Source organism: Bos grunniens, chromosome 16, assembly GCF_055505025.1.
Source record: "Bos grunniens cultivar Pamir isolate PY7600 chromosome 16, Bosgru_T2T1.0, whole genome shotgun sequence".
NCBI lineage: Eukaryota > Metazoa > Chordata > Mammalia > Artiodactyla > Bovidae > Bos > Bos grunniens.
This window is the reverse complement of record NC_141180.1, coordinates 61,934,289-62,070,523: the sequence shown is the minus strand read 5'-3', so window position 1 is coordinate 62,070,523 and position 136,235 is coordinate 61,934,289. Positions and strand designations below refer to the sequence as shown.

The following is a 136,235-nucleotide window of genomic DNA, read 5'->3' as shown; positions in this document are numbered from 1 at the left end:
CCAATGAGTCAACTCTTTGCATGAGGTGGCCAGAGTACTGGAGTTTCAGCTTCAGCATCAGTCCTTTCAACGAACACCCAGGACTGATCTCCTTTAGGATGGACTGGCTTGATCTCCTTGCAGTCCAAGGGACTCTCAAGAGCCTTCTCCAACACCATGGTCAAAAGCATCAATTCTTTGGCCCTCAGCTTTCTTCACAGTCCAACTCTCACATCCATACATAACCACAGGAAAAACCATAGTCTTGACTAGATGGATCTTTGTTGGCAAAGTAATGTCTCTGCTTTTGTGTTTGTTTGTTTGTTTTTTTTACTCGGCCTCTGGCCCGGCAGCGCTGGCGCCAGCTCGCGGCTCTGGCACCTGTTTGAATATAGTATCGAGGTAGGTCATAACTTTCCTTCCAAGGAGTAAGCGTCTTTTAATTTCATGGCTGCATCTCCATCTGCAGTGATTTTGGAGCAAAAATAAAGTGTAACACTGTTTCCCCATCTATTTCCCATGAAGTGATGGGACCAGATGCCATGATCTTCGTTTTCTGAATGTTGAGCTTTAAGCGAACTTTTCCCACTCTCCTCTTTTACTTTCATCAAGAGGTTTTTTAGTTCCTCTTCACTTTCTGCCATAAAGGTGGTATCATCTGCATATCTGAAGTTATTGATATTTCTCCTGGCAATTTTGATTCCAGCTTGTGCTTCTTCCAGCCCAGCTTTTCTCATGATGTACTCTGCATATAAGTTAAATAAGCAGGGTGACAATATACAGCCTTGATGTTCTCCTTTTCCTATTTGGAACTAGTCTGTTGTTCCATGTCCAGTTCTAACTGTTGCTTCCTGACCTGCATATAGGTTTCTCAAAAGGCACGTCAGGTGGTCTGATATTCCCATCTCTTTCAGAATTTTCTACAGTTTATTGTGATCCACACAGTCAAAGGCTTTGGCATAGTCAATAAAGCAGAAATAGATGTTTTTCTGGAACTCTCTTGCTTTTTCAATGATCCAGCGGATGTTGGCAATTTGATCTCTGGTTCCTCTCTCTTATCTAAAACCAGCTTGAACATCAGGAAGTTCACGGTTCAGGTATTGCTGAAGCCTGGCTTGGAGAATTTTGAGCATTACTTTACTAGCATGTGAGATGAGTGCAATTGTGTGGTAGTTTGAGCATTCTTTGGCATTGCCTTTCTTTGGGATTGGAATGAAAACTGACCTTCTCCAGTGCTGTGGCCACTGCTGAGGTTTCCAAATTTGCTGGCATATTGAGTGCAGCACTTTCACAGCATTGTCTTTCAGGTTTTAAAATAGCTCCACCGGAATTCCATCACCTCCACTAGCTTTGTTCATAGTGATGCTTTCTAAGGCCCACTTGACTTCACATTCCAGGATGTCTGGCTCTAGGTCAGTGATCACACCATTGTGATTATCTGGGTCGTGAAGATCTTTTTTGTATAGCTCTTCTGTGTATTCTTGCCATCTCTTCTTAATATCTTCTGCTTCTGTTAGGTCCATACCATTTCTGTCCTTTATCGAGCCCATCTTTGCATGAAATGTTCCCTTGGTATCTTTAATTTTCTTGGAGAGATCTCTAGTCTTTCCCATTCTGTTGCTTTCCTCTATTTCTTTGCATTGATTGCTGAGGAAGGCTTTCTTATCTCTCCTTGCTATTCTTTGGAACTCTGCATTCAGATGCTTGTATCTTTCCTTTTCTCCTTTGCTTTTCACTTCTCTTCTTTTCACAGCTATTTGTAAGGCCTCCTCAGACAGCCATTTTGCTTTTTTTGCATTTCTCTAACCCAAGATGGATGTGTCATTGTGGAGAGGTCTGACAGAATATGGTCCACTGGAGAAGGGAATGGCAAACCACTTCAGTATTCTTGCCTTGAGAACCCCATGAACAGTATGAAAAGGCAAAATGATAGGATACTGAAAGAGGAACTCCTCAGGTCAGTAGGTGCCCAATATGCTACTGGAGATCAGTGGAGAAATAACTCCAGAAAGAATGAAGGGATGAAGCCAAAGCAAAAACAATATCCAGTTGTCGATGTGACTGGTGATAGAAGCAAGGTCCAATGCTGTAAAGAGCAATATTGCATAGGAACTTGGAATGTTGGGTCCATGAATCAAGGCAAATTGGAAGTGGTCAAACAGGAGATGGCAAGAGTGAACGTTGACATTCTAGGAATCAGCGAACTAAAATGGACTGGAACGGGTGAATTTAACTCAGATGACCATTATATCTACTACTGTGGGCAGGAATCCCTTAGAAGAAATGGAGTAGCCATCATGGTTGACAAGAGTCCAAAATGCAGTACTTGGATGCAATCTCAAAAACGACAGAATGATCTCTGTTCATTTCCAAGGCAAACCATTCAATATCACAGTAATCCAAGCCTATGTCCCAACCAGTAAAGCTGAAGAAGCTGAAGTTGAATGGTTCTATGAAGATCGACATGATTTTTTAGAACTAACACCCAAAGATGTCCTTTTCATTATAGGGGACTGGAATGCAAAAGTAGGAAGTCAAGAAACACCTGGAGTAACAGGCAAATTTGGCCTTGGAGTACGGAATGAAGCAGGGCAAAAGCTAATAGAGTTCTGCCAAGAGAATGCACTGGTCATAGCTAACACCCTCTTCCAACAACACAAGAGAAGACTCTACACTTGGACATCACGAGATGGTCAACACCAAAATCAGATTGATTATATTATTTGCAGCCAAAGATGAAAAAGCTCTATACAGTCAGCAAAAACAAGACCAGGAGGTGACTGTGGCTCAGATCATGAACTCCTTATTGCCAAATTCAGACTTAAATTGAAGAAGCAGGGGAAACCACTAGACCATTCAGATATGACCTAAATCAAATTTCTTATGATTATACAGTGGAAGTAAGAAATAGATTTAAGGGACTAGATCTGATAGACAGAGTGCCTGATGAACTATGGATGGGGTTTCATGACATTATACAGGAGACAGGGATCAAGAGCATTTCAATATTAGGTTTCCAATAATCAATAGGTTTTTATTGTATTTCCTGTGTAAGTTACTCAGTAAAGGGTAAGATTTCAACACTTTTATAGGAAAAAAATCTCAGGGCATTCAAATGCAATTTACTTGCAACACTCTGGAAGAATCAAGATAGACTTAAACATGGCTCAATCTTACTGATTTTCTAAGAACAACCTACTTCTGAGAAGAAAGTAGTTCATTTTGTTCTGAAAGCTCACTTTATGTTAGATACTTGGATAAATACACAAATCATAACATACTTTTATGTCTGGGTCTCTCTGCCAACAGCTGCTAAGTGACTCAACCAACTAATTAGAGTTTTGATTTAAACATGACGTTAATTTGTTGATTTAAGAGATAAAGTATAAAGCTTTGGTTCATAATCTGCTCCCTGCAATCCTGTTTTTCTCACCCTGAAGGATGTTTTAAAAAATCACCACTGTTCTAGAAAAGGCTATTGCTTAGTTTCTGTTTTGAATCAGTCAGTGTAGCCTGTGGGTAGAGAGGAGTCAATGAAATAAAATGAAGCCACATTTTGGAGTTGCTTATGTTTTAAATAAAACTTGAGTTTTATATTTATATAAGCAGGAGAAAGCTCTGTCCATTTGCTAATAACCCTGTGTCCATTGGTGTGATCTATAAGATGAAACTGGAATGTGTGAAAAACTAATAAGTGCTCTATTTTTACTTTAGAACTGTGGTGTTGGAGAAGACTCTTGAGAGTCCCCTGGACTGCAAGGAGATCCAACCAGTCCATCCTAAAGGCAACCAGTCCTAAATATTCAGTGAAAGGACTGATGTTGAAGCTGAAACTCCAATACTTTGGCCACCTGATGTGAAGAGATGACTAACTGGAAAAGATCCTGATGCTGGGAAAGATTGAAGGCAGGAGAATAAGAGGATGACAGAGGATGAGATGGTTGGATGGCATCACTGACCCAGTGGACATGAGTTTGAGCAAGCTCCGGGATGGACAGGGAGGCCTGGCGTGAGGCACTCCATGGGGTTGCAAAGAGTTGGACATGACTGAGCAACTGAACAGAACTGAACTGAATGATGTGGAGACACTTTTATCTTGGCAACTGCAAAAAATCATTGATAGAATAAGACTTGCCTTTGGTGAGAGGTCTTATTAAGTCTCAGGGGAAGAATCTACCTCCCTCACAAAGCCTGGGTCTCAGTGACATCAGAAAACCACTCTACACAATGGGAGGGCAGAACTGAGGCAGCAGAGACATTACTTTGCCAACAAAGGTCTGTCTAGTCAAGGCTATGGTTTTTCCAGTGGTCATGTATGGATGTGAGAGCTGGACTGTGAAGAAAGCTGAGAGCTGAAGAATTGATGCTTTTGAATTGTGGTGTTGGAGAAGACTCTTGAGAGTCCCTTGGACTGCAAGGAGATCCAACCAGTCCATCCTAAAGGAGATCAGCCCTGGGATTTCTTTGGAAGGAATGATGCTAAAGCTGAAACTCCAGGACTTTGGCCACCTCATGCAAAGAGTTGACTCATTGGAAAAGACTCTGATGCTTGGAGGGATTGGGGGCAGGAGGAGAAGGGGATGACAGAGGATGAGATGGCTGGATGGCATCACCGACTCAATGGATGTGAGCTGGAGTGAACTCTGGGAGTTGGTGATGGACAGGGAGGCCTGGCCTGCTGTGATTCATGGGGTTGCAAAGAGTCGGACACGACTGAGAGACTGAACTGAACTGAACTGAAGAGAAGGAAATGGATGGTCATGAGGGAAATCATCTAGAAGTGGGGTGGGGAGCAGGTAAACTAGCTGAGAGGTTTAAGGGGGAAAGGTCAGAAGGAAACCTTGGTTGCTCTCTTGATATATAGCAGCTAAAAAAGGAACATGTCTACTGGATTTGTTTTAACTTTGTCTTGAGTGAAATGCAATATTACCCATTTCTTAAATCCATATGAATCATTCCAAGTCAAAAATACCAACATTTTTTGTGGATTGTCTTTCCCTTGGAAGTTAATAAAAAGAACCAATTCTTCATTGGCTAATGTCAGAAATGCATTGACTTCTGGACTGTTCAATATTTGTTCATTTGTTGATTTAACATTCTAGTCAAATGTGTCATTTTTTGTGCTGAGCACAGTGGATGTGTAGGTAAAAACAAATAGTCTTTAATCTTCAAGGAAGGATATCATGAGTAAATGTGTTAGCCGCTCAGTCATATCCAACTCTTTGTGACACCATGGACTGTAGCCTGCCAGGCTTCTCTGTCCCTGGGATTCTCCAGACAAGAATACTGGAGTGGGTAGACATTCCCTTCTCCAGGGGAACTATCTGACCCAGGGATCGAACCCAGGTCTCCTGCATTACAGGCAGAGTGTTTACCATCTGAGACACAAGCAGCAATTCTTAAAAGAGAGCAATAATCCAGTTCAAGCTCTTCCCACTACTTGACTAAGGCTACACCGTTTTCCAGGAGGCCAAAATTATAGAGAATCAGGACCAGCTTACCAATGAGGTCATAATATGTTTTAGCTTCTTTTTTAAATAGATTGAAAATGACAGACATAAGGAACTCTCAGGGTGGCTGTGAACAAATGCTTCCTTTAATTCTCTCCATATCTACTTAGACACTCAAATGTTAGACCATCAAATTATGTCTGATCACTCAACTAAGCCTTTTAAAATTAGTTATACTTGGATTATTAATTTAAGAGGATATAATACGTTTATTTCCATTTTGGAAAACAACACAACTTAATGTTACTGCTGCTTTGTTCCCTTACAACCTCCAAGTTAAGCACTCAGACTACATTTATTTCTCATACAAGTTATTCAGAATTGGCACTTATGCAGCCGGAAAATGGATTCTAAATCCAGGTTCCTTCTGCAGAGGAAAGCCCATTTAGTTTACTGTTTCTTTGCACAGTTATTAGTGTTAAAGGAAAGGTGGATAAAGTTAAAAAGCAAATCAAGTAAAACATTTCTCATCTCATACTCCCCAGCACTGTTGAAACCTATAATTTTTAAGTCATGAAATCTGAGCTCTTTCAAGAAAATGTTTTTTGTTTTGGACAAAGTGAGAGTAGAGATCCATATTGCCTAAGAATTTAAATATACGGATTGGATGAGCAAAGTGGAGAGGCCCTGTTCTTCTATCAGGCTGGAGTTTCAGCCAAAACTGATTGATAGATCCTTTAGAAATTATCCATTATCATCAAAGTATCCATTTGATAGTTTACCTTTCCAAAAAATCCACTGCTGGTTTCTTCCTTTCAAAGGAACACTAAGCTTTTTGACATGAAACATTCTTTATATAGAAAACATCATTAGTGAATTCCTGGTGAGGAGCCATATGCCCCATATGTGGAATTTTCCATTTTATTCCCCATTTACTGGTAGGAAGTTCAGGTCTAATATTCTGAGGTACAACAACCCCTTCATTAGAAGAGTAATGGACAAGTAGTTCAGGACTCTTTGATGAGCATTAATATTACATTTCTGTTCAGAAGCTTATTTATGCCTCTTGTTTCCCCACATGGAAAACAGCAGATAATAAAGATTAACAAAATAATTAGTTGATCACTAGCCCAAGTTTCTGAGTATATTTTTCTTCTAAAAGTAAATGATACTATCTGTCCCAGTTCTTAACCCAAAGACCATTGTTATCAGGTAGATATGTATGCTTCCAGAATATTTCCTATGCATTTATCTATAGAAATGAATATAATTTTCTATGTGTGGCTTTAGACATAAAGATGCCATATATTAACACAGTTCTATAACTCTACATTATATGTACAGATCACCTTGTTTCTTTGAATTGATGGAATTCCATAACGTGAATATATCTGAATAAATTTAGCAATTCCCCAAAGACATTTAGATTGCTTCCAATATCTTGGCATTCCCCAACAATAAAGGCTTCAGTAGACATCCTGGTACATGCCTCCTGGTGCAGTTGTGGAAATGTTATTTTCTGGCATTAGATAATGAAATTGAAGCTGCTCTGTCACGGGGAATCAACATTTTACATTTAACAGACATTGCCAATTTGATTTCTAAGGTGATGGTCCCACTTCCCAATCTCTCAAGCTGTGTTTGATAGTATATTTCCTCCATCTGTTCACTTGTCAAATCCCTTGATCCTTGTGGTCCATCTCAGAAGGTATCCACCCTCTAAGATCTTTCTTGAAGTCCCTGATGGGTTGTAATCTCTCCCTTCCAAGATTAACCTGAGCATTCTGTTCATTAATTCTCATTTAACATCACATTCTAAGATTCTCTCTCTTCATGTCAATTTGGTTACTTACCCTATCACTTCTACTTGATTGCAAATTCTTGTGGGCAGTGAATATTTTTATCAGCTTCAACATGGAGTGTGGTGCTTGTTATATTTTAGCTGCCCTGGGAATATTTAACCTTTGATTTTTGGAGGAATTTCATATCCAAGTACATAGTATCTTTTTTCTTCCAAGGAAAACCACATCTAAGGAATTGAAAGCAAACTGCCTTGGGAGACTTATAGTTTAAACTTGAAAAACAGGAAGCTAGAATATTATTTTGGATCCATATACTTTAGTTCTTCTTCCTTGTTTGTTATGATAAAGTTTATAGAGTTCATGTCAAAATATCATATGAAAACTTCTTTTTCCCAACCACGGGTATTTTTTAATTACCTTGAGGGGCTGCCTGCAGAGTCTGACCTAGAAAAGGCTCACTTGAAGTGCATCCAGCAGATGTACAAGCTCTAAGTGTGAAGCTGTAGTTGGTGTATGGCTGGAGACCTAGAAAGAGCAAACAAGAAATCAAGTACCTCTTGAGAGGATTATTTATTATCAGGTAAACACTAGCAGTCACATGCAGAGTTGCAGATATGATATCCAAAATTTTTAAGAGCAGAAAACACTCCAAGGGGGAAAGGAACTTCATAAGCAGCTCAGTATTAAAAGACATTTCATTTCTCAACTGATAAAACAACAAATTCTAAGCCTTCAAAGAGATCTGAAAATTCTTGTCATCCATCCATCCATCCATCTTTCCATTAATTCCCCTGTACCAGGTATCATTGAAGAGACTCCCCTGCCTAGAGAATCGAGGTGCTCCATCTCCCAAACAGCCTATTCCATCTCTAGAGAGCTCTAGAGTTCTCTTTGTTTGGTGTGAAAGTCCTTCTTTATATTGTGGTGAATTCTTTCTAATACTTCCACCCACTAGGGACACAGAGAACAAATCTAATTTCTTTTCCACATGACAGTTCTTCAAATATTTGTAGACAGTTATCAAATCCCCCCTGAGTTTTCTCTTCTCCAGGCTAACCATCCCAGTTTCTGCAATTGCTTCTTATATGAACAGGGGCAGGGAGAAAAAAAAATAAAAAGGTTAGAGTCAACATTTTTAGCCTCAAGCCATATTCAGCTCATATTAACTTTTAACTTTGCATTTCTTTACCATATATGCTCCTACTGTACCATCTCACAATTCTGTAGTTTTTCACAAGGTATGTTGTTTTTGTGTTTACACATAGATTAGACATATTATGAAGAGGGAACAGTGTTTATATTTCTTTTATAATAAGATGTATAATGTAGCACAGTAATTGCTCAATAAATTCTCAGGAAAAGAAGGAACAGCAATCCACCAACAACAGATATACTGGTATCTGTTGGCAATCCACAGACAACAGTTACATATTGTTCCATATCCATTCCAAACTGCCTAAGTATCCTTTCCCCCCACCGTGCCCCCTCCACGCCCCCAGTAACAATAAGTTCATTTCCTAAGTCTGTTTGTCTTTGTAAGTTCATTTGTATCACTTAATTTTAGATTCCATATATAAGGAATGTCATTTTGATATTTCTCCTTCTCTGTCTGTACACATTGCTATATTTAAAATGGATCACCAACAAGTTCCTCCTGCATAGCACAGGGACCTCTGTTCAATGTTATGTGGCAGCCTGGATGGGAGGGGGAGTTTGGGGGAGAAACGATATATGCATATGGATGGCTGAATCCCTTTCCTGTCCACCTGAAACTGTCACAACATTGTTAATCAGCTATAACCCAATACAAAATAAAGTTATATATTGTTAGATTTCATCACTGCATGGCCAGTGACCTTTCAGAAGTTACTTAGCTTCATTCTGCTTTGATCTACTGATCTGTAAAATAAGGAATCACTGCATCTAGTCTCTAAGGCTGTTGAGAAGTACTTAGAGTAGTACTTTATTTTAGCAGAAGCAACTTTAAGACAGCAGCATTCAACAAGAATACATCAAGGCTAACATTCATTTCCTTGACTCTTGGGAAAAGTAAAACAAAGCCAAAGCTTTAAAAATATTTTCTGATAAAAGAACAGGACAATATCTATGTCAAATAATTGGGCTAAGTTACAACATGGATCCAATAAATTTCTATACTTATTTTTGCATGAATTTTGAACTATGTTTTCACATATCCTGTTCTTTTGATGAGCGGACTCTTCTTCCAGACATTTATCCCAGGGATGGGGGAGCCTGGTGGGCTGCCGTCTATGGGGTCGCACAGAGTCGGACACGACTGAAGCGACTTGGCAGTAGCAGCAGCTGTCACTTTACGTATATCTATTCAAATGCTATATTTTAAAAGATTTTGGTCAGTTTATCTACACACAACAACCAGTACTTTTTATCCTCTCAAATTACTTTCTTCTTTCATAGCCTTCCACACTATCTGATGTTTTATTACACATTTATTTATTTATTGCTTGTCTCCACCTCTGTGACATAACCTCAAAAAGAACAAGGACTTGGTTTTGCCCACAACTGTGTCCTTTGAATAGTGACAGGCACGAAGTAGGTGCTCGTTAAGTGAAGGGAAAAAATTAATTAACTAGTTCACTTAGAATTGGAGCAGTAGTCTGGCTTCTCTGCTAAAGCCGTAATGTTCTGTAGCGGGAGCTGCTCTGGGATTCAGCTTCAAAACACTTAGTGTTTCCTTATCAATTTAATGATAAGATGTGGATACTTATTTGATTATAATCTTCTACTTGGCTGCTATGGAGGATTTACATACTTCTGATATTTACCTGATTTACAGATGAGGAATATGATGAAAGATCTAGGCCATTTTTAAGCCTTGTGGGTTTGATAAAAGCTTATAGGAAAATGCTCAAGATTATAAAATATAGAGCTCAAGAGAAACATTTAAGAATGAAGGTCAGGGATGGTGGTGACTGATTTAGTCTGACAAAGTTGCCTTCTTTACTCCCATTACTGAAAAATGGGGTCTTGACCCTTGTAACACCATTGTATCTGAATATCTTACTTTCTCACTTAGAAGGTAAGCCCTTTGAGAGTACGGATGGTATCTTTGAATGTTTTTAAAATCATTTCTCCCCATGTATTCAATGTGTTTCAAAAATTGTTTAAGGAAGACCAGGGCATAAAAGCATCCAATAAGCATGGCATGGTTGTGATGCTATGATATGTCCATGTACCATCACGAGTGTGATGTGACCACACAGGCCCTTCCTCTTAATTCCATAGGGACTCTTGCTCACAGCATCAGTTTCATTGAGTAGGAGATTCTTTTCTACTTGCATAATACTATTAAAATAAAAACAAGATTAATATAATTTATGAACAATAAATATTTTCTAGATTTTTTTTCTGAATGTCAGGCTTAAGTATGGCTAGCAAAAATAAAGCAATACTTGATTTTTCTCTGGAATAGTCTGACAAAAAAAAAAAAACCCAAAAAACCTTTGTTCTCTTCCACATTTTGTGTTCTGTTTGGTTTGGTTTCAGACTTTTGAAGGACAATTTAGGATGCTTCTTAGGAAAAAAAAGAAAACATCATCCCAGAGGTGTACTAAGATTGATTAGAAGATTGAAGGTATTTGTAATGAGGACTGTAGCTAAAAGAAAATCTACATATATAAAAATAGAAATTGTTTTTTCCTTACAAAATTTTTCTAAAGGGGGTTGAGTGTCATCCATTTCACACTAGAAGACAGGTGTATGGAGGTGGTACAACAGCAGAGCAATCAGCCTTTAAAGAAGTTTTGATAGACTGAGGAAGGTGTGCCAATGGAGTCTGTAACAAGGTGTTTAAATTGAGAGGGGTGGGATGGTTTAGTAGAGGATCAGGCCACAGTTAGTGAAGGAATATACATCTCTTGGAGACACTGGAATACTAGAATTAAGGGTGATGGGCAGGATGCAGAACTGAGTATTAAGCAGAGAGCATTGGTCAAAAAGTCGAAAGATTATCAAACTAAGTGAGGTAAGTCAGAGAGAGAAAGACATACATATGATACCACTTGTATGTAAAATCTGAAAAAAAAGGATGCACATGGACTTATTTACAAAACAGAAATATAGTCACAGACATAGAAGAGAAACTTATGGTTACCAAAGGGGAAAAGGGCTGCTGTTGCTGCTAAGTCGCTTCAGTCGTGTCCGACTCTGTGTGACCCCAGAGACGCAGCCCACCAGGCTCCCCATCCCTGGGATGCTCCAGGCAAGAACACTGGAGTGGGTTGCCATTTCCTTCTCCAGTGCATGAAAGTGAAAAGTGAAAGTGAAGTCGCTCAGTCATGTCCGACCCTCAGCGACCCCATGGACTGCAGCCTACTAGGCTCCTCCATCCATGGGATTTTCCAGGCAAGAGTACTGGAGTGGGGTGCCATTGCCTTACTACTATACAGAAAATATTTTTCTGTGTGTGTGTGTATGTGTGTGTATATATATATATATATATATATATATATATATATATATATAATCTTTGCCAACAAAGGTCCATCTAGTCAAAGCTATGGTTTTTCTGGTTGTCATGTATGAATGTGAGAGTTGGATATGAAGACAGCTGAGGGCTGAAGAATTGATGCTTTTGAACTGTGGTGTTGGAAAAGACTCTTGAGAGTCCCTTGGACTGCAAGGAGATCAAACCAGTTCATCCTAAAGAAAATCAGTCCAGAATATTCACTGGAAGGACTGATGCTGAAGCTAAAACTCCAATATTTTGGCCACCTGATGCAAAGAACTGACTCACTGGAAAAGACTCTGATGCTGGGAAAGATTGAAGGCAGGAGGAGAAGGAGATGACAGAGGATGAGATGGTTGAATGGCATCATTGACTCCATGGAAATGAGTTTGAGCAAGTTCCAGGAGTTGGTGATGGACAGGGAAGCCTGGTGTGCTTCTGTCCATGGGGTCACAAAGAGTCAGATGTGACTGAGTGACTGAACTGAACTGATAACAGAAAATGATAACCAAAAAGGTACTACTATATAGTATAGCACAGGGAACTATATTCAATATCTTGTAATAGCCTATATAATGGAAAAGAATCTGAAATATATATATATATATACACACACACATACACATACACACATACACACACATATATAACTGAATCACTTTGCTGTATACCTGAAACACTGTAAATTGACTATACTTCAAAAAGAAAAACTTATAAAAATAAGTCAGAAGAGTTCAAAGACATCTCCGAATCAAAAGGAGTGGAAGTAGGGAACTGGAGAAAAGAAGCATAGTTTGAAGAACAAGAAAGATCAGAGTGGGAGGCAGGAGGCTGGAAGTGAAGGGGGCACGGATAACGGCTTATTCATGGGCAGTCTGTCTCCCAGAGATGCTTCTGCCCCTGCAGTGCAGAGCATCTGACCAGGTGAAAGCACCAGGTGGATCAAGCATAGACTCAGACTCATTTCAACTGACATTCACTAGCTTGTGTCATGCAACTCCACACCTGTAATATTTAACGTCCAGAGTATAGTCACACATTTTTGATAACAAAACTTGAATTTTCTTTGGAGAAACCAGTCTTTGGCCACCATCAGGCCTTGTGCTTGGTTGAGAGCTGAATTCGCCCAGGCCAGGACACATATCAACATTCAATTCTGAGCAACGGTAGCAGCATTCTGTGACCTCATTCAGGCCACTGAAAGCTAGGCTTAGAAACAGAACTTTCATTCATTTTTATATGGTTCTTTTTCCACCACATAAAGCTTGAGAATGGAGAAAAGCTCAGATGAAAAGAAACTTTGTCCTGGAAATGTCATCTGGAGGAAAGAAATAGAGGAAAACAAAAGAATGGGAAAGACTAGAGATCTCTTCAAGAAAATTAGAGATACCAAGGGAACATTTCATGCAAAGATGGACACAATAAAAGACAGAAATGGTATGTACCTAACAGAAGCAGCAGAGAAGGTGATGGCACCCCACTCCAGTACTCTTGCCTGGAGAATACCATGGACAGAGGAGCCTGGTAGGCTGAGTCCATGAGGTCGCTAAGAGTCAGACACGACTGAGTGACTTCACTTTCCCTTTTCACTTTCATGCATTGGAGAGGGAAATGGCAACCCACTCCAGTGTTCTTGCTGGAGAGTCCCAGGCAAGAACAGGGACGGGGGAGCCTGGTGGGCTTCCATCTATGGGGTCACACAGAGTCAGACATGACTGAAGTGACTTAGCAGCAGCAGCAGCAACAACAGAAGCAGAAGATATTAAGAAGAGGTTGCAAGAATACACAGAAGAACTACACAAAAAATATCTTCATGACCTAGATAACCACGATGGCATGATCACTCACCTAGAGCCAGACATCCTGGAATGTGAAGTCAAGTGGGCCTTAGGAAGCATCACTACAAACAAAGCTAGTGGAGGTGATGGAATTCCAGTTGAGCTATTTCACATCCTAAAAGATGATGCTGTGAAAGTGCTGCACTCAATATGCCAGCAAATTTGGAAAACTCAGCAGTGGCCACAGGATTGGAAAAGGTCAGTTTTCATTCCAATCCTAAAGAAAGGCAATGCCAAAGAATGCTCAAACTACCATACAATTGTATTCATCTCACACTGTTGGCTCAGACGGTAAAGTGTCTGTCTACAATGCGGGAGACCTGGGTTCTATCCCTGGTTTGGGAAGATCTCCTGGAGAAGGAAATGGCAACCCACTCCAGGACTATTGCCTGGAAAATCCCATGGACAGAGGAGCCTGGTAGGCTACAGTCCCTGGGGTTGCAAAGAGTCGGACATGACTGAGCGACTTCACTTTCATTTTCACTTTCACACACTAGTAAAGTAATGCTCAAAATTCTCCAAGCCAGGCTTCAATAGTACATGAACCATGAACTTCCAGATGTTCAAGCTGGGTTTAGAAAAGGCAGAGGAACCAGAGATCACAGTGTCAACATCCTCATCAAAAAAGCAAGAGAATTCCAGAAAAACATCTATTTCTGCTTTATTGACTATGTGGATCACATAGTCAATGCCTTTGACTCTGTGGATCACAACAAACTGGAAAATTCTTCAAGAGATGGGAACACCAGACCACCTGACCTGCCTCTTGAGAAATCAGTATGCAGGTCAAGAAGCAACAGTTAGAACTGGACATGGAACAACAGAATGTTTCCATATAGAGAAAGGAGTATGTCAAGGCTGTATATTGTCACCCTGCTTATTTAATTTATATGCGGAGTACATCATGAGAAACGCTGGGCTAGATGAAGCACAAGCTGGAATCAAGATTCCCAGGAGGGGTATCAATAACCTCAGATATTCACATGACACCACCCTTAGGGCTGAAAGCGAAGAAGAACTAAAGAGCCTCTTGATGAAAGTGAAAGAGAAGAGTGAAAAAGTTGGCTTAAAACTCAACATTCAGAAATCTAAGATCATGGAATCCAGTCCCATCACTTCATGGTAAATACATGGGGAAACAGTGGAAACAGTGATAGATTTTTTTTGGGCGGGGGCTACAAAATCACTGCAGATGGTGACTGTAGCCATGAAATTAAAAAGATGCTTGCTCCTTGGAAGAAGTTATGACCAACCTAGACAGCATATTCAAAAGTAGATACATTACTTTGCAAAAAAGGTCCATCTAGTCAAAGCTATGGTTTCTCCAGTAGTCACGTATGGATGTGAGAGTTGGACTATAAAGAAAGCTGAGTGCCGAAGAATTAATGCTTTTGAACTGTGGTGTTGGAGAAGACTCTTGAGAGTCCCTTGAACTGCAAGGAGATCCAACCAGTCCATCCTAAATGAAATCAGGCCTGAATATTCATTGGAAGGACTGGTCTTGAAGCTGAAACTCCAATACTTTGGCCACCTGATACAAAGAACTGACTCATTAGAAAAGACCTGATGCTGGGAAAGATTGAAGGCAGGAGAAGATGGGGATGACAGAGGATGAGATGGTTGGATGACATCACTGACTCAATGGACATGAGTTTGTGTAAACTCTGGGAGTTGGTTATGGACAGGGAAGCCTGGCGTACTGCAGTCCATGGGGTCACAAAGAGTCAGACACGACTGAGCGACTGAACTAAACTGAACTGATGTCATTTGGTAGCCTTGAGTGAGCCACACCTAAAGTCTACATGTGATTTTTGTTGTTTGTTTCATGAGCCTTTAAGTGCCCATTTGTGAACCCTGGTTGAACTGTTTTGGTAACCTTCAAGAAACAGAGTTATAAGCAATACTACTCTTATAATTGCTAATAATGTTACATGTGTACACACAGGGTCAGAGTCTTCTATGTTACACACAGCAAGCATAAGCAGCTATTATTATGTGCATGAGGTGATCTGCCTTTATACGAGCTAGAAAGAGGTACCAGATTATGGGAGAGAGAATTAGCAAGAACACGAAAAAGTCTGGTGAAAGGTGAGGTTTTGCCTTTAATATCACCAGAACAAGAAATATTGTTCCTGCCTCAAAGGTAGGAAAACAGGTTCAGAGAATCAAATAGGGACACAGCAGACAAATGTTCGGCTTGGAGTAGGGACAAACCAATGATTTTAACACTAAGTCCTGTGCGGTCTCCATCGGATAAGTTATATCAAACACACTGAAAATTTTCAATGACTGCCTCCCCTCTAAAGATTAAATAGTATCTGAATGATATAAAAAGGGTAGAAACCACTGCAGTTGTTCTTAAAGTGAAATATAATGGAAGGATTTCATTCAAAACACAAATACAAAAGTTAAAAAACAAAATTGGGTATGTTTTATTTCATTTTTTTCTCCTCTTTTCACTGAATTCTAAACATTAATTAAATGTATCTTTTGAGAAATGCAGTTATTCTCTAAGGAAGTTGCTTCTTTGATCACATAAATAACACACCAATTAAAGTTTCAGTTCCCTACAGTTCAGTAGTTCAGTCTCATCCAACTCTTTGGGACCCCATGGACTGCAGCATGCCAGGCTTCCCTGTCCACCACCAACTCCTGGAGCTTGCACAAACTCATGTCCATCAAGTCAGTGATGCCATTCAACCATCTCATCCTCCGTTGTCCCCTTCTCCTCCTGCCTCAATCCTTCCCAGCATCAGAGTCTTTTTCAACAAGTCAGTACTTCACATCAGGTGGCCAAAGTATTGGAGCTTCAGCATCAGCATCAGTCCTTGCAATGAATATTCAGGACTGATTTCCTTTAGGAATGACTGGTTTGATCTCCTTGCAGTCCAAGGGACTCTCAAGAGTCATCTCCAACAGTTGAAAAGCATCAAATCTTTGGTACTCAGCTTTCTTTATAGTCCAACTTTTACATCCATACTGGAAAATGCAGTTTTGACAATACAGATCTTCACTGGCAAAGTAAAGTCTCTGCTTTTTGATACTGCTGTCTAAGTTTGTTATAGCTTTTCTTCCAAGGAGCAAGAGTCTTTTAATTGCATGCCTGCAGTCACCGTTTGCAGTGATTTTGGAGCCTAAGAAAATAAAGTCTGTCACTGTTTCCATTGTTTCCTCATCTATTTGCCATGAAGTGATGGGACCAAATGCTATGATCTTAGTTTTTTGAATGACGAGTTTTAAGTCAGCTTTTTCACTCTCCTCTTTCACTTTCATCAAGAGGCTTTTTAGTTCCTCTTCACTTTCTGCCACAAGGGTGGTGTCATGTACATATCTCAGGTTATTGATATTTCTCCCGGCAATCTTGATTCCAGCTTGTATCATCCAGTCCACCATTTTGCATGATGTACTCTGCATATAAGTTAAATAAGCAACGTTACAATATACAGCCTTGATGTACTCCTTTCTCAATTCGGAGCCATCGTTCTATGTCCAGTTCTAAATGCTGCTTCTTGACCTACATACAGGTGTCACAGGAGGCAGGTATGGTGGCCTCGTGTTTCCATCTCTTTAAGAACTTTCCACACTTTGTTGTGATTTACATAGTCAAAGGCTTTGGCGCAATGAAGCAGATGTTTTTCTGGAATTCTCTTGCTTTTTCTGTGCTCCAACAGATGGTGGCAATTAGATCTCTGGTTCCTCTGCCTTTTCTCAATCCAGCTTGAATATCTGGAAGGTCTCAGTTCAGGTACTGTTGAAGCCTAGCTTGGAGAATTTTGAGCATTATTTTGCTAGTGTGTGAAATGAGTGTGACTGTGTGGTAGTTTGAACACTCTTTGGCATTGTCTTTCTTTGGGATTAGAATGAAAAATGACCTTTTCCAGTCCTGGGACCACTGCTGAGTTTTCCAAATTTGCTGACATATTGAGTACAGCACTTTCACAGCATCATCTTTTAGGATTTGAAATAGCTCAGTTGGAATTCCATCACCTCCACTAGCTTTCCTCATAGTGATGCTTCCTAAGGCCTACTTGACTTTGCACTCCAGGATGTCTCGCTTTAGGTGAGTGGTCATGCCATCATGGTTATCTGGGTCATGAAGATCTTTTTTATATAGTTCTTTTGTGTATTCTTGCCATTTCTTTTTTATATCTTCTGCTTCTGTTAGGTGCATACCATTTCTGTCCTTTATTGTGTCCATCTTTGCATGAAATGTTTCCTTGGTATCTCTAATTTTCTTGAAGAGTTCTCTTGTCTTTCCCATTCTATTGTTTTCCCTTATTTCTTTGCATTGATTACTTAGGAAGTCTTTCGTATCTCTCCTTGCTATTCTTTGGGATTCTGCATTCAGATGTGTATATCTGAAACTGCTACTGCTGCTAAGTAAATTAGGAATTTGAGATGAATAGACACACTCTACTATACAGAAAACATTACACTACTATAATATTATGCTGCTAAGTCGCTGCTAAGTCACTTCTAAGTCCGACTCTGTGCGACCCCATAGACGGCAGCCCAACAGGCTACCCGTCCCTGGGATTCTCCAGGCAAGAACACTGGAGTGGGTTGCCATTTCCTTCTCCAATGCATTAAAGTGAAAAGTGAAAGTGAAGTCCCTCAGTCATGTCTGACTCTTAGTGACCCCATGACTGCAGCCCATCAGGCCCTCCGTCCATGGGATTTTCCAGGCAAGAGTACTGGAATGGGGTGCCACTGCCTTCTCCATATCTGAAACTGAAGTTTACTTAATATTTACTACTTGCAGTCCTTCTTCCATGTACTTCCTAGACATTAATTAACACCATTAAAGCCCTTGGGGAGTAAGACAATTACTCCCAGACGAACTGCTGTTCTCTGCTCAGATAACAGGAGCCAAAGCATAGAGAGATGAAGGAACTCACCTCTGATGACAGAGATAAGAAAGGATGAGGTCCGGATGCAATTCTGGGCAGTTGGGACTTCCCTGGTGGCTCAGACAGTAAAGCGTCTGCCCAAAATGCAGGAAACCCAGGTTCAGTCTCTGGGTTGGGAAGATCTCCTGGAGAAGGAAATGGCAACCCACTCCAGTATTCTTGCCTGGAAAATCCCATGGATGGAGGAACCTGGTAGGCTACGGTCCATGCAGTTGCAAAGAGTCAGACACGACTGAGTGACTTCACTTTCTTTCTTTTCTTTTTGGGCTGAAAAATGTGACCCGGAGCAGTTGGGTCCACCCTATGAGGCTTCTAAGTAAAATGACACAGATCCTTCAAGGCCTAGTAACACTTCTGGTAATATTAAAAATCCACATGGGGCTAGGTATTTGAATATTTTCATTTGGAATATGAGCACAATTCATGTACAGAGGCAGACTCAGCAGTCTGAAATTGGACTCTTTGGGTCTAATCCTTATCTACCTATCAGCTACTACCACAAGCCAGCTTATTGACTTCAGTTCCCATATATGTAAACTGTGGGCACAGGAATATAGACTGCTTAATTGAACCACAGGCTAATATGAAAGAAGACGACAGATGCATCCAACATTTGTATATTCTATTCTTAGGTCCAGTAGTCATGTACAAAGGTGAGAATTAGACCATAAAGAAGGTTGAGTGCTGAAGAATTGATGCTTTCAAATTGTGGTGCTGGACAAGGCTCTTGAGAGTCCCTTGGACTGCCAGAAGATCAAATCAGTCAGTCCTAAAGGAAATCAACCCTGAATATTCAGTGGAAGGATTGTTGCTGAAGCTGAAGTTCTAACACTTTAGCCACCTGATATGAAGAACTGACTCACTGGAAAAGATTCTGATGCTGCAAAATACTGAAGGCAAAAGGAGAAGGGGACAACAGAGGAGGAGATGGTTAGATAGCATTACTGACTCATCAGTCAGATGTGACTTAGTGACTGAACAACAATTTCTTAGGTCTTGTATTTTTCCTATTGTTAGAGGATTGATTTACTAATAGACTTGGTTCCAAGAGTCTGTAAGTAAAGTGTGGACTGCCACGAGGCATAGATGATTTACATGAACTGGATGACCTTTCATATATATGACTGTAAAACTCAATAAAATCAACACATTTCAACTGGAATTTGCTGTCACTTTAAGGAAGCCCCTATTGGTAGTCCTTAAAATGAGATATATTTGAAATATTAGCAACAGGCAGTGAAAAGGGCACACCAATTGAAAACTACTCATGAACTGATCAGGATGAGAAGAGGGAAATAAAGAGATGTCTCCAAGGAACCGTTCTGACTGTAACTTAATCCTAAAGTCAAAGAGTAGAAGGAGAAAAGAAAACATCATTCAACTGCTCAGCATTGAATTAAAAGAGTAAGAAATAGAGGCTGTAGAACAGAGAAAGACAAACGCATGGAGAAAAGCCAAGTATTTAACATTTCAGTGGAGTGGAGATTACTGTGGCTGCAAATTACCTGAATTTCCCTACAGGGAATCATGTTCTCTTTTAAAGGAAAGAGGCATACTATAACCAAACTCATTACAATTACACTTTCAAGTAACATCCCTTTCAAGAGTAAATATGTGTTAAAAAGAGACTGCAAAAAGTCTGCCTATGGATCATAAAAAGATGATTTGGAAAACAAAACTCATAGCTCTGTAAGTTACACTGGATGTACTCTATAAAGAACAGCTTGTTTCTCATGTTTACTCTCCAGGCAGTCATGAAAAAGCTTTTTGTTCATTACAGTTTCAGATAGCTAGTGCTACCTCAAAATAGTCATTCAGTTGTCCTAAATATCATCTATTATTCTTCTGAAGAATTACCAAATAATCCTAGAGAATATGTAATTTCACAAGTTCCTCAGTCAACTTGGTTAGTTATTAGTTCAAGTGCTGAGAGGCCTGAATTACTTCAAAAAGCTTTTGTTAGGTGGTTACCAGGTATTGCCCACTCTGCGGGCAGTTACTTGCCCTGGCACCAGTTCACCCAAACTAGATGCTTGCCCTGGCCCATGTGAACCACATATCTAGTTTTACCGTTGAAAAGAGCTATCTTTTGCCTCCACCTGCCTGGGAACTCATTAAATGATTTTTCCCCTCCCTCACCCAAGAACATTTCTGCTCGTGGAGATTCCCAGGAACATCCAGCATTCACTGTGATGACTAGAGCTATGTCAAGGCTCAATTTTGGATTAACCTGATTCCATGTGAAAATTGAGATATTCAAAAACTGGTATCCCAAGGGATCATGGAATCACTTTAGATACACCAAATGTGCATTTAAATTATGGTTTGTGTCACAAAATTTGATTGTGAAATATTTCAGGAGCTCACAAGCTAGGGCCCCCTTTCCCTGATAGTATCATCCATCATGATCTCAGCAGTGTCCATCCCTCTTAGTCAAGTCAATTTCTTGCCTCTCTGAGAGCAGCCATTGGCACTGTCCATTTCTTGCATTGAGGCTTTGATGTATGAGTTCAGTTGATATCTCATATGAACCAGACATCAAAAAATCCAAACTAGGGCGCTCTTGCATTTGCAAATACCAGTGAAATAACTTAGAACTTTCCATTCTGACTACTTGCTACAAAGCTTATTTGCATTCTTAATTCTCTATTTAATGTGTAATTCTACACCAGAGATTAAGCTCCTCTCCCTAGTATCAGAGTGATCAGATTCATTACAAGATACTTCCTGAATGAGTCACTAATTTGGCAGGCTCTCTTTCCAAATGTATTAACATTAAAAACATTAATAAGATAATCCAAGGAAAGACCCTTGCTTTTGATTTTTGTATCACTGTATTAACAAATATTTTTCTGCCTTGGAGTTTGGTGTTGTATTAGACCAAAGCCTCTTTTATCCTACATTTTCAATCAGAAGCTTCTCTAGAACAAAATGTGTCATCAGGTAGCAGCAAAGTCTGATGCTTAAATGATCCACAACAAAGATATACATCTCAGGGAAGAAGGAAACTGGATAGAACTGCTGGGAATGAAACAGAAATAGTGATTTCTCAGTCAAAGTACCTTGGAATAATATCTGGGATTCCAAGGGATTTTTTTTTCCTTTAAATACTGGTGTCTAGACAGCTGATGCATATAATGCTTTGGCTATAATATTATATCTGTAAGAATATAAAAGAGAAGAAGAAATAGTTGTTGATGTGCCATTTTTTGCAAGAATTTAGGCTCCTTGGAATTTGAAAAATGAAAATAAAATGAATTCTCACACCTACTTTCACAGGTCTGACGCTTGGTGGCCAGAGGTCAGGTGGTAGTGGGGGAAATACAGCCCAGAGTATCATACATGACATTAGAGGCTTCTGAAGCTGCTCTGAGGACACAATAGCCATCCCAGTTTTCATCCTGTTTCAGTTAAAGATACCCACTACTGTATCAGTTCAGTTCAGTTGCTCAGTTGTGTCCAACTCTTTGTGACCTTATGGACTACAGCATGCCATGCTTCCCTGTCCATCACAACTACCAGAGTTTGCTCAAACTAATGTCCACTGAGTCAGTGATGCCATCCAGCCATCTCATCCTCTGTTGTCCCCTTCTCCTCCCGCCTTCAATCTTTCCCAGCATCAGGGTCTTTTCCAATGAGTCAGTTTTTCCCATCAGGTGGCCAAAGTATTGGAGCTTCAGCTTCAGCATCAGTCCTTCTAATAAAAAATCAGGATTGATTTCCTTTAGGATTGACCTCCTTGCAGTCCAAGGGACTCTCAAGAGTCTTCTCCAACACCACAGTTCAAAAGCATCAATTCTTCAGCACTCAGTTTTCTTTATGGTCCAACTCTCACATCCAAACATGACTACTGGAAAAACCATAGCTTTGACTAGATGGACCTTTGTTGGCAAAGTAATATGTCTGCTTTTTAATATGCTTTCTAGGTTGGTCATGGCTTTCCTTCCAAGAAGCAAACATCTTTTAATTTCCTGGTGGAAGTCACCATCTGCAGTGATTTTGGAGTCCAAGAAAATAGTCTATCACTGTTTCCATTGTTTCCCCATCTATTTGCCATGAAGTGATGGGACCGGATGCCATGATCTTTGTTTTTCTGAATGTTGAGTTTTAAGCCAGATTTTACACTCTCCTCTTTCACTTCCACCAAGTGGTTCTTTAGTTTCTCTTCACTTTCTGCCATAAGGGTGGTGTCATCTGCATATATGCTGCTACTGCTGCTGCTAAGTCGCTTCAGTCGTGTCTGACTCTGTGCGACCCCATAGACGGCAGCCCAACAGGCTCCTCCGTCCCTGGGATTCTCCAGGCAAGAACATTGGAGTGGGTTGCCATTTCCTTCTCCAATGCATGAAAGTGGAAAGTGAAAGTGAAGTCGCTCAGTCACGTCCAACTCTGTGCGACCCCATGGACTGCAGCCTACCAGGCTCTTCCGTCCATGGGATTTTCCAGGCAAGAGTACTGGAGTGCGGTGCCATTGCCTTCTCCCTGCATATATGAGGTTACTGATATTTCTCCCGGTAATCTTGATTCCAGTTTATGATTCATTCAGCCTGGAATTTCTCATGATGTATTCTGCATATTAGTTAAATTAGTAAGGTGACAATATAAAGCCTTGATGAACTACTTTCCCAATTTGGAACCAGTCAATTGTTCCATGGTCAAAGGCTTCAGTATAGTCAGTGAAGCAGATGTTTTTCTGGAATTCTCTTGCTTTTTCTATGATCTGACAGATGTTGGCAATTTGATCTCTGGTTTCTCTGCCTTTTCTAAATCCAGCTTAAACATCTGGGAAATTCTCAGTTCATGTACTGTTGAAGTCTAGCTTGGAGAATTTTGAGCTTTACTTTGCTAGCATGTGAGATGAATGCAATTGTGCAACAGTTTGAACATTCTTTGGCACTGCCTTTCTTTGGGATTGCAATGAAAACTGACCTTTCCCAGTCCTTTGGCCACTGCTGAATTTTCCAAATTTGCTGGCATACTGTGTGCAGCACTTTCACAGCATCATCTTTTAGGATCTGAAATAGCTCAGCTGGAATTCCATCACCTCCACTAGCTTTGTTTATAGTGACCACTACTATATATAAAATAGATAATCAACAAGGACCTACTGTATAGCACACAGAATTCTACTGAATACTTTGTAATAACATATAAGGAAAAGGAATCTGAAAAAGAATGGATATATGTATATATACGTGTGTGTGTGTATGTATGAATCAGTTTGCTGTATACTTGAAGGCAATACAACCTTGTAAATCAACTATACTCTAATATAATTAAAAATGAAGTTTACTGCCAATAAATTCAAACTGCCAGAGACCAGGGCACAAACGCCATGTAGTAACCTCAGAGCATGCTTAGAAGGATCCTGAGTGTGGGTCAGTTTTCATCATCCTGAAATTCTTAATGATTTTTGAACAAAGGAGCCCCACACTTTCATTTTGCGTTGGGCTTTGCAGATTGTGTCACCCATCCTGAGCTTTAGTTGTGTCTGACTGTGATTTTTATATCCAACCAATATAGAATCTAGTTCAGATACTACTGGATTGCCCAAAATTTTTGTTTGGATTTTTCTGTAACCTACAATGGAAAAACTGGAATGAAATTTTTGGCCAACCCAAGAGTTTACTACTCAATATTTATTCATTCAACAAGGATTTTCAAAACACTTAATGTCTGTTAGGTACTGTGATAGGTCACAGTACAGGTAACACAATGGCAAAAGGAAGCTGCTGCCTCTGTTCTTAAAAAAAACTTTAACTCCTGGTTGAGGAATAGAGACAAGTAAAAGGATATTCAACGAAGCATAATACATACCATGAGAGTCAAGTGTAGGATACTATGGGAGCACATGATGGAGTTACCTAAATGTAAAATCTTCATGTAAAAAATGTCCACGTTTTGGAATATGGATGGTCAAACTATGTTTTCTTTGTTTCAAAAGTGATATGGACTATATCTGTTTCAGTACATTAGTAGTACCCTTTCCGCTACAATTAGCCCTGGTAGGATTTATGCTGTTTTATCACAGAAGGTTTTTACAAGTTTCTAATAGTATGAGAAAGGAAGACAGATTATTCTTTCCTTGTTAACTTAAGGCTGCTAACTGTTCCCTTTCAATGAAATGAAATGATGAGCAACTTCCAATGGATTATTTGGAAAACATTTCCCCCAGAGTTAAGAGACACATAAGCCCTTATCATGTCTGCTGCTAAAGAGGACATGATTAATTCATTTTGTTCTCGGTGTCCCTAATCATTTCGTTAATCCTTTCCCCCTCTCCTCTACCCTGATGCCCACATTAGGAGGTCCACGTTTCAAGTGTGGCAACCCAAAGTGAAATAATGCCATTGCTGACATCCCATTTGTTCCGAGCAGGATGGTGGGCATGTCTAGTAATAAATGATATGAAAAGGTCTTTTATTGACAAGCTGCCACACGCTGTTTGCATTAGCGAATCTGAGAAGATGATGGCTCTACCCTTGGTCCCCATGGTACTGGGCTCAGTGCGATAGCAGAAAGTGCCTTGGTTTACTTAGAGCAGTGATAACACCTCTAAATAATTAACTGAGGACTTCCTGTCTTCAATTACTTAATGCTTTTTTTTTTTTTTTAACATCTTGAGAGGATTATAAGCAATTTATGGATTTCACATGATGAGTGCATTTGCCTCTATTCCCACAAAGCATTTACAGGATCATGTTTCTAAAGCTTTGAGGTAATTAAAAATAAGCATGGAGACAATGGGGCTGGTGCTAGGTGCCCTCGTTCCCTTCTGTCATTTCTAGGGACCTAGATTCTCAGGCTCCTGGATGACTAGAGCTACAGCTTCATCAGTGTTTGACTGTGACTCAGGGAATGCCGCGGTTTTGGAAATGATGAGAAAAATCAAAACCTTTATCTCTGGGGGGGGGTTCGGGCAGCTCTTCAATCAAATGTTTGAGATTGAATGTGAAATAAATTTGATTATTTTAGTTCATTTCATAAACTCAATAAAACAGTCATTCCCATCATAAGATAGTTCCCTACTGAATTAGATCAGTCAACTAACCATGGAACTGAATTTTCCCTGGCAGATAAAATGTGTGATCACTACACAGGTCTCAGGTTTCAGATTTTCTAATGCCAAGCACCACACCTGTCCCATAGGAACGACATATGTGAGGGTATACTTAGTAAGGTTTTTTTGAATAAAGGTATATTTACTCATTTAACAAAGAAATCTGTTTAGGACTATATTGTCCAAGTGAAGTACATGCTAAATCTGTCTAAAACAATATAGAAGGATGGATGAAATGAGTTCTAACAGATTTTTTTTCCCTTTTATAATCTTTTTTTTTCTTTTTTTTTTAATTTTATTTTGTTTTTAAACTTTACATAATTGTATTAGTTTTGCCAAATATCAAAATGAATCCACCACAGGTATACATGTGTTCCCCATCCTGAACCCTCCTCCCTCCTCCCTCCCCATACCATCCCTCTGGGTCGTCCCAGTGCACTAGCCCCAAGCATCCAGTATCGTGCGTCGAACCTGGACTGGCAGCTCGTTTCTTACATGATATTTTACATGTTTCAATGTCATTCTCCCAAACCTTCCCACCCTCTCCCTCTCCCACAGAGTCCATAAGACTGTTCTATACATCAGTGTCTCTTTTGCTGTCTCGTACACAGGGTTATTGTTACCATCTTTCTAAATTCCATATATATGCGTTAGTATACTGTATTTATGTTTTTCCTTCTGGCTTACTTCACTCTGTATAATAGGCTCCAGTTTCATCCACCTCATTAGGACTGATTCAAATGTATTCTTTTTAATGGCTGAGTAATACTCCATTGTGTATATGTACCACTGCTTTCTTATCCATTCATCTGCTGATGGACATCTAGGTTGCTTCCATGTCCTGGCTATTATAAACAGTGTTGCGATGAACATTGGGGTACACGTGTCTCTTTCCCTTCTGGTTTCCTCAGTGTGTATGCCCAGCAGTGGGATTGCTGGATCATAAGGCAGTTCTATTTCCAGTTTTTTAAGGAACCTCCACACTGTTCTCCATAGTGGCTGTACTAGTTTGCATTCCCACCAAGAGTGTAAGAGGGCTCCCTTTTCTCCACACCCTCTCCAGCATTTATTATTTGTAGACTTTTGGATCGCAGCCATTCTGACTGGTGTGAAATGGTACCTCATAGTGGTCTTGATTTGCATTTCTCTGATAATGAGTGATGTTGAGCATCTTTTCATGTGTTTGTTAGGCATCTGTATGTCTTCTTTGGAGAAATGTCTATTTAGTTCTTTGGCCCATTTTTTGATTGGGTCGTCACTTTCTAACACCATACACAAAAATAAACTCAAAATGGATTAAAGATCTAAATGTAAGACCAGAAACTATAAAACTCCTAGAGGAGAACATAGGCAAAACACTCTCTGACATACATCACAGCAGGATCCTCTATGACCCACCTCCCAGAATATTGGAAATAAAATCAAAAATAAACAAATGGGACCTAATTAACCTTAAAAGCTTCTGCACATCAAAGGAAACTATTAGCAAGGTGAAAAGACAGCCTTCAGAATGGGAGAAAATAATAGCAAATGAAGCAACGGACAAACAACTAATCTCAAAAATATACAAGCAACTCCTACAGCTCAACTCCAGAAAAATAAACGACCCAATCAAAAAATGGGCCTTTTATAATCTTAAAAGAACTAAAATTAGGTGGAAAAACTTTAAAATGTTTATCCCAATAAAAGAAGAACTTTGGCATTAAGTTATGCATATGAAATCTTCTCTGACGTGAAAAAGGTCATAAAAAATGATAATAGAAGAACTGGTGGAGTGAAAGTATTTAAACAAAAATCTTTGCAATTATTTTATAATTAAGGAGGTTATCAATTCTGTTGATTTGAACAATACAATTGAATTTGGTCTGCTGGCATGTAACCGTTGGTTCTAAAAATGGAAACCACTACAGCTGGCAATAGTTTGAAGCCTATGCTGATTGAGTAGACAGATTCTGTAGGAAGAGAATTCTTTATCCTTGTATCCCAGTTTATGGTGAAACTTTTATCACTACAAAGTCTTCATGGACCTTAACTTTGCTTTCAAAACTCTGTAAATTAACATTCCACGGCCTTTCTAAGTCATTCTTTTGATTTCTTCTACCCCATTCGGTACAGAGTTCTGTTGGAGCAGCTCCATACAAGCTAGTCCTTAACTCGTCACTAGTATCGGGAGCTTCTCAAGAGCAGCAGTCTAATTTTGGAGCACATACTAAACTATCTAGAACACAACAAGCAGGTTACATGTCTTTTGTTTTTTTGAATGAACTGGTATTCTGATTTCCTCATAGATGGAAGCAGCAAATGCCTTGGGCACCCCGAGCAGGCCAGTTTTCACCTTCATCTTTCCAATGTGGATATTAACACATTATTGACCAGAGATGTACTAACGCTACAGGCATTAGTTTCTGCAAAAATTCCCTGGTCAGTCATGTGTTTAAAACATCCCTAACTTACAAGGCTGTGACGAGAATCACAGGAGTCAAAATGCAGCGGTTCTTTATAAGTCGCCAAATACATGTAATTTTTATCATGGAAAATAACATCATTTTAACTACTGGTGATGATTTTCATTTATACTGAAATAAGGAACAAATTTGATCATCTAAATGGATGAGGGCTTTCCCATCCCCATTATCATCGGCTTAGCTCAGGATCTTCAGATCAGGATTGCAATGTGCTAGTCCGCAAATATTTTATTAAGCACCTTCCGTAGGCTTATGGCACTTTTGGAAAACAGTGGACATCTGTCAGTGAGTGCTTGCTGTGTGTCAGGGAACTGTCCAGTTGAGAGTAAATCACGATGAATTTATTTTTTCCACCTGTATAGCACAGCCTGCATCTTCTCTAGGGAAAAATCAGGCTTGCTTTTCCAGGCCTTCCTGCACTTCTGTGTGTTTCATCATCCCTGGTATCAATGTACCCTGCTAAGTAAAGAGTCGGACACGACTGAGTGACTGAACTGAACTGAACTGAAGTATAGGGTCCAATGGAAGGCAGGCATTCATTCACTCAGGAAGACTGAGGCAGGGGTGGGTGTGGGTGGGTGGGGTCGGTGCTGGGTGGGAAGGGTTGGGGGGAGTTGGGAGGTTCTGACAATAGGGAAAGAGTGAAAGTTTGTAAACTCTTGCTTGTGTTCTCAGAAACTAAACAAATTTACACAGCTGTCTGGGATGATTCAATAGTCTAAATGATGAGCTAAGTTACTAATTATCTTGAAGCATTCTATTCTGTACAATGGGGGTAATAATTCTCTCTGCCCCATAGGTTTGTGATGAGGATCAAATTAAGCAGTAAATGCCAAGGCTTAGGACATTATTTAACACATTAAATTCACTTATTCTCAAACATTTATTTAGCACCTACTGCTGTGTCATGGACTGTTCTGGGTGCTCAAGATATGGGATTGAAGTAGGTAGAAATACTTCCAAAGGAGCAGGACAAAAAAGGCAAATAAAAAGCAAACACTGTCAGGCAATGAAAGGTCTGTAGTGAAAATAAAACAAGGTGATGTGATGGTGTATTAGCAAAGCTGACCTAGACTGGGTAAATCAGAAATTGCTTTTATTCAGGACTGACATTCAGACTAAAACATGTTAATTATTATTATAATCACTGCTAGTAATTTCTGACACTATACTATAATACTGTACTATTATTATATTATTAAAGCTAATTATAATACGTTATATAAGCAACAAAATAATACAATTACTATTAATTAATGTTAATAATAACAACAAATTGTCACAACCAGTCAACTGTTAACTATTCTGTGTATTAATTACCCACACAGTAGATAAATGTTAGCCTCTGGTTGATTTTTCTCCTTCCTTCAAGTACATTCCTGGCTCTCCTAGTCCCATTAACTACCAGTATATCCTTGGGGAATGAAAATGCATCTTACTGTTAGTCTGGGGAAAGAAAAAAAAAACACCTTAATACTGATGCAAAAACCCTACACATAATGCATATCAAAGCCAAATATAAATTATTTCTGAAGTTATCTGCTGTTGTGGCTTATTGCTGCCAGTGTGGGCTCTTCTATTAGCATGGATAAGTGGGACCTGACCATATGTCAAGAGAACACGTCCTCTCGAAGTGACCTCATATATCAAACACACACCCCTGGGAGGCTTTGCCCCCCTAACCACAGTGACAGACTCTTCCGGTAGGTTTTCCTCTTTTTTTTTTACCTGTGACCGTATGCTGCCTCCTGTCAGTGGTGTCAGTGTAGATGAGACCTTTCCCGACCTGCCTGAGCTGGTACTCTTTAATGACGCCATTTGGCTTCGGAGGGACATGCCAACTCACATGCAGAGCCTCTGCACTGGGGGCCGTGACTCTAGGCGGAGGGATATTCTGCGGGATTCCTTGGGTGGTAGCTGCAACGACCTGAAAACACAGGAATTAAACAGCAATTTCTTGGAATAGTACACTAGGTATTCTGATCAATGAGAATGTCACTTTTGTTTTAAAATGTTGTTGTCTTAGCTTGGCATATCATTAGCTAGGCTTGGAGAAGCAGTCCCTCTTTTTAAAATTCTTTCTCTACCATCCTATTCAAACAATGAAATCTGACCTTGAATGTATTCCGTAAGTCTTCGACTACCATTTATCACAACGGTTCAACAACAGTTTTGATGGCAGAGTGCAGTCCTCAGTTTAAACAAGTAAAATCTGGCTGGCAGACTGTCTTACTAGAGAACTCTTGATAACTCTCTTCCATATGGCCTATCGGTGTCTTTGCATTTTAACAGCCTGATTTTGTACATTTTAAGCACCAGTAAACTTGGAGCAAAACCCACATCTGAACTTGCTTGCATATAATATACTTTGAACAGTGTAAATGGGCAGTCTTTTTGCTACTCCTTCTATGATACCCAGGATGACTTTATAGTGTCTGCACCAATGTTCTGAAAGAGAACCAAGTGAGAAGAAAAAAAGGATAAATCAACCAGTGATTTGCTCAACATTATCAAAATATATTTGGGTGGAAAAAATGGCTGCCTTTGTTTTTTTCACAGAATTAAGTCTGATTTCGCTTTTTCACGGATTGTTTTGGCATCTGGTAGGAAGGAGATGTTCAGAATGGTTCTAGGACCCTTTGGACCGTAATTTTTGATTGGGCCAATCAGCTGCCATCTGTCTAGATGGCGGGTGCAACTGACGGGTCTGAACGAATGTTGTATTTGGATGGTTCTTCAACAGTGTTCAAAGATGCTGAGCTTCTTAAGTGTAAACCATATGAAAACTGCGTTTCCTCTGACTAGTTTGGCATCAGTGAAATGGCTCTTTCCTTATTTTTCTCCCAAATTGTTTGACTGCTTTTTCCTTTTTTCACTTAGTAGCTCCCTCAACGTGGCTGGTCATCTATGGTTTTTGGTTTTTGTCCCTTTGTCTATTCTTAAATGACCACATTCAAACTCATTGCTTCAACTTCCTCCATAGATCTTTCCAACAAATTTCAGTCACTTCTTAATCCAGCTTCTGACTATAGACACTTTCACTTAAAGTACCAAATTATATTGCTTCAACAGTATGTGACCAAGAACTTCCAGATGTACAACCTGGATTTAGAAAAGGCACAGGAACCAGAGATCAAATTGCCAACATCTGTTGGATCATAGAAAAAGCAAGAAAATTCCAGAAAAACATCCGCTTCATTAACTACGCTAAAGCCTTTGACTGTTTGGATCACAGCAAACTGTGGAAAAATTTTCAAGAGATGGGAATATCAGACCACCTTACTTGCCTCCTGAGAAACCTGTATGCAGGTCAAGAAGGAAAAGTTAGAACCAGACATGGAACAACGGACTGGTTCAAAATTGGGAAAGGGGTACATCAAGGCTGTGTATTGTCATCCTACTTATTTAATTTCTATGCAGAGTACATATGACATGTCGGGCTGGATGAATCACAAGCTGGGATCAAAATTGCTGGGAGAAATATCAATAAGCTCAGATATGCCGATGACATCACCCTAATGGTAGAAAGTGAAGAGGAACGAAAGAACCTCTTAATGAAGGTGAAGAGGAGAGTGAAAAAGCTGGCTTAAAACTCAACATTCAAAAAATGAAGATCATGGCACCTGGTCCCATCACTTCATGGCAAATAGATGGGGAAACAATGGAAACAGTTACAGACTTTATTTTCTTGGGCTCCAATATCACTGCAGATGGTGACTGCAGTCATGATATTAAAAGATGTTTGCTCTTTGGAAGAAAAGCTATGACCAACCTAGACAGCATATTAAAAAGCGGAGACATCACTTTGCTGACAAAGGTGCATATAGTCAAAGCTATGGTTTATCCAGTAGTCATGTATGGATGTGACAATTAGAGTGAGAAGAATTGATGCTTTTGAACTGTGGTGTTGAAAAAGACTCTTGAGAGTCCTTTCGACTCCAAGGTGATCAAACCAGTCAAATCAGTTGTAAATATTCATTGGAAGACCTGATGATGAAGCTGAAGCTCCGAATTTTTGGCCACCTAATGCAAAGAGCTGATTCACTGCAAAAGACCCTGGTGCTTGGAAGGACTGAAGGCAGGAGAAGTGAGGGACAGAGGATTAGATAGTTGGATGGCATCATCGACTCAAAGGATATGAGTTGAACAAACTCTGGGAGATAGTGAAGGACAGGGAAGCCTGGTGTGCTGCTGTCCATTGGGTCGCAAAGAGTCGGACATGACTGAGTGACTGAACAACAACTATCTGCTATCTTCTCCTCCTCTTAAATATAGTTTTGAAAGCTTTAAAAATGGTAATCATTCTTTACTTTTAACTTTTCTTCTTCTTCAAAAAAAACTGAATTGTGTTAGTTTCAGGCATACACCAAAGTGACTCAGTTATATACATATATGTATGTGTGTGCGTATTCTTATTCAGATTCTTTCCCTTATAGATTATTATGAAATATTGAGCATAGGTCCCTATGCTATACAGTAGGTCCTTGTTTATTTTCTATATAGTAGTGTGTGTATGTTAATCCCAAATTCCTAATTTATCCTTTCTCCCCACTTTCCCCTTTGGTAATCATAAACTTGTTTTCTATGTCTGTGAAACTATTTTTATCTTGTAAATATGTCCTTTCTTACAAAGAAAAGACTTTGTATCCATTCTTTTAGATTACACATACAAGTGGTATCATATGTTATTTGTCTTTCTCTGGCTTATTCACTTAGTATGATAATCTCTTGGTCTGTTGATGTTGCTGCAAATGGCATTATTTAATTCTTTTATGGCTGAGTAATATTCATATATATATATACACTATGAATATATATTTTTGTTTTTTGATTTGCTTGCAATATGGCACCATGACCTACAAATTGGTCAAGCCAGATACTTTGAAAATACCTATGATACTTCAGTTTAATTCCCCTACATACAGTTGACTACTGATTCTTGTCAAGGCTGTTGGAGGAGCCTTGGAACTATTTTATTTCCCTATGTCAGATTCCTTTGCCCTTTTGTCTGTTTTACAAGAAATGGCAATTATTGTTCATATGATATTTACATAGAATTTCTGTTTTTAAACTGAGAAATGGTTTGGGAATTATTATGAATTTATTGAAGACCAACTAAAAAGTCGTTGGTGAAGGAGAAGGGGATTAAGAGGATAATATTGGTTCAAGTTTTTTTCTTTTTGTGAAGGAAACATTGATATTTGAATAAATCTCTTTTTCAGTGATCTATCCTTTCAGATGGAAGTGTTGGTACTCAGTTGAGATGTCATATGGACACCCTAATTTATTGGGGTGGACACTGTTTTCTGTCACTGAAAACATTACTCATAACCTGGACCTTCCTACAGTCTTGACACTGGGCAATTCTGTCCAGAGTTTAGGCAAACTCCTCTTACCTTGCTGCTAGTAGCACAGCCAGCAACTGTGCAAGCTTTCAGCTGGTATGAATATTCCATAAAGGGCTGAATTCCTTCCGTATCAGAGAAGCTCAGTGATGTTCCTCGAAAACATTCAATTCCATTTCGGAGAAGAATGTAGGCAATAATAGGACCTAAAAGAGATAGACAAATGCCTGAATTTGAGTGTGGGATTCTTTGAACTATTTGCAAACAAATTAGATGGCTTAGAGTTCTTAAAGCTCAACATTCAGAAAACTAAGATCATGGCATCTGGTCCCATCACTTCATGGGAAATAGATGGGGAAACAGTAGAAACAGTGTCAGACTTTATTTTTGGGGGCTCCAAAATCACTGCAGATGGTGATTGCAGCCATGAAATTAAAAGATGCTTAACCCTGGGAAGGAAAGTTATGACCAACCTAGATAGCATATTGAAAAGCAGAGACATTGCTTTGCCAACAAAGGTCTGTCTAGTCAAGGCGGACCGGTTTTTCCAGGGGTCATGTATGGATGTGAAAGTTGGACCGTGAAGAAAGCTGAGTGCTGAAGAATTGATGCTTTTGAACTGTGGTGTTGGATAAGACTCTTGAGAGTCCCTTGAACTGCAAGGAGATCCAACCAGTCCATTCTAAAGAAGATCAGTCCTGGGTGTTCTTTGGAAGGACTGATGCTAAAGCTGAAACTCCAATATTTTGGCCACCTCATGCAAAGAGTTGACTCACTGGAAAAGACTCTGATACTGAGGGATTGGAGGCAGGAGGAGAAGGGGACAACAGAGGATGAGATGGCTGGATGGCATCACTGACTTGATGGACATGAGTTTGGGTGAACTCCGGGAGTTGGTGATGGACAGGGAGGCCTGGCGTGCTGCAATTCATGGGGTCGCAAAGAGTCAGACATGACTGAGGGACTGAACTGAACTGAAAGTTCTGAAGAAATGGGATAATATAGCATTATTTAATATTAATTTGCTATTACATTGCTATGTGGAAGCAGTTCTTAATTACACTCACTCTTATGGAGGAGATAGATTCTTGACATGAATAATCAGAGTCAATTGTTTATTTCCTCTCAACTATTAAACATTTACTTTCAATACTATTTTGCCCTCTCATAACATGCTTTGCTTATTTGAAAGCAGCTTGGGGTCACACAGAGTTGGACACGACTGAAGCAACTTAACAGCAGCAGCAGATATATGCTGGGATTCAAAGAAAATAATAATTTTGGGCTAAAAATTTGTGAGGGCTAATTCACAAATGAATGATTCAGTTCAGTTCAGTCGCTCAGTCATGTCCAACTCTTTGCAACCCCATGAATCAGAGCACTCCAGGCTTCCCTGTCCATCACCAACTCCCAGAGTTCACCCAAACTCACGTGCATCGAGTCAGTGATGCCATCCAGCCATCTCATCCTCTGTCATCCCCTTCTCCTCCTGCCCCCAATCTCTCCCAGCATCAGGGTCTTTTCCAATGAGTCAACTCTTCGCATGAGGTGGCCAAAGTATTAGAGTTTCAGCCTCAGCATCAGTCCTTCCAGTGAACACCCAGGACTGGTCTCCTTTCGGATGGACTGGTTGGATCTCCTTGCAGTCCAAGGGACTCTCAAGAGTCTTTGCCAGAACCACAGTTCAAAAGCATCAGTTCTTCGGCACTCAGCTTTCTTCACAGTCCAACTCTCCCATCCATACATGACCACTGGAAAAACCATAGCCTTGGCTAGATGGACCTTTGTTGGGAAAGTAATATCTCTGCTTTTTAATATGCTGTCTAGGTTGGTCATAACTTTCCTTCCAAGGAGTAAGCATCTTTTAATTTCATGGCTGCAATCACCATCTACCGTGATTTTGGAGCCCAAAAATATAAAGTCTGACACTGTTCCCACTGTTTCCCCACAAAACTGAAGTTCCCTTTTTAGTGGTTAGATGTGTGCCAATTAAATGTATCCCACTAATTTCAGTTCCCTTATGGATTTAATGGGATTATGTTATTTTAATTTTAAAAATAGTTTAATACCATTTGATTGTATAGGTTTCTTCCAGCTTAAGACTATTACATCATCAAGATGATCCATTTTTGTCCACCTGGGGGGACTCACTCCTTCAGGCACATCTTCTTTTGTTCTGGCTCTAACTGCCTTGCTGAATCCTCGCCCATAGCGATTCCATGCAGAAATCCTATACTCATACATCATGTAGGGCTCCAGGTTCACATCTGGAAATACAGAAAATCAGACAGTGAAGTTTTTTCAAAAAATTAAAAAACTTTTTTTACCATCCTATTGAACATGAATGTCAAAACCTTTAAAGAGTTAAAAATAAATGCCTAATGTTCTGATCCCAGTGTATGTAAATAAAAACTTGAATGTCTCTATTTTCTGAATCATAAAAAATATTGTGTTTATTACAATATTTAGAAATATGAAAGACACAGAGATATGAAATTGCATAGAATGGAATTCACCTTTCTGAATAGAGAACTATGGATACATTAGAAAACAGATTGAAAAATAAAAGCATTCGACTAATGTACATTAGATGTTAATGCTTCCCAAGTTCATGATCTCTTCTGCATGAGGCAGGTTTGGCAACATTCTTTTATAATTTTATTATTATAAGCTTTACCAATTATTACATTGTCAATATTACTTTATTAAATTACTATATGAATTATAATGTAGTTATGAGATACAGGGATTGAAACTTAGCACATCATGATACCATTTTAGTGAATAAAAATGAATTCACACTCCATTATACATACTGTATATCAGAGAAGGCAATGGCAACCCACTCCAGTACTCTTGCCTGGAAAATCTCATGGATGGAGGAGCCTGGTAGGCTACAGTCCATGGGGTCGCTAAGAGTCGGACATGACTGAGTGACTTCACTTTCACTTTTCACTTTCCTTCACTGGAGAAGGAAATGGCAACCCACTCCATTATTCTTGCATGGAGAATCCCAGGGATGGGGAAGCCTGGTGGGCTGCCATCTATGGGGTCGCACAGAGTCAGACACATCTATACTGCACTACATATTCTTCCTTCCATCTTCCACCAAGCCAGAAAACAAAAATCAAACCAACCAATCTAATTAAAACAACAAAGCCAACTTGCTAAGATTTTTGGTCTGGCTAAAGTTTTAGATAATCATCCATGTGATTCAATGGTGTCTCAAAAGGTGTCTGAAACATCTTAGTTCAATTTTGAGTTTTAATAACTTTGGAAGGACAAATGCTACAAATTTACCAAAAACATTCCTTGAAAATTTAATTATTTAAATCTGCTTTCCACTTAATTCATTCTGTGAATTTTGAATATGTACATGTGTACTTTGTGTGGCAGTTTCTGATAACTCTTGCTTAGACAGGAGGGTCAGAAGAGGTCCTCCTTGGCTGCCGGGCCACCTGCCATATCTCCACTGGATGCAGGTTAATTCTCAGCTCCATCCACTTGGGTTATTTTATCACATTATCTTTACATGCATCTCCTTACAATAAACCCTACTCTGCCTCTTTTATAGAATTAGTATGAAAATAAAATTCAGTAAGTTATGTTGCAGAACTTCATAAAATATAAATTGCTATAAAAATGTATTTCTGTCTTCATTTTTCTCAGCGTAACTGCTGCTTTGTACCTGTGATGACCACCACTGAGTTCCCAGATCTCCCTTCTGTCCAGAGACCTCTTGGCCAGAGTCTACATTTCTCAGTTACCTTTGCAACTTGGTGTAGTCACATGACTTATCAACAATGGAAGGAGCGTGGGAAGTGACATAGGCAATTTGTGCATCACTTTCTAAAGAGGAAATCATTTGCATTCTTATCTCCTTCTGATGGGCTAGAACTAGGGTGTTGTGGTAACTCAGGCTGTACCACTTGGAAGCATGATGAGGAATCTAGATCCTGAATGACCCTGTGGGAATGAGCTTCCCAGAATGTCCACTGACCCACAGATGGTAACTCGAGTTTTGAATATCTTGTTATAGTAGATTAAACTACTCATTACAAGTACCTGTTATTCTGTACATTTCAAGCCCACGTTTCTATTTCTATCTATGGCAGCTCTCCACACTTCATTCCCGATCTTTCCTCCACTGTATTTCATTCTCCTTTGACTCTCTCATGTCTTATCCTTGTTTCTGTATTTTCCCATGAGGGCTGGTTTTTCAAAGACATTCCCAGCCCATAAAAGCATTTTTTTTTTTTTTTTGGTTTACACATAAGAAATCATTTGTTGAAATTTTACCTTTCCTCAATCATCTCTCTCATTTCTTAGAGCTCTTTGTTCTTTGCCAGAATTTTTAACTCTCCTTCATTCATCTTTAACTTGCAAACTCAAAATCATTTTATACATTACATGGTGCTAATATTCTGATAATTGAGGGTGTTGGGTATTAGGGGGTATATGTTTGTTCAATATTTACTTGTTAACTGCTGAAATGTCCCATACATATTTGTCTTCATTATTTTTTTAGCTGACAGAACAATCCTTCCAAAAATGTGTATATAACTGTGTCATTCCATTGCTTAAAAAGTTTTACTATCCACTCGTTGTTGCATAAAGGTGAACTCTTTAGTGTGGCCTCAGAGGACTTCATTATATGACCCCCGCTCTCTGGCCTCTTCTCCATGACTTTCTCTGCCTTATACATGCTACATCCATATTGAGATACTGTTGTTTTTCAGACATGCTCAGCTTCCTCTTGCTTCCTGTACTTTGCATGTGATTCTCTCTCTGCCTGGTTCACCTCCCCTTTTCTCCTCAGGCATAATATCCTTCTTGAAGTCTTTCCTCCTTCCTCGCCTCTCTAATCTATGTTAGGTGTCTTTGTCATACTCTTCAAAATTATCCTATGCTAACCTCTATCATAGAACTTACCTGCACATCATTTCTCATATTAGAGGTAATTACATATTTGTTTCTCCATCTCTTCCTATTAGCTTCAAATCCCTGATGGAAATTCCTATTTGTTTTAAAGGTCCTGGTATGAAGGACTTCCCTGGTAGCTCAGATGGTAAAGAATCTGCCTATCCTGGTATACTGACTGGTTATTAGTAAGGATTTAATAAACTTTTTTGATAAATAAAGGATTGTATCAACAAATGAATTTTGGTCAGCACTGGTGGTAGGTTTAAATTGTCAATCTCTTAAAAAAACTGACTTTTTTAGTCTAAATTGGTCTCAGTGGAATTTGAGCATCATTTGAGTGCTGAAATTTTTTCATGAAGAAGAAAATTTTGTCATTTTTCATTTTCAATTTACACTGTTTTCCAGTAGGCAAAATGATCTTAAATATGGTCATTAAAAGCTCTCACAGTATTATATCAGTAGTTGGAAACAATTCTCTTCTGGAGAGGGCTATCGCAAATACGTCACAAAAATCCTTCAAACTCTTGACCCTGCTTAAAACAGGCAGATAAAAGCAGAGAATCATCTTAGAAGGAAACAAAGTAAGTTTTAAATGGGGGTTCATAAATTAAATCTATAACAAGGGCTGGGAGGAGATTAGTGGTCCAACTGTCTTCTATCCTGAGGCTTTTCCCAATTAAACGCATTACAATAAATATTTTTTATTTGCTTACAGTGTGATAAATCTAAAAGGTAAACAGGTCTGTTCTCTTCATGGGAGAGATGAGACAAGTGTCCAGCTGCCTATGAGGCATGGTAGGGGTGGTGAATGGCTTGACCATGTGTCACAGGAGCACAGAAGGGAGAGGGGGCTGGACTTGGGAAGTCTTCACTGCAGACGTGAATTCTGACCTTGTCCTTGAGTGTGACAATTAAGAAACACATTACAGGTGTAACGAACAGCTTGAAGGAGGTTGGGAGCACCCAGAAAGGAGCGCTACACTGTGTGGAGTCCTCTGATGTCTTCTGCTCCTAACAATGATATGATATGAACCTCACTTTTCCCATAAGTTACTTTTATTTACAGATCGGACCTTTGGTTTCCTCATCTGTTAAATGATCATACTTACCTGATTGCTTTGAGGGTAAGTTAGGTAAGGTTTAAAAATGCCTAGCACAAAGTGGTGGTGATGGGGCGGGGGAAGGGAGGAATGGGTTGGGATTTTGGGGATGGCAGATGCAAACTATTATACATAGAGGAGATAAACAACAAAGTCCTACTGTAGAGGACAGGGAGCTATATTCAATATCCTGTGATTAACCATAATGGAAAAGAATTTTAAAGTACACACACACACATAACCAAATCACTTTGCTGTACAGCAGAAATTAACACACATTGTAAATCACCTATACCTTAAAAAATGCACAACACCGGGACTAAATAATACTCAGTAAACTTTATTTCCCTCCCTAATCTACTCCCTCTCCTCCCAGTATCCTGCCTTAGTATTTTCCTTCTCAGGATTTGCCATTAGCACCTACCAGTGGCTGGGTAAGGCAATGGAGTCATGATGGAATGGAGTGGAATCTGTTTATTTGATTTTAGCTTGCTTGAATTATGTCACTTACATGTATTCTATTTCACTCTAAATAGATGTGTGTACACACATATACACACACAGTTGCACACACACATTTAATTTTCGAAAAACAGAACCTTAAGTAGGGCCTTAAGTAAATGGTTGAATAAAAAAAAAGTGAATAGATGGCAGAACTATTTTGGAGATAATCCTAAAATTCACAGCATTTTTCTCTACACTCAGCTTAGCCTGAGAATCACTATTTTGGACTACTGCTTTAAGGCCAAGATGGGGCTTAGAAATTACTTTTTTCCATAACCATGAAGGTTCTTACTCCCAAGATGGTGGCCGTCTTGGGGAACACCCCCAAAAAGACTAAGGGAGAGCACAGTCTCTGGACCCAGGCTAAAGAGGAAAGGGAATACTGATTTCACTGAGCAGTCTGTCTCCTCCTTGGAATGATGCTGTCAGGTCTTAATGAACAAGCATGTTTCTGCCTCTTTTTTGCTTGCAAGAATAACATTAACAACATTCATTCATGGCATTTGTTGAAAGCCTGCATTCAAACTTTTGAGAAAATTAGGCTCATTTAAAATTAACTGTGTATACCATAAAATGTCACAAAACTAATTTATCCCTCTGTTCTTTATTCTCTATGGGCTTACTTTAAAATAACATACATTCCTATTGAAAGTTAGACTTAAAAGTTGTTTTAACTGCTAACTTTGAACAGTTCCAGATTGTACCTTTAATCACCTGGTAACTAGCTGGCTCCTAAGTATGCTGAAATTAGTTGATACGAGGTGAAGGAAAGAGATGAGGTCAGAGGGAAATAAATCTGCATTTTCAACAGCCTGTCACTCTCCTTTCTAAGCCATAGGCAGGTGGCTCCCTCTCTGTTACCTGTGAAAGAGAGTGTGTTTACACTTCCCGTATGAACAGTCTCTTCAGCAGATGAACATATTTCTTCCATTGATTCCTTCCTGACGGAACTGTGAGATCCTCTCATCACCGTACAAACGTGGCTGGTAAAGTTGAAGTCACACCTGCCGCAGTGTGCTGTGGCTTCCATGGACGTCGGGCAGAGGGTTCGGCATGCTTTCGTTTCCTAAGTCAGGTGGTAGAGGTGGGGAGAGTGTGGGCAGCGGGGAGGAGATTTAAGACTTTCATTTAGACATGGGTGGGCTAGGTTTCTACAACTCTCAAATGAAATTTTCTTCTGCTTAGTTCATGAGTGACTATCTCAAAACTCTTAAAAAAGAAATGAAGGCAGTCTGCCTTACTAGAAAGAGAAGTTACTTTGAAATGACACAGATTTAGACTCATAATCCAGTTTTGCAACTTATTAGTGCTGTGACCTTGAACAAGTCTCTTATACTGTCAAAGCCTCAGCTTCTTCCGTGAAAGAATGGAAGTTCAATTTACTATACAGATTTGTTGCATGACTCAAATGACAGAACGTAAATGCCTTACACTTAGTAGATACACTATAAATAATAGTAGTAGTCATTATTTTATTATTGTTACTTTGACACTTTCCTGATGGAATTTTAGAGAAAAAATAAAATAAAGAATGTGAAATTTGAGAATCTGTGCTTCGTGTACTCTTGGGAATGTTGGACCAATGAGAAGTATTCTACATCCAAGTTCTATAAAATTTAAATATTTCATAAACTGTCATTATAATCATTATTATTTATACGTGTAAACTTTTTATCTGGTGAATCTCTGGGCTTTTTGTAGTTATTGATATGTATAAGTAGGCTTTAAGCTCAGAAAATGAAATACTTCATCATCTGAAATTACAGGAGATAGAAATAAAGCAATATTTCTACAAGGCAAAGTTCTACTTCATTTTCCTTTTGTATAGGTAGCATAACTTATTTAAAATCATTCTTGCTATTTAAAAGTGGTCTACATTGAATCTCTCTATTATCTAAAGTAAGTTAATTTTCCCAAAGATCATGAAAATAAAGCTGCTCAGAAAAATATAGTTGGATTTCCACTTAAATATGGTGAACTGAACACATACATTTATCTTCACTTCCTCTTAAAGCCCAACCAAATGACAATAAAGGAATATAGCTGAAACTCCAGTACTTTGGCCACCTCATGCGAAGAGTTGACTCATTGGAAAAGACTCTGATGCTGGGAGGGATTGGGGGCAGGAGGAGAAGGGGACGACAGAGAATGAGATGGCTGGATGGCATCACTGACTCGATGGACATGAGTCTCAGTGAAACTCCGGGAGTTGGTGATGGACAGGGAGGCCTAGCATGCTGCAATTCATGGGGTCGCAAAGAGTCAGACACGACTGAGCGACTGATCTGATCTGATATGAAGGAAGAGAAATAACACCTATTTTTTGGGATGTGGATGTATGTGGCAGAGATAATGTACACAGGAATGTCCATTTTTGTCTTTTCTCCCTAGGAAAACTAGATTTTCCAGTCTGACTACAAGAGGAGGAATCATGTGACCAGAAATGTCTGTGCGATGGTGTTCAGAAGAGATACTTTCTGCATTCAGGGAAGACTCTACATGTACAGTCCTCCACTCTTTTCCTTTTCTCACAAGATGGAAGGGACTTGGGTTCCTGAGACATTGCATGGAGGAGAGCTTCTGAAATCACACTGGACTAACCTGTGAAAAGTTAAAAAAATTCCTTTTGTTGACCCACTCCATACATGAGGACATCTGTTTTTACCTTGGTATTGTTCGATGTGTTATAGAAAAAACAGAATTTAGTGCTTTGAAGTTGAATGTTTCCTTAATAACAACAACAAAATCCTAAAGTATAAAGTGGCATTGTCTTCAGGTTAAGCAAGTGGCGGCAAAGAAATTCATAGTGAGTTTTGGGAATCTGAGAAGCTCTGTTATGCTGTGGCTAAATGTTTGGCAATACTCGGCTCTGGGATGACTATGAAAGCAAGCCAGGTACCCCTGAATTCACTGTTCTAGGCAAGACAGCATAGGCTAGTACATGAGCCTGTGTACATATGTGGTTATGCCTGTATTTGGCAAAGTATTAAAAAACTGAGAGAAACTTAGAAAATAATTTGTGAAGCTTTAAAAAAAAATAGAGAGGGTTCCTTGGAAAATATAAGCCAGAGTGGGAAAACTAAATAAAAGTCTGCATACTGCTCAATGAGAACCCCTCGTTTCTACTGGTTTCCCCATATGGTGGCTGGATATGTATCCCATCCCGACCTAGGATGGAGCACTTAAGGATACTTCATTAAGTACACCTATTGAGGATTCTTGGTAATGTGATTTATTGACAAAAAACCATCTTTCCATAATGAGGACCGTACTGTGCTCCCCACCAATGGATTTCTACATATAACAACATGTCAGTTAATCTCGAGTGGAAAAAAAGAAGTTTAAAAATGTAGGAAAAAAGTCAGAGGAAGCAAAAACAAAACAAGGAAAAGAAGAAAATGAAATCATACCAAGCTTAAACCATAATGGAGAAGAATATGAAAAAGCACACAAACACACACACACACACACACACACACACACAAAACTGAATCACTTTGCTGTTCAGCAGAAATGAACACAACACTGTAAATCAACTATACGTCAATAAAATAAATGAGAAAACCAAAACTTTATAGGCAAAAAAATAGTATCAAACAAACAAGCAAGACAATTCAAAGGACAAAGCAAACAAACAATTTAAAAAGCAACAACAGAATGAATATTTTCAGAGTGAGAAATAAAGACATTTCATGGATGAAATAAGAGTAGGATGCCATAAATAAGTAATAATTGGCAAAAAAGAAAGAGCCATCAAAAACTAAAAAAAAAAGACAGCCAAAAAAACTCCACAACAAATCAATAGAATGGTGGAAAGATAAAGTTAAGACAATATCTTATAACACTGAAAAAGATGAGTCAACGGGCAAGAAACAAGAAGGAAAAAAATTAAAATACCAGTTAAGGAACTTCAACACCCAACTTATCAGTGAAAAGAGAGACAAAAGAGGGAGCAAATTATCAAAGAAATAATAAAATAGCGTTCCCCAGAACTGCAGACCATGAGGCTCCACCCTGAAAAAGTCCACAAGAAGTATATCATTATCAATATTAATAATGGTGATAAGAGCATATACATAGAGGCACATTGTCATGACATTTTAGAAAAGCAGAAAAAAGAGGACGTCTTAAAAACTGTCAGGAAAAACAACATGGTTACCTACAAAGAAACAGGAGTTGGAATAGCAATGACAGTTTAAAAAAATCTAAAAAGGATTCAAAATCCTGAGTAAAAATAATTTTTTTTTCTCTTGAATTGTACACCTAGACAAGCTATCAATCCAGTGGGTAGGAGAATTACAATAATTTCAAACATCAAGCTCTCAAAATATTTACCTTTCATGTACCTACACCCAGAGAGTCAATTCTTCATGAAGAAGGGACATTTGGGGCTCGGAATACAGGGAGACCAACACAGAGAAGGAGGAAAGAGATTTCCCAAAGAGACAGCTTTGGGAACCTGGCTGGGACAACCATGCAGAAACCCCACAGAGATCCAGTCCAGACTGGAGCAGGAGTTGGAAGACTCTAGGAAGGTCTTCAGGAAACAAAATTGAGTCTAGAGATTGAGTTTTACCTATGACATACTGCTTGATTCAGCATTTAAAAAAAATTCTCCTGATCACAATCATTTAAATATGAATTTTAAATACAAGTGTTAGTTGGCCTTCATAGAGCCAATTCAGGCCACCTTAAAACATCACAGGTATATCCTGAATGTCCCCTTGTAACGGAAGCTGTGTCTTCCTGACCAAAACCAGATGCCTGGGAATCAAATGTGAGGTGGACAATACTGAAACATGTAGATGTGAATGAGGCTTCCCTGGTGGCTCAGCCAGTAAAGAATCTGCCTGCAATGCAGGAGATCTGGGTTTGATTCCTGAGTCAAGAAGATCCCCTAGAGAAGGAAATGGCAACCCATGCCAGTATTCTTGCCCGGGAAATCCCATGGATAGAGGAGCCTGATGGGCTACAGTCCATGGGGTCACAAAGAGTCGGGCATGACTGAGCTACTAACATGAGATGAATTGTGAATGATGGTGTCATTTCTGAAATGAATAGGTTTTCTATTTTCATTTTTCAAACATGAATGCCCTTTTAAGGAGAGTTTTCTACATAGATCCTTCCTAACTTGTTATTTCAAAGGCATATTCTTGCGACATTACCAGTTCTTTAAGACTGGTAATAAAAGTAATAATAAGTTAGTATTTTTATAAGTAATAAAAATATTACTTAAGAAAAATGTCCTAGTCCAAACTTCTGAAAACACTGGCCTGGAATAAACTTAGACTCTAGAAACATAGTGTTGATTATATTTCTTTCATAGAACTGGCTAATTAAAGTTTTGTTCAAATCAGACCAATTCTTAAAATTTACTTATTTTTAACTGGAAGATAATTGTTTTACAATGATGTTTACAATGTTGGTTTCTGCCATACATCAATACGGATCAGCCATAGTATACATATGTTCCCTCCCTTATGAGCCTCTCTCTCACCTCCCACCCCTCTAGGTTGTCACAGAATGCCAGATTTGAGTTCCCTGAGTCATTCAGCAAATTCCCACTATCTTTTTTACAAATCATAACATATGTTTCAACGTTACTCTCTTAATTCAATTTGCTCCACCCTCTCCTTCCCCAACTGTATCCAGAAGTCTATTTGCTATGAAATCAGATTGACTTTTAAAAAATTTTGTAGACAAAAAACCTATTTTTATTGAGCATTCTGTATGATTATTCACTTCCATGAAGTATCTATTCTCTTCAACAGTATTATGTGTTAATATTCATTGCTGCAAAGTGCTTGCCAGGGCCCTAAAACTCTCAAGACTTATGGTCCATTCCATGTCCATGATGTTCACACCATGATTGTATAATTACTTCAGTCATCAAGATCTCTTCCACTGTCTTTGATGAAAGCAGCCATTTTAGCCATCTCCTAATGACAAATAAATGTTCCTAGTCCTTTCCTTAAGATGGTGGGTTTCTGGAGTCTGGGGTCAAGTTTAATGCTAACAAGTAAGGCATGGCTGCGTGTGAAGCATCTCAACGGACAGACATAAATGATGTGCCCATAGGCTTATTCATTTTTGTGGTTGGCTAGCTTTTGCTGAACTTGCACTGTCTCTAGGAGTATGAAATGTACACAACTAAGTGAATCTGCTGGACCTGAAGTCTCTATTAAAAGAAAGTAAAGTCCTATGGTTGGGGGACTAGAGGGAAGAAGCTAAATTTCTTTTCATCTCCATCCACAACACCATGCCCGCTCTTTCAGCATCTCAGACTTTGTGTCTGCACTAATCTGAAGTGCTGGTAAAGCTTCCTGAGAACAGCTAATCATTATTAATTCCTTTAGAATTCATTGCAATAACATCAATCATAGCGAACTCATTTGGTATTAATATGGATGTAATGTGAAAATGAATAATGCACACAGGAGTTTTTATATTCCTATTTTAGAAAAATAGTTATGAACAATGTATTTCTCTTTCCATTGTCAAATCAGTGCCTCTGAGAGGTTTTCTATCAATTACCTTCATCATCATTCCAGTTGAAATCTTGTCAGAGCAAACATATTTCAAAGGATTATATCCAACTCCATTACAGCATTCCTGGCTCTTTGGAATAAGTTCAGTCTCACAGCATTTTACTGGCACTGGGTCATTCTTTTTAACATGTGCTTTAGACTCTCCACTGGAAGCTGAGCAGCATATGGTATCTGACATATTCACATAATCCAGCCCACAACAGAACATCCCTGCAACAATAAAATGTTATATATGAATATGAAATTTAAAAAACAGACGAAAACTGAGGCTATTATAAAGTTTGGTATAAAAATGTCAGACTCAGGCTGAAATGGTACAATAGCTCAGGTAGCATTTCCCTAGCACGGTGATTTAAATGTACAGCGAGGAGTCCTTCTGTCTAGGGCTCTTGCACTAGACACTAATTAGGTAAAGAACACACAAGAGGAAGTGTACTAAAAATCATTCAGCAGGGGGCCAAACTTCTCTGAAGCTCCATTAAAAAAAAATGATCTGATTTCTGTCATGAGAATTACCTGCCCATTTTGTGATGATAACATCTTGTTATGGAAGAAGTGGTAGTTAAACCACAGGAATTCAGAAGAAATCTCTAGAAATTCACAAGGGAGAAGAAGTCACCCAAGCACTCTGGGATAAGAGGCTAGGCAGTGGAGAGGGAGCACCAGCCTAGAACTGGAGACATTGCCTAAGCATCTTGTAAGTTTCTGCCTGCCTTTGTCTAAGATACAGATAGATGCTCCTTGTGAATCCAGCAGCAACTATAGCCATCCTTGATCATAAGAGAGATTTGTATTCAAAACCAGTTGATCATGCTCACTGATCAGGTAAACCAGTTGGCCAGCTGGCCAGCATTTTTTTCAGCTGCAAGTAGATCCATTGCTAGATGTGGGTTTGAGGTGCAGGGCAGTGGCAGAAAGACCTTATGGAGACAGTCATTGACCCCCACTTCTCAATGAAAGACAGGTGTACCTGAAGTACCAAAGAGCCTCCTTTCTCCCACCCAATTCAGTGTAACTTCCTGAGTTCACATCATTTAGATCTTGCCATAGAAGACACAGCAAATATATAGACATAAAAGGCTGAGTAAGCAAACAATTCTCTAGAGTTAGATTAAACTAGAATTTAAGGTACCTGTACCCCATGTCACCAGGCTATCATAGTAGAATTTATATCCAGTTACACAGCAGTGCAATGTGATGAATTATTTATTTTAATTATAATTTTATTTATTATTAGTCCTGACTGATAACATAAAGAGACTCAACTTCAAAGTGCCCTGGGGTCCTAAATTGTTTAATCTGGTCCTGTACATATACCTACACTATGAAATAGCCCCCTAAGAACAGACAAATGAATTTTAAGTACTTTTTAGATTATATTAAAAAAAAAATCACTGAAAGTAGACAGTGATTTGACACAAGCCTTAAGAAAGATGTTTGTCTACTCATGACTCCAAAGGACCCTCTCACTGACCTTTCCATTTTGAAAAAAAGTTCAATATTAAAACATTTTAAGTTTTGATTAATAATATACATTGATCATTACTGCATTTCGTCACCATGTTTAAAGGTGATGCGTGTCCAAAGTAATTGGTTTAAAGGTAAACTGTGGGGTTTTTTTGTACTTTAGTATTAATTTTAGTTGTTTGTAATATTTCCAGGGAAAGTCCCTTCAGAAAAATATACACTACAGGGCTATCATTGTAGTCTGAGTCTTGATTACGATGGGTAAAATTCACATACACACACAAAAAAATCCACAGCTTCAAGTTTTATATTGTTTGTGCATGTTTTTTTTTCTGCTGTCTTCTGATCAGACATTTAAATACAACCTTGGATTCTTTGCTGTCATTTTTTTTCTCTAGCATTTTTCTTAAAATAATTCATGTTTCTATTTTAAAGAGCAATCAAAATCTGAAAACTGGCCCTTTAGGGAGCAGAATACATTCTCCGCCTCCACTCCCAAATTACTTTATGGTTCCACCATGCTTTCAGTATAAAATCAAAATGCAGACATTGACCTAATTCCAAACTCCTAATCAGTCATCTGATCGCTCTGAGGGACTTTTGACAGGTCAACTAAAATTTTGATAATGAACTGTTTTTACACTAGAAAAAAAAAAGATGCATTCTTTCACAAAGAGCTTCATCTTTGTTTCACTGAATTAAAATTTTCAGCCAAGATTTCACTCACATAACAAGAAGTGACTCCCTTCCTAGTTTCTTTGGTAAACCATTACTTCTTTAATTATTATCAACCTTGTTCCAGTGTGATAAATTGCTAATTACTTAATACCCTAATCAGCGTTCATTCTTTGCACAGATAAACTGTGACAGTGCCATTAATTTAAATAGTAATTTCACTTAATGGCCAGAACGGCACACCAGATTTTTATGCAGCATTTTCTGAAGACTGCATCCATCACTGCAATATTCTGACATAAAGATGTCTGACGTGCACTAACTCACTTAGGGAGAGCAGATGTTGCCGAGCAGAGCTTGGTAGTAATTCCCATAGTGCATCACTTCAGCATGAATGAGCTGCAAATTCAGACACTCTTCTGAAACTGCAATGCAATAACTTTTGACCCTACCTAATTTATCACATGGAGCACTTGACTTTTGAACTTTGACACAGAGAAGGCACCGTTTTAAATATGCCCAAAGAAAAACAAAATGGGTCATGTATTATTGATGGATTGATCTATACTTCCAGAGGCTCTTCATTAAATTTGTACAAATGTGGAGATTCTCTTTGAACAAGATGCAGATATTATTAAAGGGGTAGAGTATGCACTGAACTATCAGATATTTCTCTTTGAGATCAAACAACCTATATTGGTTTTCCAAACTGCATATATATCCAATGGATAGCTTCCACTGTATTGGATACAACTGAAAAATAGTGAAGGAAATAATTTTTTTACTCATAATATTATGAATACTTCCAATATGTTACCAACACTTACTTATTGTCCATGGCTGAAAGGAGAACATTTATAAACATCTAATCCTGATTAGTTTCTAAATCATTAATTCTATAAAACAAGTGCTCCATTAAAAAAAAAGCCCAAGAATTAGCATGCTTTTGAGATAAAAATAATATAGTCATAAAAAACAGAGTCTGGAATATGACAAATGATTGTGGAACTCTGGGGCTGACCATGGAGACCACGTTTTAAGCCATGGGATTATGCTTCAGATTTAGAAGAATGTTCAAAAAAAAAAAAAAAAAGAAGACTTGTGATTAGTCATTCTAAGGACAAACATAAAGTTGATGGCAGAACATGAAAGAAAAGAAATGCATCTTTTCTTCACCAGCAGATGGCTCTATGACTACCCCCACAAAACTGAGACAGAGTAGGGTGAAAACATTTCCCAAATCATTGCAGTGTATTTCGTAGCGTTTATACATTACACTTTAAAAAAGTTCATTATGTCATATGGAAATCTTCCTGGGAACTCTTCTTTCAATACAAGTCTTACACAATGGATTTCTGTAATGTATTTTCCTCTTTGCAAAGTCCCCAAATCCCATCTATGTAACAGGATTAGCCACTCATTCTACAGCTGTCCTAGTCAAGGATATGGAAACTCAGAACCTTATTCTAGAAGAGTTTCAACCCAGAGTTTCATACCCAAGACTGCATGGACAACACGGATAACAGAACTAAAGCCATCTGTTCCAAAGGTACGTCATCATCAGTTCCTCTTGGCTAACAGAAAATCTTGTCCTTTCAGCATGACAGAGAGGCTTTAATTTTCATCTTTTAATATGAAGGGGTATAATCAAGTCAAACCCAAGACTGATGGCACAAATGATAAAACCATATAAGCAAACACTATGAATAAAAAGAGTAATAAAAAGGTTGAAAATATAGTCAAAGAAAATGGTTAAGAATACATAGCCACTGAAATGATGAGCATGACTTTCATCCCGAGGTACCTGTATAACACTCCTACACAACTCATCTGCCCAGAGAGAGCACTAAAAACATAAACGCTAGCCCAGCACTTCTGTTCCAACAGCATCTGTTAATTCACTCCATTTATAAAATACATATTGACAAAGACAACTGAACTGGGACCAGGGAGATTTGATTTGGTGTGAGAAAGTCAATTCAATGTGATTTTGTTAAAGGGCTCCTGCAGGCAAATAAAAGAGTTTAAGTAATAAAGTACATAAAGAGATGTTTTATGAGCCAGCCCGGTCTCGTGGCAGGCACACAATGCCAGTCAGGGAGAGAGGCCAGGCTTAGGAACAATATTATGAGATCCAAACCCTCATGCAGCAGGTATGGTGCTGCTAGGTTGAGGAGAGAAAGGGCCATATGGATATTCTGGAAGGTCATTGAGGTCATAATCATTAGGGGCGACAGGAGGGAGCGGCAACAGAGAGAGGAAAAAAGACATGTGGAACGTGTCTATTTTCAGTGAAACCTGCAGGGAGGTCAAGAGACTAAAAAGAGATTTTTTTTTTTCCTTTTTAAAATGCTCATTTCTTCAGGCCACCATGATTACTAGAGTTAGCGGAACTGTCGAAGGTCAGGAGGACTGTGGAGCTAATTTTGAGTCACAGGAATTGAGGAATGTCACAGTTTGCTTAAGAAATATTTGATTAGTATGGGTATCTTATTGAAATTTGGGGATTGTGAAGTTTAGGCCCATGAATGGACTTCAAGGGCATGTGAAATGTCAGGCAAAGTTTTGGGTGTATCCTACATATTACTATTTGAAGTGAGGGTATGCCACTTTCAAAAGACTCTACCAGGAGTGTACAACATTCAAAAGACTCAGAACCTTGTCCTAGTGGACAATTTATGCTTAGGAAAGGTACTTTTGGCAAGAGTGTTTTAACAGACTTAAATTTGCTTTTGTTTTTGGCAATAGTGTTTTAAGGGACTTATCTTTCTGTCTCCTTCACATCCATTTGCCACTCAAGTCTGATTTATCTCAAATCACAGTTATTATTATCTCATCAACTCTTCCCTGAGTACCAAACAAGGTTCAAATCCTTTTGGCTCTTCAGGTTTATCTCCCTCTATTTGCTTACATGCTGTGTCTACCTCCAATAAACCCAACTGCTCACCCCTACCTAGACATGCTTTACAGGATGCTAATTTCACACTTCAGCTCAGGCTATGCCCTCTACCTGAAACATCCTTCTTCCATCCATGCATCTTAAAATCCCACTCCTTGTTTGTGGTTCTGATTCAGTAGTTTAGCTTTCTTCATCACTTTGGATGGAGTGATCACTCAGTTTTAAGATTATGCTTATATATTCATCCTTCTCATATGCGTATGTTTAACCATACAGGTAATTTTCTCCTTGATTAGATTGCAAGTCCTTAAGGATAACAATAGAATCTTAGCCATTTTATACCCACAAAACACTGAGAATATTTTGAATATAATCACAACACAATATAAATTTATTGAATGAAGGAATATGGCAATTGACTGAAAATAAAAACAACAGAAGAACAACAATGTTAAAATGAGACAGTGCTGCTGTTTTAAAACTCTGGCTCAGTACGGTATTGGGGGGTAACACTTTTGCATCCCCACTTCTCTACAACAATGGTTCTGTCTTTAATGGATCTGTTTTCAGCTAACTCATCCAAAGGAATAAGAGTTACTCAACTGATCAGTCACAGTTCAGGATAACTAACTAATGGTCATGATTTCCTAGTAGAGTAAGCCTTAAGGCATTAGTTCTTAAAGTTTGATGTCAGGACCCCTTTATACTTTCACAAATAAACCAGGATTACAGATCGCTTTTGTTTATGTGGGTTATATTTGTTGATATTTACTAGATTAGGTCCCATCACTTCATAGAAAATAGATGGGAAAACAGTGGAAACAGTGGCTGACTTTATTTTATTGGGCTCCAAAATCACTGCAGATGGTGATTGTAGCCATGAAATTAAAAGACGCTTACTCCTTGGAAGGAAAGTTATGACCAACCTAGACAGCATATTAAAAAGCAGAGACATTACTTTGTCAACAAAGGTCTGTGTAGCCAAGGCCTGGTTTTTCCAGTGGTCATGTATGGATGTGAGAGTTGGACTATAAAGAAGGCTGAGCACCAAAGAATTGATGCTTTTGAACTGTGGTGTTGGAGAAGACTCTTGAGAGCCCCTTAGACTGCAAGGAGATCCAACCAGTCCATCCTAAGGGAGATCAGTCCTGGGTGTTCATTGGAAGGACTGATGTTGAAGCTGAAACTCCAATACTCTGGCCACCTCATGCGAAGAGCTGACTCATTTGAAGGGGACGACAGAGGACGAGATGGCTGGATGGCATCACCGACTCAATGGACATAAGTTTGGGTGGACTTCGGAAGTTGGTGATGGACAGGGAGGCCTGGTGTCCTGTGGTTCATGGGGTCGCAAAGAGTCAGAGATGACTGAGCGACTGAACTGAACTAGACTGGAGCTTAATACTGAAATGTTTGAAATAGGTATTCATTAATTCACCTAAAATAATAATAAATGTATAACATGTTAATATAAGTATTTTTGAAAAATAAACGTATTTCCAAACTGAGAAAAATTAGCAAGAACAATGACATTGTTTTACATTTTTGCAAGTCTCATTAACATCTGGCTTAACAGAACTACCTAAATTCCCCTGTTTGCACATTCAACTTTTGCAATAATGCCCATCAACAGATGAATGGATAAAGAAGATGTGGCATATATACACACAATGGAATGCTACTCAGTCATAAAAAAAAGAATGAAATTGTGTTATTTGCAGTAAGATGGGTGGACTTGAAGGTCATTATACTAAGTGAAATAAATCAGACAGAGAAAGACAAACACAGTATGTTATTATTTATATGTGGAATCAACAAACTAGTGAATATATAGCAAGAAAGAAGCAGATTCACAGATACAGAACAAATAAGTGGTTACCAGTGGGGAGAGGGAAGGGACAAGAGGTAAAGTAAGTGTAGAGGAAGTGACTTAGCAGCAAGGGTATAGGATTAAGAGATACAAGGCACTATGTACAAAAATAAGCAACAAGGACAGATTTTACACCATAGGGAATATAGTCAATATTTTATAATAACTATAAATAGAATGAAAGTGAAAGTGTTAGTTGCTCATTCATGTTCAACTCTTTGGGACCCCATGGACTGTAGTCTGCCAGGTTCCTCCTCTGTTTATGGAATTCTCCAGGCAAGAATACTGGAGTGGTTAGCCACTCTCTTCTCCAGGGCATCTTCCCGACCCAGGGATCGAACCTGGGTCTCCTGCATTGCAGGTGGATTCTTCATTAATTCTTTACTGTCTCAGGCACCAGGGAGGCCCATAAATAGAATACAACCTTTAAAAATTGTGAATCACTATATTGTATACATATAACATATAATATTGTACATCAACTATACTTCAATTAAGAAAACCAGAAAACTCTTCTGCAGTATTGCATGTCATGTAATCTCTGGACAGCTCCACTGTATAGTATGAGAGAATGAAGGTGAATAGGTTAGTATGCAATAGTTTAGTATTATTGCGAAATCAGTTTTGATCTCACCTTCAGAATTCCCTTGGCCATACTTTAAAAGTTGCTGCTTTAGAGCCTAGCATGCATTCACAGCACCTTTTCTTCTAACTTGGCACATGTGTGGTGTGCAGTCAATCTCTCTCTTTTTTTCTCGTCATCCCAAAAATGTTTGTAACTTGGTAGTTACTGGGTCTGCCCATCTGTTCTGATAAACATGGTTTGGATTGGAGAGTATCCAATGCTTGTTCAGTTATCAGAATGCTCATAAAGTTTAAGAGCTATGATTTTTCCAGTGTGGATGTGAGAGTTGGACTGTGAAGAAAGCTGAGCACCGAAGAATTGATGCTTTTGAACTGTGGTTTTGGAGAAGACTCCTGAGAGTCCCTTGGACTGCAGGGAGATCCAACCAGTCCATTCTGAAGGAGATCAGCCCTGGGATTTCTTTGCAAGGAATGATGCTGAAGCTGAAACTCCAGTACTTTGGCCACCTCATGCGAAGAGTTGACTCATTGGAAAAGACTCTGATGCTGGGAGGGATTGGGGGCAGGAGGAGAAGGGGACGACAGAGGATGAGATGGCTGGGTGGCATCACTGACTCGATGGACATGAGTCTGAGTGAACTGCAGGGGTTGGTGATGGACAGGAAGGCTTGGCGTGCTGCGATTCATGGGGTCGCAAAGAGTTGGACACGACTGAGCGACTGAACTGAACTGAACTGAACTGATGGGGATGGAGTTAGCAACACTTCTTAGTCATAGTGGCAGGAGATTCACAGGCAAATCTCTCAGCCTCCCTTACATTTAGGTATCTATAGATAGCTGAGTTTCAATAAACTGTTAATAAAAGTATCTGCTATTCCTAGGTCTGGCCAATAAAAAAAATCCACATCTGTTATTTTATACTTTTTCCTTCTTATGATTGCAGGAATGGATACAATTCCCAGGTAATTTGAGACTCTACCTGTTGAAAATAGCAGCACTTTCAACAATCAGAACGACTGTGGGAAAGAGAGCTACCTGGATGACAACATTCACATCACAGTCCTATTATATGGGAAAGAAATGAACCTCCATGGTATTTGAACCTTTATAAATTTTGAGATTCATTTACAATAATGATGAGTGATACCTGAAGTAATACAGCCACTGACTTGACGTGTGATTTGGACAAAAGTTTTAAACTTCCATTAGAAGTACTTCTCTTTCTTCATCTATAAAGTGGAGATAATAATAGTACCTATCTCATAGGGTTTGCTCTAAGGATGAAACATGTCAATGTGTATGAAGCACATAGAACTCAGCTTGGCAAACAGTGAAAATGGAATGTTGCCTACTTTTTCATATTGTAATATTTTTAGGTTCTTTTTCTTTGTTTTTTTTTTGTGTGTGTGTGTTTTGTTTTTTTTGGCCATGAGGCATGTGGGATCTTAGTTCCTCTGCCCAGGGACTGAACCACTGCTCCCTGTACTAGAAGTCAAAGTCTTAACCACTGGGCCACCAGGGAAATCCTTGCTATAATTTGTCTCCTGTTCTTTGTGTACATCTTTTAGCCAGTAAACAGTACCTTGGAGTTCCTTGGACTGCAAGGAGGTCAAACCAGTCAATCTTAAAGGAAATCAACCCTGAATATTCATTGGAAGGACTGATGCTGAAGCTGAAGCTCCAATACTCTGGCCACCTGATGTGAAGCGGTGAGTCATTAGAAAAGATCCTGATGCTGGGAAAGATTGAAGGCAGGAGGAGAAGGGGATGACAGGGGACAAGATTGTTAGATGGCATCACTGACTCAATAGACATGAGTTTGAGTAAGCTCCAGGAGAAGGTGATGGACAGGGAAGCCCTGGTGTGCTGCAGTCGATGGGGTTGCAAAGAGTTAGATACAACAGAGCAACTGAATAACAAGGAGACACTGGGCTGGATTTCTTGACTGGCTATATTTCTTGACTATATTTAGAATACTAGCCTCTTACATCTACTATCCATGGAGGAAATTTCTGAAATGACTGTGCATCTACATGGTCACTTGTGCATGTATTATCTGATTTAATATAACATTGAATTTTGAAGATCTTGGGAGGTTGGTTTTTCCTTTTTGTTTTTGTTTTTCCTGGCAAAGTCAAGTTTCTTGTTAGCATATAGGACAGATCCAGAGGTAATCCTTAAATTTGTCAGGTCAATGAAAATGTCATAATTGAAATCTAATTCTGTTGTATGTAGGACTATTTACTCTTACTATTTTCTGGACAGTTGATGGAAACCAACATAGTGACATACGACTATCAGCCAACTTGACAGCATATATATTAAAATCCTCCTCGAGATATATCCCACTGGTTTGGATTTTAAAAATGCCCAAGATGGATACAATTGTGGATCCAGAGAGGTGATCTACAACTTCACAGGATAGTAAATGCCTTGGAAATACCCTTGATAGCTATTCAGAGATAAAAATAATCAGAAATCAGGGATTTTTTTTTCCTTTGGTTCAAAGAAGGAGATTAGTCTGTCCCACATTGGGAGGATTGAAATTTAATTATGAATAATTAAAAATTAATTTTAATTAAATTTAGCGTTTCTTATTTATATAAGGGCTACCCAAATACTGAGAGTCTATATTCTTATTAAGGGACAAGATTTTGGTATAGCCAGGATCGATACTTTCAATAATTTTGATTAACTTCATTATTGAAGAGCTCCTCTTAATAGTTTACATCAGAGCTTTACAGAAAAGAGAATGTATATAAGAACATAGTATTTAACAATAAAACTATAATAATTTAAATAATTGTTACTTGTATTATGGATAATTCTTTGATTTTTTTGAAAAGAGAAGAAATTATAGAAAGATAGTGGAGAGTTCATAGTTCATCTCCATCAAGATACTATAATGTCCCAAAATCTTAACTTGGAGGGCTAGACTTCCAACACATACTAGTTGTAGGGGTAGATTTACCTTAAAGCTCAGGAAACTTGATCTTCAAGGTCCTTCGCTTGCATGAGCCCCTTCCAAGGCAATCATGGTTATACATTTTTATGAAATTTGCAAATGTATGATATATAATTACAATTTGTTTTGGCCACTGTCTCTTGCCCTTTTAGCTTGCCATCTGTTATATGTGTCCTCATATTGATTAAGACTGGGGTAGCCATGGACATTTTTGAGCTCAAACCAAGGGGAAGTTGAGTCTGGGGAATACTTAGTTTGGCTTCAGTAGCTAATATGATTTCAATCACTTTCTTGGGTGCTTGGGGCTGGTGCACTGGGACGACGCAGAGGGATGGTATGGGGAGGGAGGAGGGAGGAGGGTTCAAGATGGGGAACACATGTATACCTGTGGCGGATTCATTTCGATATTTGGCAAAACTAATACAATATGGTAAAGTTTAAAAAAAAAAGTTGTCAAGGCTTAAGTATGTCATTTTAACCACAATTTGGTAAGATAAGTAATGCAAGAAATCACAAACTTTTAATTTGTATGCATGTAAAGGAAAGGTTTAAAGAAAGATCAGATAGAAAAATTAATATGAGACAAAAGCTATAAAAATGAACAATGGAATCAACTGAAATATTCTGACATCAAGAAGAAAACTGTAACAAGATAAATTTCAAATCATACCCAAAGTAGGAAACTATTAAAAGAAAATGTTGGATCTAGGATTGAAGCAATGCATAAGCAATTTGATTACTTTGATCATACAAATTATGAACAGAAATAACTCATATTGGAAAAATCTCAACTTCTTACTCATTTGTAGATAAAACAATGGCATCTATGACAAAATACAACTTATAAATTCAGTCATACAGTAAGGATATCCATGAAAACTGGTAATGATACTGTCAAGTCAACAAATAGCTAAGACGAGTCACTGCAAATCACCTTAAGACAAAATGAGTTAAAACATCCTAAAACGTTAAAAATCCTTGGTAGGTATTTCTCCAAATTTGACAATAATCAAACATTTCTATAAAATTATAATGATGAGTTGTGAAGCTTAAAGTCACTTCTATAAACTTAAAATCATTAAAAAATAGTTTGATCAACTATGTAACAGAAAAGAATGAATTATCTATTCTTTCTAGATAATATCTTTCTATTCTCTCTGGATAATTATAGTACAAAGCCATTTTTATATGAAAAGGTGACCAAGGGTGTAAGTTAAACATGTCAGGGGGAAAAAATAGAGATGCCAGAAGCTATATAATTAAAATTATAATTCTTATATTTGTTTTGTCTTCATCATTTTGTTTTCTTAAAGACCATTGCCCCGATTTTATACCTTTCAGGCACACCCAAATCTAGATCTGACTAAATGTGTAATCTTGTGCAAATGTCTAATCTCTGTGCCTCAGTTTCCTCATTTAGAAACATGAATAATAATAGTAACCATTTTGTAAAGATTAATTGAGGTAATAATGTATAAAACACTGGGCATGGTACCTCCTAGGTAGTAAGTACTCAATGACAATGATTGCTATTAATGTTAACTTAATAGCTGTAGCAGAAAGGGAGTAAAAGAATTTGTACACAACATCATCAGTAATAATTTGTACCTTATCAGTATTGCTGTGAATTATTCTCTTGGTCCAGAACCAATGCATTCATGTGTTTGTTTGCTTTTTGGTGGACATGACACAGTTTTGGTCTGTTTTTATGAAATACATCACATGCACATAAAAATGTGAGATTACATTTTTCTTTATTAGTGTGTAGTTAGTTGTTGCATCAGATGTAATTAAAATAAACTTTCATTACTTATATGTTTTATATCTAAGGCAAATCTGTCAACTTCTCTGCTTCACAGATTCTCTGTTTACTGAAAAGTAGACAAGGCTCCCTTACCTGGAAGGCGACTGTATACCACACCCTCTTCCTCTCCCCCGCAGCACTCGAAATCTTTGCTCACAATCTGTCCACCACAGCACTGCTGGCCATGGCCATCATGGAGCCTCCCAGCACAGCAAATCTGCTTTCCTGAGGTGGAGTACGGCATTCTGCCACAGCAGGAATTGCCTAGGCCAGCGGAAACCCGATTGTGCTGTTCATCTGGACAACATACTTCACCTGTCAATTTAGGACAATAACCATCATTGCATGAGTTAAAAAAATATGCTTTGACTCACAACGAAATGTTATCACAACGATCCTGCAGATGCCAACCACTTGACAGGATATTGTCATACCGGAGATACAAAATCTCAATACAACTTCAAAATTTTTACATTAAGGCGTATGAACATTTTTGCACTGAAGGTGTATAAACATGTTTCAATTTTGCACTGAAGGTGAAAAACATGTATAAACAAACATATTGAAGGTGTATAAACATGACATACACATATGCCAACTTAGAGGCAAGGCTATGTTGCCTATTTTCTCTCTGACTGCTACTACATGAGCACGTGAAGTTCTGGTGACATGGATTAAGTGGCATTATAAAAAAAGATCTGTGTACAAATACTCTTCTATCTATTTAGTATAATTTTTTTTGGAAAAAAATTTTTTTGTATGGATTCAGAAAACAATTCTTGATCAATTCATATTGCTTTTGATTATAATTTACTTAAACTATATTTATTTAATCAAAAAATATTTCCAGTGAAAAGGTTAATTAAGTGAGAGGAGGTAAAAATACTATATTCAAGTCTGCATATTAGTATTTTGCTGAGCTATGGTGGACACTGAATTTCACTGACATAGTTAACATCTACATTTACCCTTCATGTGATATTCTGGGAAACCTGAGATAAGAATAAAATAATCTTTTGCATAGTGCCTTGGGATGAAAGGATTCAAATACTCTAAATATCAGTAGTGTGCTTTTTTTTTTTGTATGAAGCATTGTCTAAAGGATAGGAAAACTTTAAAGACAGAAAAAAATTTTAATGGATTTTCTGAAGGATATCTTAGAAAAGACTAATAAGAAATTGGAAGATCTGAAAATCAAACTTCATCTTCCTTTTGTATCTCATGACCAATTCCGAGTTGACCTCCTTCCTAACCCCCTGAACCTTGACCTTCTCTCCCTTTTGCCTTACTAATTTTCTCCTTTCCACATCTTCATCAGACCCTTTTCTTTTTCCTCCACTGCCTCTTCTTAGACATATTTTTATCCCTGGACACTATTCCTTCATTAAATCTTATAAGGTATGTGAATATGATGGCCATCCTGGCAGGTTTTACAAATTTAAATCAAGGTCCAGAAAAGATTTTCATAATGTAGTTAATAACTTGCCAAACCTTCTTAAGAAAAGGCACAAGATCCATGAAGAATTAAGGTTTGCTTCAGAAATTCATCTTTGACTCCCTGATCTCTGTCAATTAGCTCATCTTTTTATGAAGCCAGGATATGCCAAAACTTGGTTAATGAAAGCAATATGAACTGCTAACCAAAATGATATTTAAAATGGGACAATATTTAACTATGGGCAGATATATAAAGAGCACGAAAATAGGACAAGAACTCTTAGCAGTTATCCCTGAGGTCTTTCTTGTCCAAAATTTATTGGTCAAAAACCCATCCCACTAGATGAAATGGACAAATACTAGAAGCATGTAACCTACCAAGACTAAATCATGAAGAAATAGAAAATCTGAATAGACTGATAGCTAGTAACATGATTGAATCACTAATCAAAACCTCCCAGCAAAGAAAAGTCCTGGACTAGATGGCTTCACTGGAGAATTCTCTCAAGCATTCTTTCTTTCTTTCAGTAGCACATTCAAAGGATTATACAACATAACCAAGTGGGATTTATTCTTGAAATGCAAGGATAATTCAACATACAAAAATCACTCAGGAACCATATTAGTGGAAGGAAAGAAGGAAAACACATGGCCATCTCACTTGTACAGAAAAAGCATTTGACAAATTCAAAACTTTTATGTTAGAAAAACATTTAAAAAACCAGAAGTAGAAGAGAATACCTCAACACAATAAAAAACATGTGAGGAAACCCTACAACTAATGTTATACTCAAGAAATCATTTCTTCTAAGATCAGGAAGATGACAAGGATCTGATTTTCACCATTTCTTTTCAACATAATATTTAAAGGATAACCAGAGCAATTTGGCAAGAAAAAGAAATAAAATGCATCCATACTGAAATGGAAAAAGTAAAATTTATCTCTGTTCACAGACAGTGTAATTTCATGGGTAGAAAACCCTAAAGATTTCACACTCAAAACCCAGTCTGAACTAATAAGAGAATTCAGCAGAGTTGCAGGATATAAAGTCAACATATAAAATATATATTATAAAAATAAAAATTAAAAATTTGTAAAGGAAATTTAAGAAACAATTTCATTTACAATAATATAAAAGCACCTAAGAATAAGCTTAATCAAGGAGGTAAAGGAAATGTAGAGTGAAAACTATAAACTGTGGCTAAAAGAAATTAGAATTAAATTGGATATTCCACATTCAAGGATTAGAAGGCCTGATATTGTTAATATGTCAATATTATACAAAGTGATCTGATTCAATGCAATCCCTATTAAAATCCCAATAATACTTCTTGCAAAAATAGAAAAATCAATCTTAATATTCAAATGGAGTCTCCAGGTACCTCAGATAGCCAAACAATCTTAAAAAAGAACAAAGTTGTCAATATCACATTGCTTGATTTCAAACCTTACAGTAAAGCTACGGTAATCAAAATGATGTGATCCTAGTACAAAGACAGACATATAACCAATGGAACAAAATAGAGAGCTCAGAAATAAAACCTTGCATATATAATCAAATGATTTCCCAAAAGGATGTCAAGACCATTCATTGGGAGAAAGGACCTTCTTTTCAACAAATGTCAGTGGAAAAACTAGACATCCAAATAGAAAGAATGAAGTATGGCAAAACCAATACAATATTGCAAAGTAAAAAAAAAAAAAAAAAAAAATATATATATATATATATAAAAGAATGAAGTTGAACCCATATCTTACACTATATACACAAATTAAATAAAAATGGGCCCAAGACCTAAATGTAAAAGCTAAAACTATACATTTTTAAGGAGAAAAGTTTAATGACATTGGCTTTGGCAATAATTTCTTGGATATGACACCAAAAGCACAGGCAATAACAAGAAAAATAGATCATTTAGACTTCATCAAAATTAAAAAGTGTTAGGCATGCAAAGACACTATCAACTGATTAAAACCATGACCCATAGGAGAAAGTAATTGTAAACCATATATTTAATATGGTACCAATATGCAGAATACATAAAGAACTACAACTCAACAGCAAAAACAAAATCTAGTTAAAATATGGGCAAAGGATACATATAGGCTTCCCTGGTGTCTCAGATGGTAAAAAACCCACCTGCAGTGTGGGAGACCTTGGTTCAATCCCTGAGTTGGGAAGATCCCTTGGAAGAGGGCATGGCAACCCACCTACTCCAGTATTCTTGCCTGGAGAATCCCCATGGACAGAGGAGCCTGGCAGGCTACAGTCCATGGGGTTGCAAAGAATCAGACACAACTGAGCAATTAAGCACACACACACACACACACACAAAGGATACATGTAGACATTCCTCTAAAGAAGATATTTATATATATATATATATATATATACATATACACACACATACACACACACACACACATACACATATGACCAATAAGCACAAATAAATTCAATATTATGAATTATTAGGGAAATGTGTATCAAAATCACAATGAGATACTATTTCACACCCAGTTATGGTTACTATAAAAACAAAACAAAAACAGAAAACAACAAGTGTTAGCAAGAAAATAGGGAAGTTGGAACCCTGTGCATTGCTGTTGAGAATGCCAGATGGTGCAGCTACTGTGGAAAACATTATAGCAGTTCCTCAAAAAATAAACATAGAGTTACCATATAATATAGGAATTCCATTTTTGGGTATATAGCCAAAAAACTGAAAGCAAGGACTTGAACAGACAATTGTATAGCACTGCTTACAACAGCCTTATTCACAACAGTCAAGACATGCTGCTGCTGCTGCTGCTGCTGCTGCTAAGTCGCTTCAGCCATGTCCGACTCTGTGCGATCCCATAGACAGCAGCCTACCAGGCTCCCCCGTCCCTGGGATTCTCCAGGCAAGAACACTGGAAACAGCTCAAATGTCCATCCTCAGATGAACAGATAAACCAAATGTTGTAAATACATACAATGGAATATTGTTCAACCTGAAATAGGAAGGAAATTCTGACATGGGCTACCACATGGATGAACCTTGAAAATATATGAAATAAGCCAGTCACAAAAAGACCAATATTATATGATTCTACTTATATGAAGTACCTAAGGAAAAGGAGAAAGGATTTACTGCGAACAGTGAAGTTACTGTATTTGTTATGTTTTTCTAGGTGAGAGGTTTCTCCGCTCTGATCTGCAGTGTAGTTCCCATTTCTTAAATCTCTACAGCTAGAGAATGCGCAGTGTCCCTTGTTGGTAGACTTTCTTTACGGTAATGTGTCACGTGGTCCAGGCACCATCAGTTAATTAAACATCACTTAGGACAATGGTGGGCTTAGAAGAACAGTGTATATACTTATATTGGGGAAAACCAATCCTTTAAAAAAAGTCCACTTCTGAGTATAACAAGTATCAATTGGATATTTCAGTCATATTTCCCTGAATCCCTCAGAATGTTATTCAGTTACTGACAGAAGAAAAGGCTTCATAAAAAGAGGTGTGGATTATATCAATGAGAAGTAAAACTGATTTTTTTCCCCCTCCAAAAAGGGCTATTAGACATAAGATACAAGGATCAGTCACCTTCTCATTAACCTCTCAAAATGAATCTATTTCACGACAGGCTTGAAAATGTTTTCTCTTTAAAAGCTACCATGCAGTCTTAACAGTTAATTGTTATTCTTATCAAAGAATGACCCACATTAACATTTAGCTTGAGGTCATTAGCATATTTATAAAAAAAGGGGAGTGGAAAGTGCATTCTTTTCTCTGCTGCTCTTTGTTGTGGGGTTCTATGGAGGAAAGTTGTGAGAAAAAAATGAAGTCAACATTATTCACCAAAATTAGATAAATATTATTCACCAATATTTCAGACTTGTCTAGAAATATCAAAATGCCTAGATCTGTCTGTCTTGAACTGGCAGACTACTGAGTGAATTTTAATTACACTGAAATATAGTTTGGGGCTTCCCTGGAGGCTCAGCAGTAAAGAATCCGCCTGCAATGCAGGAGATGTGGGTTTGACCCGTGGGTGGGGAAGATCCTCTGGAGAAGGAAATGGCAACCCACTCCAATATTCCTACCTGGGAAATGCCATGGACAGAGAAGCCTGGCAAGTTACAGTCCACAGGGTCGCAAAGAGCCAGACACAACCTAGTGACTAAAACCACCAAATAAGATGCTTTGGGATCAACATGTGTTTCTTTCATGATGTAAACAGTGTTAAACCAGGTAATAAAGACCACTGGCTGAAGACTGAGGTCACAATATAACATCTTCAATTAGGTACATTGGTATTAGTGATTGGAGCAAAACATTCTCTTTGATTATCTAGTAAGATTGCATTTTTTTCCTTTGATATCAAGGTAGGCATCCTAATCCTCTGAAAAATTAGCCACTTAAAAGATCTAAATGTGGCCAATACTCAACAGAAAGGCTTGCATAATATCAATAAATGACCTTTGAGCTTCCAGGACTTATTTAATTTTTGGACCTTCTTTGGGGGAAAAAAGTTGAATTTTATTTGGAAATAGAATAAAAGTAGATTGTTTTTCTTAGTTCAAGATCTGACACTTTGTGTCAGGATTGAGAAAGATGATGGGCAAATCTCCTAGGTGTTCATAGCTTTGACAAATATAACGAAGTGATTTTCATCAATTTTAGGCAAAGTGGATATTTTTCAGAGTTGGGACAGTTCTTTGCAAATCATGACTTATTAAAAATTTTAATGTGACGTGGAGATGAAAATGCAATTAGAGAAAAACCTAATATGACCTATTGGTTTGAAGAATGGGAAGGACGGGACAGCAGAAAATTTTCATCTCACATCTGTGGTTGTAATTTTCAAGGCTTTTTTTTTTTTTTGCAAAGGAGGAAAAATGTGAAATATAGTCGAAAATTCCCAAAGTGCAAATTATTTTAAGAGAGTAAAGCATTTGACAGTGTCTGATTGGTTGCTTAACATTATGACTTGTAGTATAACAAAGTTAAGACTTTAATCCTTGGTTACATCACCATTGTGTTTTCTTACTTGGAAAATCCAGTTGATTAAGATTTCCTTAATTATGAAAGTTTTTTTTTTGCATAATAATTAGAAAAAAATAGTACTTTTACAAAGAATTACAAAAGCATCTTTGTGGAAGAATCATAAATAATAGTACTTTAACAAAGGTAGGTTTTCAAAATTAATTAATTAATCTATGTGAATCTAGGCATGTTATTGATTCTTTTTGAACCTCTTTCTATGTTTGGAAACTTTAAATAAAATACCAGTGTCCTACTGTTGTGAAAAATATATATGGTATCATATTATAATTAAAATCTTGAATACAGAGCCTGCCAGATGCTTGTTGTTTCGTAAATGTTTTATAAATGCAAATTGTTATCTTTATTTTCAGTTAAGTCATTGGACACTGTTTTGTGTAGTTGAATTTGGAAAATGGCTTATTCAGTCAGCTGATAAGATAGAAGGAAAAGAAGGTGAGGAGGGAAAAATTCCTGATTGCTACTCTTTACTAATCCCACCTAGCTCTGCCAGGTGTAGAGTAACGAGGGGTACTAACAATGGGCTAGCCTCAGATAAATGGAATTTATCTAAGAACAATGCCATTCCAATCCAAAAGAAAGGTAATGCCAAAGAATGTTCAAACTACCACACAATTTCACTCATCTCACATGCAAGCAAAGCAATGCTAAAAATTCTCCAAGCTAGGCTTCAACATTATGTGACCCAAGAACTTCCAGATGTTCAAGTTGGATTTGAAAAGGCAGAAGAACCAGAAATCAAATTGGCAACATATGTGGGATCATAGAAAAAGCAAGAGAATTCCAGAAAACCTCTACTTCTGCTTCATTGACTGCATTAAAGCCTTTGACTGTGTGGTTCACAACAAACTGTGGAAAAGTCTTAAAGAGATGGGAATACCAGACAACCTTAGCTGCCTCCTGAGAAATCTGTATGCAGGTCAAGAAGCAACAGTTAGAACCAGACATGAAATAACAGACTGGTTCAAAATTGGGAAAGGAGTATATCAAGGCTGTATATTGTCACCCTGCTTATTTAACTTCTATGCAGAGAACATCATGCAAAGTGCCAGGCTGGATGAATCACAAGCTGGAATCAAGGTTGTAAGGAGAAATATCAATAACCTTAGATATCCAGGTGATACTACCCTTATGGCAGAAAGCAAAGAGGAACTAAAGAGCCTCTTGATGAAAATGAAAGAGGACAGTGAAAAAACTGGCTTAAAACTCAACATTCAAAAAATGAAGATCATGGCATTTGGTCCCATCACTCCATAGCAAATAGAAGTGGGAAACAATGGAAACAGTAAGACTTTATTTTCCTGGGCTCCAAAATCACTGCAGATGGTGACTGCAGCCATTGAAATAAGAAGACACTTGCTCCTTGGAAGAAAAGCTATAATCAACCTAGACAGCATATTAAAAAGTAGAGACATTACTTTGCTGACAAAGGGCCACGTAGTCAAAGCTATGGTTTTTCCAGTAGTCATGTATGGATGTGAGAGTTGGACCATAAAGAAGGCTGAGCACTGAATTGATGCTTTTGGACTGTGGTGTTGGAGAAGACTCTTGAGAGCACCTTGGGCTGAAAGGAGATCAAATCAGTCAATTCTAAAGGAAATCAATCCTGAATATTCATTAGAAGGACTGATTCTAAAGCTGAAACTCCAACACTTTGGCCACCTGATGCAAAGTTCCAACTCATTGGAAAAGACACTGGGAAAGATTGAAGGCAGGAGGAGAAGGGGACGACAGAGGACAAGATGGGTTGATGGCATCACTGACTCAATGGACATGAGTTTGAGCAAGCTCTGAGAGATGGTGAAGGACAGGGAAGCCTGGCAAGGTGCTGTCCATAGGGTCACAAAGAGTGAGAAATGACTGAGCAACTGAACAGCAACAATAAGGAACAACGCATGCACTGTTCAGAATGGAAATGGAGAAAATGGAAAACAGTTGCATGGAGTGATATACCAAGAAATTCAGAGTTTATGATGAAGTACTCAGCAATGTGGATAAAGTCACAAAAAAGGCAGTTATCCAGCTCTCCAGGTATATTTCTTTATGTAGTACATATAACAAGTCCCTTGTATTTCCTCTTTGCTTTGTGCTTTGTCTTGCTTATATTTAAAGAAAGCTGAAACAAGAAATGATATCTAAAACCGAACATTGGCTACGTGTTAGTGGCTACTGTTAGCTATGTGTTTTTTTTTTGGTGGGGAGGTACTTAAAACAATTCACTGACATAAGTCATGTGTTTGCTTTTTCTAGTTCCCAATATTACTGAATACACCTGGAATTGATCCTCACCTGGTAGAATTCTAACATAATACCCTGAGCAACACTGATGATTTGGTTGTGTCTCTCGTATGCGGCCACCACAACAAACTCCAGTTGAGTTCAAAACAAATGCTATGTACTTCTCTTCACAACAGGCATGTCCAGGCTGAGGGTCATAGAGAGATCCATTACAACAAACCTGGAATTTGAGAATCAGGTGTAAAATAAATAGTTTTATTAAGAGTATTATACCAGCATATCTTATGTGATACTGTTATTATCTAACAAGGCCTTGATCTTAGATCAAATGTAGCATATTTCTGATAAAATTTCAAAGGTTTAAAAGATACATATTCTGAATATCATTCAAATTCTATCATTGCAATTCAATACAATGTAGCTTCTTTTAGCCTTTGACCATGCTTTGTGCTCTATTATAATATGCTATAAGTATGAATTATTTTTTGAATGTCAGTGCTTCCAATGTGAAGATGATTTTGAGTTGCAAATGAACAATTTATTTTGTGTATATGTTTTTATTTTAATGATTGTTAAACAGCACCACATCTATGGAAACCTCTTATTGGTCTTTTTTTTTAATACCTTGCATTTTCCTTATACTAATTTATATGATCGCTTATTGGTGAACCCAATCTTCAGACAAGGCAACCTCAACAGTGTCCAACATTTATATACATATAAAATGTATGAATATATGTGTATTTACGTATGTATGTATATATAATATGTATACATATATGTATGTATATGTATATACATGAATCTATATAAAAGGAAATTTATATGGAAATTAATTTTGAGAAGCCCTTTTAACAATGTGTTTTCTCCAGGAGCTGTGGAAGAAATTATGTGCTCAAACAATCAAATAATCACTTTGCATGCTCACTTGAGGTCTGAGAGACTGACACTCTGTATCTAGAGCAAATGAGACACTGAACAGTGCTGAGATGTAGCCTCAGAACCTGTACTTGGCATAAGTTCCATTAACTAGATAGATGCTTCCTGTGGCAGACAAAAATCAACCACTGTTTAAGAGGAGCTTCTCTTTTTCCTCTTTGCTCATTGCTACTGCAGCCTGCACCAACATTTGATTCATGCTCTATCCCAAGGGAGCAGAGTATGGAATAACTAAATCTGAAGGCAAGCTTAGTACTTCATTCATTTCTCAGAAGTGACCAAAGAGCAAAGAAACTGGGCAGAAATCTCTTTCTGTGGTTCCTCAGGTAGCCTTGGTAAACCAACTGGAATAAGTTGGTTTTGTTGTTTAGTTACCAGCAATGAAGATTCAAAATCAGTCTGGTTCCAAGGACAAATTGCATGACTCCTTTCTTTGATGCCACATTCTGAGTGAAAAGTAAAATTTCAAATTATGCTCCATTTTAAAGAACTAAGGAAAAACTCTTTGTGTTTATTTGGGATTTAGGAATGGTGGTCATTTCTGCTTGCAGGGTAAAACAATACACACATTCTTCTTGTTTTATGACAGTAACTTAAATTGTGTCGTGCATTGTATAATCTTAAAGCATCTATTAAAGTTCCATTCACATACAGAGTTCTTGGACACCAAAGCACATCCACCAGTCTTTTCCTTCAGAGTCTCTAGGACTTACCATTCTTTTAAATATTCAAGTATTTATTTATTGATGGGTCATCGCATCTGATTTCCTTCCATTTGTTCATTGTCAATGCCTTCTCAGGCTCCTTCAGTCACATAAAACTTATGCTTTTCTTCTAACACACTCTGGTTTTGATTATCGAGGGGGCCCCAAAGGGAACATTTTCAAGAAATGATTTCTTTTGAGATGTTTGCCCTTGAATGGAGTATTTCTTAATCTTCTAATTTAATTTTTAAGTTCATTGGCTGAGAAAACAATTTTAGTAACTTGAGCTGGTAAGGTGTAGCTAATATTGAAATAGGCAGCCTGTTCCTTGCTCTAGGTTTTCCAGAAGTAATTCTGTAAACTAGTGATTCTCAAAGTGAGGTCCCTGGACCAGACGGAGGAGGCCTCACCTGGAAACCTGTTAGAAATGCAAATTCTCATGCTCTATCCAAGACTTACTCTGGGGGTGGGACCTCCAGGTATGATACTCACTGGGGTTTGAGATCCATGGCTGTAATCAAATAGGGAAGCTTGTATAATTATTACAGATGATTCTGATGTATATTTAGCCAAAAGGCTCTTAGACTCACAAGAAGTCTATTTTCTACATCCCTTCAACCTCTCACCCAGGAAATATATATTGATTGTTAACCGCAGACAGAAATCTACGAACAAATTTTTTCTCTTGAAATTGTAATTGACTTCCTTTATTCTCTTTCACTGACAAAACCTGCATGTGCCCTTAATCCTGAAAACAAAAGTAAGACTTTGTTTAATGCATCAAAGTTTTCTTTCTCTTGGAGAACGTTTTTAATAGGAAAATTTATTCTAGCATGTTTTTCTCTCAGAAATCCTAAATTTCATTTCATTTTATGAAAGTATATTCACCAGATGGCACACATTTAATGGCTTAAAATGATATAGAACTTGGGCTTAATGACAATTCTGGAGCCTAAATGTCAAAAAAAATGTATAGTTAGTAACTACTAGTTTTATAACATTTCTTAGATAAAAACAGCTTAGCAAGTATCAGCAATAATAATAAGCATTTTGATCCATCTTACTTCAACAACTCACTTTCTTAATTACTGAGTCCTTTTGCAGTGAATCTTTTGAATTTAGTAGTAGCTTTAGTCATTGAATGTGTGATGTTGTTGACAAATAGGAATGTTATTTCATTATGTGAAATCCTATCTTCAAACTAAGGATTTTCTGCATCATTTGTCAATAAAAACCATTTATAAACTCCTCTGTCTAGCTGTATTATTGATCTGATTCTTAAGCTCAAACTAATATGAACATTAATCTGCAAATGGCCATAGTTTAAAAATATTTCAGACAAACCATGAAAGGTCCGGCTCACAGTTACTCATCAGTGTCATGTAAAACAGCTACTTGTAGCTGAATGAATTTGTTGTAAAGAATATTCAACTCATTCAATCAAGCACAAATTTGGGAGGTTCCTTATCATTTCAATAAGCTCATTTTTTTTTCTATGAAGATGATGAAAAATGAGAAGGCTAAAACACTCATGAGGAAGATGAGATTTTTATAGGCATCCTTTCTTTCCCATGGGGTCTTCTTGTTAGACTAGTGGAAATACTGAACATGATAAACCATGGTTTAAGAGGCAAGTGATTTCAGCCCAGAGAATTTAGTGGGAAAAACATATTTTACTGACTCGTTTGAAAAGATTTACCTTAGCCTCAGGGGAGTAGCACCTGGTTCCACAAAGAAGTTCATGTTTTTGACACTCCACTGCCTTGCAGAGTCCACCAGGGTGGTCCTTCATTAACTTCTTAGTTTTAGAGCACGGACGCCATGTTTTCCGTAAGAGATCATATCCAAGAATGATGCCACTTGGCCTCCCTGGAGACATCCATTTAATTTGAAGGGATCTGCAATAGACAGAATAATCAATACTTCTGAAAAAGACAACATTTGACTTTGCTGCTATCAGCCTGATCTACTTTTCAATTAGTCTTCCAGTTTGGTCAACAGGTCTATTTCATCAACAACTTCCTAATGAAAAAGCTGAAGCAAAAGAATATATACACTCATATGCTACCACCACAGGCTATGTTTTGAAAATCAACCAAAATCATTTACGCTTTTGGGAGAATAACACCATGACAAGTGTTCAGTGGTCTCCTACTTTAAATTTCAGAGGCAAAAAGAATGTATCATTGTTTGCGGCTAGTCAGTAAAATCAACAGAAAATTTTGGTTGATAAGTAAAAATAAGACACAAATAATGTGATATAGTACATAGGATGGGCTTCCCAAGTGGCAGTAGTGGTAAAGAACCCGCCCGCCATTGCAGGAGATGTAAGAGACACAGGTTAGATCCCTCAGTGGGGAAGATCCCCTGGAGGAGCACATGGAAATCCAGTCCAGTATTCTTGATGGAGAATCCTACGAACAGAGGAGCCTGGCAAACTATAGTCCACAGGGTTGCAAAGAGTTGGACTGAAACGACTTAGCAGGCACACAAAGTGAAGAGCATGGAAATTACAATATGCAGCAGACTTAAACCCTACTCGCAATTTCTACTCCTTTGCCTTCCTTCTCTCAGCTAGGACTAGCCATGTGACCCTCTGCTGCTCAAAGAGATGCAACGAGAAGATGTTAAGAGTCTAATGAAGGTCCCTAGGAAATTTTATCTTCCTTGATGTGGCTGTGGCCTTTTCCCCTTTTCTTTCTTTCTGCTGAATATGATGTCTGAAATTTCAGCAGTCACTTCAATTATCTTGCAATCATTTGAGAAAGGCCATGCAAAGCACAAAGATGCCCCTGAGATATCTGGTATAACTGAACCAATGCCAACAACAATCTACCTCCAGAACTACTTACTTGAGCCTCTACTGTTGGTTATTTTGTCACATAGACAAAGTGCATGACCAAACTGATAAAATCTTTTTATCAGTTGATAAGGTAATAGTTGATACCACTTTTCAATAAATTTATTTATCAACACATAATATTTAAATATTTTATCAACTGATATAATTGATATGCTCCCTCCAAATATACTTTATCTTAATTTTTGACTCACAAAAACAGATTTAATTTTCCAATAGTTCTTTATATACCATGATCAGATATGCTTTGTGGTCAGAAATTCAGGAATTGGAGATTCCCATAACAAACTTCTTTATATCACTATATTCTTGAAGATGTTTGAGTTTTAAAAATTGAGCCACAATTTATTCTAAACATATAAGCATCTGTTTTTGTTTTTAGTGGTTTGGTAAACAATGGAGGCATAACATCATACCAAAACTGCATTTTCAAGGATCTATTAGTATTTCATCTGCTGTTCTGAATGAGATCATAGCATCAAGTTTTCAAAGAAGAGTCAATCTGGAATAAAATTATTTACTCTCAGATTAATGTACAGAACTTTATTTTGGCACTTACATCTACTTGTCAGAATGATTCAGCCTAGATGACATACCTGTACTATCTTTAGTATTTTAAGATGATCTATAAACAGAAAGTAAAGATTTTAATAAAGCCCCAGAGATTTTGATAAGGCATATTCTTGCAATTTAGCAGGGTAAAGAAAGGCTACTATCTGCAGAACATCAGGCAAATATAAAATAATTACTTTTGCTCTTATTGTTTTCAAAAACAGGAATGGAACTCTGACATTCAAGATTGATTTTTATAATTCTAGAATCTTCAACCGTAACATAACCATTATGGTAACCGTAACGTAACCTACATAGTTATAGGTTAGCTTTACCTATGAAACATTTCAATAACTACTTTGAGGAATAACAAGCACATGTGAGCTTAGTCCTTATACTCAAGCAATATTAAAATATTATCATAATAACTTATGTTGACTATCATTCTGACATTGTGTCAAATAATATTTTTGTTATACTTTCCATTTTAAGGAAAAGTGTGTCTTTACAGGCCAAATTACTGAACTCAATCAGAATTCTAAGTGACATTACATATTAGGAATTCAATTAGGCCCAAACATTTACATTAAAAAGCAGCAGTCAAGATAAACCTTGACATTTTAATAGACTGCTGAAAAAGAAAAAAAAGAAAATTATTTCGTTTTCTTGGAGGTACAAACATAACACATTCACTAATAAGACTCTGTAGATAAGAAATTAATGGCATCTATGAGAGGACAGTTTCATAGGTGACTTGTATATTCACCATTATTATTCCAAGGTCTTTATACAACTCTCAAAATTAATTCCACATTTTTTCAGATACCTCTTCTGTATTCATTGCATAACCAGCTACAGAAAAGACTACCTTTAAGTGACATTCAAGGGTCTGACTTATCTACAAAAGCTGGTAAACTAGCAAAGTCTGGAAAATACCATTTCTAGTTAGTGTAACTTCTCTTTTTTTGCACAGCATAACCAGGAAGAGAGACCACCTATATTTTTAGTGCTAGCATAAAAAGTTTTGATGTTGAGGATCTGAGTTAGGTACACTAATATACGTGATCAAAGAAAAATAGGGGGCTTAGCACCTGTCCAACTCTCATTGGAGCCCATGACAGTGACACTGAAAAAATCTTTTGGTTTGAAATGAAAGACATCTCTGAGAAATACACACATGAAGTGGATTAATGGCTCTGTTGCTTTGATGTTGGAGAGTAAAATTGAAGGAACATTCTTAAACCATATGAATTAATGTGAAATACTGGGGAGACAATCTGAAGTTGGTCTTTTACAAACAATTTATCTATAGAAAGAAAGGAAACAAAGTGAAGTTGCTCAGTTGTGTCCGATTCTTTGCAACCCCATGGACTGTAGCTTACCAGGCTCCTCTGTCCATGGAATTTTTCAGGCACGAGTATTGGAGTGGGTTGCCATTTCCTTCTCCAGAGGATCTTCCTGACCCAGGGATCAAACCCAGGTTTCCCAAATTGCAGGCAGACGCTTTACCATCTGAGCCACCAGGGAAACCCCAATTTATCCATAAATTGTTATACATAGCTCCAGATTCCTTGAACTTGTTTACCGAGGCCTTTTAAAAATGCTTACTCAACTAGGTCATTTTTGTCAGCTTCTTCAAATACTATTCCAGATTGTGGTTATCAAAAATGATCAGGGGACTTTTAATACTAAATAAATGTAATATGATGACAATATTATTTATCTGCTCTCAAATCAAGCTATCGAATGCTTAATTCTCCACTAGAATGTTTAGCCTAACTATGTGCTATGTGCTAAGTCACTTCAGTCATGTCTGACTCTCTGTGACCCTACAGACTGTAGTCCACCAGGCTCCTCTGTCCATGGGATTCTCCAGGCTTGAAACCTGGAGTGGGTGGTCATGCTCTTCTCCAGGGGATCTTCCTGACCCAGAGATAAAACCTTCATCTCCTACGTCTCCTGCATTGGCAAGTGGGTTATTTACCACTAGCGCCACCTGGGAAGCCTTAGCATAACTGAGAAGAAGGGAAGATGCTCAGTCGTGTCTGACTCTTTGCGACCCGATGGACTGTAACCTAACAAGCTCCTCCCTCCATGGGATTTTCCAGGCAAGAATACTGAAATGCGTTGCTATTTCCTTCTCCAGGAGATCTTCCCAACCCAGGGATTGAACCTGGGTCTCCCGCACTGCAGATAAACTCTTTACCATCTGAGCCACCAGGGAAGCCTTAGCATAACTGGTAGTAAGTAAAATATCAAAAGGTAGAACTCTGTGTCCTTAAGTATTAGGGGATATAAAACATGCATACCAGAAACATGTCAAATTACACTTTACAGCAGTGTAAAGTCAAGTGTTTAAGCATGTAGTTCAAGCTACAAGTATTACGTTGTTGTCCAGTCACTGAGTCAAGTCTGACTCATTGTGACCCCATGGACTATAACATGTCAGGCTTCCCTTGTCCTTCACTATCTCCCAGAGTTTGCTCAAACTCAAGTCCATTGAATCTGTGATGTCATCCAATCATCTCATCTTCTGTCACCCCCTTCTCCTCCTGCCCTCAATCTGTCTCAGCATCAGGGTCTTTTCCAGTGAGTTTACTCTTTGCATCAGGTGGCCAAAATATTAGTACTTCAGCATCAGTCCTTCCAATGACTATCCAGGGTTGATTTCCTTTAGGATTGATTGTATATATATATCCTTGAAGTATTACAGAGATACCAAACAAAGATCATTGTGCCTAGACTAACAATGAAGGTTTCCTGGGAGAGGTAGATGTGGACTTGAATTGGAACAGGAGGAAGGAAGAATTCTGAGCTGGAAGACACACATAAGCAAAAATAAGAGGGAGGAAACAGCCTAGCCATATATAGAAGAGTAATGGGACCAACTTGATGAGTGAATGATCAACATCCAGCAATAATGGAAGGCCAATCAGAATTTAAGAAGAAAGTTTATGAAGCCCCCCAAATACTATGTTGAGGAATTTGATGGTGAAATAAGGTGATTGTGCAGGATGTCACTAGCAGAATAAAAAGCCCTTTTAGAACTGATAGCCTGGCAGATGAGAGTGAAAGAGAAGAGGGGCAGGGAGAAATATCAGTGAGCTACATCAGGAATTTAAATGTGAAGGAATGTTTAATGGATCTTTCTCTTGTTTAGGAACTTCAATTTAGCTCCAAGCTGAGGATGACAGATGAGTTTCTCCCTTTAGGACTGATAAGTATCTTGTTTCTGAAAGGGATCAGAAAGATTCTGCTGAGTTCTGAGGATAAATCTATCCATTAACATTGATGCAAAACCCAAACCAATACCAAATAAATAGAAATCTTGGAGAGTTTTTGAAAGAAGGAAATTTAATGAGTATTTATTAAGTATCTCCTATAGGTAAGGCATTGTTCTAATAATATAATTATGAATAAATAAGACACAGCTCCTTTTTTCATAAAACTTACATTTTGCTGGGAAAAGATTAAAGAGCAAACATATATGTAGTATACAATATGTCAAACTTGTGGTCTGAGAAGGCCTGGCTCTTCTGTGTAGGGAGAAAGGACAAAGCATGTGAACAGGAGTTTCTAGGCAGAGAGAACAGGAGGTAGAGAGGTTTTGAGACAACCATGCCCTTGACTTGTTGCAGGACAATCAAAAAATCTAGTGGGAAAGATCTGGAGTGAGCAAGAGAATGATGGAAAATGAATCAGGTGGGTGTTGGGAGGGTGGGACAGGGAACTGCAGATCATGCAGGGTTTTGTAGAACAGAGAAGTAACTTTGGATTCATTTTTTGAGTGCATTGGAAAATCACTGGAAATTTTTGAGCCACAGAGTAAGAGAGAAGTGATTTATTTAGCGAAGAATGATGTTAAAATCCATCCCCAGCCCACCCCTAAACACACACTCTAGGCTGAGGAAGACATTCTAAATACATCACTCAGAAAAACTGGAAACACTTGCTTCTCCTGGTTGGTACCTCCTGAGAAACAGAAATATCTAAGCCAAATTTGCTACTGTCCCTGGAGGGGAATATAGAAACTTAGGGGACAATTTGACATAGGGATTGGTATCCTGTATGACCAAAGAACAGGTGCTTGTTTTTCAGCTACAGAATTCTAATGGCCAGATATTATCCAGAGCAGCTGTAATGATAGGCAAGACAGGATTGGCATACCATTAATCTTTACCATGGCACAAACGAATGAGTTTCCCAGGAGCCAATGGACATTTTGCAAAATGGTGAGGTGTGAGCCCCCTTTACATATACCACCCACCATGGCAGGCTTTAGGTGTGAAGGAACTCCAGTAAGGAGAGTCTTTGGGATGTTCTGCTCTGCCACCACCACAGATCAGTTTCAGAAGACCACATTCACATCAGGGAACTTGACTTTGTGGAGATTCTCAAAAGTCCTCTCAAGGAAAACAGAGAATTGTCCAAGAATGTGCTACCTGCCACACAGAGAGCTTGGGTGGCTACCCAGCAGTGGTAGTAAAGTAATAATGTTGGAAAGAGGCACAGCTGGATGAAAGGAAATAGACAAGAAAGAGTAGGAGGAGAGAAAGGGCAAGCTGGGATCAGGTCTGAGCCTGTGAAATGGTAGGATTTTTGAATCATATGTGAACTTAATATTTTGCTGGAGATGGAATGAACTTTTAATACTTGATCATGAATCTTAACTACTAAAGTGAGGTTCATAACTAAAAACAATGTGAAAGCCATAAGATGTTTCTGAGAGATTTTTCAAGAGTTAGGAAAAGGACATCCAAAAGACTGTTTAGGTAGCAAGGAATAGGCAAAAATAAAACCTTTCCTTCTTGTATCTCATTGAATTAAGATAGGTACATCAACTTGAATGATAAAAGAATGAACTAGGGTTATGATGGTAGAAATGAAGAAGAGAGACAGATAGGAGAAGATGCTCCAAAAGAAGACAGACTAAAATTGATATTGAGTGAAATCAGGGGATTAAAAAAAATCAAAGCTAGATGTCTGTGATCATACGCAAGGTAGTGGTACCTCTGCAGAACTGGATGTTGGAAAAGACGAGTTAGCTGAAAATTCACTTCTGAGGCTTGAGGTTATGGGAGTGATGGATGGCTATCACTATAGAACACTAACACAAAACTGAATACATGGGACTAGAGTTTAGGGAGAAAATGAGGCTAGAGATCTTTGAGACATCAGTATGATGCAAACTGTGAGAATGAACTATTTGAGTAGGAGAGAGTCTTTCTGTTGAAGACATCCACAATCAATGAATGGATTTGGAATGAAAACAATGAAAGAAACCAAAGAGTAGAGTAAATTGGAAGGAAAGCTGGATATTGTGGAGATGCTTACAAGGCCTCTCAAAATCTCAGTGACTGAGCTGCTTCTCTGGGAGCTGCAAAAAGTAGAGAAGTTAGAAGGAGTTTGGGAAAGAGAAGGAAGTAAGAAAATGGAAATAGTAGTGGCAGAGTCTTAAGAATAAACTCAATATTCTGTAAGGCCTTCTGATCAAACAATGAGTTTGATGATCAGAATTCATTGGCCATCAGAAAAATAATATTTACTGAAAGCCATTATGATTGTAAGACTATTGATTGAATGTGTACGACAGTACTAGATACATTCCATGACAGGGTATGAGAGGTGTTCTCATATCCTTTAGACTGGAACAGAAAATTCCAGTCCCAATTAAAAAATGGGCATAAAATCTAAATAGATATTTCTCCAAAGAAGATATACAAATGGCCCAAGAGTCACATGAAAAGATGTTCAATACTGCTAATTATTGGACTTCCCTTATGGCTCAGCTGGCAAATAATCTTCCTGCAACGTGAGAGACCTGGGTTCAATCCCTGGGTTGGGAAGATTCCCTGGAGAAGGGAAGAGCCACCCACTCCAGTGTTCTGGCCTGGAGAATTCTATATACTATTCCATGGGGTTGAAAGGAGTCGGATACGACTGAGTGACTTATTATTAGAGAAATGCAAATAAAAAATACAGTGAGGTACCACCTCATACTGGTCAGAAAAGCCATCCTCAAAAATTCTACAAACAAAAATTGCTGGAGAGAGTGTAGAGAAAAGGGAACCCTCCTACACTGTTGGTGGGACTGTAAATTGGCACAGCCACTATGGAGAACAGTATAGAGGTTCTTTCAAAAACTAAAAATAGAGCTGCAATACAACCCTTCACTCTCACTCCTAGGCATATATCTAGAGGCTTCGCTGGTGGCTCAGACGATAACGAATTTGCCTGCAACGCTGGAGACCTGGGTTCGATTCCTGGGTTGGGAAGATCCCCTGGAGGAGGGCATGGCAACCCATCCCAGTATTCTTGCCTGGAGAATCCCCATGGACAGAGGAGCCTGGAGGGTACAGTCCATGGAGTCACAAACAGTGGGACACAACTGAGCGACTAAGCACAACACATGCATATATCTGGAGAAAAACATGGTCCAAAAGGATACATGCACCTCAATACTCATTGCAGCCCTATTTATAATAGCCAAGACATGGAAGCAACATACATGTTCATTGACATAGGAATGGATGAAGATGTGGTACATACACATATCAATATAATGCAATATTATTCAATAATAACAAGAATGAAATAATGCCACTTGCAGCGACATGATTGGACCTAGAGATGATTATACTAAGTGAAATAAGGCAGACAGAGAAAGATGATGATATTGGATGATATCACTTATATGTGGAATCTAAAAAACATAATACACACAAACTTATTTACAAAACAGAAACAGATCCACAGACTTTAAAAACAAATTGATGGTTACCAAGGGGAAAGGTGAGGGGGGAAGATAAATTAGGATATTGGGATTAACATACACACACTACTCTATATATAACACGTAACCTACAAGGACCTACTGTATAGCACAGGGGACTCTACTCAATATTCTGTAATAATCTATATGGGAAAGGAATCTGAAAAAGAGTGTATATATGTATATGTATAACTGAATCACTTTGCTGTACACCTGAAACTAACACAACATTGTAAATCAACCATACTCCAATATACAATAAAAATTAAATTAAAAAGAAGCTGTCTCAACTTGCCCAAATTGGCAAAGAAGTAAAGTTTATAATATGGGTGAAGAGGTGATCGGAAATTCTACATCTACAGCCCAGCATACTCCTCATTTAAAAACATAACATAAAGCATGACTTAAAAATGTTTAATTGTAAAATCACTTCAGTATTCAAGCTATCACTGAAAAAGTCAGAGAGGGAAAACAATCATACAAGAGATTTCCTGATAGCCAGTGTCATAGTATAAAAATATAGAAGCCTCAAAGTTTCACCTCAAATTTGGTGAGGCAAAAAAGAGAAAGTTCTTTTTCAACCAGCCATGACCATTCATGCTATCCTCAACCCCCAGTTATGTACTCTGAAATTTTCAGACAGGGGGATTTCTAAATGAGGATAGTGGTTTAAGTGTCATTTAGAGACACAGAGTCTGTGCTATTATCATGAAGTCTTCTCAGAAGCTGATGGGTGAAAATATCATTTATATTATTCAGGAGCTTGAAGCAAAATTTTAAACAGTTATTTGTGAGTACTACAAAGACATTATGCCTCTGACTTCTCATCAATAATACAGCCCCAAACTGATCTGGAACTATAAAAAGTGCCATGGTTCCCACTAAAGGCAATGAGAGCCATGATCTGTGTTATCTCTCTCTCCCCCTCTCTCTTTTTCTCTGCTTTCCCTGGAGCCTCATGCCTGGAAATCATGCATTTTGGAATACTGGCAGTCATGTAATAAAACTTTTTCTTGGTTTATGTTCTTTTCTTCGCTTATCCACTTATACAGAATAAATAAGCGAACTTCAGAGGCAACCCAGTACCCAGGGAAGCTGTCAGTTGCAGTGTCTGTCATATTTCAATCAAAGCCAGCACCAGACAGCTATCTTCATCCAGCGCAGTCTCTACATTCTTGAGGACCAGAATTAATGAATTAGCTATTGATTAAATTCCACTCTAGCAAATCCACCGAGGCAAATAAATGAACTACCCAGGGCACGTGTAGGCCATGGCCAGACATGTCCGGGCTATCGATCAGTCGTTAGCACTCTTCGGGTATGTAGAAGCAGCTGATGATAATATGACAAGTACGGAAAATGTGATGTAGAAACAGAGTTTGTTTCCGGAGGAGTAGCTTATAAAACTAGACGGGTTCATCTGATCTTTACACATTTGTGTGCAAGGGCATTTCTGGATTATATATAATTGGGAAAACCATACATAAGTGCTTGTGCGGAAGATGTTGTAGTCAAAAGCAAGGTAGAGGTTAAGGCCAAAGACAAAGATGATGTGCTCCATGCTTATAATCCAGCAGGCTGGTAAGCTATCTCTATATGTTATTAAAATATACCAAAGTTAATGCTGACTATGACATTTTACCAAAGATAATCTAAGAAATACATGTGTTATTAGAAACCAAAATATTTTGAGTGCTATAGAAGCAAACTTTGTCTACTGACATTTATCTGGAAGGATTTCACACTTGATTTTTCACGTTGCTAATATAAGAGAGTTTCTTAAACCAAAATAGAAACAACTAACATGTACACGTTGCCAGAAGTATAATGAAATTACACAAACAATAACATGCACACAGGAGGCTAACTGCTTTGGTGTTGATGTAATTTTGATTAATGGCTTGGCAGCCTATATATGCTCATTAGAGTTTTGCCTTTGGAAAATGTTGCTGTGCTATATGATAGATCATTTTAGGAAAGGAAAGAATGTACATGCCAATATTCAATTATAAATGATTTAAACCAGCTTTTTTTTTTGCTAGATCTTTTACCCTAAAAAAGGGGAAAAAAAAGGAAATAAAGTTGTCAAAGGTATTGGAATAAAGAAAAATATAGGGGAGGGGTAATTTCTGTGCTGGTCAATATGGAAAAGTCCTTTATAGCCTCTCTCCCTGGTGGCTCAGTGGTAAAGAATCCACCTGCCAATGCAGGAGATGTGGGTGTGATTCCTGGGTGGGAAAGATCCCTTACAGGAGTAAATGGCAACCCGCTCCAGTATTATTGCCTGGATAATCCCATGGACAGAGGATCCTGGTGGGCTACAATCCATGGGGTCACAAAGAGTTGGACATGACTGAGCATACATACACACACACACACACACACACACACACACACACGCCTGTTGATTATTGCTAAAAAGTCAGCTCAAATTACAAAAAGCAACCACCTAAGGACTTTGAAAAGTTAATAACACTGGCAAATCAGGAAAGAAGCCAATATTTGAAGAGCAAACATTATAGGATGAGTTTCCAATTGTTTTTCCTTTTATTGTCCCCATCTTCAGCTGAAGAGCAGCCCCAGTGTGGACCCATGTACTGGGCAAGTAAAACCTATGTTGTTGTTGTTCAGTCACTCAGCTGTGTTTGACTTTTGCAACCCCATGGACTGCAACACACCAGGCTTCCCTGTCATTCACTATCTCCCAGAGTTTGCCCAAACTCATGTCCACTGAGTCGATGATGCCATCCAACCATCTCATCCCTCTGTTGTCTCCTTCTCCTCTTGCCTTCAGTCTTTTGCAGCATCAGGGTCTTTTCAAATGAGGCAGCTCTTCACATCAGTTGGGCAAAGTATTGGAGCTGCAGCGTCAGTCCTTCCTTCCAGTGAATATTCAGGGTTGATTTCCTTTAGGATTGACGGGTTTGATCTCCTTGCAGTCCAAGGGACTCTCAAGAGTCTTCTCCAGCACCACAATTTGAAGCATCAATTCTTTGGTAATCAGCTTTCTTTATGGTCCAACTCTCACACCCACACATGACTACTGGAAAAACCATACCTTTGACTATATGGACCTTTGCTGGCAAAGTGACGTTTTTGCTTTTTAATATGCTGTCTAGGTTTGAGAGCAACCTAATCTTTCTGACCAGAATATAAAAAGGCCTAGCAAGCCAGAAGGTGTGATGAATATCCCTGTTTCATTTTGTTTCCTCTTTATTCCTGCTCTGAGGAATGATTCCAGATAAGGAGCTGAATGATGGCAGTCGTGGCCAAATGAGAATAAAATATGCTAAGAAAAATCTAGCTTTCTGGCCAGAGAAACCAGAAAAGTGCCCCTTGTGGCCCAAAGAATGTATGGCACAAAAATTCCTACCTTTTTTTTTTTTTTTCAATATTTTCTCTCTAATCTCTTTGCCCCTCAAACAATTCCATTGATGTAAACTGTGAGCTACCTTGGGAGGCTAAAATTCCAAGAGAAACCATCTCTTTCTAGCTAAAGATATGAAAAGGAAGTCCAAGGGATATGGAAAACACAGAGGAACTCTCAAAGAAGATAAAGCTAAGCAGTCTATTAATTCTGTGCATAAATCAACACAAGTCTTAATTCCAAGGTGCACACACATGGCTGCCTCATAAGCAAAGGGAAGCATGATCACATAGCAAAGACTTTGAGATCTGAACCGTTACATAATCCCCTAACCAAACACCAGATAAGCCACTGAGAGGTGCTTGAATGGGACAGACATAAAGCAGCATGGTGAAACTTCTGAAAAATGAACAAATATTAGCGCAACTGACCACATAAGCCAAGACAAAAATTTCAGTCTGAAGCTAACCAAGTTGGTCACCTGCCAAGAGAAACAAAACCTCCAACCTTCTACACATGATGACAACCTGATATTTAAATATCCAGGAAATACTCCAAAATCACTCAAAGTTACACTAATCCAAAGAAAGTTGGAGTGGCTATATTATTATCAGACAAAATATACTTGATGATAAAAAAGTTATTAGGAAAGAAAAGGAATATTACACAACAACAGAAGTGTCAATTTACTAAGACATAACAATCCTAAATGTGCATGAACCTAATAGTAAAGCATCAAAATACATGAGGTAAAAACTGAGAGTTCAAAACAACAACTATTATAAATAAACCCATAGTTATATTTGGAGATTTCAACATTCCTCTCACAATAATTAATAGAACAGCCAGGCAGGAAATCATTATGTGTACAGATGACCTGAACATCACTATCACTCAACTTGACCTAATTGACATTTATAAAATGTTCTGACAACAGCAAAATACACATTCTCCTCAAGTACACATAGCATGTTCTCCATGATAGATCTCATTATAGACAATAAAATAAAACCATGTTTCAGACCATAACAGAATGGCTTTAGAAACTCACATCCTAAATATGTCTGAAAAAACTAAAAATTATTTGGGAATTAAGCAAACCACTTCTAAATAATTCATGAGTCAAAGCAGAAGTATTAAGGAAATTAAAAACTATCTTGAAACATTAAATGAAATAAAATGCAACATTTCAAACTTCATGAGAATCACCTGAAGCGTAGCTTAAAGGAAAATTCTTAACTTTAAATAGTTCTAGTCAAAAAGAAGAACGGTCTCAAATCAATAATGCATGCTTTCCTCTTTAAGCAACTAAAAAAAGAAGGGTAAGATAAACCCAAAGCAAGAAGAAAGAAATCAATAAAGAGCAGAAATTAATGAAATAGAAAACATAAAGCAATAGAGAAAATCAATAAAACCAAAAGATGGTTCTCTGAAGATTCACAAAATGGATAAAACTCTAGACTGATTGAGAGACTTTTACCATTATCAGATATGAAACAGTGCAAATCAATGCAGATTCTACAAACATTGCAACTTTGTGTCCATAAATTGGACAAATTCAATGAAATTAACCAGTTCTTTGCAAACACAAGGTAACAAATTTCACACAAGAAGAAACAGATAACTTGAATCATCCTACATTGTTAAGGAAATTGAATTCTGAGTAAAATACCACTCAACAAGAAAAACTCTAGCAAAAGGTGAATCTCATTGGTAAATTCTACCAACATTTAAGAAATAAATACCATTTTCACAAAATCTCTTTCAGAAAACAGAAAAGGAAAACATATATTCCAGTTTATTTTGGGGGCCCAGAATTGCCATTTACCAAAAGCAGGCAAAGACATTACAAGAAATAAAAATAGTTAAATGCGATTTATAAGGATAACCATAAACCTCAACAAGAAAATAGCAAATTGAATCCAGGAATATATAAAAAGGAAAATACATCACAACCAAGTGGGCTTTATTTAGATAATATAGCCTTAATTATTTGAAAGTCAATGTAATTAAATACATTAACAAATTACTATGAAGAAAATGTATTTAACAAAATTCAATATCCAGTCAGTTTGGAAATCAGTTTGGCAGTTTCTTATAAAGTAAGTTAAATATAAACTTATTATATGATCCAGCAGTCCAGCTCATCATTCACCCAGGTGAAATGAGAATCAACGTTCCCATAAAAATCTGTACGTAAATGTTTACAGCAACTCTATTCATAGTCACCAAGAACTGGAAACTACCCAAATGATACACAAACTGTGGTATATTCATACAATAGAATACTATTTAGTATCAAAACCCAACAAACTATTGATATTTATGATATTATGGATGAATCTTAAATGCATTATGTAGAGTGAAAGAAGTCAGGCTTAAATGGCTACATATTGTATGACTCCAATTAAATGACAACATGAACCAGGCATGTTTCATGCTTACAGAAATGAAACAGTGCTCCCTCAGTATGGGGGTGGGTGGAGGAGGATTGACTATAAAGGGGCTAGTGTGAAGAAGTATTTTGACATAATGGAACAGTGCTATATGTTAATTGTAGCGGTGTTCACACAACTCGATATATTTGTCAAAACTTATAGAAATGTGAAGCAAAAAAGAATGTCTTCTACTGTATGTAAATTAAAAACAAGTTTAAAAAATTTAGAGAATAACTAAAAAATAAACAAATTTAGAAAACCCAGAACATTTTCGGAAGCTTAATTTATTGTTAAAACTATATAGTTCTCTTCACATTCTTGTTAGTTTTCAATAAAATCTATATTTTTTTCCCTTCACATGCCTTAAGTTGCCTCTCTTCTGACCCAATATATAATTGATATTGATGAAGTATGGAATAATAAGATGAAAGTTTTTTTTTTTTTAATTCAGAATTTAAGGCATTATTTCATTGTTTTCCTAGCAATGAATCTTGCTATTTATAGTCTGATAATATCATCCAAATTCCTAGTGCTGTATGTACATGATCTGTCTTTTTTTCCTGGAAGCTTTTTTATTTATTTATTTGTTTATTGAAGGATAATTGCTTTACAGAATTTTGCTGTTTTCTGTCAAACCTCAACATGAATCAGCCATAGGTATACATATATCCCCTCCCTTTTGAACATCCCTCCCATCTCCCTCCCCATCTCACCCCTCTAGGTTGATACAGAGCCCCTGCTTGAGTTTCCTAAGCCATTCAGCAAATTCCCATGGCTATCTATTTTACACATGGTAATATAAGTTTCCATCTTACTCTTTCCATACATCTTACCCTCTCCTCCCCTCTCCCCATGTCCATAAGTCTATTCTCTATGTCTGTTTCTCTATTGCTGCCCTGTATATAGATTCTTCAGCACCATTTTTCTAGATTCCATATAAATACATTAGAATATAATATTTATTGCTTATAATTATAATATAATTAGAATATAATATTATCTTTCTCTGACTTACATCACTCTGTATAATAGGCTCTAGGTTCATCCACCTCATTAGAATGGGTACAAATGCATTCCTTTTACAGCTGAGTAATATTCCATTTTCCATGGGCTCCAAAAATCACTGCAGATGGTGATTGCGGCCATGAAATTAAAAGACACTTACTCCTTGGAAGGAAAGTTATGACTAACCTAGATAGCATATTGAAAAGCAGAGACATTACTTTGCCAACAAAGGTCCATCTAGTCAAGGCTATGGTTTTTCCAGTGGTCATGTATGGATGTGAGAGTTGGACTGTGAAGAAAGCTGAGCGCCAAAGAATTGATGCTTTTGAACTGTGGTGTTGGAGAAGACTCTTGAGAGTCCCTTGGACTGCAAGGAGATCCAACCAGTCCATTCTAAAGGAGACAGGTCCTGGATGTTCTTTGGAAGGAATGATGCTATAGCTGAAACTCCAGTACTTTGGCCACCTCATGCAAAGAGTTGACTCATTGGAAAAGACTCTGATGCTAGGAGGGATTGTGGGCAGGAGGAGAAGGGGATGACAGAGGATGAGATGGCTGGATGGCATCACCAACTTGATGGACGTTGAGTTTGAGTGAACTTCGGGAGTTGGTGATGGACAGGGAGGCCTGGCGTGCTGTGATTCATGGGGTCGCAAAGAGTTGGACACAACTGAGCGACTGAACTGAACTGAATATTCCATTGTGTATATGTACCACAACTTCTTTAACCATTCATCTGTCGATGGACATTTAGGTTGCTACCATATTCTAGCTATTGTAAAGAGTGCGGTAGTGAACAATGGGATACATGTGTCTTTTTCAATTTTTGTTTCCTCAGAGTGTATACCTAGGAGTGGGATTGCTGCATCATATGGTGGTTTTATTCCCAGTTTTTTAAGGACTCTCCGTACCATCTTCCATAGTGGCTGTATCAATTTACATCCCACCAACAGCGCAAGAGCATTCCCCTTTCTCCACACCTTCTCCAGAAGGTTTGTAGACTTTTTGATTATGGCAATTCTGATTGTTGTGAGGAGATACTTAATTGTAATTTTGATTTGCATTTCTCTAATAATGGGCGATGTTGAGCATCTTTTCATGTGTTTGTTAGCCATCTGTATATCTTCCTTGGAGAAATGTCTGTTTAGGTCTTTTTCCCACTTTTTGATTGGGTTGTTTGTTTTTCTGGTATTGAGTTGTATGAGCTGCTTGTATATTTTGGAAATAAATCCTTTGTCAGTTGTTTCTTTGCTATTATTTTCACCCATTCTGAGGATTGTGTTTTCACCTTGCTTATAGTTTCCTTTGCTGTGCAAAAGCTTTTAACTTTAATCAGTTCCCACTTGTTTATGTTTGTTTTTATTTCCATTACTCTAGAAGGTGGGTCATAGAGGATCTTGCTTTGATTTATGTCATTGAGTGTTCTGCCTATGTTTTCCTCTAAGAGTTTCATAGTTTCTGGTCTTACATTTAGGTCTTTAATCCATTTTGAGTTTATCTTTGTGTATGGTGTTAGGAAGTGTTCTAATTTCATTCTTTTACATGTAGCTGTCCAGTTTTCCCAGCACCATTTATTGAAGAGGCTTCTTTGTCCCATTTCATATTCTTGCCTCCTTTGTCAAAAATAAGGTACCCATAGGTGCATGGGTTTATTTCTGGGCTTTCTATCTTGTTCCATTGGTCTATATTTCTGTTTTTGTGCCAGCACCATACTGTCTTGATGACTGTAGCTTTGTAGTATAATCTGAAATCAGAAAGGTTGATTCCTCCAGCTCCATTCTTCTTTCTCAAGACTGCTTTGGCTACTTTGGGTCTTTTGTGTTTCTATATGAATTGTGAAAGTTTTTGTTCTAGTCTGTGAAAAAAGCCATTGGTAATTTGATAGGGATCTCATTTAATCTGTAGATTGCATTTGATAGTATAGTCATTTTCACAATATTGATTGTTCCTATCCAGGAACATGGAATATCTCTCCATCTGTTTATGTCATCTTTGATTTCTTTCATAGTCTTTTATAATTTTCTGTGTACAGATCTTTTGTCTCCTTAGGTAAGTTTATTCCTAGACATATAATTCTTTTTGTTGCAATGGTGAATGGGATTGATTCCTTAATTTTGCTTTCTGAATTTTCATTGTTAGTATATAGAAATGCAAGTGATTTCTGTGTATTGATTTTGTATCCTGCAACTTTACTAAGTTCACTGATTAGCTCTAGTAATTTTCTGATACTATCTTTAGGGTTTTTTATGTACAGTATCATGCCATCTGCAAACAGTGAGAGCTTTACTTCTTCTTTTCTGCTCTGGATTCCTTTTATTTCTTTTTCTTCTCTGATTGCTGTAGCTAGGATTTCCAGAACTATGTTGAATAATAGTGGTAAAAGTGGATACCCTTGTCTTGTTCCTGATCTTAGGGAGAATGCATTCAGTTTTTCACCATTGAGAATGTTTGCTATAGGCTTATCATATATGGCCTTTAACTATGTTGAGGTAGGTTCCTTTATGCCCATTTTTTGAAGAGTTTTAACATAAATGGGTGCTGAATTTTGTCAAAGGCTTTCTCTGCATCTATTGAGATAATCATATGGTTTTCATCTTTCAATTTGTTAATATGGTGTATCACACTGATTGATTTGTGTATATTGATGAATCCTTGCATTCCTGGAATAAACCCAACTTGATCATGGTATATAAGCTTTTTGATGTGTTGCTGAATTCTGCTTGCTAAAATTTTGTTGAAGATTTTGCATCTATGTTCGTCAGTGATATTGGCCTGTAGTTTTCTTTTTTTGTGCTGTCTTTGGTTTTGGTATCAGGGTGATGGTGGCCTCATAGAATGAGTTTGGGAGTGTTCCTTCCTCTGCAATTTTTTGAAAGAGTTTTAGAAGGATAGGCATTAGCTCTTATTTAAATGTTTGACAGAATTCTCCTTTGAAGCCATCTGGTCCTGGGCTTTTGTATTTTGGGAGATGTTTGATCACAGCTTCATTTCAGTGCTTGTAATTGTGTTGTCCATAATTTCTATTCCTTCCTGGTTCAGTCTTGGAAGATTGAACTTTTCTAAGAATCTGTCCATTTCTTCCACGTTATCCAGTTTATTGCCATATAGTCACTCATAATAGTCATAATCCTTTGTATTTCTGCACTGTCTGTTGTAGCCTCTCCTTTTCACTTGTAATTTTGTTGTGATTCTTCTCTCTTTTTTTCTTGATGAGTCTGGCTAAAGGTTTGCCCATTTTGTTTATCTTCTTAATAAACCAGCTTTTAGTTTTATTAATCTTTACTATTGTTTCTTTCATTTCGTTTTCATTTATTTCTGCTTGGATCTTTATGATTTCTTTCCTTCTAATAACTTTGGGGCTTTTTGTTGTTGTTGTTCTTATTTCGATTGTTTTAAGTGTAAAGTTAGGTTGTCTATTTTATGTTTTTCTTGTTTCTTGAAGTAGGATTGTATAGCTATAAAATTCCCTCTTAGAACTGCTTTTGCTTCATCCCATACGTTTTGAGCTGTCGTTTTTCATTGGCATTTGTTTCTAGAAATTTTTTTATTTCCATTGTGAGCTCTTCAGTAACTTGTTGGTTATCTAGAAATGTGTTGTTTAATCTCCATGTGTTTGTGTTCCATACAGTTTTTTCTTGTAATTGATATCTAGTCTCATATTGTTGTGTTTGGAGAAGATGCTTGATATGATTTTAATTTTATTAAATTTACTGAGGTTTGATTTGTGATCCAAGATGTGGTTTATCCTGGAGAATGTTTCATGTACACTGGAAAAGAAGGTGTATTCTGCATTTGGATGTCACGTCTTGAAGATATCAATGAGATCCATCTCATCTAATGTATCATTTAAGACTTGTGTTTCCTTATTAATTTTCTGTTTTGATGATCTGTCCATTGGTGTGAGTGGGGTGTTAAAGTCTCCTACTATGATTGTTACTGTCAATTTCTCCTTTTATGTCTGTTAGTGTTTGTCTTATGTTTCTCCTTGGGTTTATCTTGTATGGGACTCTGTGTCTCTTGAACTTGATTGACTATTTCCTTTTCCGTGTTGGGGAAATTTTCAACTATAATCTCTTCAAAAATTTTCTCATACCCTTTCTTTTTCTCTTCTTCTGGGACCCCTATAATTCGAATGTTGGTGCATTTGGTATTGTCGCAGAGGTCTCTGAGACTATCCTCAATTCTTTTCATTCTTTTGACTTCATTCTGCTTTTCAGAAGTTATTTCTACCATTTAACTTCCAGCTCACTGATTCTTTCTTCTGCTTCAGATATTCTGCTGTTGACTTCTTCTAGAGTATTTTTAATTTTTCAGTAATTGTGTTGTTTGTCTCTGTATGTTTATTCTTTAATTCTTGTAGGTCTTTGTTAATTGATTCTTGCATTTTCTCCATTTGTTTTCAAGGTTTTTGATCATCTTTACTATCATTATTCTGAATTCTTTTTCAGGTAGTTTGCCTATTTCCTCTTCATTTATTTGGACTTCTGTGTTTCTAGTTTATTCCTTCATTTGTGTAATATTTCACTGCCTTTTCATTAATTTTTTTTAACTTATTGTATTTGAGTTCTCCTTTTCCAAGACTTCGTGGTTGAATTCTTTCTTCCTTTTGGTTTCTGCCCTCCTAAGGCTGGTCTAGTGGTTTGTGTAAGCTTCATATAGGCTGAGATTTGTGCTGAGTTTTTGTTGTTGTTGTTGCTTGCTTGTTTGTTTCTTCTTCCTCTGATGGGTAAGGCTGGGTGAGGAGGTAATCCTGTCTGCTGATGATTGGCTTTGTATTTTGTTTTGTTTGTTGTTGACATGAGGCTTCCTGCACAGACTGCTACTGGTTGTTGGGTGATGTCTTGTATTCAGGTGGTTTTCCTTGGTGTGAGTTCTCACTATCTGATAATTCCTAGGGTTAGTTTTCTGGTAGTCTAGGGTCTTGGAGTCAGTGCTCCCACTCCAAAGACTCAGAGCTTGATCTCTGGTCAGGAATGAAGATTCCACAAATGGTTCGTTATAGCATTAAGTGAGATTAAAACAAATACCCCAAAATGAGGAACCAAAAATGAGGAACCAAAGATGAACCCCAGCCAAATGGCGGTCACAAAATCAGGCAAATAATAATTAAAATATTGGAATAAACACATATACATATACACTCATGACCAAAGTCACAGTCTAACAAAAATAAAGTACCTTAGATTGACCCAGTGAACAAAGGAAATCAAAAATTAAATATACCAGTTAAGAACAAAACTAACTAAAGCACAAACTGGAAAACAAAACTAAATCAATGTGCTAAATGGGGAATAAAGCAATGAAAACAAAACTAACAAATATGTTGAGAGGAAAGGAAAGAAAAACAGATATGCAAAGTTAAATAGAGGTAGATGAGGAAGATTTATACACTTTAAAGATTAACTGCAAGGGAAAAGAACAGAAGGAAAAGCAAACAAAGGAATATATGTAGAAAAAATATAATAGGTTTAAAGAAATTAAAAATTATAAAAAGGAGAAAAGAAAAAAGGGGGGAAAAAAAGGAAAACTCTACAGAACTGCAAAAGCCCAACGTAGAGGCAGAGGTTTATAACAACAATCAAAAGTGTGACTGAATATACACATACACATATATACCTGTACGCAAAATCAAAACAGTTAGACAAAAATAAGGTACAATAGATTGACCCAGGAAATGAAGGAAACCAAAAATTATATCTAACAGTTAAGAACAAAACTAACTAAAGCACAAACTGGAAAACAAATCTAAAGCAAGGTGCCAATTGGGGAAATAAAGCAATGAAAATAAATTAACAACTATGTTGCGAGAAATGGAAAGAAAGAAAAGAAAGAATAGTATACAGAGTTAAATAGATATAGATAAAGAACATTTATATACATTAAAAAGTAACTGCAAGGGGGAAAGAACAGTAGGAAAAGCAAAGTAATAAATGTAGAAAAAATAATAGGTCTAAATAATCAAGAAAAGAGAAAAGAAAAAGAAAAAAGGAAAACTCCACAGAACTGCAAAAGAGCAATGTAAAGGAATAGGTTTATAACAACAATTAAAAAATGTGACTGAGAAAAAAAGAAAGCTCCAAAGCTTAGATTTCATAAAAATCTAATTCAATAAAATCAACAACTACAACACAGGGGGAGAAAAAAGAAAGAAAAGAATCCACAGAACAAGTCAAAACATAAGAATAATAAATGCTTTTCTGGAGTCACTGCTGTCAGAGTTCTCTCCCTCACTGGGAGTCACAGTCAACCTAACCTCCCTAGGATGCCCTCCAACACTGTAGTGATCTCTGGGCCTGCTGTGGGGGGGCAGCTCAGATTCTAACCTGATCCTTCTCCTGTGTGTTCTTTCTGTGGGAGCTCTCAATGTCCTTTTATATATTACACAGACACAGAGCCCTCCTTGTTGATCACGTGGATTTAATCTGCAGCTTGTATAGATGGTGGGAAGGTTTTGGGTCTTCTTTAGCCACACTGCCCCTGGATTTCAATTGTGGATTTATTTCCACCTCTGCATGTGGGTCATCCACTGGGATTTGCTCCTGAGGCTGCCCTGGAGGACTTGGGTTTGCCCCTGTGAGAGCCAGTTGTAGAGATGGTGCAGCTGCTTGAGTTGCAGAGGTTCTGGCAGCACCAGGTACTCAGGAAGGTTGGCGGATAGGGCACAGGAAATACAGTGCTCTAGAAGGGCATGGCAATCAGTATTGGCAAATATGCTACAGTATTCTTACTGAGAACCCCCTTGACAGAGAAGCCTGGCAGGCCACTGTCTATAGGGTCGCAAATCATGGGAAATAGATGGGGAAACAGTGGAAACAGTGTCAGACTTTATTTTGGGGGGCTCCAAAATCACTGCAGATGGTGATTGCAGCCATGAAATTAAAAGACGCTTACTCCTTGGAAGGAAAGTTATGACCAACCTAGACAGCATATTCAAAAGCAGAGACATTACTTTGCCAACAAAGGTTTATCTAGTCAAGGCTATGGTTTTTCCAGTAGTCTGGATGTGAGAGTTGGACTGTGAAGAAAGCTGAGCACTGATGAATTGATGCTTTTGAACTGTGGTGTTGGAGAAGACTTGAGAGTCCCTTGGACTGCAAGGAGATCCAACCAGTCCATTCTAAAGGAGATCAGTCCTGGGTGTTCTTCGGAAGGAATGATGCTAAAGTTAAAACTCCAGTACTTTGGCCACCTCATGCAAAGAGTTGACTCATTGGAAAAGACCCTGATGCTGGGAGGGATTGGGGGCAGGAGGAGAAGGGAATGACAGAGGATGAGATGGCTGGATGACATCACCGACTCGATGGATGTGAGTTTGAGTGAACTCCAGGAGTTGGTGATGGACAGGGAGGCCTGGTGTGCTGCAATTCATGGGGTCACAAAGAGTTGGACATGACTGAGTGACTGAACTGAACTGAAAGTGAGCCTGCACGCACAGACACAAGACATTTTTGGCCTGTGGCAGCTCTGCCCCAGTGAAAGTTGAGTGTGAAGGTAGCACAGCTGCTTGGCTTTTAGGGATCCTGGCAATGCTAAGTGTGCAGGGATATGGACTGCCTCCACCACAGGAGTTATGGCCCTATCAGTCTTTTCTTGAGCCTCTTGTAGCTGGCGTTCAGAAGGCCTCTTTGGCCAGTCTTTCTCCATAGCTCCTCCCATCAGGCACTTAGAAGACTCCCTTTCCTGGAGTCCTTCTCTGTTGTTCACCACTTCAGTCACATAGAGGGGCCCCCCTGGCTGGGGTCCTATTCTGTGGATCTGCATGTCAGGCACTTAAAAGGGCAACTTGAATAGGGTCCTACTCTGTAGTTCGGTGCATCAGGCGTTTGATGGGCCAGCCTCTCTATTGCTCAGCCGCCAATGCTGGCGTGTGGGGAAAGAGAGGCTATGGTGATGGCTCCACCCCATTGCATGACTCAGCAGTATCTTGACTTGTTTCCATGGCTGCTTGGCTTTCCTCCACAGGCATTTCCACCACAATCTCCTCCCTCACATCCTCTCGACCTGTGTCTCCGCAGTCAACAGCAGCCCTTGCCCTGGGGTTGCTCCACAATCCCTAAACTTCAGCTCCCAGCCGCTGCGCCTTCTAGTGGACCTGCATCCCTGTCCGGGGAATGTATGGCTGCACAAGGACTGTCTGATTCTCATTCCATTTAGGCTGCCATAGATCAGCTGTTTCACTCTCAGCCTTAAATGCTCCTCCTCTGACTCAGACAATTGCCCCAATGTGGGGATTGGACTCCTGTTTCAGTTCCCCCACCCACTGAGGGCAGGTCCAATCCTACTAACACTCCCGTTTTTCCCCCTAGTTCCTCCATCTTACCGAGTTTTGGGTGGTTCTATATTTTCTTTTCTGCTGGTCAGGTATTCCTGTCTACTCTCAGCTGGTGTTCTGCATGCACTTCTGTGTTTGAAGGTGTATTCCTGATGTATCGTGGGGAGAGATATACTCCACATCCACCTACTCCTCTGCCATCTTGTTCTCTCCCTGGAAGCTTTTTGAATGCAATTTTTTAACCTGGTATTTTGAAATTTCCAGATGATATCCCCTTATATGGTTATGATTCAGTCATTTTCCTGGCATCTATAACACCTTGGAATCTACTTACTGGTATCTTGATTTGGGAATCTTTTCTTGTCATCTTTATTTTCTTCACTTTTTTTCCTGTTCTCTCTTTCTGAACTCTTATTATCCAAATCGTTGATTTCTTGGATTTTAAGATTTTTCTTAATTTCTTTTTTAGTAACATATTTGATTTTTATTTCACTTTCAGAGACATTAAACTTTCTTCTAAAGTTTTAATTCAGTTAATTAAAAATTAAAACTTTTAATTTCCATGAGATATCCCTCCCCAAAGTCCTGCTTTACTTTGATTTTTTCCAAGTAGGATTTTTTTTTAGTGCTGTTTTATAGATAGAGGATGTCTTTTTATCCCTCTGAGGTTGTTATGTATTTTTTTCCTCATCCTGCATTTTCTCTATGTCTGTTGAATTATTTCTGTTTTGATTTTGTTTCTTTTAACCTTTGAGATAATAAAGGTGACAAGAAGATTTATATATGAGTGGGGCTTGTTGATTGATGAAATTCCCTACTGTGTGACCAGTTGGCAAGTCATCTTTTCTATTAGGGGATCCTGATCTGCTAGTTTATGGAAGTATTTTATCTGGAGTCACTCAGACTTTTTCAGAGAAGAATGCCCTTCTGTATGGAAACATTTATGACTGGATATTTGTTTGTAAAACCAGAGCTGGGGAAAGCAGCTGAGGTGCCATCATTCTAATTGTAGTCTACACTTTATCATGATTTTTACCTTTTCCCTTCATCCCAGATTTCCACTGTGCCTGAAAGTGAAAATGAAGTCGCTCAGTCTTGTCTGACTCTTTGTGACCCCATGGACTGTAGCCTACAACGCTCCTCTGTCCATGGGATTTTCCAGGCAAGAGTACTGGCGTGGGTTGCCATTTCCTTCTCCATTGCGCCTAGTAGCCCTAATTCCTAAATACCTCTGTTCAGTTTCTTGAGAATAAAAAAACTTCTGATCTCCTGTTGGTGGAATATGCCACAAGGAGAAATAGAAATCAACATTTTGATGAATAATATAGAGGTAGGGGACCTTGAATTCTGTAGTGGCTAATTTTGTGTTGACTGGGCCACAAAGTTGATGACATCTGGTTAAAAATGATTTCTAGGTGTGTCTGCAGGGTTGTTTTTGATGAGGTAAGCATTTGAATCTGTGGCTCAGTAAAGCAGATTGCTCTTCACAGTGTAGTTGGGCTCTACCCTCAACCCTCTAATCAGTTGAGGGGCTGAGTAGAAGAAAAAGTTGAAGGAAGGGACAATTCCTCCTCTCTGATTGACTACTTGATCTAATCAATCTTCTCTCACTCTCGGATTTGGACCAAGATTTATACCATTAGCTCCTTTAATTCTCAAAACTTTGGACATGGACTGGGACTAGATCCCAAGGTTTCCTGAGTTTTCACATTTGGTTTTGTTTCCCTGGAGAACCCTGAATAATTATAGGTCTCAGTCACTCTTTTTTTTTTTTTTTTTTTACGACTTTAAGCTAATCCCATGATTTCAGCTTTGAACTTTATTCCGTCTTGCCCTTATTCACAGTCCTGAAAGTCTGTTAGGTGCTCAGACACTGAGGTTCTCTGCAGAGCAAAATAGTTTGTTTTGTGTCATCATCTCCCTCTGCCAACTACCACTTTGGCAAGTGCCTCTCCCAAGGCAAGTGTTGCTTTCATAATTGTATTAAAAATCTATCTTCTCTTGTTCTCATCTGCTTTGTCATTTTTCTTGCTCTTTTAAAAAATAAATATGCCCTTTTAATTGTTTTTGGCACCAATTTAATATATTTGGGGAGAAGCAATCTTTAAACCCAACTAAAAATATTTTTTCTGTTATCATCCACAAGAATCTTCTTAAAGATATCTTAGAAACAGAGTCTCAAATGGATATTTGCCCAATTTCTGAAAACCCTTACATATTTTTAGCCACATATAAATATGTAATCTAAGACATATTCCCTATGCCATTCACCTAGGCTTGAGTCATGGGGATGCTAACAGACAAGACATTTGACAGCATCCACCTACTTACTTATAGTTCTTCCTGGAGTTCTTTAGAATGAACTCAAATGTCACATCTTTCATGATGTCTTCACTGATAATTATGGGCAGAGCTGAGGTTTTTTCTTTTTTTTAAATGCACTTCTTTCACATTATAAACTTTTATTATAGTGAATTTCACTCTGTTCTATAAATGTTTGTTTAGGGTAATGTCTTCCACAGTTGACTGGAACTGTGAAAATTTAGAGCCCTTTATTACACTACTTTGTATTACCTTTGTCTCTTATATTATTACACCCACAAGTATGTTTGCTGAAAAAAATAAATAAAGGTCTCTAGTGTCCCTTAAAGTTGACCATTTTCCCCTGGAAAGGTAGGCAATCATGTGGATAGATGACAAAAATCTGTTGAGGGAATTATCAATTAATTAACATATCCCACATGAGCTGTAGGAGGGCATGGCAACCCACTCCAGTATTCTTGCTTGGAGAATCCCATGGAGAAAGGAGCCTGGAGGGCTACAGTCCATAGGATCGCAGAGTAGGACACCAATGAAATGACTTATCATGCATGCACCCCACATTAGACAGATATCATCATGTGTTTGATAGAAGATATACTCAAGAAGAAAGGACTATCTTTGCCCTGAACATCTAAGAATTCAATCATTTGGGTTTTTCTAATTATTTCAATCACTAGTTCTCCAAATTGGTATAGGTTATTTTTGAAATGATTTTAAAAAGACCGATAATTTTCAATATGTCATAAAGGAATCCTTCAGAATTGAAATATTTTATAACGTTGATTGTTTCAGTCAGTGTGCATGTGTGTATATGGGATGTAATTGTCTGTGTGCGAGTGTGTGTGTAGACGAAAGGCAATTCATTTGGTTAGGGCAAAAATATGATGCGGGAATACTCAGATTTCTTTCTCTGCCCTTGACTTGACACAGAGAGGTGAAAATTTCATATTACTTTTGACTTGGAAATCTTGATGTTACATCGTTTTTCTCTTAAATTGCTAATTTTGAATTGAAAGAGGATCACTTTCAAACCATGGTCACTGCTCAGCAACAAAAGAGTACACAAAAATAAAGGGATTCCATGAAGAATCTGATACAATTGTAAAGGTTATCCAATAATTTATCTCCCCTAATTATTTTACAGCTATTTCTAGCTTTAGGAAAATCTGATATACCTAAGTCTAATTTTTTTTCAAAGAGATTAAGTTAGGAGGTAGTCATTCTAATTAAAATTGTATTATTTGTCTCACAAAAGAATTTACTGAAGGACAACTTTTCCATGCACTCCAACATTTTTCACAGATTACTAAGTAAAAGGAAGTGAAGCTGGACAATCAGAAAAATCAAAGCTTAAATGTTAGGGGATGTGTCCACTGAGGATCAATACCTAATAATATAAAAAATTTGATTTACACACATATTTATAGTAATCTACTAAATGAGATTGTCATGGCAGGAATGATAGCTTTGATTTTTATTTTAATTGCTTATGGTCAGTTCTTTAGATTACTTGATAAAGAATTGGTACCTTGAAGTGATGCCATGAATTGTGGGAGTCGGTATATCACTTGGAGTATCTTCCACAGTGGTGATTTGGGTTCTGTTGCTTTTTACACAGGCATATTTTGTGCAGACTTCAACCTGCAAATGTTAGTTTAGAAAACAATAATTGCAACTACTTTCAAAATACAGACCGCTGATGGACTGAAACCCACCCACTCTCATTTCACAGGTGTTTCCTGTAGTTCTCTATGGCATCTTGGGGTTTACTAAGTCTTAGTTTTTTATGTTGAGTCCAATGGAACAAACTCAAAATAGAGTCTGGAAATGAGCTTGGGATAATTGACATAGTGATTCAAATGGTAATGTTTAGCTTCTAGTTCCAACTATTCAGAAACAGACAGACATATCCATCTCTTTGGAGCACAACTAAGGAAGAAGGGAAGATACTTAGTTGACAGTTGGCAAGCATAATATGTTATCGCTGCATACTACTCTCTGGATCTATAACCAGGTAGGGTAATGAGGATATTTTCCGGAAGCCTCGACACTTGACAACAAATAGCCTCAATGCTAATCTCTAATGGAAGAAACATGAGGTCTAGGGAAGACTTCCAATATGGCTGAGCTATTTTATATCCGTTTGTTCCAGCTGCAATTGTATTTCTACCTTAATCACAGCAGAAACTCATCACTCACCCTTTAATTCTGCCACCTAATCTGAATAAAAACCAAGAAGGGTGGAATAACTAAAGATTAGAAATTGAGTTCATCAAGCATTAGTAACACAAAAAACATTTTCAACAAGAGCAGGGGAGAGACAGATGAACATGTAAGAGATTGCTTGTGGACCATCCATAAAGTGACACCCTTCTGCTCTCCATTAAAGGTTAAACCAAAGAGGAACTGCACTTTTATCAATGATGATTTACTTTCTGTATCTAATACATAAATGGAGGATATTACATGCTGATGAATCTTAAACACTAATACTGAACTTTAAAGCAAAGCAGTTCTCTGAATTTCCATGGGCATTTGAGGAAAGACAAGTGTGGTATTTGTTGTATATAGTAATGTTGTTTTGTTTCATGGGGCACCTAATTGGGAGTTGAGGCATATTTTTATAATGCTGTTGAGTGATTTATTTATGCCATATAGTATTCTGAGCTAACATTAAATCATGTCCAGTAAATTCCAAATAACTTACAAGTAGATGAATATACTTGCTGTAATAGTATTAGTGACAATAAAACCACACATATTGGGAAATATCTGACTATATGATGCATAGTGAGGTAACTCAAAATCAGCTCAAATGAACTTCTTATGTGCCAAATAGGATGGGTACTTGAACAAATAATTTAATGAATCCTCACAATTCTGTTTTCAGAAGTTTGCAAGTAGAGGGATCAGAGAAGGAATATGATCAAGCTGATAAGATATGAAATTATTTGATTCAGGCTTTACTGTACCCTAATTGTTTTATTATCTAAATAATAAGCACATCTTTAAGTTATAAACTACTTGCTGTTGCTGCTAAGTCACTTCAGTCGTGTCCAACTCTGTGGGACCCCATTGACGGCAGGCCATCAGGCTCCCCTATCCCTGGGATTCTCCAAGCAAGAACACTGGGTTGTCATTTCCTTCTCCAATGCATGAAAGTAAAAAGTGAAAGGGAAGTCACTCAGTCGTGTCTGACTCCTTGCGACCCCATGGACTGCAGCCTACCAGGCTCCTCCGTCCATGGGACTTTCCAGGCAAGAGTACTGGAGAGGGGTGCCATCGCCTTCTCCGATAAACTACTTAGGTCTATTCAAATGATTCTTTAGAAAGCTTTTACTCTGATTTTAGATAAATGGGTCAATATTTTTTCACTTTGTTACTAATGTAATATTCCAAGTCTCCATCTTTGGGGCATATTTCTGGTGTTACAGCTATGTTGTATAACATGGAGATGAAACACAAATATAAAGGTTTACATATTAATACTAAAGAGAAAAAATTTAAGAAAAATTTGAATGAGCAGTCCCTTTAGAAAGGTCTATGCAGATTGATTCATTAAAAAAACAGATGTTGTGGTGCATCTACATGTCTGCTTTAAAATCAATGGCTATTTTATAGAGGGGGTTAGTAAAGAGACGGAGAAGGCAATGGCACCCCACTCCAGTACTCTTGCCTGGAAAATCCATGGACAGAGGAGCCTGGTCGGCTGCAGTCCATGGGGTCGCTAAGAGTTGGGAACGACTGAGCGACTTCACTTTCACTTTTCAGTGTCATGCATTGGAGAAGGAAATGGCAACCCACTCCAGTGTTCTTCCCTGGAGAATCCCAGGGACAGGGGAGCCTGGTGGGCTGCCGTCTCTGGGGTCGCACAGAGTCGGACACGACTGAAGCGACTTAGCAGCAGCAGCAGCAGTAAAGAGAATCTTAGTTTTAAAGTATTAGGCCTATCAGTTCAGTGCACATTTTAAATGGAGACCGATTATCTTTGACATCATAAATAAAAATCTTTGAAATTTGATAAAAATCAAATTTCCAGTAATAACTATTTTAAGTACAGTATTTAAGGACTTGGAGGAGAGTCACAAAAATATACTTACAATTATTAAGAATAAGAATATCTTAGTCACCAATCACAAAAGTTAAGTACTAGATTCTAATTTGGTTTTTTGTCTCCTCATCTGTTTCCCTGTATCAGATCAAAATACACTCTCTTCAGGCCATTAGTGGGCTTCCCTGATAGCTCAGTTGGTAAAGAATCTGCCCGCAATGCAGGAGACCCCAGTTCAGTTCCTGGGTTGGGAAGATCCTCTGGAGAAGGGAAAGGCTACCCACTCCAGTATCCTAGCCTAGAGAGTTCCATGGACTACATAATCCATGGGGTCGCAAAGAGTCAGACACAACTGAGCAACTTTCACTTCTCTTCACTTCAGGCCATTAGCAACTCATACAAACAGATCTGAGTGAAGCCTGTCAGAGTGGAACGTGCCTGGAATGCTTACACATCCACTCCTGCTTCATGGTCAGAAGGCTGGCGCTGGATATGCATGCACAGAATCCAGTGATCTCAGCATAACCACCCACCCCCGACCCCAGCCCACCTATGTATACCCCCGCCCCGGATGTATTCTGAGTCCTGATAAAGCAAATGAATGGGGACTCAGCTGGCTTTCTCCACCAGGGCTCCAAAGAGGAAAATACAGCAAATCTTTCATAACCTTCTATGTTAATTTATCCATTAAGCTGCATTTCTAAGTATTTTGAATGTGATTTTTATTTTATAATGTGATCAATGATCTATACCTACACAGATTCCCCCTGCATCATCAAGAGAAACAGCAGTTCACTGACCCATGCTAAGATACACTCAGGTGGGTAGATGGAAATCATGGAGTGTACTAAAAAATAAGCAATGTACCTTTCTTCTTTTACTAAATATCTTTGTATGTCATTTTCTTAGGATGCCAAGCCTAGTAGTGGGAGAGGTTAATGCATTGGTTGTAACTAGATGATTACAAATGTTTCACTTTCAAATGTGGGGGGAACAGGGGGTAGGGAAATGTTCACTTAATGAACAGAGCCAGTGAAAAGTTTTCTATGGTCAAATAAAAATTTCATGCTTAATATCTTCTGAAAATTATTTACAAAGTTATAAATTTTGGGCTTCCCCAACAGCTCAGTTGGTAAAGAATCTGCCTGCAATGCAGGAGACCCCAGTTCAATCCCTGGGTTGGGAAGATCCCCTGGAGAAGGGATAGGCTACCCACTTCAGTACTCTGGCCTGGAGAATTCCATGGACTGTAAAGTCCATGGGGTCACAAAGAGTCGGACTAGCACGCATGCATGCATGCTAAGTCGCTTCAGGGGTGTCCCACTATTTTCGACCCTATGGACTGTATCCCATCAGACTCCTCTGTCCATGAGATTCTCTAGGCAAGAATACTGGAGTGGGTTGCCATGCCCTTCTCCAGGGAATCTTCCCAACCCAGGGACTGAACCTGTGTTTCTTATGTCTCCTGCATTGGCGGCCAAGTTTTCTACCATTAGTACCACCTGGGAAGCCCCAGAAGTGCACAGTTTATTCAAAAATTTACTAAATGGCAACCCTTCTCTATAAACTTTGAGCTTCTGAAACATTGTTTTCATCATTAATTTTTGCATTTAGCCTTGCTATCTTTTATATTCTCCTGCTCTAACACGATTCCCAATTTTTTGAGGATAAGTTTCTTGGTGTCCTTTATATTTTCTCTATTTTTAAGATCAGTAGATCTCAAAGAGACCTAGGAGTTCACTCTCAAATGGTCAATGGGCTCTCCAAAACTGCGTGTTAACTTTTGTCATATATACGTTCTAGAAGAGTGTACACTGACTTCATTAGATCCTCAAAGAGGACCAAATGCAAAAAATTTAAATATAATTGTTTTCATACAGGTGAGGGTCATTGAACATTTGTTGAAGGATGAACAGACATTTTTCGTTCACGCTTGAATGAAATTTTTAAATATTTTTATCTGCCACATATTCATTTATTTTTGTTGTTGCATCCAGAATTACAGAATTCTAGAGGTTAATAGAATGTTTTAAATCATAGAGTCCTTTGCTCTTACAAAAGAGACAATTGACACCAAGAGAGGTTATATAACTTCCCTAAAGCAATTAAATTTAGTAAATGGTGAAATTGGAGTAGAAGGAATGTCTCTCTAATCATAGGCTAACTCTGATTCTGATGTCAGTAAAAGAACCAGGACAAAGGCAAGCTGCTTGGCAAGACTGATTGCAAACACATGAGCTGCTTCATTTTGCCAGTGAAAACACCATCACCATCCTCACCATCACTTTCCGTATTACTATTATCTCCTCTCCAATGACTCCTGTGTTTGCCCACAACAATCAATTTCCCTCTTTTCTCTCTTCTTCCCCACCAAATAAATAATCTGTAACCAAGGTGGAAGGCATCCACTAAGAGACATAACCCAGTAAGTTTTATTTAACACACCCATAAGCTTAACCATTGGAAAACAGCATTCTAACCTGGATGTCATAGACAGTGAAGGGAGACAGCTCTCTCAGAATGATAGACCCAGGCACATTTATTCCAGTCTTGTAGAGCTGATTATTTACATAGACGGAATATTCAGTGACAACACCATTTGGGTTTGAAGGAGTTGTCCAGATGACACGTACAGCTGTACTGTTGATGATGACAACCTCTGGAGGAAGCATGCCCTGAGGCTCTAGAATTAAAGGAAGAAACTGAATAAACTCCAGCTGTCTCTGAAAAAGCACTTGTTAAACTAAATGCCGATTAGTATTTAGGTCGAGCAAAGGGTTTGCTGCTTATCTGCTTTCCTCTGATGAAGTTATCACAGTCTGTAGTCCTCTGTAAATTGGCTTATTATACTCTCAGTTAGAAACCATAAGAACTGGTGGTAAAATGCTTTATACCACCATCATAGTGCTAATCTTCAATACTATGTGACCAGTGGGATATGATGATAAATTATTCACCCATCTGCACCACTAACACATATCTATTATTTGTCTCTTTTCCCATCTCTTCACTCCATACCTCCCAGAAAAAAAGAAAAGAAAATTTGCTCCTCAAGCAGAAAATAAAACTCAAATACATCACGGCTGGTGGAACGTGAAAAATCATTTGATGTTACTAGCTTGTAACTCAAGCAATATGAAGCAATAATGCAATATTGTCATTATGTAAATGATTTTGAATGTTGATTACCATAGGTAATGATGAAATCTAACATTAGGAAAAAAAATCTTGCTTGGCGTTAAATTACACAATTATTCAAGCATGTCAGAAATAACTATGCGAAGACCTATTTTTATCATAAGAGCCCATCCTAACTGGTTGAAAAATTGTCCTTGTGATCCATTCTATTTTATAAACAAAAGGTGTCGACCTTTGGCACCACGAAGGGAAATGGGTTCCACACTTAAAGTGCTCTGCTAATGACCTGGAACGCTTGCTTGGGAGGTAATGATATTATAATGTTTATAATGAGACTTTATAAAGCCAAAAAGATTAGAAAGACCATTCCAAACACATTTCAGATTCACAAGTTGCTTCCCTCGCTTCCTCCCCCTTGCTAACTGGCTTAGAAATGAGTCACAGGCAATTTTTCTCAGTGGCTGAACTTCCACCTACCATTTCTGGTGACTCAGGGAGGGCCCTCCCTGTGCTTGGCTGTCGTTGTGAAAAGCATCCTGCTTCTGAAAGCAATTCTTAAAAAAATGTTTCTAAATGTCACCATGTACTGACGTGAATTCAGCGCCCAACTAAGCACACACTGAAAAGAACAGGAACAAACCGGGCTAATACCCAGTGATTGGAGCCTTGCAGCTGTCTCTGCGGGACCACTTATTGATCTGCCACTTGACGACAGCCAGCACTTAAGCATTTTAGCTCCAACCCCCTTCCCTCCAACACCGGAAATTTTATAATGGAAGGATGACTGATCTCAACCTCAGCGACAATCAATCAATTTCATTCGCGTCTCTGAAGCCGAGTTTCCCTTGAAATCTGGACTCACCCCCATCGCAAGTGGTTGCATGCAGCACTTCACTGTTGATGCTGGCGACTCCGTTGAAAACAGAGATGAAAATCCGATACTCTGTGTTTGGATTTAAGTGGCCAATGACGTGAGAGTGTACATCTGGGAGGATTTTTCGAGATTCATTGGAGGTAGCAGAACTCCAAAAAAGTGTATAATACTCAACATCACCTTGTAGGTCTTGAAAAGCTGTTAACAATAAACATAGAACACTGCAAGTGTAGCCGATATAAAAGGGCCCGGGGGGGGAAGACAGAGCATACACTCTATCATTAGCTATTCCTAGAATGAGAAAAGGGGAACGCTTACAGAACTTTCCTTGGAAAAGTGCTGTATTTTATTATTATTGTTTTGTTAACAAAGTTGTTTCTATCCATATCTCATAATTAATTGCCTAGAATCTTAAGTTCACAGGAAAATTTTTAAATTGCCTTTAAGTATTTTAATTATGCTACTTATGAGTATTCAACTAATCTTCAAAACTTTGATTAGTACTTGAAAAATGAAATTAAGAGTAAAGTAAAAAATATGCAGTACAGGGGGAAAAAAACAAAAACCCTCTCTGTTCATAAGTAATGGTTCTAGAGAAGAAGTCTATGCTAATATACACGAGGGCATGTCCTGACACAGATGCTAACTTGAGGATTTTTAAAATTGCTAACAAAATCTGCTGATAGATACCTGGAAGATTGCTTAGACAGCTACCCTATTATGTGCACTGTTGATGTACCAGAGTAATGTAGTATGCTCTCCTTAAGGATCCTAGGATGATATCTGAATTTTGATCAAAGTTCTCATCCTTTCCTCCTAGTTCCTGTATCTCTGTGATGTAGACAAGCTCTTTCAAAGTTCAGTCTATTGTTTTCTTTTTCCCTTTTCACACAATTTCTCCATTCTTGCACTAAGTTCTGCTTTTTGTGATCTTCCTACCATGAAGCTCTGAAAAGAAGATATAGAACACCCCATACCCATATTTTCTTAGCTAGGAATGTAATTACTAGCTCTGCTATTACTGCTCTGCTTACATTAACATTGCTTTTGAAGACATGAAGCAGGATCTATCACCTTGATTTGTATCAGGATTACAAAGGTGGAGTTTTGTATGTGAAAGCTCCTGAAATTGTATGTAAAAGCTTGTGTTAAAATTGTTCCACAAAATTAAGCAAGGATGGGGAGGAAAAGGTGGCATTTCTCTTTATGGTTATTAAAGTACAGTGTCTCAAGTATATGAGATCCTGGGGTATGGCCATGGAAAGGAATATGGTTTGGGGGATTGTATGACTTTAAGAATCATTGTTCATTAAGATCTTGGGGGCCTTGCAAAAAAACTGAATGTTGATTTGATTTTTTGTTTTATTTCCTGAATGTACTACCGCTTTGACCTAATATCCAGCAATAGTTAGAAAGGTCTGGTATATCAGTATAGTTGAAAGAATTTATAGTAAGCAATCTTTAGTAACTACTTTGGAAAACTCTGGGAATTGAGATGTTTCTTTTCTCTGCTGTCACAAATGTCAGCACCTTTAATAATGAGGTCATTATTATGCATTTTCAGGAATCAGCTATTCATGTCTCTCAGTGTTTTTCCAAATAATAACATTCCTCAAGTGTAGCAAAGCAACTGGGTTCTGTGAGAGTAAAAGTTCCTTCTATCATTAGAATTATTTTCTGCTGCCCTACAGCACTATTCCTCATTAATTTATGGTAGCAAAGATATAAAAGAAATTGTGCTAGATTTGAAGTTCATCTTGTATTTTAGTTTGCTACATGAGCAGGCTGTTTAGAAATTCAAGTCCTAAAAATATAATATTAAGGAAGTACTTTCAAATTCTACTTAAAAATATAAATGAGTCTTTAATCACAGTTATTAAATGTGCCTGAAATCTCTTCTGTCAAGTTCCAATGAATGAACTGTGTATATACATTGAAAATATTGGGACTAGCACAGTAAGTTCAAGATGAGTGAGGATCGTATATCAATATGTGGATGAAATGCCATTAAATGCTCATTCTTAGTCATGTGCCATATGTCAACTCCTTGAAATAGAACAAAATCTGTTGTCCCAAAGAAGAGAGGAAACGATGGGATTCAGTTCCACTAGTTATATCTTACTGCACGAGATAGAGGCTCCTCTAACCAGAGGCAGGCAGCATCTCCAGACAATAACGCCAGATTTCTGCACCACTCTGCTTCCCACCAACATCTGCTTCAGCTTGCCACTCTCTCCCTTCATTGACATTACAGTGCAGAGGCCAAAACACAGAAAACTAGTAGAAACACATTAAACAGATTAAATGATCTTCATATTCCCAGTTGTTTTATGAAAAGTTCTGGGAGCGGTACATGCACAGAAGTGTCCTTTTACATGGTTCAAACAAGGGTTTCAAATGTCGTGGGCTCTAAGACAGCAAACCATCTTAGAGACAGAAGATACATCTTCAGTTCTACAGGCCAGCGCAAAATTCAAGGTTGCTGACCTTGAGTCTACTCTGAGTGGAACACTGTTAGAATTGAAATAACTGGAATGAGAAGTGTCCCAGCAAATCCCACCCTCCCTGTGGATTGATAAAAACTGGACCTGAATATATTTCTCCTTTTTAAAAGAGAAAAACATGAGTTACAAGGCTTCTTTATGTAATAGCACAAGTGAAACATTTTCTAGAACCTTAAAAGGAGAATTTGTTTTTCATATACTACTTCTATGTGAATCAGTGAAAGTGTTATAAAACATTTGCATGGTGTTCTTAAAAATAACAAAAGGGACATGCCTTTGTGAAAAAGTGCTTTAGGAAACAGGTACCTGTAATTATGAAAAACAGGTACCTGTAATCATGAAAAGACAGACATGAAAACAGAGATATTAAATGACTTTCTTAAAGAAGAAAGGAAAGCAAGAAAACCTAAAAAGCCTCTCAGAATTAAAATCTGCACTGAAAGCAGAAAAAATACTGAGTTAAAAATGCACAATATGAAAAAAAATAAAAAGGAAAATGAGTAAGTAGAAGGCAATGAAAGTCAAAATTTATTGATAATGAGAATAGAGAATAAAAACTCTAATTGACTTGAAAAATAAATGGGATAAATAATCATAGATCTAAAATATCCCATAAAACATGACTCAAAATGAAGTTTTATATCCAGAAATTGAGTAGATTAATATACAGTATTAGTGAAAATACTGGCAACATATCCAAAGACATACAGAAACTTATGACATTTTGAAAATCAACTAAATCTAAAAGACAATCCGCAAAGGAGAAAAAGAATCAGGCAACTTTCAGACTTATCCTCTGAAACATTAAATGTGGAAGACAATGGAAAAATTTCAAGAAGTTCTGAGGTAAAATATTTTAATCCAAGAATTTCATACACATCTAAGTCATTATATTTATGTGCAAATATAACAAAAAGGTTTTCTTATGTAGGTAAAAATGAAGAGAATGTACAAAGATAGCAGAAACATGTTCATTCAAGCAAAAATCAGATGGTATAATGGTAAAGAATTTGACTGCCAGTGCAAGAGACTCAGGAGACTTGGCTTCAGTTCCTGGGTTGGGAAGATCCCTTGGTGAAGGAAATGGCAACCCACTCTAGTATTCTGGTCTGGAAAATTCCATGGACAGAGGAGCCTGGCAGGCTACAGTCCATGGGGTCACGAAGAGTCAGACACAACTTTCCATACGAGTACTAAAAGAACATGTAGCTCATTTATTTATTTAACTGTAATCATAAAAATTTTCCAATAATGTTATCTAAAAGACAAAGAGATGAAGCAAGCTCCAGAACTTAAGATTGGAGAAGTTTAAGAATTGATGATAAATATCAAAACTAGAGACAGTAATTATGTAAAAATGATTATATAATAATTTATTCACCACACATTGAAAGCAGCAGATGAGAAGGGCAAGGAAAGTAAGAGTATACAAAATTCTTGATCAAACATAAAATATAAAGACTCAGAAAAGTAGAGAAAGACATCACTAACCAATGTTAGTAGCAATGAAAGTTGAAAGATCACTACAGAAGATAAAAGTTGTGGTGAAGATCCAGAACATTTACTAACACCCGTGTGATTCTGTTCTTGTCAGATAGGGAGACTACATTTTCTGGGCTCCTTGCATCTGAGCAAAGTCATGTGATCAGTTTGTGCCATTTCTGACCCGAGGTATTAAGGACCAGTTGGCCGTCTCTGATTGTCTCTGACTTTCCCAGCAAGAGAAGGACTTCAAGGCACAAGGGAATGTGGATGTCCTGAATGGAGAGAGTCAAGGTCCTTAAGTGACCCAGGATGAGTCTAGAAAGAGATGAGGAAAAGTTTTAAATAAAATTCAGATTTCGGTTTTGGTTCTCGTGTGAATCCTAGGAAACAAGACAGAAAATATAGATGTAACTATGGAATGGAGGATTTGAAACTTGTTGTTTCACTGGAGACTTCTTGAGTTTGAAGTGTTTTTGTGACCACCAGGTTTACTTTTAAATTAAAGTGTGAATGTTTGAACTAGAGTTATACATGTAATTTGGAGTTAAGCTATGAATACTAATTATATTTGAAGCAACAGGATGGAATGAGGGTTTCCTATGAGATTACATTAAATTTGTGTACACTGGGAAATATTTCTCAGGTATTCTAATCCTGTTCTGAGTAATCCATATTTTATAGACCACAGAAATTTATGAGTTGGTATTGCTTTACTATAGCACATCAGGTCAATCTCAGTGAGTTGGAAAAAGAAGGTTATAAGCCATGGATACAATCTTTGTTACTAAATGCCACTTTTTCAAATAATTTAAAACAGTTGTTAGACAGGCTTGTTGAAAGTCCTCTTGCAAAAGGATTATACTCTGTGCATGCTGTTGGATTATTTTTGTGTTGTGTGAGCTCATGTGCTCATTCACTCAGTCGTGTCCGACTTTTTGCGACCCCATGGACTGTAGCCCTCCTGGCTCCTCTGTTCATGGCACTTCCCAGGCAAGAATACTGGAGTGGGTTGCCATTTCCTATTCCAGGGGATCTTCCTGACCCAGGAACTAAACCCATGTCTCTTGCATATCATTGCCCCACCTGGGAAGCCCTGTTGGATTATTTTTAGAGATTGTTATCAATATTAATTATGTCCTTTAGATCTTTATCAGCTAGAATAGGGGTCAGCAAACTCAGGATTTTACCATGAGTAAAAATCTGTCCTCTTGGTCAAACCTGGCCTGCCACTTCTTTGTATATAACCTGTGAGCTAAGAATGGCTTTTATACTTTTAAATTGTTGGGGGAAAAAATCAAAAGAATAGTTTTTCATGACATGTGAAAATGAAATCTCACTGTTCACAATAAATTTTTATTGGAACACAGGCATACTTGTTGAAGAGTTGTATATTGCTGTTTTCATGCTACAATGACAAAGTTGAGTAGTTCTGACAGAGAATGTATATTGCCTGCAAAACCTGAAGGGTTTACTGTCTGGCACTTTATAAAAAAGTTTGTGGCCCTAATCTCCAGCAATTAGAGTAAACCCCTCCACTCAAAGGATCTCCAGTTTTGTCTAGGATTGAATTTCTCAGTCATTTCTCATTAGTAGGCTCAATGGGAGGTAACTTTGCCTCAGTGTAAAAATCTGGAAGGACCTTACTAAGGCTATTTTATAAAAGAAGTGTTTATCTTGCTCATAGATTCTTAGAGTCCAGATTCCCAAATTCTATGGGGAAGAGTTCTGTGTCATCAACTAAGTTCTTCTTGGAAAACTTGATTTTATCACTTCTAGAGAAATTTTTTTACTCTGGCTGAGGGTAAAAGTGCTCACATGAAGAAGTGGGAAAATTCTCCAGAGCTACATCCAAGTCAGGCTCCTTATCTTCCCCAGCAAGATATCTAGATGCCTTCTATCTAGTTTATGCAACTAAAACAAATACCTGTATTTGCAACCCTCCCTACCCCCAGGTCCTTCCGTCTCTCATTGTGTTCCAGCTCCTTTCAATAATCTGCCAGGGAATATCCTATTTAAAGGAAATGTATATGAAATGTGTTAATTATTCATTATTCTATATTTGGCAATGGAAAAAGGACAGCACATTCCTGCTTGGGAAGTGAACTTGATAAGGGTAAACAGGGACGGAGTTAGTTACCTAAGCTTCTGTAACCAAGGAACCCTTAAATAAAGTGATTTAAATGAAATAAATATTAATTTATATCTCACACAATAGCCTCAAAGTAGGTGAATCAGATTGTGTTCCATGTGGTCATTCAAGAACCCAGGTTCTTTCTCTTATGTGGCTTTGGATCTGTAAGGGTGTTGGCCATGCCTGCAGAGTTTAAACAGAGAACACTGCTGTATATATGGTCTAGTCCCGAGAGAAGAAGACAGAACAAGAGGCACGTCCTTGGTGTTTCGTGGTTATGACCCTAAAAGACACACATCATTTCTTTGCACATTCTATTGGCATGAACACAGTCACATGGATACAACCAACTGCAAAGGAGGCTGGTGAATGCAGTCTCTAAGGTGAGCCAATGATGGTGGGTGCTTTTAAAAGAGGTGCGCTTTGGGATGATTTGTATGTATTAAAACCTGAACAGGATAAGTTCAAAGTCAAACTTCTAGCTGCAAAATCTGGTGGTTTCTGATTAAGAGATCAAGATGAGGCATATGCTTTTTGTGTGGATTTGAACTTTTTGAATAGTGATGCCTTCAACTTTACGAATCTTCCAGAGTTTAGTGAGACAATGTAAGGAAGGAAGTATGTCATTGATCTCTGCATTCCCAGTGCCTGGGACGAAAAAGTCAAGGATAAATATTCATGGAAGGAAGAAGGAAAGGAAAGAGAGGGAGGAAACTAAAAGAGAAAAAGGAAAGAGGGAAGGAAAAGAGAAAGAGGAGAGATGGCCAAAAAAGATTATATTGGGTTGGTCAAAAAGTTCATTTGGGTTTGTCTGTCACATCTTATGGAAAAATCTGAACAAACTTCTTGGCCAACCCAATATGAACCACAGCGTGAACGTCTGAAGGTTGAGGAGAGCTCTTGACAGATGGACAAGTGGACAGTATTTGGATAATTTTTTTTCATTTCCTCTTATTTCAATACCTTCCTCTCCTCACCACCTCCAGTATTTTCTTGCTCTTTTCTGCCCATCAATGACCTCATTAGTGAGGAAACCTCAGAAGAGGTGCTGCCTTTCTACACTTTTCCCTCATGGGCATTTTTCACCATTTATTTTAGAGTGAGCAGTCAAAATGGGAAGGATCTCACTAAATCACTCTTGACAAAGTGCTAATAACCATTAAGGTCACATGCAGGAGAAATAGCTGAAAATGGGATGCTTACGTTGGAGAAATGCTACTGACTAACTGTAATTTGGGGTAAGTCACCAAGGTGCAGTTGCTAACTCCTGGGGCTCTATGAATAACTTAAGTGATATTTTGTATCTCTTCCTATAAAAATGTGAATTTTCTCCAATGAAATCATTTATTTTCATCGTATTTCATTAGGTTGAACTATTTTCTTTTATATAGAAATTAGGGACAAGAACCACATCTTTCTCTAAGGACCAGGGAGAAGGGGGCTGCAGCCTGTAGAAAGGGGAGGCCAGTGTCAGGGGATATTCTCCCTTCAGCAATGTGGGAAGAGTTTCAATCAATTACTGGGTTTTTCAAATCAATTCCAAAATTATCATCTTTGTGTGGAAGCTTCTAATTGCTAAATGGCACCCCACTCCAGTACTCTTGCCTGGAAAATCCCATGGATGGAGGAGCCTGGTAGGCTGCAGTCCATAGGGTTGCTAAGAGTCAGGCATGACTGATCGACTTCACTTTCACTTTTCACTTTCATGCATTGGAGAAGGAAATGGCAACCCACTCCAGTGTCCTTGCCTAGAGAATCCCAGGGACGGGGGAGCCTCGTGGACTGCCATCTATGGGGTTGCACAGAGTCGGACATGACTGAAGCAACAGCAGCAGCAAAATATTATTTTATTTTTCAAATACTGCCAGCAAGACAATGTGTGGAGGATGGGGAAGTAAATATGGCCCATGTGCTACCAGTTTGTAATATTTGCCCTAAAAAATTAACTGAACAGATGCAGGGTGCATTTTCCTCACATGACCTCACATAGTGATGTAAACGTTTAAAGTGGGCACTTTTAAAACTTTAATAACTTATCCCCATTAATCTGTGATTGGTGAAAATTTACCAGAGATATTTTACTTGGAAAATGGTGTGAGCATGTGGAGGGTCATAATTAAGAGAAAATATACTTTAAAAATACATTTTATGGTTTTTATTAAATAAACGTTGTTTATTCATGACTTGCAACTTACAGTTTTGTTCCTTTTAGCATGTTAGACAAGATGCCATTTTATCCCACAAATCAAGAAAACAATTGAAATTAAAATTGCAAAAAAGAGGTGGCTCTTTCACAGCCGAGAGACTTGTTAATTTACTTAGGATAGCCGGTTGCAAGAAGAAAGAAAACGATAATGCAACACGCTTTCACAGAGCTGACCCTCTTCTGAGAGTTAACCTTTGTACTCACAAATAGTTATCTGAAAAATTCCTAAGGTATGAATGGAAATAACAGCAGATTGCATTACCTACATCCCGAAGGTCAGAGGTTCAGATTACCAAGGTAATGAAACTTCAGTGAGCTGCTTCAGATCTATTAGGTTTGTCAGTTTTTATAAGCATGCTTACTTCAGGCATGCAATTATAACATAAAGGAACTATATTGGTGAAAATTCAGTCGCTGGATCTCAACAGAAGTATTCAAATGTCAGATGTGGGGAGGGCATCCACCTTCCCGAGTAGGCTTTTAAGATGATTCAGGTATCGAGGGCGAAATAGAAAGGAGATGAGTGAAAATATATTATACATAAAAATCCATCTCCATATAAAAACTTTTGTATCTTTTCCTAGAAGTGTCTCAGGAGGTAATCACAAGCATCAATTAACTTATATTCTTCCATGTAAATGGCTTAAGAGATCCCAACAGAGGTGACACAGATCATTAGAAATCTGCAACCTTATAAAACCCTAGTAAATAGTTTTTTATAAAAATGGCTTATTTAGTAGCAATGTAGATCAACATAACCAATGCTAATTTTAATTTACAATTAATGTCACCTGACACTGGTTTTAATCCATAACTGATATAACAGGGGCAAATTCACTCAAGGTGTTCTAAATAAAATAGGAAGCATTTCTCTTAGGCTATAACAAAATCAAAATCGGAAGGTTGCAATTGCCCAACCAGGCATCATTTTTCGTCTTTTTATATACTAGCAGATGATTATCCTAATAGATACAGTTTACTTTCATAAAACACATATTTTAATAGGGATTTCCAAGTCAGATATTTCTTAATATTTGGTAGTATCCTAGCAAGTTCTGATTAACTATTTGCCAGATCAAAAGTGATACTTCTAAGAAGGATTATAATATATAGTGCCATGATATATTCAGTCTTGTTTTTGTCTGATTGTGACATTTGTTGTTCAGTTGCTAAGTTGTGTCTGACTCTTTGTGACCCCATGAACTGCAGTACACCAGGCTTCCTTGTCCTTCACTATCTTCTGGAGTTTGCTCAAACTCATGTGCATTGAGTCAGTGATGTCGTCCAACCATGGATCACTAAAAATTAACAGATCAGCTGGTAAATGCTACTCTTCTGACCAACCATATCTGAAATTTCAATTATGTGGTTTCTAAAGATGCAGGTGGAGAAGGCAATGGCACCCCACTCCAGGACTCTTGCCTAGAAAATCCCATGGACAGAGGAGCCTGGTAGGCTGCAGTCCATGGGATCGCTAAGTCGGACACGACTGAGCGACTTCACTTTCACTTTTCACTTTCATGCATTGGAGAAGGAAATGGCAACCCACTCCAGTGTTCTTGCCTGGAGAATTCCAGGGACGGGGGAGCCTGGTGGGCTGCCATCTATGGGGTCGCACAGAGTTGGACATGACTGAAGCAACTTAGCAGCAGCAGCAACAAAGACGCAGAAGCAGACTAGATCCATATGTGAGCTCTTCTAACTGCCTGTAAAGTCATGTTCTGAATGGGCCAAGAGTAAGTCCCTGTGTTATCAAATCAAGTTCAGTGATGGTGGCCAGGTTTTGTTGGCTGTGTCAAGCTGGAACCCTGGCTATCACCAGTACTGATGAAGATTCACTTGGAAAGATCCATCACTTTACCATTCTAGTAAATGGATATTGCTAATTAATGATGAGTTATGGATAAGACTGGGGGCAGACCTCTGTAGGAAAGTGCACAGTATTATACGGTATCAAAAAGACTTGCAGAATTAGAGAAAATATTTGCAAAGAGTGCAACTGATAAGGGATTAATCTCCAAAATACATAAACAGCTCATACTGCTCAATATTAAAACAAACAAACAAACAAACAAGTAGTCCAATCAAAAAATGGGTAGAAGATCTAAAAAGACATTTATCCAAAGAAGATGTACAGATGGCCCAAAAGCACATAAAACAATGTTCAACATTACTAATTATTAGAGAAATGTAAATCAAGACTACAATGAGGTAGCACCTCACACTGGTCAGAATGGCATCTGCAAGAAGTCTACAAATATTACATGCTAGAGAGGGTGAGGAGAAAAGGGAACTGTCCCACACTATTGGTGGGAATGAAAACTGGTACAGCCACTATAGAGAAAAGTATGGAGATTCCTTATAAAACTAAAAATAGAGCTACCATATGACCCTACAACCCCACTCCTGGGCATATAGTGAGTGAGTGAGTGAGTGAAGTCACTCAGTTGTGTCCGACTCTTTGCGACCCATGGACTGGAGCCCACCAGGCTCCTCCATCCATGGAGTTTTCTAGGCAAGAGTACTGGAGTGGGTTGCCATTTCCTTCTCCAGGGGACCTTCCCAACCCGGGGATTGAACCTGGGTCTCTCGCATTGCAGGCAGACGCTTTACCATCTGAGCCACCACCTGGGCATATAACCAGAGAAAAACATAATTCAAAAAGATACACGCACTCCTCCCCTATGTTCATAGCAGCACTATTTACAAAAACCAATACAAGGAAACAACCTAAATGTCCACTGAGAGAGGACTGGACAAAGATGTGTTACATATATAAAATGGAATGTTTTTCAGCCCTTAAAAAGAATAAAAGTATGCCATTTGCAGTGAGAAGGGCAGACCTAAAGAATACCAGACTAAGTGCAGTAAGTCAGACAGAGAAATACAAATATCATATAATATTGCTTACATGTAGAATCTTAAAACAAGATAAAAGTGAACTTATCTACAAAACAGACTCTTATATGTAGAAAATAAACATATGGTTATCAAAGGGGAGGTTGGGAGAGGGATAAATTATGATTTGGTATTAAAATATAGATATTACTATATATAAAACAGATAAACAACAGAGTGTAGCACAGGGAACTATATTCAATATCTTATGATAACATATAATGAAAGAGAATACAAAAAAGAATATATTTATATATATATGCATAACTGAATCACTTTACTGTACTAGCACAACATCGTAAATCAACTATCCCCTTCACAGATCACGGCCCTGTCATGGTGAAGGGGCTTCATAACTCAGTGAAGCTATGAGCCCTGCCATGTAGGGCCACCCAAGACTTACAGGTCATAGCAGAGAGTTTTGACAAAATATGATCTGCTGCACTGGAGGAGGGAATGGTAAACCACCCCAGTATACTTGCCGTGAGAACCTCATGAACTGTGTAAAGGCACAAAAAGATAGGACATCAAAGATGAGTCCACAGGTCTGAAGATGTCCAACACGCTACAGGGGAAGAGTGGAGGAGAACCACTAATAGCCTCAGAAAGAATGACGCCGTTAGGCCAAAGCAGAAACGACGCTCAGTTGTGGATGTGTCTGGTGATGAAAGTAAAATCTGATGCTACAAAGAACAGTATTGCATAGGAACCTGGAATGTTAAGTCCATGAATCAAGGTAAATTGGATGTGGTCAAGCAGGAGATGGTAAGGATAAACATTGACATCTTAGGAATCAGTGAACTAAAATGGACAGGAGTGGGCAAATTTAATCTAGATAAGCATTATATCTACTACTGTGGGCAAGAATCCATAGAAGAAATTGAGTAGCCCCGATAGTCAACAAAAGAGTCCAAAATGCAGTACTTGGGTGTAATCTCAAAGTGACAGAATGATCTTGGTTTGTTTCCAAGGTAAGCCATTCCACATCACAGTAATTCAAGTCTATGCCCCTACCATGGATGCCGAAGAAACTGAAGTTGATCAGTTCTATGAAGACCTAGAAGACCTCCTAGAACTAACACCAAAAATAAAAAAGATGTTCCAGTGATCACTGGGGATTGGAATGTAACAGAAGGAAGTCAAAACATAACTGGAGTAACAGGCAAGTTCAGTCTTGGAGAACAAAATGAAGCAGGGTGAAAGTTAACTGAATTCTGCCAAAAGAATGCACTGGTCATAGCAAATACCCTTTTTTAACAACACAAGAGACGACTTTACACGTGGACATCACCAAATGGTTAATACCGAAATCAAACCGATTACATTCTTTGTAGCTGAAGATGAATAAGCTGTATACAGTCAACAAAAAGACCTGGAGCTGACTATGGCTCAGAGCATCAGCTTCTCATAGAAAAATTCAGGCTTAAACTAAAGAAAGCGGGGAATCACTAGGTATGAGTCAAATCAAATTCCATATGAATATGCAGTGGCGGTAACAAGTAGATACAAGGAATTAGATCTAATAAACCGTGTGCCTGAAGAACTATGGACGGAGGTCCATAATACTGTACAGGAAGCAGTGGACAAAACCACCCCAAAGATAAAGAAAAGTAAGAAGGCAAAGTGGTTACCTGAGGAGGCTTTACAAATGGCTAGAGAAAGAAGAGAAGTGAAAAACAAGGGAAAAAAGGAAAGATATATCCAACTAAACACAGAGTTCCAAAAAAACTGCACAGAGAGACAAGAAGGGCTTCTTCAACAAACAGTGCATAAAACTAGAAGGAAACAACAGAAGGGGAAAGACTAGGAATCTCTTCAGGAAGATTGGAGATATCAAGGTAACATTTCACCCAAAGATGGGCACAATAAAGGACAGAAACAGTAGACACCTAGTAGATACTGAAGCAATCAAGAAGAGATGGAAAGAATACACAGGAGAACTCTACAAAAAAGATCTTAATGAACAGGATTACTATGATAGTGTGGTCAGTCACCCAGAGCTAGCCATTCTGGAGAGTGAAGTCAAGTGTGCCTTAGGAAGCACTGCTGTTAATTAAAGCTAGTAGATGTTATGGGATTCCAGTAGAACTATTCAAAACCCTAAAGGATGATACCATCAAGGTTTTGCATTCACTGTGTCAGCAAATCTGGAAGACCCAGCAGTGGCCACAGGACTGGAAAAGGTCAATCTTCATCCCAATTCCCAAGAAGGGTAGCACTAAAGAATGTGCTAACCACCAGACAATTGCACTCATCTCCCATGCTATTAAGGTCATGCTAAAATCTTGCATGCTAGGCTTCAGCATTATATGAACCAAGAACTTTCAGATGTCCAACCTGGGTTTAGAAAAGGAAGAGAAAGCAGAGATCAAATTGTCAACATTCGCTAGAACATAGGGAAAGCTAGGGAATTCCAGAAAAACACCTATCTCTGTTTCAATGACTATATTAAAGTCTTTGACTGTGTAGATCATAACAAACTGTGGAAAGTTCTTAAAGAGATGGGAATACCAGACCATCTTACCTGTTGCCTGAGAAACCTGTACGCAAGTCAAGAAACAATAGTTAGAACCTTGTATGGACCAACTGATTGGTTCAAGATTGAGAAAGGAGTATTACAGGGCTGTCTGCTGTCACTCTTTAACCTATATGCTGAGAAATGCCAGGCTGGATGGGTTACAAGCTGGAATTAAGATAGGTGGGAGAAACATCAACAACTTCAGATATGAGGATGATACCACTCTAATGGCTGAAAGTGAGGAGGAACTAAAGAGCCTCTTGATGAGGGTGAAGAAAGGGAGTGAAAGAGCTGGCTTAAAACTAAATATTAAAAAAAAACTAAGATCATGGCATCCAGCCTCATTACTTCATGGCAAATACAAGGAGAAAATGTGGAAGAAGTGATGGATTTCCTCTTCTTGGGCTCCAAAATCAGTGTGGATGGTGACTGCAGCCATGAAATCAGAAGACAAATGCTTCATGGCAGGAAAGCTATGACAAAGCTAGACAGTGCTGAAAAGCAGAGACATTACTCTCCCCACAGAGGTCCCTATAGTCAAGACTATGGTTTTCCCAGTGGCCACGTATGGTTGTGAGAGCTACACCATAAAGAAGGTAGAGTGCCAAAGAATTGATGCCTTCGAACTGTGGTGCCAGAGGAGACTCATGAAAGTCCCTTGCAAAGCAAGGAGCTCAAACCAGTCAATCTTAAGGGAAATCAACCCTGAAAACTCGCTGGAAAGACTGTTAGTGAAGCTGAAGCTCCAGGATTTGGGTCATCTGATATGAACAGCTAACTCATTGGAAAAGTCCCTGATGCTGGGAAAGACTGAGGGCAAATGGGAAAGAGGGCATCAGAGGATGAGATGGCTGGATGCCATAACGGATACAATGGACATGAACTGTGGCAAACTTCGGGAGGTGGTGAGGGACAGGGAGGCGTGGTGTGCTGCAGTCCTGGGGTCGCAAAGCGCTGGACACGAGGGGGTGACCGAACAACCACAGCAACTGAATCACTTTACTGTACACCTGAAACTAGCACAGCGTCATAAACCAACTCTACTCCACTAAAAATAAGAAGGGTGGTAATTGCTACTACAAAAATTAACACATGGACGCTTGTATCAAAATTGACTGGTGTGACAGAAGCCACATTCCCAATCCGAAAGGAATAGAAGAAGGAAGAGAAGGTCCAAGGATGGAAAGGAGGAGAAAGAACTTCCTTTGAAAAAGAAAAGCACAGGGAACTTGGCTTTTCATTACTGTCATTTCAAAAATCTGTTCTTTTAAAATTCATTTTGATACAAACGCAGGAAGGGGAAATAAAGAAGCACGAAGCTGACTTACTTGGTTTCACCCATCTCACGTCTATGGCCGTGTGGTTAAGAACAGTCACAGTGACATTGGCTCCTCTCTCCGGACGCCCAGCTAATGTTTTCACTGTCGCTTCTTGACTTGGTGTAAAACCCACACTGTTATGTACAAAGACCTTATACGCATACGTCGTAAACCTAAAAAGTTGTTTTTAAAAAATACATACATAAATTTATCTTTCCAGAAAACAACACACATTTTCTTTTTCATCACAATATACAGACTTCCCCCTGCAGAATGAACTATTTTGTCCCTCCTCCAAATACATTTCCTTTTGCATCCTCGCACAAAAACAGCATTATTATTCTAACTCTCGATTCTTAATCAAAGTGTTAAGGAAATATTATATAAGAAATGCTAAGCAAATACCATTGTTCAAAATAAATGTGGTTTATTGTTTTTCTCATCCTTATTGTTTTCATAAGTGGTGAGGATTACAGCTCAGTTCAAGATGCAATTACACATCTGGCATTTTGCCAGCTTTCTATCTGAATTTGATCCAGAGAGTTTTATGCTCTTCTTTTGGGAAACGGATCCATTTCAAATATCAGATTCTCTCATCACCATTTTTTGCCTATACCTGTAGTCCTGTCCCATAATCTCACTGGCAGAGAGATTAACTCCTAAATTAAATTATAAGACTGTGACCAAAGTATACAACATACTCCCACTGAGGTTTTGCTATGGTGAACTGCATTTTGCCATTGTGAGAACATGTTTACTTGAGTCAGTACAGTGGAAGCTGAACACTGATTTTCAGAAGAAGAAAACTAGACATGGTGATGTGATATGATGTCCTAAGTCATGCTAAGTTGCTTCAGTCATGTCCAACTCTGTGCAACCCTATGGACTAGTCTACCAGGCACTTCTGTCCATGGAATTCCCCAGGTAAGAATACTAGAGTGAGTTGCCATGCCCTTCTCCAGGGGATCTGCCCAATCTAGGGATTGAACCTAGGTCTCTTGCATTGCAGGCAGACTCTTAACCATCTGAGCCACCAGATGCAGACTTCCCAAATCATATATTAAATCGATGGGCTGACGCCACCAGTTCCTCATCCGTTTTGGCTCTTTCAGGCAGAAGACTTATCAGACATTCTCTTTTTTTTTGGGTCAAACTGCCCAGGTAGGAAAATACTATTTACAGACACAGTCAAGCTTTGACTGGACTATGGCTTAGACCAAGAGCTTGCTTAAACACGTTGTACAACACAAGACCCTCTCCAGGGGGTATCCAGGCCTTAGGGCAACTGCTGGCCTCAGATCATCACTTTCTTTGGGTTTCAAAGATCATCACATCCAATGCAGGGCCCATGGAATCTGCGTCAGTAATGACAAAAAAGAGAGGATGCCATTTGCAGGACTGTGCTAAGTAACTTAGCTGGAGTTACATCAGGATGCTCACAAAATTTTGCCACTACCCACAGAAGAAGTCTGCTTGCCTGATTTTCTCACTCACGGCCCAAAGGTATTTTTGCAGGGCTTGTCCTCAGGCACATTTGCTCTGTTATTGTAGCTATAGGTAAAGACTTACTAATATTTTCTAAGCTATTTACTATCTATTTCCCCAAATAAATACTACCATCAGATCTTCTACTCTGCTTTACCTCATCTCCATGTGTCCTTCTTTTCTCTCTTTTTTTTTCATTTTGTATGCTATTGTGGGTTTGTGCCCCCACCCACCAAGATATGTTTAAGTCCTAACCCCTGGTACTTGCAAATGTGACTTTATTTGGAAATGGGGTCTTTGCAGATGTGATCAAGTTAACATAAGTTTATACTGGATTTGGGAGAGCTCTAAATCCAAAGGACTGATATAAAAGAACGAAGAGGGAAATTTTGTTACAGACACACACAGGGAGAAAATGTTCACAGGGAGAAGATGGGGGGTAGAGATTGGCTTCATGCTGTCATAAGCCAAGGAGCAACTGGGGCTACTAACAGTTGGAAGAGGCAAGAAATGGTTATTTTCTAGAGGCTTTGGAGGTAACATGAGCTTCCCTAGTGGCTCAGTGGGTAAAGCGTCTGCCTACAATGTGGGAGACCCAGGTTCGATCCTTGGGTTGGGAAGATCCTCCGGAGAAGGAAATAGCAACCCACTCCAGTACTTTTGCCTGGAAAATCCTGTGGATACAAGGAGCCCAGTAGTCTACAATCCATGGGGTCGCAAAGAGTCGGACACGGCTGAGCGATTTCACTTTCACTTTGGAGGGAACATAGTCCTGACAGTACTTATATTCCAAACTTTCAGCTTCCAAAACTGTAAGAGAATACATTTCTGCTGTTTTAAGCCACCCAGCAGTGGTAGAAAACTCACACATATGCTTTTTAGCAAGTGCTAAATAGTCCATAGGCTTCACAAGTGGCTCAATGGTAAAGAATCCACCTGCCAAGCAGGAGACTTGGGTTCCATCACTGGGTCGGGTAGATCCTCTGGAGGAGGAAATGGCAACCCACTCCAGTATTCTTTCCTGGGAAATCCCATGGATAGAGGACCCTGGCGGGCTATGTCCATGGGGTCACAGAAGTATAGGACATGGCTTAGCAACTAAACAACAATAACAACAAATGCCTATATGACAATGACAACTGAAAGATAATAATAACAGTATTTACTGAGTACATAATACATATCAGGAATTTTCTACATGATTTACTCATTCATTCTTCACCATAGTATTATAATACCTGCTTTGAACATTAGGAAAATAACTAACTAGTCTAAGTTATTGAGCTAGGAAATGGGAAGTACAGACTCAAATTTGGACAATCTGATTCCAGAGCCTGCTCTTTTGCCCATGATGCTGTATTGCCAGCATCATCATGATGGCGATGATGATGATATTAAAAAACACCATGGTCAGCTACATGATGTCATATCACTGGGGCTTGATCTCTGAGTTTTTTTTTTATGGCACATGGGAGAGACTTTTCCTTACGCATCCAAATAATCTTGCCAAATTTCCTTTGTAACCACCAGTATGAATGTGAAGGATGGTGATTCGTGGTTAAGAGGGGAGCAAGTCTGTGACAGTCAAATGAAACACAGCTAATGGCTCTCATGGGCACTGAACCAGTGACCTTGCTGTCATTAGCTCTGTCTCTGGGTAAAATAGTTTTAATTGTGCTTTGTTCCCCAAAATGGCTTAAAAGAAACTTAGCTAGAGTCTGGATGCCTAATCTCTCCTACAATATTTAAATTGTTCTTCTACATGTTTATTCTATGATACAGTTAGTAATCTTGATGGCTTTAAAGTGATATCATTTTCATGGTTCTTTTTACAAGTGGAATTTAAAACATCAGGCAGTGCTAAAATGATGAATTGCAAATAAGTTCTGTAGGGCCTTAGTTCTTCCTGTGTTACTTGAAACTATTTCATCATAATTTAGGTATGATGAAATATATGATTTATGTCTACACAGAAGAAATTTAGGCCACACAGATATATATAATTGGAATGCCTGTTTTCAAAGTACAGTTGCCTCTTAGTATCTGCAGGGAATTGGTTACAACACCCCCATGGATACCAAAATTTGAGGATTCTCAAATTCAGTTCAGTTCAGTTGCTCAGTTGTGTCCGACTCTTTGTGACCCCACAGGCTGCAGCACATGAGGCTTCCCTGTCCATTACCAACTCCCAGAGTTTACTCAAACTCATGTGCATTGAGTCAGTGATGCCATTCAACCATGTCATCCTCTGTCGTCCCCTTCTCCTCCCACCTTCAATCTTGCCCAGCAACAGGGTCTTTTCCAATGAGTCAGTTCTTTGCATCAGGTGGCCAAAGTACTGGAGCTTCAACTTCAGCATCAGTCCTTCCAATGAATATTCAGGACTGATTTCCTTTAGGATTGACTGATTGGATCTCCTTGCAGTCCAAGGGACTCTCAAAAGTCTCCAACACCACAGTTCAAAAGCAACAATTCTTCTGCTCTCAGTTTTCTTTATGGTTCAACTCTCACATCCATACATGACTACTGGAAAAACCACAGCTTTGACTAGATGGACCTTTGTTGGCAAAGTAATGTCTCTGCTTTTTAATATGCTGTCTAGGTGTGTCATAGCTTTTCCTCCAAGGAGCAAGTGTCTTTAAATTCCATGGCTGCAGTCACCATCTGCAGGGATTTTAGAGCCCAAGAAAATAGTCTGCCACTGTTTCCATTTTTTCCCCATCTATTTGCCATGAAGTGATGGGACCGGATGCCATGATCTTAGTTTTTTGAATGTTGAGTTTTAAACCAGCTTTTTCACTCTTTCACCTTCATCAAGAGGCTCTTTCGTTCCTTTTCACTTTCTGCCATAAGGGTGGCATCATCTGCATATCTGAGGTTATTGATATTTCTCCTGGCAATCTTGATTTCAACTTGCACTTCATCCAGCCCAGCATTTTGAATAATGTACTCTGCATATAAGTTAAATAAGCAGGATGACACTATGCAGCCTTGACGTACTCCTTTCTCAGTTTGGAACTAGTTCATTGTTTCACGTCCAGTTCTGACTGTTTATATAAGGGACTTGAAGATGCTCAAGTCCCTTATAAAAAATAGCATCATCTTTGCATAGGATATATGCATATTTTTCATTCTTTAAATGCCCAGATTTCTTATAATACATAATATAATGTAAACACTATGTAACATTATTATCACAATGTGAATGTTATGTAAATAGCCTTTGCCTAATGTCACAGAGCTAGTTAAGAAGATTAGGTGGGCCTGTACTTTATTCATTTTTAATATTAAATTATTTCCACTATTCAATATTATTTTACTGAATTGAGATATCAGTAGGCATTTCACTGGATGTCATGCATTTGTCTTTTGCATTTTATTTAATTTTCATTTTTTCAGTTAAAATTTTAAGTAATAAGATCTTGAACTCTTTAAAATGAACTAAAATATACTGTTTTCATGACATCTGAAACCTAATCTCTGTCAGTAAGTACATATACCTCTGTCTACATGGGTTGGCATATATTTCCCCACTTCATGTTAAAAAAGAAAATATTCATTTGCTTCAAGTATTTTGTTCATTTTCTCTAGTTTATTGATTTTTTTAAGATAGACTTAAGTGTTGATATCAAATGTGATATTCCATTTAGTTAATGATAAAATACTTTTAAAAGAAAAATGCTCCTTCAGTTGACATCATATACTCATGTAAAACTTATGCATATCAATCAGTATCTTCTCTAAATACTAATTATGGTTTTTGGGTATGTTTTGAAAAATGTGCCACTGCAAATCCTGTAAGATATAGCTTTTGAAATCTGCAAAGTAAATGAAAACTTGTATTCAGTATATATTGTAGCCAGTAAAACAAGCTGTTTGAAGGTCTACTTAGGAATACTAGGCTGTTGTACTAGTCATCCCCTAAATGATTGATTTAGATCATTATCCAGCCCCTCCCTTCATCCACATGGAAAATGATGAACTTGTTGTAAAATAGACATGACTCTGGTATCCTTCCTTGTAAAAGATAATACATATTAAAATCTTATTTATGGAAAAAGACTCATTTCAAGGTTCAGTTGTTATTACTCAAATGAATGAATGAGAAAACTAGTTTAGATGATGAAGATTTTAATCTGTTTATTGAGTAGATAATTTTATAAATAAATTAATGAATACTAAATAGTTACTAAAGAATTCAGTCTCATAACTTTCAGGTCACATATAATTTGACTAGTAACATAAAACTCTATCTATCCAATAAAGATTCAATGCAATCCCTATCAAGCTACCAATGGTATTTTTCACAGAGCTAGAACAAATAATTGCACAATTTGTGTGGAGATAAAAACACTTCGGATAGCCAAAGCAATCTTGAGAAAGAAGAATGGAACTGGAGGAATCAATCTGCCTGACTTCAGGCTCTACTACAAAGCCACAGTCATCAAGACAGTATGGTACTGGCACAAAGACAGAAATATAGATCAATGGAACAAAATAGAAAGCCCAGAGATAAATCCACGCACATATGGACACCTTATCTTTGACAAAGGAGGCAAGAATATACAATGGAGAAAAGACAATCTCTTTAACAAGTGGTGCTGGGAAAACTGGTCAACCACTCGTAAAAGAATGAAACTAGAACACTTTCTAACACCATACACAAAAATAAACTCAAAATGGATTAAAGATCTACACATAAGACCAGAAACTATAAAACTCCTAGAGGAGAACATAGGCAAAACACTCTCCGACATACATCACAGCAGGTCCTCGATGACCCACCTCCCAGAATATTGCAAATAAAAGCAAAAATAAACAAATCGGACCTAATTAAAATTAAAAGCTTCTGCACAACAAAGGAAACTATTAGCAAGGTGAAAAGACAGCCTTCAGAATAGGAGAAAATAATAGCAAATGAAGCAACTGACAAACAACTAATCTCAAAAATATACAAGCAACTCCTACAGCTCAACTCCAGAAAAATAAATGACCCAATCAAAAAATGGGCCAAAGAACTAAATAGACATTTCTCCAAAGAAGACATACAGATGGCTAACACACACACATGAAAAGATGCTCAACATCACTCATTATCAGAGAAATGCAAATCAAAACCACTATGAGGTACCATTTCACACCAGTCAGAATGGCTGCAATCCAAAAGTCTACAAGCAATAAATGCTGCAGAGGGTGTGGAGAAAAGGGAACCCTCTTACACTGTTGGTGGGAATGCAAACTAGTACAGCCACTATGGAGAAGAGTATGGACATTCCTTAAAAAACTGGAAATAGAACTGCCTTATGATCCAGCAATCCCACTGCTGGGCATACACACTGAGGAAACCAGAAGGGAAAGAGACACGTGTACCCCAATGTTCATCGCAGCACTGTTTATAATAGCCAGGACATGGAAGCAACCTAGATGTCCATCAGCAGATGAATGGATAAGAAAGCAGTGGTACATATACACAATGGAGTATTACTCAGCCATTAAAAAGAATACATTTGAATCAGTTCTAATGAGGTGGATGAAACTGGAGCCAGAGTGAAGTAAGCCAGAAAGAAAAACACCAATATAGTATACTAACGCATATATATGGAATTTAGAAAGATGGTAATGATAATCCTGTATGCAAGACAGCAAAAGAGACACAGATGTATAGAACAGTCTTTTGGATTCTGTGGGAGAGGGTGAGGGCGGGATGATTTGGGAGAATAGCATTGAAACATGTATAATATCATATATGAAATGAATCGCCAGTCCAGGTTCGATGCAGGATACATGATGCTTGGGGCTGGTGCACTGGGATGACCCAGAGGGATGGTACGGGGAGGAAGGTGGGAGGGGGTTCTGGATGGGGAACACGTGTACACCCGTGGTGGATTCATGTTGATGTATGGCAAAACCAATATAATACTGTAAAGTAATTAGCCTCCAATTAATATAAATTTAAATTTTAAAAAAATAAATAAAAATAAAAATACCCCCCCCCAAAATAAATTACAATGCAAAAAATAAATAAATAAAAATTACGGTCATACATTAAAAAAAAAAAAAGAAATAATCCTTACTGAAATTTAGAAAGATGTTTTTTCCCTTGCAAATTATATTGCTTTCTTGTGTTTGATATACCATTATTTTATTCATTAATTAATTTGTTCATTCATTCAAAAAATATTTATTAGCACTAACATGCCTTGGCTGGAAAGCTATGACAAACCTAGACAGTGTGTTGAAAAGCAGAGACATTATTCTGCCAACATACGCTCAAGACTATAGTCTTCCTGGTGGTCACAGACAGTTATGAAAGCTGGACTGTAAAGAAGGCAGAGCACCAAAGAATTGATGCCGTCGAACTGTGGTGCTGGAGAAGACTCCTGACAGTCCCTTGGATAATGAGAAGATCAAACCAGTTAATCTTAAGGGAGATCAACCCTGATAACTTGTTGGAAGGACTGATGCTGAAGCTGAAGTCCCAGTATTTTGGTCATCTGATGTGAACAGCCAACTTATTGGAAAAGTCCCTGATGCTGGGAAAGATTGAGGGCGGAAGGAGAAGAGGGCATCAGATGGTGAGATGGCTGGATGGCATCACTGATGCAATGGAAATGAATTCTGGCAAACTTCGGGAGATGGTGAGGGACGGGAGGTGTGGCGTGCTGCAATCCATGGGGTTGCAAAGAGTTGGGCATGACTGGGCCACTGAGCAACAACAGCAACATGCCAGATACCAAACACAGTGAATGTAATGTCTGTCCTACTGGGGTCTGTGTGTGTTTGTGTGTACATATATACAGACACATGTTTTTAAATGGGGACCTCTAAAATACATATTCATTTATTCCTTTTTCTTTCCACATGCATCTGATAGAGCATCTAATTTAACCTAATCTAGATGGGAAGTCTTCACAGAGGAGACAACATGGGCTATGGATCGCAAATAGTAATTTGGTCAGTAAGAAGCATCATTTAGGGCAAAATATGTGGACAGCTTAGATCTTGAAAGGGTCTGATGTTTTGGGAACCAATAAAATTCTTCAGTGCCTCAGGTGATTTTCATCAGAATTAAAAACATGTCAACTTTATTGATGTCCTAACAGAATTCGCGTGTCAATATTGTCACCAATATAAATCATGTTTCCAAAAAATGCAGGCTATTCAGTTGCTCCTCCTACTAACTCTTCATTTCTGCCACAACCCAACACATGCTTTAGAACAACCTTACCTACTAGAGGATTTGCAAAACCTCTGATAGATACTATTCCTTACATCCTCAAATCCTTTGTGGGAATAAATAAATACACAAACAAATAAAAATTCAACATTATTTCCACTGCTTAAACCTGTATAGATTTTTCATTGATGGTGCATACCTTTTCCTCATGTATTTGTTGCTGAAAGATTTTTTTCCCTAAAAATGCTGAAGGTCTTTTGCTTTTGAAAATTGAAATGTAATGCTGATCACACTTGAAAGTTATGATACATTTTAGATTGTGAGTGAAAGTTGCAGCTGTCCCATTCCTGTAGCTGTCTATATTTCTGCTACCAGGATATTATACCCAAGATAACCTTACTGTGATTCTGTCTCTGTTCTACTGTATCATCAACATGAAAAAGAAATGCAAGCAAAGTAACTCGATTTCTTTTTAAAGAAAACATTAGGTAATAAAGCCTCCAATGAAAAAAAGCATTCCTTTCAGATTTAGGAGTTCCTTTTCCATGAGGTAAGTTTTCAATATGATGACACTCAGAAAAGGACAGAATGAGGCAAACTTAGAACAATGAAAAAAAAAGGAAAAAAGCACTGTGACTCTACTAAATTATATGTGAAATAGATATATATTTGCTTATTTTGAAATATGTACATTGCTAACAGATGGTACACCAGTGTAACAGAGTTGGCCTTCATTGATAAAGTGAAAAGTGAAGTGAAAGTTGTGTCTGACTCTTCGTGACCCCATGGGCTGTAGCCCACCAGGCTCCTCTGTCCGTGGGATTACCTAGGTAAGAATATGGGAGTGGGTTTCCATTTCCTTCTCCAGGGGATCGTCCCGGCCCAAGGACCAAAGATAGGTCTCCTGTATTGCAGGCAGATTCTTTACCATCTGAGCCACCAAAGAAGCCCATCTCATCTATAAACTCATCTTGTACTCACAGTGTGATATTGAGGAAGAAAATAACAGGATCTACCGTACACTGGTGGTCCTTCCATTCACCCTCCATGTTCATGAAGCTAACTCCTTTACTTAATACCTACAGCTTCAATATGTTTATGTTATAGGAACACGTGTCATGGAACTGACCCAGTGTTTCCATATTCGAAAAGCAGAAAATGTTATTTGTGCATATCTAATCTCATTACAAATTAATTCCAAATAGAAAAAGGAGTCTGCCAAGGCTGTATATTGTCACTCTGCTTATTTAACGTATATGCAGAGTATATCATGAGAAACACTGGGCTGGATGAAGCACAAGCTGGAATCAAGATTGCCGGGAGAAATATCAATAACCTCAGATATGCAGATGACACCACTCTTATGGCAGAAAATGAAGAGGAATGAAACAGCCTCTTGATGAAGATGAAAGAGTGAGAAAGCTGGTTTAAAACTCAACATTGAAAAAACTAAGATCATGGCATTCTGTCCCATCACTTCATGGCAAATAGATGGGGGAACAATGGAAACAGTGGCTGACTTTATTTTCAGGGTCTCCAAAATCACTGCAGATGGTGATTGCATCCATGAAATTAAAAGATGCTTACTCCTTGGAAGGAAAGTTATGACCAACCTAGATTGCATATTCAAAAGCAGAGACATTACTTTGCCAACAAAGGTCCGTCTAGTCAAGGCTATGGTTTTTCCAGTGGTCATGTATGGATGTGAGAGTTGGACTATAAAGAAAGCTGAGCGCCAAAGAATTGATGCTTTTGAACTGTGGTGTTGGAGAAGACTCTTGAGAGTCTCTTGAACTGCAAGTAGATCCAACCAGTCCATTCTAAAGGAAATCAGTCCTGGGTGTTCATTGGAAGGACTGATGTTGAAGCTGAAACTCCAATACTTTGGCCACCTGATGCAAAGTGCTGACTCATTTGAAAAGACCCTGATGTTGGAAAAGATTGAAGGCAGGAGGAGAAGGGGACGACAGAGGATGAGATGGTTAGATGGCATCACTGACTCAATAGACATGAGTTTGGGTGGACTCCGGGAGTCAGTGATGGACAGGCAGGCCTGGAGTGCTGTGGTTCATGGGGTGGCAAAGAGTTGGACGTGACTGAGTGACTGAACTGAACTGACTGAATCTCATTACAAAGACGGGGAATGAATGTCATATTCTTTTGACTATCATTCTCTAGAAACTATGTCCTCTTTAATGGCTTGAAACATTTCATTTTGTACAGCAAAAAATTAGAATCTATGTCATTAATATTTAAATTTAGATTTTCCACTATATTTAGCTTAAGCATTTAAACTTGAAAACAGTCAAGTTTAGTCATTCTTTGTAAATAGAATTTTGTAAAAAAAATTTTTTGAATGCTTATATGAAGGTCTTTTTCCAGACTGCCATTGATAAAGAAATACTTGTAGGAATTTATAAACAACTGAAAGTAATAGGAGTTAGAACATTCCTCCATTCATAAACTCAATGGTGGCTAAATTGTTATATGGTGGCTCAGTTCAGTTCAGTCGCTCAGTCGTGTCCGACTCTTTGTGACCCCATGAATCGCAGCATGCCAGGCCTCCCCATCCATCACCAACTTCCGGAGTTCACTCAGACTCACGTCCATGGAGTCAGTGATGCCATCCAGCCATCTCATCCTCTGTCATCCCCTTCTCCTCCTGCCCCCAATCCCTCCCAGCATCAGAGTCTTTTCCAATGAGTCAACTCTTTGCATGAGGTGGCCAAAGTACTGGAGTTTCAGCTTCAGCATCCTTCCCTCCAAAGAAATCCCAGGGCTGATCTCCTTCAGAATGGACTGGTTGGATCTCCTTGCAGTCCAAGGGACTCTCAAGAGTCTTCTCCAACACCACACTTCAAAAGCATCAATTCCTCGGTGCTCAGCTTTCTTCACAGTCCAACTCTCACATCCATACATGACCACTGGAAAAACCATAGCCTTGACTAGACGAACCTTTGTTGGCAAAGTAATGTCTCTGCTTTTGAATATGCTATCTAGGTTGGTCATAATTTTTCTTCCAAGGAGTAAGAGTCTTTTAATTTCATGGCTGCAGTCACAATCTGCAGTGGATTTGGAGCCTAAATTATTATAATCTACAAGTCAACATTTTCCTTAAAATAGAAGCTATTATTTCTTTTTTTATTTTCTTTATATTTATTTAGATTAGCACACATTAATGTAGTTTTACTAATTACTAAGTATTACTATCATTACCTTCAGTTTTTTTTTCTTTTCACTTTATTTTATTTTTTTAATTTTATTTTATTTTTAAACTTTACAATATTGTATTGTTTTTGCCAAATATCGAAATGAATCTGCCATAGGTATTCATGTGTTCCCCATCCTGAACCCTCCTCCCACCTCCCTCCCCGCTCCCCATACCATCCCTCTGGGTCTCCCAGTGCACCAGCCAAGCTTCTGCACAACAAAGGAAACTATTAGCAAGGTGAAAAGACAGCCTTCAGAATGGGAGAAAATAATAGCAAATGAAGCAACTGACAAACAACTAATCTCAAAAATATACAAGCAACTCCTACAGCTCAACTCCAGAAAAATAAATGACCCAATCAAAAAATGGGCCAAAGAACTAAATAGACATTTCTCCAAAGAAGACATACAGATGGCTAACACACACACATGAAAAGATGCTCAACATCACTCATTATCAGAGAAATGCAAATCAAAACCACTATGAGGTACCATTCACGCCAGTCAGAATGGCTGCAATCCATAAGTCTACAAGCAATAAATGCTGGAGAGGGTGTGGAGAAAAGGGAACCTTCTTACTGTGTTGGTGGGAATGCAAACTAGTACAGCCACTATGGAGAACAGTGTGGAGATTCCTTAAAAAACTGGAAATAGAGCTATTATTTCTTACAGCTTGTTCTTCCCTTGTCAGATCCAGAACAAAGAGAAGGGCATGCCATCACTAAGTTTGCAGAAGTTTTATCAGATCACTTAGGAGACAAGGCACAGTGAGGCTCTGAAAATCCTAAGGGTGGACTGATGTTTAAAATTAAGGTGGTGGCTGCCCTTGTGTGTTAAACCCAACTTGACTCACTGAAGAAGCATTAGATGACAACAGCACATTTTCCAGATTTTCCAAGTGATGAAAATGTCAGGAAATCCAAAGTTATGGTGCCCCTAACAACCATAACTTGGCCACTTCGTACATTAAGGAAGAAAAGTTAGAAAATGACAAGTAGTATAAACTTACAGTCCCCCACATTTGTGTCTATATAGAGCAAAATTCCAGAGAAGGCAATGGCACCCCACTCCAGTACTCTTGCCTGGAAAATACCATGGATGGAGGAGCCTGGTGGGCTGCAGTCCGTGGGGTCGCTAAGAGTCAGACATGACTGAGCGACTTCACTTTCACTTCTCACTTTGATGCATTGGAGAAGGAAATGGCAACCCACTGCAGTGTTCTTGCCTGGAGAATTCTAGGGACGGCGGAGCCTGGAGGGCTGCCGTCTATGGGGTCGCACAGGGCCGAACACGACTGAAGCGACTTAGCAGCAGCAGCAGCAGCAGAGCAAAATTCAGCAATTAGGCAACTAGTTGTGTAACTCAGGACAAATTACCCCTTACCTACTATATTCATAAGAAACTAAATTATCTGAATAATCAGTGCAATATTTTACTCTGCACATGGAGATACAAAGGAAAAATATTTGATGTTTAGTATTATGAGGTTAGTCAAAATATCACCTCAGCACATTTTGTTCTAGGGTGGGCTTCCCAGAGGCTCAGACGATAAAGAATCTGCCTGCAATGCAGGAGACGCGGGTATACTTCTTTTCTAGAAGCAGCTGTTATCAATATGTTTATGTCAACTTATGTTTCAGTATAATTTGTGGGGATTTAACTTAATTTCTTTCCTAAAGTCTTTGATTTGGATGTCTCATTAAAAATCCTTACAAGCATCACTAAAAATTCAATAATGAAATTTTGGCTTTGGTCCTAATTCTTTCATAAGTTTTCATGGCTTCTATGAAGAAACAAAATTAACTTTCTGAGACTTATTGTGTTTTTCTGCCAAATGTCTCATGGCTAAAAAGCCATTCAGTAATGTTAAATAGTCAAGTCCTCTTTATTTTGGAAATTACTGTATTTCAGACACTTAGAGTTCACAGATCATGGAAAACTACTTTCCATATGATTTCCCTAGGGAGTGATGGTGAAACTGTAGTTAATTGTGATGATATTATAGCAATTAGTATATGTGTGTGAGCGGTTTTTTCCACTAGACTGTGAACTCTTTGAGGGAAAAGGCTATGCTACTCATCTTCTGTTTCTTATCACAGTGTCCCTCAGCATATGGTAAAAGTAAACGAAATTACTGAATAAAATGAATTTCCTCAGCTGAAGTCATCATTTTATAGCAATTCTGGATTAAGTAAATAGTGAATCAAATATAGTGGAGAATAGTGACCATGATAATTTAGGTTGAACAAAAAGCATATGCTCATAACATACCATTTTTGATCATTTTTGCCTTGAAAAATGGCAATTTTATCTGGTTCATTTTGTTCACTTTATTCTTTCAATAGATTTATGTATTCCTCCCTTCAAGTATCTCACAATATCTGTTCTCCCACCATGACACTTTCAGATGAATAGGAGACTTTTCCTTAGTTTTACCCATTCCCCAAAGATAAGAACACCATAGTTAATCTTCCTAAGGCACAGGGAAATGACTAATCAATGCTTTGAAAGTGAAAATGAAAATCAGTCACTCAGTTGTGTCCAACTCCTTGTGATTCCATGGACTGTAGTCGGCCAGGCTCCTCTGTCCACAGAATTCTCCAGGCTAAGCACTGGAGTGGGTTGCCATTTCCTTCTCCAGGGGATCTTCCTGACCAGGAATTGAACCCAAGTCTCCTGCATTGCAGGCAGATTATTTACCATTTGAACCACCAGGAATCCCAAGGCACAGGGAAGTGACTAATCAATCCTTTACATATTACTAAACACATTCTTTCACTTAGCATTGACTGGAACCCCCACTATGTGCCAGGCACTGTGGTGAGGATTGCAATACAGAGGTCTTAAAGGCAAGGCCTTGCTCAGGGTGGACCTGACAATATAATGGGTGTCCAGATAAGCAGTGAAATCAGTGCAAAGACAATAGTGGTAATATAAGGGGTGAAATACATTAAAGAAGCAGCTGAATCAGACCAGGAAGAGGTGACCTAGACGACTTCTAGGTCAAGACTTGAAGGATGATAGACAGAGGGGAAATGGCAGAGGAGAAGTCTAGGGGTGGGTGTCGCTTGTTAGAGGTGCCCAACACATTACAAATTGGCTGAAGCATAGAAGCCAGGGAGGGGAGGGATGAAGGAAGGGGGGGAAGGCCAGATTGTAAACACACTTCAGAGCAGAGCTAGTCAGTGGTGAGTCTAGAAAAGAAACCTGATAGAAAAGTTATTGAAAAATAAGTCTGAAAAGTTTTCATAAAATAATAACTTGTGATTCTTTGAAATTTCATTACATTTCCTTTTTTTTTTTTTGACTTTAACAACATTTATTGGGTTTCTTTGATTGCCTCTGGTCTGACTTCAGAAGGACTCTCTGGGTTCCTCTGGCCTTGTTTTGGGGCTGCTGCAGCTGCAGCTTTTAAGGCCCTTTTTTGCTTCTTCAGCTTTTGAACCTCTTGGAAAACTCAAATGCACAGAGCCTTCTTGGTCACCTAGTGGTGGTGGACTTTTCAGTGGTATGGAGGGGGAAAGGTGTCCTCAATCCCCAACTCCTTGCATGTCTTCTCAAAGACAGGATAGTTGGTCTCACGGAGGTTTCTGAGCATCTTTTGCCTCTTGTCAATGCTCATCAGCAGACAGTGCTTGTGGGCTTTGTCCTTTCAATATTTCTGCCTGTGTTCTTCATAACTGCAGATCTTGACAATCAAGGCAACAATTCAAGCCTCCAAGGAGCTGGTGTCCTTCAGGTTTTCCACAACCTTGTTCATCAACTGCTCTTTCTTGATTTTTAGCATCTCCTTCTTGTTGGCCATTTCCAAAGATAGGAGTCTTTTCACAACATCATCAACCTTTGCAATTCCAGGGATGTTCTGGTAGTCCTTCAGCAGCATGGAAAGGGGCGGGTCATCTTCTTGGCTTTGCTGGATGATTTCTGGGTGGCATATCTACGGGGGGTCCAGAGGATGAGACCTCCAGGACTTGAGGTCCCGCTGGATGGAGAGAAGCTTGGCCCACCCTCCACCCGGAAGCTCAAGGACTGGGGGCTGTGTCACTGCCTGGGTTAAAATCGAACTCAGCACCCTCCACGCCGCCCTCAGCATGGTGACTTCTGACCCTCCAAAATTTCATTACATTTCTTGATTCATGAAGATTTAGACTTCACTTAACCCCATCCAATTTCCTCATTTTATGGACAACAAAATTGAAGCCCAGAGAAGTTTACTGACTTCCCCAAGCCTAACAAAGCTAGCTCTCCAGCACAGGATGAATGCAAACATGGCCCTCCTTTCTCTTCCTTGGGGTGCTCTTTACCTATATGCTCATTTTTTGGTTTCTTTAAACTCTAGATTGAATTCTTTCAAGTCCCAAGCCTATGAATTAAATAATTTTTGTGAATTGAATCAATGAGTTACAACAAATTACTTCCTAGATAAGCAAGCATTTTACAAGTGCCCCAAACTTTCCCCAGTTCTGTACATGTTCAATATCTCCAGATTTTTCTCTTACAGTGTTGATTAGAGCTGTGACAAAGGCAAGAGGGTAAGACTCGAACATCTACAAACTCAATTTCAAAAAGCTTATTTTAAGAGTGCAGTTAAGGTGACAAATATTAAACAC

General features: G+C 38.3%; 1 protein-coding gene and 1 pseudogene across 2 annotated transcripts; both read right to left on the bottom strand.

Moving 5' to 3' along the window:
• Positions 1-29,064: 29,064 nt before the first annotated feature.
• LOC147356927 (usherin-like) lies at positions 29,065-105,305 on the bottom strand. 2 transcript variants are annotated; one of them, XM_086345329.1, is made up of 11 exons: positions 104,681-105,305; positions 103,161-103,363; positions 98,158-98,270; positions 70,741-70,939; positions 67,450-67,618; positions 58,769-58,990; positions 46,397-46,620; positions 40,724-40,928; positions 35,405-35,602; positions 33,387-33,541; positions 29,065-29,917 (listed from the first exon to the last, which is right to left on the bottom strand). In XM_086345329.1, the coding sequence occupies exons 2-11, from the start codon at positions 103,350-103,352 to the stop codon at positions 29,669-29,671; spliced, it is 1,926 nt and encodes a 641-aa protein (XP_086201455.1). In that variant the 5' UTR covers positions 103,353-103,363; positions 104,681-105,305; the 3' UTR covers positions 29,065-29,668. The 2 variants fall into 2 exon arrangements, with proteins under 2 accessions (XP_086201455.1, XP_086201453.1); XM_086345327.1 differs by lacking the exon at positions 104,681-105,305 and adding an exon at positions 104,296-104,665.
• A 29,639-nt stretch (positions 105,306-134,944) lies between these two features.
• On the bottom strand, positions 134,945-135,984 carry LOC147356926 (small ribosomal subunit protein uS15m pseudogene; annotated as a pseudogene).
• Positions 135,985-136,235: the final 251 nt, after the last annotated feature.

What these genes read in the sequence shown, in the direction of transcription:
- LOC147356927 (XM_086345329.1), bottom strand. Translation starts at nt 103,352, where the DNA reads ATGCTTCCTCCAGAGGTTGTCATCATCAACAGTACAGCTGTACGTGTC. An exon ending in AAACACACTCTCTTTCACAG is followed by an intron (nt 35,603 to 40,723) that starts GTAACAGAGAGG and finishes CTGTATTTCCAG; the next exon opens with ATGTGAACCTGGAGCCCTAC. An exon ending in GCTGTGCTACTAGCAGCAAG is followed by an intron (nt 29,918 to 33,386) that starts GTAAGAGGAGTT and finishes CTGTGTTTTCAG; the next exon opens with GTCGTTGCAGCTACCACCCA.